Source organism: Vanellus vanellus (assembly GCF_965231255.1).
Source record: "Vanellus vanellus genome assembly, chromosome: 1".
Taxonomy (NCBI): Eukaryota; Metazoa; Chordata; class Aves; order Charadriiformes; family Charadriidae; genus Vanellus; species Vanellus vanellus.
Window position 1 is genome coordinate 55,431,238 of NC_138905.1, and position 119,009 is coordinate 55,550,246.

A 119,009-nucleotide genomic window follows, 5' to 3' on the forward strand; every position below is an offset into this window, starting at 1 on the left:
TTCCAACTCCCCCGTCCTGGGCAGGGACACCTCCCACTAGACTAGGTTGCTCAAAGCCCCATCCAGCCTGGTCTCGAACACTTCCAGGGATGGGGCATACACAACTTCCCTGGGCAACCTGTTGCAGTTTCTTACCACCCTCAAAGTAAAGAATTTCTTCCTAATATCTAATCGAAATCTACCTTCTTTCAGTTTAAAACCATTACCCCTCATCCTATCACTACATTCCCTGATAAATAGTTGCTACCCATCTTTTCTGTAGGCCCCCTTTAGGTACTGGAAGGCTGCTATAAGGTCTCCCTGGAGCCTTCTCTTCTCCTGGCTGACCAGCACCAACTGTCTCAGCCTGTCTTCATAGGAGAGGTGTTCCAGCCCTCTGATCATACTCGTGGCTCTCCTCTGGACCCTCTCCAACATGTCCATGTCCTTCTTATGTTGGGGGCCCCAGAGCTGGATGTGGTACTACAGGTGGGGACTCACCAGAGTGGTGTAGAGGGCAGAATCACTCCCTCAGGACCTGCAGATGTATCTCATTGGGTCCCATTGACTTGTGCACTTTCAGGTTCCTTAGATGGTCTTGAACCTGATGTTCTCCTACAGTGGGCTGTTCTTCATTCTCCCAGTCTCTCCCTTTGCCTTCTTTGACTTGGGCAGTGTGGCTAGAGCCCTTGCTGATGAAGACTGAGGCAAAAAAGTCATTGAGTACCTCAGCTTCTTCATATCCTGGGTGACCAGGTCTCCCGTTTCCTTTATTGGCAGAACTGTTTGATATTTTTTAAGCTATATTTATACAAGAGGAATTGATCTTGTTGAACCACATAATAAAAAGAACCTATAGGAGGAAGTAATGAGAAAGTACTCAGAATGTGGCAAAAAATACCACATGACAACTTCAGTTAGGAAGAAGCTTTAAAGGCAAGAGAGCAACTTCTAGCAAAAATAACAGGCAACTTAATAGTGACAAAACCCAACAATTCAAAAGGTTTCTTTTTTTTTTTTTCTATAGGTATGATTGCATTAGTAAGGTAGGTTTTAGATTAGTGTGTTTTACATTGCCCTTCATTTTCATCTTAAGTTATTGTGGAGAAAATTCAACCCAAGTTGGAAATACAACAGTAATAAACCCAACAATAATAAATAAATAAACCCAAACAAGCATGTTTTTACATTCCAGTCCTCTTCTGACAGCCAATTTTTTATTTTTAAAGCCTCCAGCAAGTTAATACAAGGCCGATCATCCTGAGTTTAAGAAAAAAAAGACAGAGACCTTTTAGTATACAACTGAAGACATCATGAGATATTCTTATGTCCCTATTATTTTGTAATTAACATCATCTTAAAAAAAGTTCACTGTGGCTAAGCCCAAGTATTTTACCTTTTTAAGTTGTTACTAAACCATTCTGCATCTGATTCTCCACTGGCAATTTCCTGAAGATACATATCATTTATTGAGAAATTTATTACCACTTGGATTCATTGACCTATGAGTCTTCCACTTCCTAGGAAGATCTAGAGCAGGTATTACACTGAAAAAAAATCCCAAGGTTAGAGCTGAAAAAAAGAAATTGGAAAAAAAACCCTGATTCACCCTGAGGGTAAGTCTTTTTAAACAGCATAGAAATTTTTCTTTTAAAGAAAGTATTTCCATTTCTAAACATTTGAAAAGGTCAAATATTTTAATTCATTTAAACTTAAGTCAGTAACATGACTACACAAAAATCAACCCACACACTTCAGATTATCTGCATAGTTCATTTACTGAAGACACCCCATATTCATTACATTTCAGTGATGTTCAGATAGATTTCTTCCAAGAGGTCAAAACATACTCCCAAGGAGGAAACATGAAATATTCTTTACATTTCTTCATCAGTTTCTAAAAATACGTAAATGTATTGGATAAAACTTAATGAGACACATGTTCATAAAACTTTAATTGTGTAATTTGGAGATCAAGCACCCTGCTTCTAAGAAGTATTGTGGGAGTTAAAACTCAGCACTAATTACTCAAGCTCTACTGTAATAACAATGCTACTGCAGTATTACTTTGCATTTTTATTGGGAAAAGGCATCTTACAAACCAAGCTACTTCTAGAGCAATTATCTCTGAAGTAATGGAAAGACAACTGTATTCAGGAAGTAAGTTAGTCAACAGACTTGATGAAAACCAGGTTGCTCCATGGCCACTACATGAATAGCTCTAATGATTCAAAATAACCTGCAAGAAAAATAGCTAAAACCAAAAGAGCTTTTATAACTTTAAGGTCATCCAGTATATCAGGTGCTGTTTTTACAACTAGGTTCACAACTTTCTCATATCAGAGTAAGTAGGACAATAGGAGACAAACTCTTCCTTCTAACAAACAGATTCCTGATTGATGCTTAGAATTGACTGAATTTTTAGAGCCTTTGGAAAAGGATCTTCGTTTAATAGATTCCAATTGTCAATCAGGTCACATTTTGTTAAAATTACTTTTTCTTTTAATGTCTGATAGACTCTTTAACTAGATATTAAGCACAAGAATTCACGGTGCAGATACTTGCTTGTATCTCAAATACCAATAGTTTAGTGTAGCAGAAACAAATTTAACAAGCTATAAAAACATGTTTTTGTCACTACTTCTTCTTCATTGAACTCTGCACTTACCACTGAACTGTATCAATCTTTATGGTACAATTTTCTTATTAAAACCAGAAGTGAAGTTAGTTCTAGTTTGTTATGGCGGAGGTGGAAGGTAGCAAAGAGAGGACAACCCAGAGGAAAAAATGACTGGTAGGTGTTCAGCCTAGAGATATCTGCTCTGTAAATAAATGAGTTAGTTAATACAGCAAAGTCACCACAGATTAAGTTTGATCAGAAGACAGCTGAGAAGCAGAATATTTACTTCATGATTAGTAAATTTATTTTTAAAAACTATTATTAAATCAGAGAGGAATAGAGTAGATTTAGGAATTTTCCCCAAATGTTCTTATTACCCTTAAAGGTAATAGATAGTATTATCATATTTTACAAAAGTCACATTACAGGAAGGTACTTAATCTACAGTGAAAAGTAACCTAAGTGAAAATGCTTTCATTTAGCTTTAATTCATTATAGTAAAATTTCCTCAAGTGTTTTGGTTACATTTATCATGTTTGTGCTCTTTGTACATTGTTAAGTTTACATTTTTGAAAAGTTTAGGGAATGTCTTAACATATATTCACAGATTTCTTCCTGCTGGCTGTGCTTTAAGTTTCTGTATTTGAAAAAAAAGTGCCCGTATATGAAAAAGGAATTTTAGAAATCTTCTCTCTTTTTCTTCACCGGAAAGGTATCATGCAATTCCTTTTTGAGCGACATTTTAAGCCTTCCTAGTGAAACTCTTGAAATCCCAAATGAACCATTAAATCACAGATTATGTTGTCAAATAGGGATATATTTTTTTCTTGCTAGAAATATTTCTGTTAGTGAAATTACTTTCTGGTATTTCTTTTGCCCTGCATAGGAACTGTTTATAATCAGAGAAGTCATAATCATTCCATCCTATTAGGCTATTACTATGCAAGAAAAACTATTCATCTAGTCAATTACCAGAAAAATTAACATAAATTTTATTGTCTCAAAAGTTTCGTCCATTTAGTAAGGTGACCTCTTGTAAATACACATTTACCAGCAATGATTTAAAAACAAAATGTACAAATAAAATTATTTCCCTCCCATTGCTAACCATTTCTTATGATCATATTTTGACTTCTTTAAAAGTCAGTAGTTTTCTGCATACAAAAAGTTTATTTTCATACTGGGAACTATCTCTCTTTAGTGCATCACTTTCCTTTTTTCTTTTTACCATTCCCATTTGTGACTCTACAATGTCTCCATTAGCAATTATTAAATCATATGGAGAGAGTTAGTATTTTGGAGATATTCAAGGTGTCAAGTCTTGTTTTTCTAACACAATTTGACATACAGAAAGAAGGATCATGTAATCAGCTTACTAGTGATACGTCATTTGTAGGTTGGGAGCTGTCCTATGACAGTTACCTGGAAATAAGAAAACAAAATGTTATATGCATACTTCAAGCCTTAAGTTCAGTGGAGAATTCAGAACATCAAGAAGAAATTCTCTGTTGCACATAAAATGCTCGGTTTTTTATTATTATTTCTATAAAGTGTGTTGGAATCTATTGGTTTTTTTCTCTGTTTTTATCCTTACAATGCATGAACACATTAGCAGAGGCTTCAGACAGGAAAGTGAACTACATGGACATCTACTTTTCTGTGGTGTTACAATTTTAGTATCTTGTAAATTTAACTCCAGTGTAGTATTTGCTTTACAAGTCACTTCCATAGCAAAAAAAAAAATAAAAAAATTTTACAAATAAAGTAAAGCTGCTGAAGTCTTATTTTCTCAACAATTTTTTATTTTAACTTTCTTCTTGCAAAGAGTCTGAGTGATATAAACTGATACCATCGCTTTTTCATGACCAGACTGACTTCAGCAAGAGCAGTTGACAGAAATCTGGACTTTTGCTTCCTCAGATTACTAACCTGATAATTCAAATGTGGTTATTGCTCTTCAAATTTTAGGACGTTAGCCTACTGCTTATACTGGTATCTAAAATGCTTTAATCTAAAAAGGGCACTTACTTGCTGTAATAGCTACATTAATACAACTTTGGATTTAATTAACACAACTGTGGTGTATGTGAATAAAGTAAATAAAATACAGGTTGGATTTTTTTTGCTTTTAAGGCTGAAAGGGAATATTGCCTGAGAAAGAAGTTGAAAAAAAGAACACTGGCATTAAAAAAATATTATGGGGTGTATTCTTTAATGTTTCTGCAAACCCATTTTTAAGCAATAATAATAATAAATCATCTGATATGTATTTGTATGATAGAAAATGGCTATAGTATCATGATGTACATATTAACCTAATTTATGCTAAGTAAAACAAGAATGAAAATAAATTTTCCATTTAGAAATAATCTTGATGCTGATTTTCTGTTGACCTTTATTGTCTTTGGTGATCAACAACAAGTAGTTTTGAAAACAAAATTAACTGATTTTTTTGTTTGTTTGCTTTTTAATAGTTTGCTTTGTAGCAAAGAAAGTTATTATATTCCACTTCTGTCATTGTTGTAAAGCTTTGGTGAAGAACAGGATCACATTCTGTCTTTGCAAAAAGAATTCATATACCAAGTTAAATAGAATAAACAATTCTACATAAAACTTTGAATGCATTCATTTCCTGTCACCTTTCAAATAAGCGTTTAATTTATTAATAATAAAAAAATAATAAAAAAAACCCTAACCTACAAAAAATGCCTTTCTAAACAGCATTTGAAATATTTATGAGTAATTCTTAAGAAATAGGCATCGGTCTACTGGGCCTTGCAGAAACTTTCCCATGCTATTTAAGGTGAGATTTCAATGGCAACTTTCATGTTTCTGTATTTCATTACAGAACTGGGTCTCTAAACTTCTTCCAGAAGTTCTTCTGTCCTCATGAACAATTCATATACTCTGGACAGCTGGATTCTTCAGTGTTTGAAAGAACAGTAGCATGTTTATAAGTAGACTTATAAACACTTCAGAGATTGTCAGCAATCTAGATTATCTGGGGATAATCACAATCAACTGCATCCTATCTCTTCTCGTCGTAGTCAATGGGTCCCCCCAGTTGCTGTTTAAACTGTGTCCTGTCACCAAATGGAGACAGATATTAGGCCTGACAAAGAGGATTTTCTGAGGTACTCAGATTTTCAGTACTATCTTTTCCTCAAAGATCCAGAAAGTTTTGTAATCATTTGTTTCTTGGCACATTTCTATATTTTCTATTTATTAAAAAAAAATAATAAAAATCAAAGCAATAGCAGCAAATTGGTATCTAAATACAGATTTGACAAATATATATATTTTTAGGGTAACAAAACCTTCTTCATTCTCCCTTCAGGTGCACAAAATGCACTGCAGTGGACAAAATACTATGTTGCTGAAAAAGCTTCCATAATAAATTAAGTTTGGAATAACACCAATTGTTATCCAAACAGGTGGCTGTGCTAATACCCAGTCTTCTGAAAACATGCATCTTTTAGCCACAATGCATTCACTCCTGATTGACTCTCAAAGGCTGTATATGCATGGACCCTGCAAAAGGGCTCACCAGCAGTGAACTTTCAAGTTAAACAATAGGCATAGCTAGGAACTGCTCACTTCTGGATAGTTCTAGTGTTTTCTTTCTGAAATCCCTTGTCCTCTGACTGTACACAAAAGCACAGAAGACTCAACTAAAATTCAGCTCTCCCTTTTTCCAAGACACAATGTTGCAGTATTGTACTGCAGCTCAACAGAGCTAGCTATGAAAGTTTAAGAAATTACTGTCGCAGGTATCTGCCATGCTTTCTCTTAGAAATTGCCATTCCTGTAGCAAAGATGGCAGAGCAAGATGTATGTTCACATTTCAGCAGTTCAAGTTCCCAGGCTAGTACAGCTGCTTAAACCACTGTTGCAGATGTGTTTGCACAAATTTATGGGCACATATAAACATTTCCTTTTTCCATCTCAGCTGTGCAACAGAAGCGTGTAGCAGGGAGGTCAGGCAGACTCCTGGGAATGGTAGCATCTTAAAACACTGCTCCTCAATCCACCAAGCACATCTGAGAGGATTCTTACAATGGCTGTGTCCAACGTACTGTTTCACAACATACAGGAACAAAGCGCCCGACCTGTTGGTCAGGCTGGTCTGTGTGCAGCTGACAAAAGCTTAATTCATATTTAGCTTACTCTTGAAGTAGATAAATCAGGATGCCAGTTTTCACGCCTTCAGTAGGAAGAATGTGAACTTTATTGGCCTTAACAAGGAGGGAATGGGACTCTCCATTACAGGGTTAGTAGGTGACTGGTACTTGAATCTCAGCACTAGGCGGTATATAAGCATTTCTGCCAAAAACTCTATGCGTGTCCTTCTATGCTCCTTTACCTTCTTGTGTACTGGAGAATACAGCTGCTGGTCTCTCTGCTAGACCTGACCTGTGCCTCATGGGACAGACCAGCTGTTGGCAATGGTCATTCCGACTTTTGACTACAGTACAAAGGGCTCCAAGTTCTGTCTCAGATTAAAGCAGGTCCCGTGGTTTTCTCCCCCTCCCACCTGCACCCCTGAGGCAGAGAGACTGGGTGGGAAACGGCCACTTGCAGTTTTGACCCAGGACAGACCGTGCGCGCGCGTGTGTGCGTGCGCGATATACACTTAAAGCATAGCCCACGGTACTGCTTGGTTTCTTGGCACTCTCGAAAGCCAAAACTGGTCTTAAACAGCCCCCCCCCCCCCAACCCTCTGTGTTTTGGCCAGGCACAGCCTGTCTGTGGAGAAAACTTGAAGTTACGCTGCACACAACCCAGAACCTGGACGAGAGGGGCGGTAAGGCAGCCGCAGCGGGCCATGCAGGAAGCTGATAAGGCGGGTTATTTTCTGAGGAGCCCAGCGGACCTCGGGCAGGCTTTCGACGTTGTCGGCGAGGCCACAGGGCCAAGCAGCCCACAGCTGCTGTGGCGGGAAGCTGAGAGAGGGAAGGGTGGGCGGGATGGCCGCCCCCGGCCCCGCCACAGCGCCCCCTGGCAGCGACGGCGGCAGCACGCCCCGCGGGCCCGGCGCGTTAACGCCAATAACCGTCCGCCACCCCCAGCCAAGGGGCGGGGCCACCTGCTCATTTAAATAACCCGGCGGCTCATTTGCATGCTGCCAAGGTGGCCGGCCCTGGGATTGGCCGGCTCCGAGGCAGCCCCCACTGCCGGCCCCTGTGCCCACGGAGGGGGCGGGGTCAGCCGGGAGAGGGGAGGGGACACGGGGCCTATTTGCATAACGGCCCAGCGCGTGCGACGGCAGGAGGCGGCGTTGGTGCTGGGAGCGGGTTCCGATTTTGAATCTACGGCAGCGGCGGCACAGGCGGGAGCGGCGGCGGCTGCCGCCGAGCGCAGAGACAGGAGCCACCGCGGGACGCAGGTACCGCACCTCCCTTCCGGGGCGCGCACGGCCGTGCAGCGGCAGCAGCACTGTCTGCGGAACGCTGCCGCGCGCGTTACTGGCGGCGGCGGCGGTAGTGCGCATGCTCCGGGGCTGCAGCTTTGCACACGCGCCGCTGCGCGCACCCGCCCACCCGCCCACGCTAGCTCACAAGCGCGGCGCAGCTCGGCGCGCGCTGCATGGGAGCACGTGACGCGGCTCCAGTGCAGGCGGCCGGCGCGCATGCGCGGTGGGGTTTTCGCGCAGAGGTGGCAGCAGGTGGGGAGCGGGGTGCGGGGAGGCGCCCTCCTCCGCTCCCCGACGCGTGCAGGGATCCCCGCGGCGGCCGCTGCGGGTCACCGGTAGGTCTGGCGTGGGGCAGGGCACAGCTGAGGTGTTCCGCTGTGTCCTGAAGGCAGTTGTCAGACTGCATTTCAGTGAGGTGGAGGCGCCTCCTAGACCGCAGCGGGTGGGTGTTTGGGTGGGTCGGTGGGGCGTGGGGCCGCTCGGCGCCTCGAAAGCGTTTCCTTACTCTTTGTCTGAATTGGAGGTGTCGTGACCTGGGTGCTGCGGTATGCAACCAGTGGGTGTCCTCCCACATACAGCAGGTGTGGGCGTTGAATGTCACGACGGATGGGCCGCGGAAGCGACAAGAAGAAAACCGATTTGCTTGTTATTGCGCTCAGTAGCGCACTGATGAACTTCAGATTAAAGTTTCTGAAGTGTGCTAGATTTCTAGTGTTATTAGAAATGAGGGTGGTTTTGTGTGGGGGGGAAGGCCTAGTTGTGCATTATTTTGTGATGTCATAAGTAAACAAGGCCAGAGTGGCTACTCCAGGTTGTAGTGGAGGCCCATGTCAAACGAAATGGTGACAGTTGACAGTTTTAAGAAGTATATTCATGTAAAGAAGGTGCGTTTGAACTTAAAATTTTCTTTGAACCTAGGCATTTAAAATACTGTGTTCATAGTTACGCATTTCAAATTATTATTCTGATGTAACACAGGGGCCTGTTAGAGGTCCTCAAGCAACTTTTTGTTTTAAGAGGCATATATCCTTATTAGATCTCCTGATCTTTGATAGATATCTAGTGGGAATGCCTACATCAGAATATTTTATTGCGTAATACTAATATTGGAATAAATCTACATACCGTGATGTTGGTGTGACCCTTAGATAGACTTGTTGGATGGAAAAATTGGATGCAATTGTTGATGGAAAAATATTCTTTTAAAATAAAGAGGTGAACAGTTCAACTAATCTAGGCAATAGTCAGACCTTAAAACCGCAACCTTCATGCAGTTGCAGAAAAATAGCACTTGTATATCCAGACAGCTTATTTAACATGCTGTCTAATTGGCGGAAGTAACAGTATGTTAATAAGTACGTTTGGTCAATATCTCAGATTATACAACCAAATACAATATTTTATGAATAAGTTTATTGGAATTTGCATCTGCAAGATCAGGGTATTCTACAAGTATGCTATTTGGCTCTCTCTTGCAAGTTAAACTGTAATTTGGGCCGTTATCTGTTATACCAGTTTGTTCTAGTTACAGTTATTAATATTTACTTTATGTTTAGGTTTTTTTTTAATAGAAATGTGGAGAATGTACTTAGCCTCTGCTTAAATCTGAAATTAATAAGTTAAATATAAATTCTGTACACAACAGGTATCAATGTAAGAAATAAGTATGCTTTTCTGGTTAGGTACTGTTTTGTGCAGCCCTACAGGAAGGTATGAAGGAGAGTAATTAACTTGAATATTAAGAATTCTTTGGAGGGGAGCAAACCAAACTCAAACACTACTTTGATATGTGATCTGGGGTAGCTAATTTCTCAGTTATCAAATATGTGAAATGGGGCTAATGGTAGTTGTCAGGTCCATCATAAATTGAATTCACTTGTGATTGCATGAGGACTTGTGCAATTCATGAATCATGGCAACTAAACCCACTGTTTACTCCTCAACTTTGGCATTTATCTAGTTTTTTTATATGCTCCAGAAGTATCAAGTCAAGTTCTTAAGTACATGTAATCCATAAAGGAATTGTATTAATAATTTTGGATAGCAATATATTTTTTGATAAATGTGAAATAATTAAAATACAGAAAAACTTGTTTTGTCACTGCTTATAAGTAACTGCCTGTTGTGTGTTCTCTTTCAAAGAATCTCAAGATATTTGCGTTCTCATCATTATGTTCCTAGTTTAGTAGACTTTTTACATTGCTTGGAGTAAAAGGCTTTTTATCAGCTCCACCTTGCTACCAACTCTAGCAGTGCTGAACTGATGCTTCCTGTGATAATGTGGAACAGTGTTGTATTTTGCTGTATGAATTAACTTAATGAGACTATCTTGATTGTTGTGTAGGCTCGAAATTGATCACACTTAACAGAATTGATTCATAGGATACAATAATTATATGCATCAATTGAAACAGTCATTTTGATGTTCTTATTGAAGGACCTCTTAATTCTCATTTCCTATCCATTATGAAGTCTATTTTCAATAAGATGCTAATCTGAATAGATATGCATGCATGCTGTACTCTGCTGTGTTTGCTGGCACCTCCTGCTTTTGCTTGTATTGTTATGCCCATTAAGCATATTTAGAAGCTCAACATTAACTGTAGTATGTTAGTTTTCCTGTAAAGGCTCCTTTAGTAATGCTTCCACAATTTGGGGTGTAAAACAGAAAACATAGTCTAATATAGACATATGCTTTCCCATCAGCATGGAAGGTGATCTGGCTAGCCAAGAGACTCAACAACCTATCAATAAAAATAGTTCTATTTTAAATACTGATTTTACAGAATCTCTTGGAAACAGAAACAGGTTACATGTTAAACAATTTTTTTAATCCTATTTTAGTAACTGATTCCAAATTAGTAACTAAATCCTCATTTTCATTGTGTTTGATTGTGATATTTGGGAGAAGGCATTTTTTTCTGTTACAAACAGACAATATTTCCACAGTGAAAAGTAGCTCGCTAAACCAGATATCCTATTTTCCTTCCAAAACAAGAAAAAAGTCTAGTATTTTCCCATCTAGATTTTTTTTTAATATTATAGTCATTTATTCAGCTTATTTGCGCCTACTGTCAGGAGTTGTATTTATGCCAAAAATCTCAGGGTTATTCATGAAACACAGATAGTAAGGCCAAAAGGTACTTTACCGGTATGTTGCTCTCAAATAGTTCGCAAGTTGAATGCATTTTTTCTATTTGCTCTCCACCTAGTGTTTTTCAATATTGTGTGCTAGTTATATGTTATGAGTTTATTTTGGAAATTACTGCAGTGACACAGATGTACATCACAGTTTTCATAAGGGATATTAGATGAGGAAAATAAGTTGCAAGTTACATAAGGTAATGATACAAGAATGTGGGGGTTTTGTTTGTTTCTTCTTTTTTTGTCCCCAATATATTTTTATATAATATTTATCTTGAATGCAGTGAAATCTAAGATTGTTAATGTTTTCAAGTTAAATCTGTGGCTGGACTCTACTTCTTTTTAGTATGTGACATTGCTTTGAGAGATTTACATACACACATAAAGCAATTGGGAAGTCATAAACTGGCCAATGCAAATGATGCTTTTATGATGTATATTTGTAGCTCTGGTATTTCAGTTATACTCATTGCACTATATGCTGTACTGCATGAAAAAGTGCTCTCCTGTTTCCATCATACTGTAAGAAACAATGTTAATCAAGCAGCAGTGATTTATCTAAATACAGGATGGAGAGTAAGATAAGGTGGATGTGTGGGGGTTTTTCTTTCTTTCTTTCTTTAAAAAAAAACAAAGACCCCAACCAAAACAACAAAACAAGCAAATAAAACTTGATACTTTTCCTGACAGCTCATTAAGAAGCAGAGAGAAAGTTATGTTGTTCTCTAAAGTGATCTCTCTAACCAGCTGTTCTTGATAAGTTGGACAGTTACAGAATGTCTTAATCTCTGAATAAAGGTTAGATGTGAATTGGGTAATACTTCATATTTAAAATTCCTGTAGCTCAGTCTTGTTGTGGATATTAAAGCCTGGTGGCTGATCCCAAAGAACATAACCATATGGTCTTCTAGCTTTGACATTTTCAGTCAGGAGGATCTGGAGCATAGATTTTGTCAGCCTTTTGAGTTCTGGTTATCTTTTTAAAAGCAAAATTTTGCATGATTTCAAAAGCAAAATTTTGCATTATGTGGGATCTTAATTTTCATTTGCCTGAAGAGATTCTGTGTATCGTTTGTAGTGTGTTCAGATGTCTTACCTTTTTGGTTTGTCTGAGGTTTTTTGTTACCTTTTTTTCCTCCCTATTTCTGTAGCAATGGGATTAGAAAATCCTTGAGTTCTTACGTTCATATGCAACTTTAGTTGCATATTCTGGTTTTAGTTAATGTTCTAGTTCTTATCTCTGTTCTGTCTTGACTATTTGTGTGCATATATATATGCAAAAAAACATTGCAAAGTTAGGAGCAGAATTTCAGCTACACTTGAATTTTATGTGGCTTTGTGTTTTATGTTTTCATTTGAGGTTATGTTAGACAGTATTAAACAAAAAACAGAATGCTGTTAGTGAAAAAGAAATGCCTGCATGAAACTTAAAAAACATGCACGAATAAGGTTATTAAATGGCACTTAGGAATTCCACTACTAAGACAAATGTGTTTAACAAATATAAATCATCTTTTTTTTTGCTGAAGCAGAAATTCACAAAACAGGTATGTGACAAAAATGTTTAACTGTGTCACAGCCCTACAAGTTTTAACAGAAATCTGCTCAGTTCTAGTATAGTAGTACAATTTTATGTGGTCATTGTTTTTCAGTTGTCCTATCAGTAGTAATTCTTGAAAGACTTGGTGGTTTTCAGTAAATTTGACAGAGTAGTAAGTATCAAAGATAATTAATTCCTGCAAATTTTGTGAAAACAAGCAGCTGGGGTGAGGAGAGGCTATTATTGTCCCCAGTGGGGGAACTTGGCATTTACATACTGTTTTGGGGGGATAACATGCTGTCAGTCAGGACGTAGGTATTGTCTGTCAAAGCAGTATGGAGGCTGTCACACCAACATGCAGTTTAGGACTAGATGCGCTTGCCCAGTATAGTAAGACACCAATGATAACCTGAGGTTACTCTGATAAAAAGTTGGAAGACAATTTTTATAAACCTGCAGGAAATGTGGTTTCATTGGTTTCATTTCTTACTCGTTATCTTGTGTAGTACCACTGGCCTATACTTTGTAAAATCGCCAGTGGATTTAACAGCAAGTCTGCTCCCCCTTCCCACCCAACCCTTTTTTTTTTTTTTTTTTTTTTTTTTTTTTCAGTGATGATTCCTTGGTGGTGTAGCTGAAGGCGTAATAGTAACTATGTGGCATTAAATAAATGCCTGATCCTCAGCTGTATGTCAGCTTCCATCATACCACTGTAGAGGAATTCATAACACTACATATATGTATGTATATTGTATAAATGCCTTTTATGTTCCTTTGGGATTTATGAGTAACTTCGAAGGAAAAAAACAAGCTGTGCCCTTTAAGATGTTTTATTTTGAGCTGTGCATGTTGTGCATATTATTATAAATGGCTAAAAACTGTATTCATGAGTTACCAACTCTTATTTTGTCCAGGAACAAACATCAAATCAATCTTAGTAAATTAGATGGCTGTTTGCAAAGTATTTTTGTAAAATAATTTATTTTCTAAGATATTTAGGTAAACTAATAGAGCTTGTTTGTTGTATGTAACTTGGATATTTTTAATACAGGAAAAATGTTTTACTCTCCTAGATCCAATTTCTGAAAATGCTCATAAGTAAATTCACATACTCAAAGCACGGGGTTTATGAATGATATGACTCTGAATATGTCAACTAGCCGTTAAAATAATCTCTATATTTGCTCTGTTATTTGTGCTGTCCTAAACATTGTCCTCTATTTCAGAATAGGGTAAGGAAACGTTATGGTAAAAAAAAATCCAAAACCCTGACACGAAAGAAAGTTCTTTCTACCTTTGCCTCCAACTTATTGCTGTTTCCAGAAGATCGTTTAAAAAAGATGTTGCATTCTAAGTCTTTCAAAATGTGTTTAGTTGGAGACTAGCACATAAAAATACGTGCTTGCTGACTTCAGTCAATACATTGAAAACTTCCTTCATGGGGTCCTACCATCAAGTGGCTTGGAATTATGGGAAGACCTCTACTGTTGTGCAGACTTTGGCTTTCTGGACTCTAGTGTTTTCTGTCTCATGATCATCGTGGACACTTTCTTTTCCTCAATAGTTTAAGCAGTTTTCATCTATGAAGTTCTTGCAATCCTAAGTGAGAGTTGAGATGTTTCTTCAAGCCAGCCTACAGGCCTCTGTAAATATAGGAATAAAGAAGGGTTTCAGTAGATGGTCTATAGAGACTTCAATTCGCATGCATACAAACAGTAGTAGTCTCATGAATTTCGTCAGTGTAAGAACTGTTTTGTCCATTTAATGTTAACAAACATATAAAACCAACAAAAAAATTAAAAAAAGGCTAAATGAGAAAAGTGGATGAGATGTGGTTTGTGCACAAGGAAATGTACATAATATTTAGCAGACTGGTTTCTAAGCATATAATTTGAGCAAAAGAAAATATTTATGCTTTGGCTGCTTTTTTTTTTACTGGCCTTATAATGTGAAATGGTATAAAATCCCGTCTGAAAGTCCAGAATTTTCTGCCTCTCCTTGATTGTTCAGGGTAGGAGCCCTAGTATAAAGTCTGACACTGTGTAATGGTATTTAAGAGGTATGTGTGGGGCGATATTACTTATACAGGGCAACAATTAGAGAAATGACAGGGTACCATTCTCCTGAGTTTCTTGTTTGATGTTCATGAGAAGGTTGGAAAATGGAAGCTCTGTTTTAAAATTTAACTTATGACTGAATAGTTGAACTTGCTGAGATGATACTGCAGTGTGTTGGCTTGGCATGTCATCAAAAGAGGGCACAGTTAAGGTTGTTTGGAGTTTTTATTATGTATTTAAGGGAAACCTAAACATAACAGGTTAAACTTAAATTCCATTCTGAGTCTTTTTTAAATGCCCGATTATTCTTATTTTATTTTTGATTTTTAGAGAACCTGTATAGATGCCACACTAAGTAACAATAAGAAATTGTGGTCCCATACTAATATAGGAATTCCACATTAGTGTAGGTTCACTTTAATATTTCCTGGACCAAAGCATTCTCAGATGAGTTATTTCACCTCTAATTTTGTGTTAAATTAAATGTCAGATTTTATTTTTAAATTGGTTTGGTTATTATTTTTTAACATGTTAACACACCTGTCTATGGTAACCAAAGTATATTGTAGTTAACACTTGAGTAAATGCATATGGTTTCTTACCGTTCAGCTAGATTTTTTGCAACTAGGTGTCTGTATTAACATATTGGTACCTCTTCCTGTACATGAAGCTTTCTGACAAGGTAAGATGATTGACTGCAGCAACTGGAGTGTGACATGGGTTCTGTTTTCTCTGGCTCAGTGAAAGTGTTCCCTGAAGTTTTTTTGCTAAGTAGTTATGCCTGTTCAAACCTATTTAAGTCACTGAGTTTCCATATATCGAGCTCCAAGGCGGAATGTTAGAGAATGCAGTGTCATACAAGTGCAGCTCTCGGGTTCCAGATTAGAACTTCCCTAGGTTTTTGTTGAACTTCTAGGACTGGAGGTCAGAATTCACCTTTTGATGTAGGAATTTTGTAGGTGCGCTAAACATAGAATTCTATTCTATTTTAAACATTGATTCTGTGGATATCAAAGTGTATGTATATTTGTTATATAACTGAAATACTAAGTTTGAATTTTCAAGTGTTACAAGTTACTTTAAATTCCAGTAAGCTGAAGGTGTTCTATGTATGAAGTTGAGAGTAAGCAATGTGGGGTTGCTTACGTATCTTTTGAATTGGTTGTAAACTTGATTTTTTGTTTTAGTAATATGTCTTGGTGAATAAAAACTTCAGTGTAGCTGGTAATTTTAAATTAATAGTAATGAAGTTGTTCTCCAGTCTCCACAAATTTGTTTTTGAGAGACTTGTCTTTCAGGCATTTGAACTTCAAGCATATTTTAATTTAGTCCTCTGAATCTGTACGGTATTATAAAAAATTATAATGATCAGTGTAGCTGTTTACATGTATGTAGCATGTACTTTTCTTGTGTTGCAAATAATGCTTTTCCTTTTGTCCTTGTATTAGCCAGACAGTCTATTTCAGCATTTTTAAAGTTTGAAATACTAACTGAGGTGCTGATGAGTGTATCAGACAACTACTGCTGGCGTGATTAATCAGACCTGAAATAACCAGCTACAGCTGGAAACAGACATGCACAGTTACGCAAGTTTAGACATTTTCATAAAAGAAATAGATGGAGGGCACGTTTTCCCAGTTTTGGGGGTGTGTGTCTTACCATGTAGGGCAAAATTTGGATCACAAAGACTAATTTTTGGTAGAAGGTTAGGAATAGTTCAACATTTTTTTCCTTCAGGCTCACCCCATGTGCTCTTGCAGTTATTTTGTGTTAAAATAGTCGTATTTTGATTTGGTAGAAGAGCTGTACATGATGAAGTGAGGCAGATACAGAGGAGCTCCCTCTAGAACTGATGCGCTGTTGCCTGGACAAGAGGGCACGATTGGCATTAATGAACAGATATTAGAGAGGATCCTGTATTATATTTAGTTCTGCTTGTGTTAAAATTGTGTATTTGTTTGATAGCCCCTCTGTGTCCCCCCCCATTAGGGTCCCAAACCCGTTACTTAGGAACAAACTACTTGGTATTGTTACAAGAAGATTCCAGCAAAATTGCTGAAGGGATTCTAGACATGGCTCTTTTTTGAAAAACTTAAATACCATACTGCATCATTTATGAAGAATTAGATGCTTGATTTCTGCAGACACTGAAGTTCTGGAGTGTTCTTGGGTTTTTTGCTAGCTTCCTTATTTATAAAGTGAACTTCCTTTTTTTCCCCCCCAAGTAAAACTGTTTTATTGGCCATCTAATATTACACAATATTTCAAAATAAGTGGTGTTGTAAAAAGGTATAGATCAGGTTTTTAAGTGGTTTTCTTTTTTTTAAAGACTGAAATGAGGCTGCTCTTGAAAAGTATTCCCTAATGCTTGTGATCTGGCTCTGTATCTGTGGCTGTTAATATGCGACATGGATTCTGAACTGCCTGGAGTTGGGAGGGATTTGAAGTATGCGATACAAATCCTGGAACGCAGACCTAGCGGGGCTGCCTCTCACTGTTTTTTTTTTGTTTATTTTAGTTTCCTCTTTACCAGTGGTGCTTTGAGTAGCTGCAGTGTTGCAGCTGTGCATTAACCATTTCCTGCCTGTCAAATAAACCATTCCTCTGGCCCCCCTCTGCCTGCGCAGTTTGTTGCAGAGTGGCAAAGAGGGAGGTGCTTTGCTCTACAAATGTTTTATCCACTGCTGAGTTGTCACCGAGTGGCTGGTCTTGAGTGCACGTTGCAGCCATCTTAATCACGTTCTCAGTGCAGCTGAGACTGTGCATTTTCAAAATGGCTGACGAAGTGCTCTTCATTGCAGCAGTTTAGCTTGACTGTATGCAAATGAGCAGAGCTGTTGGCATCACATGCTCCAGACCTTAGAGGTAAGCACCGGCTCTGCTTTGCTGAGAAACAATTTCAAACTTTGTTTAGGCAAAATTAACTAGTTCTAAGCTGTATAAAATACCTTAAAGTATTGTCCATTTTTGTCAACAGGAGGGTGGTTTTTTGGTGGGTTGTTTTTTTTGGTGTGTTTTGTGGTTTGGTTTTGTTTTATTTTCCCTCCTCTCTCTCACTGAATTAATTTGTAGACCTCTATACTTTCTCAGTTACAGGGTAGATTGGGTGGGACAGGAGAGGTCAAAGGTCATACCCATATGTCTTGCTAATCAAATTACTTCATTTTGGCTTACTTTCTTACCAGGCCAGAAGAGCTCTCGCTTTATGCTGTCCTTTCTCAAAAGCTTGTCTCATGGTTTCACTAGAACGTAAAATAAACTCTTTATAAAAACTTCAAAAATTTTTGTAACCAAGTGGTTAGATTTACATTTGGTTATCATATTTTCAACATGTAATTTTTTCCAATGGTAGATAAGAGCTACAAAACCTGCATAAATTGGAATAGCAATAATTATGTAAATGTTAACTATTTTGCAGGTAGCAGTAATTTGCTACTCAAGAATAACACTACTATAAACTCTGCAGAGCTACTACAAATGATAGAATGAAAGTTTCAAGGTAAACGATTCTTTTATTTCTTTTGTACAACTTAATTGAAATCTGACTTTCAAAGTGTTAGTGGTTTCACATGGCCTGGTCTCTTCCTGTGCATGTTACTGGTTGGTGGCCTAGCTGTCTGTTGTGCCCAACACTCACGAAAAGATAGTTGATAGGTGTCAGTGTCCAGGGGCATAAAGAAAAGCAGTGTGCAGCTTTTTTCCATTGGGGAGGGGGAGAACAGAAAAGAAGGAGGAGAAAAATGACGTCTTTGCTCGCAACTCACTTATTTTCTGGTTTTGTGTCCATCTCAAACACCTAGTTAAGGTCTTTATGGGATCTTAAGCTGGATGAGAGTTAATTTGAGAGTAATTAAATAGGAAGTTACTTAAAGTTCTCCAGAAACATATCAGGAGCAGCAGAAGAGCTGGATAACTCATCAGGATGTAGCTTATAGTGTTTTCCTGTCTGAAATTGAACTTAGTGCTAAGGATGTGAAAGTCAGTACTAAATGTCAGTACTAAGTTAGTCCTTTCTCAATATTTTTGCAAGAAAAATGGTGTTCTTAGCATACTCTGTAAGAAAGCACTTGGTGGTTAAATTAGTTTTTAAATATCTGTTCTCATGAATGATCTTCTGTAGTTAATGGCAATACACTGTTTATAAAGAAATAAAGTACTCTGGGCAGATAGTGCACATCAGGTTCTCGGGAGATGTGGTTTCTCCATGTTTACCATGTGCATTCAATATGAAGAAAAAAAAAATCAGTAAAATATAGGATTTCAAGCCCAGGTTGATTGCTGATTTCAGCTAAGTGTAAATTTGTAAGTAACGGGACATAGGATTTTCCTGCTATAGGATAAAAGATCAGTGACAGGAGTAATGGAAATGTGTGGTCACAAGCGATGATGAAATGCAAGTAGGTAGGTAGGTTTTACTTGTTTTATTGCTATTGGAATTTTGTTCAGCAGATTTGATTTAAGGCAGAGTTTTCTTGATTGGGTAAGATACTTAAGATTCTGAGAACGTTTGGGCACTTTAAAACGTCTGAAAACTCAAGACAACAAATCCTACTTAAATGCATTTATCTTGATAAAATGTGAAGTTTTGCCGTGCACTCACCTCATCTAATGAGTGTAGATAAATAATGTTGTGAGAATTCCTCCTCCCCATCCCCAAAATAATAATCTTTCTGGTTTTCTGCAAGATACTCTGAGTCGTCATCCTGACCCCCATCTTATAAATGATTACTGAGGTTTGTGTTTGTGTGGTTTTTAATCGGTTATTGTTGTTGATTAATTCCAGATGGTAGTAACCCATATTGTTCAAAGCAAGCAGAAACAATTTGTTCTATATAATGAGATCACCGAATTACCACTTTGTAGTCATTGAAGCGAATGAAATTTTATGCCTAAAACATACTTTACCATACACATCCTGTGGTGGTTTTGTTGTTGTGGTTTTTTTTTTTTTTTTGTCTGGGGGTTCTACGGTGGTTCTTTTTTTTTTTTTTTTTTAAAGGAGTATATGAAAATGGTATAAAGCAGTAAGCATATAAAAATTGTCAAGTGCTATTGGTTGTGTTGTTTTGGGGTTTTATGCTAACCCCCTCTTTAATGGGAACGTGAAAAGAAAAGCTTTTTTGAAAAGAAAAGCTTTTTTTTTTGACGTTCACTGTAGGGAGTGGTTCTTCACGTGTGTTACATTTGAGTAAAATATTGTGTGTTCACACCATGTCTTTCATACAGTCCTTTTTGTGCCTTTTCTGTTGTCTGTTTTTTTCTGTGAGCTAAGTAAGCTTACTCCCCTTTTTACAGAAAAGGCAAGAAGAGATTGTCAAAGTTCAGAGGAAAGCTCTTGTCTCAGTGTCTTCCTTTCCCTTCGGTTTTGGTTTACTTTGGTCTCTAACAGGCCATTTTTAAAACAGTATCATTCTTGGAAGTGCTGTACAAAATAACTGGCCCAGCGGGGAGCTGTAGTGGTTTGTTGTAGTGGGCTGGATGGGTGGTATGCTTTGGATTTTTTTGTAGGGGTGATTTTTTTTCTTGGTTGGTTTTCTTTTTTCTTCCCTGAAGTGGGTGCTGGAATGCATAAGTATGGTAGGTTTTGAAACCTTTGTTGCATGTGGAACACATCCCCGTTTCCAGAAGTCCAAGTACACTGTAATGCTTGCTGTACAGTAGTACTGGTAGCTGACAGCATCATCTCTTCTCTGTTCCTTCCCATGGTGTTAATTGTTTGTTTGTTAGTAGTTAAAAAGAAAATGAAAAACACCGATTTCCCTGCATGGGAACAGGGCACTTAAGTGGACACTAAAAAAAATAAAATATGCTTTTATTAAATATATAAATTAAATGTTCATAATTCTAATTAGAAATAGTTGTATATAATGAATTAATGTCAACTGAATTGTTTGCTATACATTTTTAATGCAAGATCCATTGTCAGACTGCTTGCTGTTCAGACACAAGTCTGCATTTTCTGCACTTCTGAGACTGCTGCATTCTAGAGCAATTACTTTTGTACTGCTGATAGGTAAACTTGAAGGATAGGCTTGCAGAAGTAAATAAATTGCTAATAGGGTAGCAGTCTCAAATACATGTGACTTTCAAAGAGAAATACCGAACAACACTTTACTCTGAAGGAGTGCATAGATTCACTTTTATTTTTCAATTCATTTTTTTTGCAAATGGTGTATTTGATTATACTTTATTTTCATTTGTGCTCCAACTATTTGGATAGCTTTTCATTATTAAATCGTACTTGCTTGGAACCATTCTAACATGGCTTGATTAGTTTTTATGTTCCTCTTAAAACTCAGAATTGTCTCACTTTGCACAGCTGTATCTTCTATTTTAGTAGATATTTTGGGAATAAACAATTTCAGGCAGGATTCGAAACAAACTGGAATGGACTGCTGAATTAACGCAGTACTGTTTAATGCATGCAAATCGCTTTCAAACAGCTGAGTTGTTTGGTTCTTTAGGTACTAGAAAGAAATGGTTACCAAGCATTAAATATTTGACCACATTATGGCTATGATTAAACTGTTAGATTTGACCTTTATTTTTAGCTGTAAAGTTCACTTTGGTTTTTTCTCAACACTGTAGTGTCGTCGAAGGAATTGTAAGGCAAATGTTAGTTTATTTTTTTTTTTCTGCATCATCTTGATTTGCTGTCAGCTTTTCAGTGTTTAGGAGACAACAAAATTCTTCATGTAAATTTAAGTGAGCAAAATGTGTGTTTTTCTAAAGCTGATATGGAGTCAAACTGAGCGTTTTCCCTTTTTAAAAGAAAGGGAGTGCAACATTAGACTCTTACTGCCTGGAAGTCACCCATTTTAGACACTTTCACACCCTTTTTGTACAGTAGAAAAGTGGATACAACCAGTGTCGCGTCGCGCCCCCCCCCCCCCCCCTTCCCTTTCCTGCCTTCCCCACTCTTTCTGTTGGTATAGGATTTTGCTTGTAAAATGCCTTGAAATAAACCACAGTGATTGAGATAAGGGTTGACAGACAGTTCTCTACTTCAGAAATTAACATTTTCTGTGCATTTCAAAGACCGACGTGAGAAGAACTTGGGAACTACCAAACTTCTGGCTGTCTTATGTGAATAATTTGTTCTGTTTAATGCTTTGGAGAAAAGACAAGCATGGGAGAGGGATTGGGGGTGTTTTGGGTGTGTTGCCTGCAGAAGGCCCAGGACCTTTCATTTTCTTTTGTTTTGTGGTGGGAATTTTTATTTTGGATTTTTCTTCATTTTTGTTTTGCCTTTTTGGTGAAAAGATAGAGCTCATCATGGTGCTTTTTTTTTTTTTATAGACAAACCATCCATATGCTTTTATATCTAAAATTGTGTCTGAATTGGGCAAATTATTCTGTGGCAGGCTTGTTTTGTACCTTTCTTATCCTGAGGTGAATCAACGACATTTTAAAATTTGAGGATGTTGTCCTTGATATGTACCAATTAAAACCGTACAGTTACGCGTAATTATTTCAAACGCAAATGGCTTTACTACTTTTGACAGTAACATCTGCTCTTTAAGGTGGCGTCTGAGGAGAGAGTAGAAAATTGTGTGCGTGTTGGAGGGAGAGTCCTGTTACTGGCGTTAAGAAGGCAAAGTCTAAGAAGCTCTCTGGTGTTTCCACTGAGCGTGTGATAAACTGCGGGGAAGGCAGGCGGACGTTTTGACTTTTTTCTGTCGTGGCAATCACTAGAGAATATGATGGAGTGCGCTGTTGTTTATGCTCCCGGGTTAGACTCGGGCATTAAACAACAACAAAAAAAAAAAACAACCAAGCCAACCGTCTGACAAACACCACCCCCCTCCCTAAAAAAAAAAAAAAAAAAAATTAAAAAAGCCCCCACCTACATATCACGCTTTGGAAGCGGCTAAAGCGGTCCCCGTGGTAGTTCCCGGGGTTGGGCTGGTCGCCTCCCGCTGACAGGCAGCCGTTGCTGCCGTTGGTTGGGGGCTCAGCGAGCCCCGTGTAACCGAGCGGGTGCGTTTCTGACTGCTAAACCAACTGCTGCTCCTCTCCTTTAAAAAAAAAACAAAAAAAAAACCAACAACAAAACACAAAACCAAAATAAAAAAAAACCCACCCACCCACCGTCGTGTTTAAAAACGAGGTTTATCATAGTTACTGGTGCGGGAGGCAGGAAGGCGCAGAGGGGGCGGCACAGCCGAGGGGGTGTGGGTGACTCTGCTGGAACGTTCTGGAAGCGGGGTGGTGCCTCCCCCAGACGGCAGATGGAGAGCTCGCCCTCGGGGCTGCCGGCAAGCTCCGGCCTGGATTTCCCTGAGCGGACTGGAGCCGAGAATAGAAAACATTCTAACTAAAGGCTCTTAATTTGCAGTATCTGTTTTACCGTGTTGAGTCATGCTATTATTCTGGTATTTGTGCGCAAGGCTGTAGAGCTGGGCGGCGGCGGGGGGGTGGGGGGGAAGGGGGCAGCTGTGTGTGGGAAACACAAGGGTTTTTTTGGTTTGCTTTTTTTAAAGCAGCATTGGTGCCCTTTATTTGTAAGCTCAGAGGCTGTTCCTCTGATGATTCATTCCGTAAATGACAACAGCATCACTGAAAGATGTATTCTGCACAGCACTTAAATGTGCTAACATACACAATTCTGTCTGAACGTAAGATAAATCAAAGGATACATGTGACATAGAAGAAGAGCGATACCAGATCCCTTGTATAGTTAATGGTTGTCATTTTAATGTGGCAGGCATTATGGAAAAAATATTATTTTTCCCTTACACACCATTTTAAGCTTATGGGTACAACAGCTGAGATTGAATCATAACAACCAATGAAGAGTAATTTGCATTACTAAATACTTCCAAGCACAAAATCGGTATCTTTTTGACATTACAGATAAGCAAATTGTGTTACGGTCAAATAACCTAGAACCAGCCATACAGCAAATTACCCTTACAGTGGAAAAAGAGAAATATAAAATAATTTGACTATATATAGCCTTGACACTGTTGGCATTCTAAAGAGGAACAATGCAGGGAACTAGAAAACTTCCTGGTGCAAAGGAGGCTCTTCTGGTCCTGAGGGGCTCTGCCTTTGCCCTGCTGGGATTGACACTGTCTCCATCACTTCCCTTTCCCACTAAGCAGTGCCAGGCTGCAACTGCAGCAGTATTGCTGGATGTGTAGTTAGCGAAACGGTACTGTGGGTTTAACTTTATTTTAGTCAGGCTTTCACAAATCCATGTTTATAGTCAGTATAGCATGTTTATTTGCATTGAGTTGTTTCATGCTCTGAGAGTTTCTTATAGCAAATGAGGGGCAAAAGGTATTGGTGAATGATTCATCCTTTACGTACTTAATAGTAAGCAAACTCTAGGCCTCCCCCCCCCCCCCCCCCCGCAAAAAAAAAAACCACCAAAAACAAAAACCAAAAACGCACAGTGACTTTTAGAATAAGCATTTGTAAAATGTAGTTCATTTATTAGTTTAACTAGGCTTTGACTGGAAGGAAAAAGGTAAGAATTAAGTAGTTAGCTATTTGAAGTCAGACCGAGGCTGAAATCTAAGCTTCTGCCTCTACCTGTCATTGTACCTTTCAGATAACTTGAAAAGATGAAGTCCTAAGTGCTGGATGGGGATATTTTTCTTCATCTGCCTAATGAAGAAAAATTAAATGTGAAGTATAAACAGCAAATTAGAGGCCAGACATGTTACCCGTCAGCATTACGTTAAAAATGGAACTGTCCTGCTTGGGAACAGATACTTATTTGTTATTGGTATGCTGCGAAATATTGGAAATACCAGTTTACAAAAAGCTGGTTGCTGAGCATTGAGCATACCCGTTTTTCCAGTGTTATTTCAGTTAGCACAGAGCGCTCAGCAGAATGGCAGTGAGCAGTGCGGCGTGTAGCATCCTGCGGGGAACAGGCTTCAAGGTGGAATTTGTTTCGCAGAGACTATTGTCAATCCCCGTTTATATAAACGGGGAGAACAGCACTTGACTTCCGACATGGATCTGGATTATTAGTAAGCAAATAGGGAGGCGACATATTCTAGAACCCGTGGTAGTCTCTTGGGGGCGGGGGGGGAGGCGTGGCTCAGCAATATCCTGCTGCAATTTAGTCCTGAAATGAGGCCCCTTTATGTAAATTTTCACTGGCGCCAGCTAGCTGGAACTGCAGTCTGGCTCCGCGCCGGCAGCAGCTAACATGTGTCATGGATTTCTCCTGCGGACGGATTGCAGGAGCACTCCGGTTTCTGGACTGAAAGCGCCGCACCGATGAATGTGAAAAGATGTACAAAGAAACCTAGGTGCAATTAGATTGCCAGGAAGTGAAAACACTGAAGAAATGTCAGCTTTCTTCTTTTCTTTTTTTTTTTTTTTTTTTTTTTTTTTTTTCCCCAGTGTGCAGTCTCGCGCTGTGCTGTAATAAATTTATGCTTGTTGGTACTACCGTGTGGTATGTGGGAGGTACTTCACTGCACATAGTTGCTGCAGTGCTAATAGTTGGCAGCACAGAAGGCAGTACAAAGAGCCCGACTGGAGGCACTCGCAGTTGCAACGGTTCCCTTGGAGGCTGTGGCACGCTCAGTGAGCTGCAGGGGCACTCCTGACACGTTCGGCCCCTTGTGTGGAGAAGTGGGAGTTCCAGCAGGCTTTTAACAAGCAGATGTAGGCTACTAGCTGAGAGGTACAACAGCATAGCTCAGGCTGGCTAAAATAAAACAGTACTCCTGCTGCTATATAAACAAAACGAGATCTCGGTATCAAGATGGCCGACCTGGAAGTCTACTTGTAGCTTCTGATACTTATGCAAATGAGCTACCTGTCAGTGGCATACGCAGAGGAGGAAGCTCATTTTGCACGTGCCACCCTTCTCCCCAGGTAAGAGGAGCGACTTGTTTTCTGTGTTAATGTTTTAGAGGCCTTGGAAGTTGCTTTTCCACTTAGGTGCCCATCCCCCACTTTGGCATAATGCCAGGAATTAAATTTAAATAGAAGAGACGTTTTCTGGGAAGCCCGGAAGTCATCTGTTCTCGCTGTAATTATTTTTGGGTTGCTGTCGTTATGTGGAACTAGCAATTAATGTATAATGCTTCATTAAGTAAAACTGAATACTGAAATTTCTAATATTTTTTTAAAGTATGTCGGTTTTGCTGCTTATGCTACTTTTTTTCTGGGGTTCAAACCTCTGTTGTTTAGCTACTGTGTTATTCTTGTTTCCACAGTGACACCAGTTGATGTACACAGAGGCTAAGCAATACTGTGAGCTTACCCCTGAAAAGGGTGCAGAATTAAGAAAATGGAATCCACCAGTGGTGGTTTTTCGGCTTCATGGTATTATGAAGAAACTTAATTATCTGGGTTGTAGTTTGAATTCTCTTCTTTTTGAGATGGCAAAGCTGTTAAAAAGTTTTGGACACTGAACTGTTGTCCATGTATTGTTTAGTATAAATGCACATTCTCGAGCACGTTTATGTAAATTTTAAAAAGCTGTATTTGTAAATAGGGAAAGAGATCAGGATATAATATTTATCTGATCTCCCGCCTCAGAAGACGATAAGCTTGCCTTAGAGCAGCAAATTTTAAGAAAATGACAGTATTGCTAATTAAATAATATACTGTATTGTGGTTATGTAGGGTATGAAATGGCTGCATGGGGCAGATGTGCTAGTTCTGCACAGATGTATTTGCGTTGTTTCTATTTTACAAGTCAAAAAAGTTGCGACAGGGCGCAAGACTGGAAAGGAGAGATGGTAAAAGAAAATGGCTGGATCTGGGAAGTCTCTGAGCTAGAGAAAAGACATAATTGGAGGTGCATGAACAGGCCAAGGAAACATGGTCGCTTAAAGGTAGACAACAGCTCAAGATGGGGATGTGGAACTGGCAGTAGATAGGCCTTGTCCAGTTGAAGGAAAAATAAGATTAGTCAAAGAAAATAAAACTGAAAAGGTAGAAGGGCAAAGTAGGCAGGTAGATTATTTGAGCTTAAAATGGCAGTGATAGTAACTAAAAGTATTGGAGCCATTCTGAAATGGACTGTGAATTAAGGCCAATAGAGAAGACGTAAATATGCTAGGAAAGAGAACTGTAACTGGTTGATATTGAAGAGGGAGGAATTTAATGATAATAGAGAAAGGTATACTTCTGCATTGATGTGGTAAAATGCTGCATGCCAACAACTTGGGCCAAGTGAGTCTTTTTTTTGTACGTATCTCGCTTTGAAACTGTTGATAACTTTTTTTTTGTGATAATTTAAATTTGTGTCCCATGTTAAATCTCGCTTGTCATTTAGAAATCTGGTTATATGCATGTCCAGACTAAAAAAAGTACAAAAAATGGGGGAGGGGCGGAGGGGGGGGTGCACGTGAGAAGGTACGTGAATAGGTATATTGTAGAATTCCCCAAATAAATTACACTAGAAATTGCAGTTAAAGGTTGTCCATAAAGGCCAAATTCTGTTAAAATCAGTCTTGCTCACATTGTAATGTGAAGGAAGCAATTCAGGCCCCGTCCCTCCTTTTCTGTAAAGTGTAAGTATGAGGATGGTAGAAGAAAAATGGCATTAAGTGTGGCATGGAAAATGTGGGGAAAACGAGTAAAAGAAACAAAAGGTTCCTCAGAGAAAACTGCAGCTAGTAAAGCAAAGGATAATAAAGGTGAGATTGTTAATTGAGAAATAATTCCAACAGTTATGTAGGTGACAATAACATAATTTGTAGTGAAAGAAAAAAGGCAGAAGATTACAGTAAATATTTGGGGTGTTTTTTAGATAGAAGCAAGATTACATTATAGGGTCTTGCAGGTGAATTAAGTACTTAAAATCTAGAAGTTATGAAGAAGATACTAAAGAGTCTATGGCAGACATTAACAAAGACTATAAGCAGGTCTTTGTCATTTGCAATCAGGAGTTCTAAAAGACCTGGCTGAGAATTATTTCTTTCCTGAGGCATCCCTGCCAAAAACATAAAATACAATGGAAATTCCAGAAAACATTGAAGACTTCATATTCAAAAAAGTCAAACAGGATGACCTAAATAATTATTTAGCCTCCTGTCAATCCTGGGGGAAAATAATGGAGGGAGAGCTGAAGGTTCAGTAAATGCAAAAGAATATTATTAGAATTAATACTGTGGTGGTTTAATGGAAGTAAAACTTTATTTAAAAAAAAAAAATCCTGATGTAATTTGTTTTAGAATAAGGTTCCTTGGTGTAAGTACCCAATATGTATAATGCAATTATGCCTTGATACAGTATTTTTCTTAAGTAAGTAACAAGCAACTCTGCCCCCTCCCCCCCCCCCCCCCCCCCCCCCCGAAACCCTGTATCAAGAAAACATTAAATTGATTAAAAAGCTTTTTAAAGCTTTTGAAAGGGAGAGGGGTAGGACGCATGCTTGAAGGAAAATTTCATTATGATTTATATTGTAAAGCAGTTACCTTTGTTAACTTGTAGAGCATAGAAAGGATGACTTTTACAGTCATCTGGATCATTTACTTGGTTCGACCCACTCAAACAGTCTGCTGTTGCACAGCAAAATCTGAAGTTGCACATTTAGAAACCATCCATTATAGAACATACCTGCTTAACAGGAAACCCTACCCTGGAATACAGTAGGGATCATACAGACAAAAAAGGTGAGGTAAAGTCCCAAACAGAAAGTTAATGTGGAGGGGCTGAAATTCTGTTGGATACAGAGGAGGAGTAAGGAAGTCATACACTTGATTAATCTGCTTTAGTTATACTGATGATGTGAATTCTGTATCAATATAGGTTACAGTCCTGTTGCCCATAGGTTTGAGATTTTTTGGGGGGTGGGGTGTTTTTTTGGTTTGTTTCTTGTTTGTTTGTTTGTTTTTTTCTTTCAATGTTGAAAAACTAGGAAGAGTCCTGGGAAAAGGCACAAAAATGACCATGGCTCAAGAACACGAAATTGTAAAACAATTTAAAAGTTAAACTGTTAGCATGGGTTGGAAGCAACCTCTGGTGGTCATCTAGTCTGACATCTTAAAAGCAGGGTAACTTCAAAATTAGACCAGGTTACTCCGGGATTTGTCAAGGTGAGGTTTGAAAATTGGCAAGGGTGGAGATTCCACAACCACTCTGGACAAGCTGTTTCAGTGTTTGACTACTGAAGAAGTTAGTGAAGAACTAACTGTTCTTTGTATCTATCTGGAATTTCTCTTGCGACAAGCTGTATCTATTCCTCTTGTCAGTGTACTGTATCTGTGAAAACAGTCTGGCTTTGTCTTCTTTATGTATGCCAATTAGGTTGTTGAAGAGAGTAATTCGTTCTCCTCACTAAGCTATCTTTTCTTCATGCTACACAAATTCAGCTCGCTAGTCTCATATCATCTGTCATGTTCTCCAGCCCTCAGCAATCTTGGTGGTCCTCCGCTGGACCTGCTTATCAATCTCTCTTTTGCATTTGCTGTCCCAAAAGTGGATGTACCATACTTCAGATGAGCTTCACAGGTGCCAAGCAGAGTGGAATAATCATTTCCTTTGATCTGCAGGCTATGCTTTTGCATATGCAGCCCAGTCTTGAGTTTTAAAAGAAAGAATTGGTATAAAGCAGTAATTCAATTGAGTATGTTCATTTAGAAAGCAAAAATGACTACTAAAATAGGCTCTCCAGTCCAGAGGAGGGGGAAGGAGAGAGTAATGGGAAGCTGGAGGCAGACCAACTAATATTTAAAAATGATGCTTTTTTTGTTGTGGTTTTTTTTTTTTTTTTTTTTTTTTACTATGCTGTGAGTGAGTAAAGGAAGCATTGATTTTTCTTTTTTGTGTTTTGTCTCTTTCCAAAAAGACATCTAATCTTGATTTAAAGACAAGCTTAAAAGAATGGCCAATCTATGCCACTTATATGGCATATAGATTTGGAACAGCTGATGTACTACTTGCTCACTATGCCAACTCTGCAGCTGGGTTACATGGGATAATGCTGGCATGAAGTCTTCCATGTAATTTAATTTTCTGGTTATTGCATAAGGTTACTTAGTATGGACTGTTACAACCTTTATCACTAGTTTGACTCCAATCTGGTTACACATTTAGCCAAACCATGCCCAGCCTTATACTGACGTGGTGAAACCCCGCGAAAGTTGTCTAGAACTTCTGCCTAAGAATAATATCTGGACTGTCTCATCTTGTGGCTGTTAGCCAGATAAGATGTTTAGAAGATGAGGTCAAGAAAGTTAGCCAGCTTTGCATTAACCAAGTTTCTGGTTTCAGCAAGTGGATGGCTAAGGACATTTAATGGTCTAATGAGACAAGAAATGGTTCTTTTTGTTGTTGTGCTTTACAATGTCTTCCTTAATTCTAGCAGTTTGGTATTTTTTGTAAGACATGCTGCAGTGATTCTGGATACTTTTGTTGCCCCCTTCCCCCTCCCTTCTGAAAGAACAGTGGACAATGGTTAACCTGTATGCAGCAAAACTTGTAACTGTTGAATGAAAACTCTTATGGTCAAGAACAGTAAATTACCTAATAATATTCAGTCATCCTAGTGGTGTGTAGCCAGTGACCTTATCTTCTTTGTATTTACAATTTTACTTCTCTTTTGTTGTGGGTCTTTCTCTTAAGTTGTGGTCAGACCTGCCCTAAAATTTCACCTTCTGTGATGTTTTCCTTTTGCACTTAAATCTGCTGTTTATTTTGTTGGGTTTTGGGTTTTGTGGTTTGTTTGTTTGGTTTTTTTTTTTTTTTAATCAAAGTGGACAACATTTAAAGCTGTGAACAGTATGACTTTTATACTGCCTTGTTCTAGAACTTAAATTACATTGTGATCAGTCACAAGCATAGCTATCAGTTGCAGTATAGGCCTGCACTCTGTACTTGTGTGTTGAGGTGGGAGGGGAAGAGGTCCCTTGTGTTCTCCATCAGCAACCTCACAGAGGGAAGGGTGAAGCCTTGTTTAGCTATTCTGAACAGATCTGAACTCTACTTAGGAACGATCAGCTAATCTGTGCTGCAAACAATGAATATATTACCTTTACTAAGAATAGTTATGCTCATGAAGTTTTCCAGCTTTGGTTGAGGTAGAGCATCAGCAACTTCCAGTTCATACAGTTGCTGTCATTATGGGGCCAGGAAGGGGGAATTATGAAGCTCTGTCACACCTGAATTTGCTATCATAACATGTGATGGAAAGAGAATTCTGAAGATGCTGTAGCCCAGGATTTTGTGCTGACTGTCCTAATGGCATCTATTATGTGTTTGACAGCAGCAGGAAGACTGAAACTAATGTCTTGTGACCTAGTTCTCAAAGTGAGAAAGCTGTAGAATTGCATCTGATTTCTTTCGTTGGCTAGGATAAATGGAGTATCATGCATGCCAGCACAAGAGCTGCATGTGTGTTCCAGGAAGCATTGCTGACAGTATAAGGCAAATTTTGTAAATAACTTGCATTCTCCAGGCTAGGAAATTATCTGTCAGCTCAATAACAGAGGAGAGGCATTGCAAAACCAAGTCCAAGACCGTTCATTTGGCACAGGAAATCAAGCTGTCATAGGAACTATCAAAGTTAAAATGTTAAAACTTAACTTCAGTGCCACTTGAAGTAGATGATGCAGGCTCTCAGTTGGTTTGGACATGCCATGATTATTTCAAACCTAGTATGGGAGGGGAGCCTCCTCTAGGGGGAAGGCTGTGCTTCCATCTTCTAAAGAGAAGTGATTGTTTCTAACAAAGAACTAGCATTCATTTAACAAGGATGTTGGAACAACAGCCTAAAGAATAATGAAAGCAGTTTAATGAATGCAAACTTGATAAAAAGACTGGCTGATACTTGAACTGGGAAAAGCTAACATTATTTATCCCTTAATAGCTACAGTGCTGTTTGCTTGTATGCAAAATCTGACCAATTTTTAATCTCTTAAGTACAGTTGTGGGTTTTTTTTTGGTTTTGTGTTTTTTGGTTTGGTTTTTTTTTTTAAATCTCAAGCCTGTTGATGGAGGCAGCATGTATCCCTGACTTATTAGTCCCTCTTTGCTTCTGACTTTCCCTAGAGGAAGATGGAAGCACTTTGGTGATCAGTACTCTAGTTACGGTAAAATGGAAAAAAAAACTTTTCTTCGCAGCAGTTGTAATTAACTATTCTGTTCAAATGCAGCATATGTAGTAGTTTGAAAATTGTTGATAGGATCTTTTTCTGCACACATTGAAGGATTGGTGTGATAACTGCTGTATGTAGCTTCTGTGTCATCTGGGAAGGCCATTATACTGTTAGCAGCAGCCTTCTCTGAGAATTGTGCACTTCGAAAACAAGATGGAAATTCTTAGGATTCATTGACTAGTTTAAAAAAACCAAACATGTTGGTACCTGTGCTCAAGCTTGTAGCTTCAATTGGTTTTGAATAATAAAGAATTGTTTGAGTTTTGAGAAGAAACCATTTGGGTGTCCAACGCCACTGTCATGATCATCAAGAAGGCTGGTCCAGACAAAGTATTTCCACAGGTACTGAAGTCAGTGAGCACTGTGAACCTGGGTCAACACTATGAACCTGAACTCAAAATACCACTATGTTAAGAAGTGGAGCCTTGTGCTCTGGAACTTAAGCATAAGCGGACTAGGTTTACCCAAAAACACACCCTACAATTTTAGAATTACATCTGGTGGTTATCTGGTGGTTGCCTGTAACCAGTGGGGTCCCCCAGGGCTCAATACTTGGTCCTATTTTGTTTAATATATTCATTAATGACCTGGATGAGGGGACAGAGTGTATCCTCAGCAAGTTTGCTGATGATACCAAACTGGGTGGGGTGGCTGACACCCCAGAGGGCCGTGCTGCCATCCAGCGTGACCTGGACAGGCTGGAGAGCTGGGCAGAGAAGAACCTAATGAGGTTCAACAAAACCAAGTGCAAGGTCCTGCACCTGGGGAGGAAGAATGCTAGGCACCAGTACAGGTTAGGGGCTGACCTGCTGGGAAGTAGCTTGGAGGAGAAGGATCTGGGGGTTGTGGTAGACAGTAAATTATCCATGGCCCAGCAATGTGCCCTTGTCGCCAAAAAGGCCAATGGAATCCTGGGCTGCATAGGGAAGAGTGTGGCCAGTAGGTCGAGGGAGGTCATTCTCCCCCTCTACTCGGCACTGGTGAGGCCACAACTGGAATACTGTGTCCAGTTTTGGGCTCCCCAGTTCAAGAGGGACAGGGAACTGCTGGAGCGAGTCCAGCGAAGGGCAACTAAGATGATTAAGGGCTTGGAGCATCTCCCTTATGAGGAAAGGCTGAGAGAGCTGGGACTCTTTAGCCTGGAGAAGAGAAGGCTGAGGGGAGACCTTATTATGGCATACAAGTATCTAAAGGGTGGGCTGAAGGAGGATGGAGCCAGGCTCTTTTCATTGGTTCCAAGTGACAGGACGAGGGGCAATGGGCACAAGTTAGAACACAGGAAGTTCCGTTCAAATACACGGAAACAGTTCTTTACGGTTCGGGTGACAGAGCACTGGAACAGGCTGCCCAGGGAGGTTGTGGAGTCCCCTTCCCTAGAGATTTTCAAGACCCGCCTGGATGCAGTCCTGAGTAATGTGCTCTAGGCAATCCTGCTTTAGCAGGAGAGTTGGACTAGATGATCTCTAGAGGTCCCTTCCAACTCTGATAATTCTGTGATTCTGTGATCTCTAACATGAAAGGCCAAATGCATAAAATGGCAGCAGCTACTTCCCAGACCTCTTTTGCGTTATGCTGTGCCATATGACTTGTCAGAGACTTACATGCAAATGTATTGTGGTCTGGATATAACGTCAAGAGATTTCACTAAACTTTTGCATCTGGGTACCAGTTGTGGGAGTGAGAAAGTTTCTGTGGACTTGGCATGAGAGACTATTACATCCTTAGGTGCTTCTATGCAGCATTCTGACTATTCCACTACCTATATCACTTTGAGGGAGAGAAAAGGATCACACCCAATATAGCCAGTCTCTTGATACCCATCTTAAGACATGTTTCAGGTGTTCTTCAGGGTTACATTAAAGGATATTTTCTAGGATGGTCAGACTAAGGACATGCATCACTCCCAAGCAAATGGCATGGAGAGGATTATGAGATACTGCTTCAGACACAAAGAAACTGCCTTTCTCCCCCACACAAGAGAGAATCTGCTTCAGCCTGTCTTGTCCTGTTCCTTAATTGTCAGTGGCACCTTCCTCAACCAGAATCGGAGAGGCAACCATGTGTTATCAAGACATACACCTATCTATTTCAAGCCTGCAAACAGATTACCTTACTTCAAGGATATATATATATGGAGTTCTTCCCCGTTACTGTGCAGTTGCACACATTTTCTGGACAGTGCTAGAGGCAAGACCTGCTCCTCTATCCCCAGACAATGCAGATTTTTATTTTTTTTTATAGCAGGCAGGTGGTTTGGGTTCATTCCTTTATTACTGGTGGCACAAGCACCATGCTGCTTTTTCAGAGGTGGATCAGCTTGCTGGTACTTCTGCCTTGTTCCCTTAGCTTAGATATTGGGAAGCTTTTGGCAATAGAGTGGACAGAGAAATAACAAGGGACGTTCCAGGATGAAATTTTTGGCGTGCTGCTGTAGTAGATCTTATCCCTCGTATTTTCTCTATTTTTCTCAAATTATTTGGTAAGACAAAGCAAGTTGAGTAACTGCTGTTTTATTTGTCTGTCTATGGAAGGTCAGTTCTTCTCTACATGGTGTTGAATTGCTATTGTGTATTTAACCAATCTATTTCCTCTGCCTTAGTTGTGATGGCTTAGTGAGATGTAAACATAGTCCCTGCCCTAATAGTGTAGCAGCTTAAGTCCAAATCTTTAGATGAAGTCTTTTTTTCTTTTTCTTTTTCTTTTTTTTTGTGTGTGTGTCTGCTAGTTTGAGGAGACGGGGAGGGAGAGTTATAGCAGGTATCTATATAGTTCATATTGTGTTTTCACTGAGTGAGATCTCTAAGGAATTACTCTAAGTTTTTTTTGTTTTTTTTTTTCTTCTTGGTCACAGTACTTAATCTTATTTGGAAGGTTTCTCTCTTTTTTTTGACCATTCATTTCAAGTATTGAGGCATGTGTGCATATATTTGATATGAGAAGAGTCTTTATCCATCCAAGAACTGTTTAGTTGAATATTGTATCGTGCCAAAGCTTGCAGAGGTGAATCAGTTAAGGATGGTCAGAGCATCTCTGTTCAGCAAAAGCTGAATCCATTTTCCGGAGTATATCTGTCATTAAATGTGTTTTCAGGGCAGCCCCTTGGAATTAGATTAAATATCAAATGTTTAAAGAAAATACTGTGATGGGTAGAACAGATGATTCTTTTCAGAATCTGCCCACATTACGTTCTGAAAGTCGTCCACTGGTGCAGTAAGGTGATTGTGGACTTCTTCAAACATAAATTTGCAGCCATTTAGAAAAGCTTTATCAGTAACTGAAATTTCTTGAGATGCAGATTTTCACCATCTCTGGCTTCATTTTTTGACTTCCCAGCAGTCTTAAAGGAAGACAGAGGTTACAGATAGAGCTGGGATAGCTTTGTTTGGGACAGCTGGTGTTTTCACTGTTATTCAGCTGCACAGATTTTTACTTGCGTGATAACTTTCTGATTTTTCTGGTTTACAGTGACACTTTTGCTAGTTTTGGTTTATCATTAAATACCTCATAATGTTGATCAGCTCAGACATCTTTGTGGCAGTGAAATTGCCCTAATGAGCCAAAAGAGTGTATTTTGTTTTGTTTTAAGTTATTTGTTGTTAAGCATGGGGAAAGGGGAGTTGCACAGCTGTGTGTACAGGGAAGAAGAAACTGAGTTCAGTGTTGAGTCTGTAGGCATACATGATGGAAAATGCATCTAGACAGCAGCTTAAGGAACTTCACATATAGATAGACACACCACCATCCGCCCCACCACCCTCATCATCTGGTGGTAAAGTATGTAAGCTGCTGATAGCTGTGGCTTGAGTAGATTGAAAATGAGCTGGAAATAATCAAAGCTGTGATTTCACCATTTTGCGTCAACATTGCTTAAAGAGCCCTTGTAACTAACTGGTTCTAGCTACTTGTTCCAAGCCTTTGCCATCCTGTTCATTACATTGGCACAGCAAGGAGCTGGATCAGAAAACTGATCTGTAAGAGGGAAGCTGGTTCAATGGCTCACTGTGCTGTGTTTTACAAACTGTTCTGCCAACACGGTAGAAGTGGCATAGAGTGAAAATGAAGAGCTGAGGAATACGGGTGTAGGATTTGTCACTGTAACAATGCACATTGGTCCTTAACTTCAGTGTCAACAATCCTGTAAATATGTGTGGTAATTGTAGAACAGAATTTTTGATGGTTTGGGTGAAGGACCATGTTTTACAAGGACAGAGGAAAATGAAGAATTCTTTGTTTCCAAGGGCATTACATAAATTTTGTGTATTAAAATTTTGCTTCTGGTTTGGAGAGGGGTCTAGTTTAATCTCTCATATTTTATTTGGAAAGTATTCATATTATGTTGGCTTTACAGAAATCTGTGTCCATGTAGAATATAAGAAAGATCCACAAATGAAGTTGTGGTGTAATGTGAGGTGGCTCTTTCTCACACTGTCATTTAGTTTTACTGAATAAACACCCTTCTATTTTAAAGTCTGACTTCTGTTGAAATGCTTCCTGCCTTAGGTCTGTCTTCCTTTTCATTTCCTCAGCTTATTCAAATACAATGCAGAACATGGAGAAAGCCACAAACAGAGAAGCAAACTAGGTCTTTGTCTTTTCTTAAATTTGAGCATGTAGACGATCCTTCTTGTGGTTTGGTGGTGTTTTTTTTTTTTTTCCCTTGGAGAAGTCCTAAGTCCTCTTAAAGAGTTCAGACTGGAGCAGGATTTTTTCCAACCTCTTTAAGGAAGATCTTCCAAGAAGTGCTGGCAGACCCTCTGTTGTAAAACTGTTTCTGCTTAAAAAAGAAGTGACTCTTCCTTGCCTGGATAAAAGTGGAAAGACAGGCAGAAGAACTTGAACTGACTGAAACGCTTACTCAGATCTTCTGAAGCTACCATGGCAGTAAGGCATTGGCCAACAGGATTCTGAGACAGAGTAAGAGGCTCTAAAGCTCATGGCTCACTCCTATTAACCTTCATCATCTTTGCATAGTTTCAAAGTGAACCAGGGCTGTGTCATGTCAGCCCAGTTGCATCTCAGTTGAGAAAGAACTCTGATGGCTAGTTTTGGATCTCATGATTTAGAGTCTGGTACTCTGGTCGTAGGCTGAACACGCTCCGACTGTGACAAAGGATCTCCACTGAACAAAGAAGTGTCTAGGAGGGCCCTTGTGAAGTCAGTATTTCAAACATGCATAAGCCTTCAAGTTAAAAAGACTGCTTGAAAGAATAAACCTAGAGTCCTGCCATGAGAGGACTCCTATCTCAAATTCTGCTCTACATGATAAAAAGAATTGAGAAGGACTAAATGTGGATCTTGCTGTGAAGCAAAAAAATACACAGCCGCAGCAAAAAGGATACACACTGGATTGTCCCTTTCTTTACTACTCTGAGATGGAGAGTGAGAAAATCCATCAAAGTCTGATTGACAAATTCAAGGAGAAAAACAGTGGAGGAAGCAGTTTTCTGTCACTGTCATGTGAGGATTTTGCTAAAACATGCTAAGCAGAATCTGTTTCTCTATTAGCATTTCGGAGAGAATATTCTAATACTGTCCATGAGAAAGCGTTAGCTGCCTCCAGTTCTGATGTAGTTCCAGAGAAGATTTTTTTTTTTCCCTGAAGATGCTTGAGAATGTTTTGAGAAATAAGGCCATCTAATTGGTCTGCCAGGCAATTCTACCTTCCCATGAGAGAATTCAGGTACTGACAGTATAACAGCAGCAGGGTTTATATATTCATAGAAAGGGAAGAACCAAGTCCTTGTTCTTGGAGAGAGCTATTGTGTCTGGATTTTGAAGCGAAGTAGTGTTCTCAGACTGGTATTTTCAGGGGAAAATATCTCTAAAACGTATCCTTCCTTGAAGACTACAGTTCACGTATGCCTCTCGATACAGAAGATCCTGAAACAAAAGAAAGGTCATAATAGTCTTAAATTGGTCATGCCATTTCTGTACGTGCAAACTTCTCGGTTCATTCTGAATGTGTCTTGCTGATGTGGTCTGGCAGCATATCCCCCAGAAGGTTCTACTGTAAATCCTGAACTAGACTTAATTATATAAGAAATAAAAGTGGAAACCCTCTTTCTCTGCAGTGTTTCCTTTGTCAGTTTGATACTGCTCTGAAATCTTCTGACTTTCATTTTTGATAGTGACATAAAACTCTAGTTTACTTCTTTTTATTAAGATTCATATTGCAAGATGACAAAGCACAATAGCTAGGTTACTTTTAGATAATTTTTTTACTCTGCATCCTTGAGACATCTGTGTAACATCAGTCAGGTTCGTCATCTCCTATTTCAAATGCTTAACTAAGCACGTGCTTTTTTTCTCTGATCAGTTTGAGGCTATGATTTGAAGAGCTGTTGCCTGAAGCACATGTGTGATTCCACTTATTTAGTATCTCATAAAAATGTAGCTACTTAGAGCTCTCATCCCGAGAGCCTACACCAAATTATTAGAATTTCATCCTCTCCTCTCTTTCTTTCTCAGCCCTTACTCAGCCCAAAGGGAAATGTCATGGCATATAGTTCATGTAACAGAACCCTTACTAAAAGACAATCAGGAAATCTTCTTGATGCTTAAATGCTACTTAATAAGGTCAGGAGAGAGTTTATGGGAATGGGACTCTGTCTGTGAACATTGACTAAACTATTTAAGATGGTGCTGCACAGCAATGGTGGTGCTTATTCTGCTAGAGTTCTGGAAAACTCATTGCCTCTTTTGAATACTATGACTGTATTCAAAGTGTGCAGAGTAAACGTATGGGGCATAGGATGCTGTCCTGTTAGGCACTGCTTGGTAGGAAGCCCCTCTAGGTTAGATGACAGTCTGTGTGGGTAGTCTCATAAGGAACAGTTACTCATAGCAATATTGCCCACAGAAATATGTTGACTCCATGGATTTTTGCAGTCTACTTTCTTTTCCTGCCACTGTGGAATCTGCTGCTTGATGTCTGTGTATTAGTGGCATTACTGAAGGTTGTTAGGTTGGTCCTTTTTTGGTAAGATAGAGGAGAATACGTATAGGGTCATGTGTGATATTCTTTGAGAGGTTTCAATCTCATTTTCCGAGTATATGTATTTCAAGAGTAGAATAAATCTAGATAATATGCTAACTGCTCTGTGGTTTGAATTTTTTATTATTGTTGTGACTCTGAAGGTCTCTACTTTCTGTTCTTGGTTACCTTAAGTGGAGAAACTAGAAATCAGAAAATGCAAGACAGTTGCTGAAACTGTGTGGGGTTTCTGTAGCACTGTGATGGCTGTTTCTTGCCATATGCAAATAATCTAAGATACACATAGACATCTAGAAAAGCATAGGAGAAAAGAGGCTTTTCCCTCTTTTTGTATTTTGCTGTCTCTGATTGTTGATGGCTTAATGTGCAGGCTTAGGGGGAAAAAAGTCTTTATGGGAGAAGATCACCAAACCAGAATTGTATAGGCGGTATCCCGTTTATAAAGAAAAAGCATTCACTGGTCTCTGAAAAATATACTTGATTGCATTTCATAAAACAGTTGTGAAAAGCTCACTTTTGCATTTGGTATCTGATGTTATGCAATCAGTGCATTATAGATCTTTGGAAAAGGAGAGGAATGAGATGGGGGTTATTAAAAGAGCATTAGGTTCCGGTGAATATTCCCAAATGGCAAACGTCAAAATTGAGACGAAACTAAGAGATGTTGCTTAGCAACTGTGGTAGTCTCTTATGGCCACAGATGAATACAGTGAGTGTTTACAGCAGTAGTGCTGTTGTAAAGTGAGTCTGTCTGAAGAAGGATGTCTAAAGAAGCTAGTTTTCCTTATGAAATTCAGTAGTGATTTCTTCCTCATTCTGGTGAACCTTCAAACTACTGTTGTTGGGGATGGGAAACAACAACCTGGCAATAAAACTGATTTTGCAAATTGATGTTTTCCTAGTGGTAAACAACATTTTCTATCAAATATTTGATTATATTTTGTATTATAGTAGCAATAAGCTCTAGTATTTCTGTTCCTTGACTTGTCTTCAGAATTTGAGGCAGAATTATACTGGATTAGTTGTACATCGGCCATAATAGCAGGACTGGGAGAAAAAATATTTCATTATATCTGAGGAGAAATTGCTTCCAGTATTTTTTTTGTGTTGCGTCAGCCCTAATATCCTCTGTGACCCTTGCAACGCTCCCTGCTGTACATTTATTCAACTGTGTTGTGCATTCTTAAAGAGTTCTGCAAACTCTACTGGCAGTAGCTTAATTTCTTATCTCCTTCACTTAAAGATTTCCTAATGCAAACATATTTTGAAATCTTAACTTCTTACTTATTCAACTTGTGAACTGTTTTGAACGTTCTTCTAAAATGAAATTTTCCAAGTCGAAGATGAGTAAATGGGATGTGAAGGTTGAAACCTGTGTATAATAGCACAGCCTAAATTTGTGGAAATTTTAACAGTGCTCATTTTAATCAACAAGTTTTGTAGGTGTGAGGATCTGAATTGAAAATGCATGCATTCTGTTGCACTTCAAGTTTATCCTGATGTTTTCACATTAATTCTTTGAATTAAAGAAACCCCCCACACACACACAGAAAAGTGCTATGTTTTTGACTGGCACTTTAAAGTCTGTCAGTTGCTCAGTGTCCCCTAGTTTGGTCTTCTGAAAATAACCTTCCCTTTCTTGCGTGGGGTCTTTGGGCCTTGCAGTGTACCTTGCCCTTAAAACAAAGACATTCATAGTAGTGTTTATTTAGCATCCTGTTTGTCTACACTGTTGTGTAGGGTATTCCTAAAAAAAAAAAAACCAACAACAAAAACAAACAAACAACAAACAAACAAACAAAAAAAAAACCCACAAAAACAAATTCTGAAGCATATCCTCTCCTTTCATTACTTCCGCTTCACCCTTAAATATTAAAACCGTTGTATTCATCTGTTTGCATCTTGAAGAATTTTGTAAGATGCTGTTAAACTTAGTATTCCTTGCAATGTCTTCAAGTGCATTTCTCTGTATTTTTATCAGCAGCATTTACTGAATGAGTGTGTTTTCTCACCATGTCAGAACTGTAAACAGTCAAAAATGAATTCAAGAAAAAGATGCAAAATGAAACTCTAATCATACTGGTTGACCTAAGAAATGGAAGTTGGGTACTTGGAATTCTTATCTCAGGTCTGACAGAAGTCTGTGTCTTGTATCATATAAATTAGAAGATACATTTCAGAAGCAGAGTCTTACTTTGATTGTATCAATTTTTTTGCATATCTGACCAGAGATGCTAAACAAGCTGAATTTGTTTTCCTGGGAGGACGGTGGCTAAAGAGAAGTTCACTTCAGCTTATTTCAGTCTGATCTTTTACTGTTTGCATGTATTTTTCAGCTTTCATATACAAGAATTATATTTAAAACCCTTTGCAAATAAACTAGATCCTGAAGTTCACAACCTAATTACTATCTTTTAGACTTTTCTTATTGTAAACCAGCTGATCACACTTTCTCCAAGCATATATAAGTACAAAATACACAAACATATATAAAATTTATTTTATATAACCTATTCAGAGGAGTACTTTTGTGGATTTTTTAATGGCTTAGGTAATTGGGAGAAGATTGTTTAGCTTGAAAGGTACCTCCTCAACTCTGCAATTACTGCTGTCTTGCTGAAGATGTAACACTCTCAGAAGGCTGGTGGACTAGTCATCTGTCCACCTTTAAAGGTCCTATTTTAGAGATATTTTTTTTTTAATATTTGGCAGCTAATGCTGATCTAGTCATAAAATCAGTCTTATGGCTAAGTTCATAGAATAGCCCAGGTTGGAAGGGACCTTGAAAGATCATCTGGTTCAGCCTTTCTTGGGAGGGGGAGCCTAGATGAGATTATCTAGCACCCTGTCCAATTGCATCTTGAAAATCTCCAGCAATGGGGATTTTACTGCATCTCTGGGGATGTTCTTCCACTGAATCATTGCTCTCACCTTAAAAAAAAAAAAAAAAAAAAAAAAAAATTACTTCTTGCATTGAGACAAAAGTTACTCCTCTTCATGATTCTTTACCCACCAACTGATTTCAGCCAAACTGTAAAGGTATAGAAACATTGAAGTTGGTTCTTACAAGCTTTGAGAGACTTGCTAGTTGAATAGAAGTAGGAGGAATCTCAAGTTAGTGTTCCTACTGAGGTAGAGGCAGGGCTCTTGTACAATAGCTTCTGTTCAGTAGCAGTCAGGTCATCAACTGGCACACGTATAACTTTGGACAAGCCGGAGGAGATGCTTTCTTTTCTCTCCTGGAAGAGTTCCAAAGCTTGTATTGACAAGAACAAGTTAAGCAGAACTGGAATAATCTCCTATTTACATAGTTTTGTTTGTTATTTTTTTAATGTGAAAATATGTAGAAAAGACTTCCTGATTTTGTGTGTATGTATGGTTTTTTTCTGCCTGCTTATTGTTTTTTCTTACTCATGACCATTTTTTTTTTAAGGTAGGCTGCAATGCTATCAACAGAAATAAAGCTTTTTCACTTTGTTCAAGATTAATATTTGATATCTGGGTTGAAGATAGGTGTGACTGCAGGTAACTGGCAAAAGGAGAATCATCTAATCCAAACTAGTTTGCTGGTAGGTGTGTTTGGAATGCTGTGCTCCAGACGTCTCGTTTGAAGTGTGTCCCCAATGGTCATATCGGTCATTGGATACTAGTTCTCCTGATACAGGAAAGCTGCATCGGATTTGAATTACTGTATTTATAGGTGACTTTTGGCAACTTAGTATAGCTACATTATAGTTTGCTTAGGTTAGCTTTTTTGTTTTGTTGATTTTCAAATTATGTTGGAAGTTATAAACTCTAGAAGTTATTTTAATCCTTAGATACTAAAGGCTGATAAGCTACACAAGAAGGTACATTTATTATTCGTATTTACTGTGAAGTTATACTCTACTATGTAATAAAAACCCACAAATGATTACTTGTAAGCTGTCTTTAATACTTACTGAAGAGGTTTAGATAAGCAAAAACTCCCAGTTGTTTGGTATATGCCAAGCAGAACTATGGTTTGGAGGGGTTATTCTGTTCATTTTTTTCCTAATATGATTTCTGGAGTTTTTTAAATTTTATTTTCAGGAAAGAATAACACCAGGGAAATCAGTTTTCTGTCTTTGTTGCAAAAATGATTGGAGGGGGAAAGGAGGGAAACGCTTTAATGCTGTCAACCTCTGTTAAAGATTAGAAATTTTCGTTTGAGTTTTGGAATAATCTGTGACCCCTTAAGGGATTACTTCTCCCTGTTGGTCCTTGTCACAAACGACTGTTCTCTTTGATTATCAAATGCAGGCACGTGAATTTTGCAAATCGTGTTTTATGTAAGATGTAATTATTTTTAGGCTAAGCCATTTCAAGCTTCAATAGTTATATTCCCTTAAGGATACTCTGGCACACTAAACATGGATTTTTCTCAGCAGTCTGACCTCTTTAGTTGATGCAATACTCAACTTTGTGATGATGACACTTTGTGTTTGTTTGGGATAACTGAATATTAAGTAGAGCCATCCAAACCAGCTGTGGGTTATAAATATACTCTTCCTTAATTCATTTTCCTGTTACGTTTAAAATAGATACCAAGTCACTAAACTAATGGATAATCCAAATAGATGAGTGAGTAGAGAATTTCCACAGAAAGTGATGCAACTCAAATGTGTGTAACTTTGGCTTCATGTGACCAGGAAAACTTGAGAATATTATGGAATAAAATTTGTCATCCAATTTAAAGCACCAAAGTAATGTTTAGTAACAACATACTTCATTACCGTAGGGTCAGTTGGCAAAACCTTAGTGTGTGTATATACTTATATGAGCCACCACAAATATTTTTTTCTTTTTTTAAATTGAGAATAAAATGTTTATTGCAGGATGTTCACTGAAATGTTTTTAAAGAGATGGGATAGTATGGGTTTCCATGTTTTCTATACTAATACTTAACAGTATTAAATTCATAATACTGAGTATAATCAACATCTGTTATCTGTAATTTGGTACATAAGTCTGGAAATACTTAAATAAAATTTCACATTAGGAGCTTGGTGGTGTCCATAGAGCAGAGTCAAATTTTGTTTCCCTTTCTTCTTAATACTCTGTCCAAAAGTAGTGTGTGTTTCAGGGTCCCTCTACCACTGTATCATCTAGTACAGACCAAAACCAGGAATTAAATTAGATCTTTAATCTGCTTCTTTACAGTACGTTATTTTTGAAGCCTTCAAGAAATAACTATATATTATTATATATGTAATTAATATTATTGCACCTATTGCTTTTACGTCAGAGGAGTAAAAATAATTTAAAAATAATTAAGACTACCTACACTTGAAGACATCAAATGTATTTAATTGTGGAAACATCCTCCTTGCCCTGTCCCTAAAAAGTGTGAATAACCAGATGAAGCTGACTTTATGGGACACCTGTAGTGCTCCATCAACCTCTGGAAGGTCTGCTTGTCCATTACAGCAAGTCCTTGACTCCTACATCTACACTCGGGAAGACCAAGGCTGTTCTGTTGCACATTCTGGTGCAGCAGCACTGGTGTTGCTATGATTGTTTTCTCAGCCAGTTCAAGGGGCTGAGTTTACCAAAGCACTGATCCTTCTAAATAGGTATCTGGAAGTTAAGCACTGATCTAGCTCAGTGCTGTAGTTGTACAGATAATGTAACTTGGTACCGAAAGTCTGGTTGGTACACAACAAACTAGTCTTGAAGCTGTTTTCTGTTCCCCCTTCTGCCCCTGTCTTGGGCTGGATTAAGTGTTAAAAGCAGCCACATGGTTAAGAGCGTCAGACAACTGATGGTTGTTTTTTTGTGGTTTTTGTTTTTTACTTGCTGGGTTGTTTTGTGTTTTCTGGGTTAAGCTGAAAAGGTTAGCTTCAGCGTGGCTGAGAGGTCCCTGATCAGAATTCACATGCAACCTCACCAGTGCTTGCATCATATTCTTGCTTCATTTCATCCTTCATATGCAAACAGGACTGCATACTGTGTAATGTAATCTCAAAACACTTTATGTGGAGTGGATGCAATTTTGTTATTAATGTGCATTCAAAAACGTTGATTGGAAGAATACAATTTTAATTTTTTTAAAAAAAACAAGTACTAATGATTTTCCCATCAACTTTCAGGACATTCCTCTGGTCCGACTTTGCTATTGTTCAAATATATTTGTTTCTCAGAGTATATAACTGAGTTGACATGAGCATATTGGCACTAGGTGTAAGTCGGCACCTCGGAATCAACAGGGCATATCATGCTTTGCTGCTTGTTTAAGGTGCTGCTGATGCAACTAAATAAAACTGTGCCACTTACAACTAGTGTGACATTATTTCAAATTTATACCTATTTGCGTTGAATTTTAAAAGTGTGGCACAAAGATACTAATGAGAGAAGTCTTTTATACAGTAACAATGAAATCTAAGATATTGCATTTGGTCTTAAAACAGCTCTGGCAAACGAGTATAGCAAGACCGTAAGTCTACCGACTATGCAGAAAGTATAGTGAGAAAAGGGGGTATATCAAAGGTTTTAGAAAGGAAGAATACAGCAGGAGTCAATACCTTTTCAAGTTACTTTTTGTCATCAAAACCCCTTTCAAAACTAGTTCTGTTGTTCTTAACATTTATTTCCATGATTGGAAGTATGTAAAGAAACCATGTTGTGTTTTCTACTTTCTGCTTCCTGTTCCTTGGTCACTTTAGCAAAGAATTAATTTAAGTCTGGCAATCTAGGTCTGCAGAGCTTGTTGAAAAATGCTTAAGTTGAAGAATCATCTATGCTATGGTTGCTTATGTGTTTGATTATGAAACATTTAAAGTGCAGTTCGGGTAATACCTTGGGTAATTTTTCTTACAAGTCTTTACAAGTTTGAGATATGTGACAAATCTTTGCCTAGCCGCAAATACAGAAAAATAATTGTCTGCCCATTGAACCAAGAGAATTTAATCTGCCACTGTACACTTTTACTAGAGTAAATAAATCTTATTCTATTGTATGCTCGGTATAATAAGAAATTGACTGCCATATAAATGTATTAGAGAGTGACTGCTTATCATTGTAAAAATGTGAATTACCTGCATTATCTAGGGTTCTTAGCATATTAATACAGTGGGTTACCAGCACTGAAAACACACTTTTTGATTTTTCTCTTGTATCTAGTAATGAATAGAGCGTTAGGTTGATAAGGTTGTTTTTCAGTTCCCATCCTTCCCCAGCCTTAGTTTCTTTTGGAAAGCATTTAGCCTCTAATTAACGAGTAACCGTTTTGTGGGCAGATGGGCACAGTTGCTACTAAAGTTTATTTAGCTAACATCTGTGGAGTAAGCTAACTTTCTTTGAAGAAGGATGTGTATGACAAATAGTTTTAACAGTAGGTACGGATAATAAAGTTCTGGTAAATTGTAGCTTTTGCAGGAAACTTTGTGGTGTTTGGTGTGTTGCTGTATGGTTTTTTTTCTTCTGATGTTATTTTGAATATTTCTCATATGCTGGGGTTTTTGTCTTTCTTCACTTTAACCTTCGTATTGGGATTTCTGGTTAATTTTTGTGATTCTGTTTTCTAGAGTCATTCAAAACCTATCCGCTGTTGTTAGTGGTCACTCTGACCACCTGCATTGGCCACCTTTCTTCCTTTTCTCCTTATTTAATTGTGACAGCCTTATGTATACCTTATGTGTCAGATAGTGCTTTACAGGCTGCCAAACACCTGGATTAGGCAGCTGTACACATCCCATATGCATTGGGTGCTATTCTCATCCATCTCATTATGTTGGCTTTCACCTGCCTTTAACCAGTTCCATGAAACAGAAACACGGGGGGCACATGTACAGGAAGGTGTCCAGGCGAGTTTTGTGGGGGATAGAAAAGTGTGGAAACCTCTTCCTTCTGCTGCAGTCGGAAGAGTTTATGCAATCAGTTTGGTAGTACTGAAAATCAAACTTGTGTGGATGATATGTGCGTCGTAGGTTGAAAACGGTAATACGCTGTACATGTGGATCATTCCTGAAAATATTCATAATAGAACACGTATTTACATAATCATTTTTGAATTGTGTGGTTTACTTACCCCATTTTGTATTTAATTTTTATTCTCAAGACGCCTTACCTGTTTACGGAGTTTCTTGTCTTGGTTCAGCCTGCTCACCTTTCCAAATCCCATGCTGGCTTTAGTTTGAGTGCACAAATTGTACAGGTGTGTGCCTGGCGAGTTGTGACTTACCAAGGGGTGACTCAGGAGCCAAAAAGGAAGTCTTTAACTTCAGGTGTCAGAGTCCACATTTAATAACAATTCAATGACACGTGTTGCGGATGACTCAATTTTCACGTCACCAAAGTGACATGGGATATTAAACAAGAGTAAGAAAGATGGTTTCTGTTCCTGCTTGCTTAGAAATGGAAGGTGAGAAAGAAGTTTATGGTTTGATTTGAACAGAGAACGACTTCAGAAGTTACCTTTGTTCTATTTTAAAAAGACCCACCAAACCACACAGAACCCTGGGGGAGCCAAGTGTGCCACACCGCCACATAACGCCTCTACTTTTCGCACAAAACTTGGAAGACCGGGTCTCCCTTCGTTCCTCGTGTTTGCAGCTCGTGTTTGGGCTGCTCCTCTCCACCTCCTGCACAGCGGCCGCGTCGCGGCTGCACGTTTCGGGCGGAGGAGGGCCCGCACGGCACGTTCTCAACCGTGCGCCACGTCACCATCGGGGAGGCGCTCTGTCGCGCCCCGGCTGGGTGACGCACCAGGGCGCCCGTTCTATTTTTAGCCGGTTGCCGGGCAGATTTGCACAGGCCTCCTGGGGTGGCTCCACCTCGCTGTTGCGGAGCGGTTTATGCAAAGTAGCTCTCCCGCAGCCAATCCCGAGCGGGTATGCAAATTTGCCGCAGTCCCCGGCCATCCGGCAGGGGAAGGTTGGCTGTGCCGGGCCGGGAGCTGGGGAGGGGGCGAGGTGGGTGCGGGGGCCCCCGCCAGGCCCCTCTCCGACGCCCACAGGCAGAAAAATTCATCGTTTCACGGGGGTTATAGACAAATAGCCCCCAAAATCTAAAGATTAGGAAAAGTCCCTACCGGGCTTCAATTAGATGAAATTTTATGAAACAGCTGTTTCCTTCACGTACTGCAGACTTGCCTCCTCCGGTCTGAGGTGGGATTCAGCAGTGACCTCTGTGTGTGGAAGGACTGGTCCGAGCAAGGAACAAGGTTATCTTCCCTAGAGGAAATAATGATAACACTTCATAAAACAAGAGGTTCCCACAGTCAACTAATCAACTGCTATTTTAGTTCCATTTTAAATTGTTGCTTTTTTTGTTACTGAGAAGATGCAATCTTTGCAAAAAAAATATCTAAAAAGCGATGCATAGATGGCAAACAGTAGCATTTTGATGCAGGATCACCGTTATTGTTCTAAGTTTTCTTTTCACTTTCGTTTCTTCTGGCATTTGAGAAGCTACCGCAGGGGACCACTGTTGGCATCAGTCGCCTCACCTCTGAAGTCTGATGTCACCATGTTGCAACTATTTGAACCAAAATATGTAATATGTGAACTAGTTTAGAAAATACTTTACATACAGAATGTTAAAGGTAAATATAACATTTTTTTCATTAGAATAGTGTTGTTCTGCATTTTATCTAACAAGACTTGTAAAAAGATCTGCCTTGAAAGGATGCAGTTCTGTAGAAATTAGTGATACCTTCTTACAGCTGTAGCCTGTTGAATTTTCACTTGAAATTTCACCTATAAAAGGAAAAAATACTGTGTTTTATAACACACAGAAAAGCCTGAGCATGACTAGAATATCTTGCGGGTTTTTTTTTTTTTTAAGGATTTTTTTTTCGCAGAGTTTCTCATATATTTTGGTCTGCATGCACATGAACAATTAATTTGCGTTGCTCAGGTTTTAAGTTTGAAATACCAGAAGTCGGATAAGTTTTTTTTAGTTGTGGATGTGTTCTGGCAGTTAGTGTGCACTTCTATGGAATTATTAGCTCCTCCTCATATTTAAGGATAACGGTAGCTGTTTATCCTGTGCCAAAGATGGAACTGCAGTTTAATATTTAAACTGTATATAATAAAAATATTCCACAAATGTATCTTAATGCACAAATTCAACTTTACATAAAACTTTAGTAAATCCATTTTTTTTACAGAAAAACATCTGTAAGAAAGATTAATTTTGCTGTTACAGGCATTTCAAACAGCAGTAATTGTTCAGTGTTCGGAGATCTCATAGCTGAATTGAAAGTTATGTTTTGAGTTGTTGATGAAAGTTGAAATCTCTTAACACTGGTGGGAAGTAATAAAACACAGTATCTACACTGTTACTCTGAGTTACACTCAAGCAGTTTTACTGGTTTAGTGACCTAAATGGCTGTTAAAATTCAGTTTACAGAAAAAGACAAAACTTCTTGGAGAACGAGCTTAAGCTTCATGCGCTAAAGAGCAGGTGTTTCTAAGGCAGTTGAGTTGCTTGTGTAAGGCTAACTGGAGTATGTACTTTAATTAAAGGTCACCTAAGAAAGATTCTTGCTTGTTTGTCATCCTTCCATCTTCAAAAGTAGGTATTTTATGTGTAGTGGTCAAACCATTGGCATAAACCAATTAACCATTTAAGGACAATTCTGCAAAACCGCTAGCAGATGAAAGGTCTTAGTTGTATAAATGGACCTGACAGTCCTTTTTTCCCATGAGGAATCTATTTTTCCTGTGAGGCATCGCAGCCTCATGGGAAAAGAACTCTAAAATTACTAATTCAGTATGAGAAACTGGTTCATGAGCCAAAGTCAAAAACGGTATTATCCTCTGCAGGTAGAGAAGACACAGGACAACTGCTTAATTCACTGTGATGCCAAAGTGACGAGAGTGTAGTTCAAGTTTGTACATTAATTGTTGATCGAGTACACAAGACTATACAACCCACTTGAAACCGTACTGTGGATTTCCTCTGGTTTACCAAACCTGTAACTATACATGTGGGTGGTTTTCTTAGGCATAGATACATGCGTGGACTTAAATGTTTTACCAAACTGGTTCTTCAAAAGGCAGTTCCCAAGGGTGGGGGAGAATGACCTCTCCTGTCAAGTTAGAAGTCACTGCACTTGTGAAAAAACACTTAATTTTTATGCTTCTCTTGGGACACTAGAAAAGCACGGGCAGCGCACAATATTTGAAGAAAATGAAGGGTTACCAGCTGTGATACTCGAACCTGGTTTGGACCTCAGCAGGTTTTTGATTCAACATTTAACATAACAGAAATTCAGTAGTCTTAAAATAGCCCCAAAACACTCCTGCATCTTAAACACTGAATCTTTACTGTGGCCACGCACCCCCTGGGCACTGCACTCGCGGGGTTACGCTTCTGTGCAGCTCCAGGTCTGGAACTGAAAACCTTTAACTTTTTCTTATGTTCTTTACCAGCTCTTCGGAAAATCCTGTTAGTTTAACTCGAACCCACTCGCCCGCTCCGTGGGCCCCCGTGTTGGCGTGCGCGCCCCCAGCCCACTTCCTGCCGACGGCCTGCTGGGGCTTTGTTGCTGGGTGGAATTTAAGGAGCTGCCGTCTGATTGGCTGCTGTGCAGCTGCTCCCTCCAGCCAATCGGAGACGAGGCCGCAGTCTGTTCCCCCGCAGCGCCGAAGCCACGGGCAGCGGGCGGGCGGGCGCGTCCCGCGGGGACCAGCGGGCTCCCCCTCGGGTGCGCTGGCGGCACTACAGGGCTCTGCTGCAGGGGAAAATGCCGCCGGTTTCTTCAACCGCGAACCTCGATACTGGGTATTAAATGGGGGGGCGGGGGGGCGTATAACTTAAAGAATTATTTAAAAAAAAAAAAAAAATTGCAGTGGACCTTGTATTGCTGAATGTGCACTAGGTGAAATAGGGCAGGATGGTGACGTAACTTTTTCTCAGAAAATGGCACATCATCCACTTTGTTCAGCCAATACTAACGTAATTTTAGCCTAAAAGGCAGGAAAACTCAAATCATCTGTGGTGTGCTCAAAGAAATACTATTTGCGCTTATATATCCCCTGGTTTATTACATTTTAAAATAAAGGCATAGTTGTATGCGGATCTCAGTAGGCTGGTGGTGTGTTATCTTGCGTTCAAAGTAGACTTGTCTTAGGGGTAGAAACCCAAGTTATCAGCACGTTCTTACAGAACGTGCTGAAATAATAGGTCACAAAGGGTTATTCTTTGAAAATAATTTTTAAATTTCTGACAATTTATATCAATATTGCTATAGAGGATTTAAACTGAAAACTGTCTTTTATGAACCGCTACTTAAAAGGTAGGTTCTATTCACCACTTTCACTCTCCATCTAGAACAAAATACTTCTGTCCATTTGCTGCCTCGCCTTCCTTGATTTGGCTATGCTACGTTTTAAGTAGGCTCACGTATTCAAGCATTGATTTTCATGATCCAAGTCTGTACTTCCTCCATGTAGTTCTTGTGCTTTGGCAAATGTTTTGTGGTTGTGGTGCTTTTGGCTACCACTGCGTGCGTGCCAGGAACCCTGTGCCAGTGCTGTTCTAGACCGATGATACTATGCAAACCCCGTTGTGCAGTATTGTTTCGATTCCAGCTTCCCTCCTCCCTCCCATGTTTCCATGACCTTCTCTTTGTCTGCTGCCTGTTACCAGGCAGGATTCAGGCAGCTGCTTGCTGATTGGCTAATGTTTTGAGCAGCTCTTGGGCTGCTCATCTGAGCACATGATTATAGGCTAATCCATAGGAGCTAAGCTAATACCTTCCTTTGTTGCTTTAGAGATGCAATCTCTCTACAGAGTAATAATAATAAAGGAAATAGGGAAAAACTTTTTAATTGGCTGAGAGAGGAGTCCTTTGCGTGTTCCTAGCTGCACTGGCACATTTTGGTTTTTGCCATGTAGCACACATGCAGTCATGAGAAAGAAATCTCCAAGTATTATTGGAGGGAGGTGCCTAATGGTGTGTTTGTGTCTCTCATGCTGAAGTATATACGATTTCCAAGCCTAAAATGGAAAAGGGAATTTTCATAAATGATATCTAAACAAATATACACAGTGTTTGTGTGTGGTTGGTGTTTAAAAATTGATTATTGTATTGTAAAGCAAAAAAAAAAAAAGGCAACCCAAAAGCTGCCACCTTATTTATGGCATTTAACCCTTATACATTTAGCTCTACATGCAGGAGTCGTTTTGTGCTGTTTCATACAAATGTCTGCCTTTGAAATAAAAGATGTGTCTCCATTGGCTTGGTCCCTGGACCACTTGTTTTCCTTCTTGTGACTTGGTCACACGATGAGTGAAAACTGAAAATACCCAAGCATCAGATGAGGGAAGTGCATAGCAAATTTCGCTAAACTTTGTGTTGTGATGTATAGCGGGAGATTACCAGCATTCATTTAGAGCACTGCTAGTTTTAAATGTTTTATTTGTGCAAGTCGGAATTCCTGTAACCTGCTCTGGAGTTGCTCTCTGAAGGGCAACCTCCTTACCCCTCTGACAGACTGGAAGGCAGTATTTATTAGGTGGCTGCTGATTGGCTTGCACTGGTATGACCAAACCTGTCCGGACTGGTTACCAATTTATTTGTTTCTTCTGTTATTCGGCTCTCACATGAGATCTCTTACTTGGCTGCAGTGTGCTCCCTTGTGGGTATGGCTGGAAACACTTTAAGGCTGGTCTGCAATGATACATGATATTTAGCTGTTAAGCAGCATTTAGTGTTCATCTTTTAATCTCATCTACGCTTGTAATTTTGTCACTTAGGGTTGCTTTTAGTGGATATTCTTTAGTTGCAAAAGATTGTGGGATTGAGCTGAAAATATGCATGAGTTACTCAAATAACCATCTAACAATAGAATTTTATGAGAAGCCTTTTTTCGTGCAGGTTCACTGTAGAACTGTATTAGAGCTTTGTTTTTAAATTAGATTTTGGATATAATCCTAAAATATAAAGTAAATGTAATTTTGAAATATCAGAAATTTTAGCTTATTCATTCAGGGTTTTTTTTAGGAAAAAAGAAAGGATGCATCAATATAAAGGTATTCTGATATTTAATTTTTAAGACTGCTATTCTTGGAAAATTTAAAAAGAAAGTGTCCTTCGTTTTACTCTGTATTTACTGTATTTTATGTTGAAAATAGTAATGAAAGACTGCTTAGATGATTAAGGAAACAAGCAGAAAATATTAATTTGTTTTAAGTTATATTTTATGATTATTCAAGTGATGCAGTTATGAATTTGATTTTAAGTTATCTGTGAACATTTTATTAATCTGTTAGTGTGTCTTCTAGAAGTAGGATTGTTAATTTTGTAATATAAGAACTTTTAAATTCTGGGTAATGCTTATAAAAGAAAGCATTATAGTGCCAGAGATCAAACTACTTGTCTGTCTTAATTTTGATACAAAGGCCCTGTATCCTTGTACTACATTAACAGAATACTGTCGCTAGCTGGTAACCTATTAGGAGCTCTTGGAATTGTTCAAGGTTAGCCAAGCCTGGAATTTTCTGGGTTTTTCTCAATTGGCTCTACAAGCTACTATTTGTAACAGCTTGCATCCCGGTTGTAGGGGATTATATGCATGGAACGTGAGTATGATGATCAGTGATCTGTTACATGACAGTGATACTTTCAGAGCGAGGTGAAAAAAACGTGCTTTACATTCTAAGTTCTTGGGAAGAAGGAAGTGATGTGCTTTCAAAAACTGCACTCGCACTTCTGAAATGCTAGAGGTTTTTATATGCTGCTTCTAACTTCAGGACTAGAATTACTATGTTAAATGTATTCTTTTCTGGAGAAGCATGAAGATCCTGTATTTAGCATGTAGACATCTCTGAGAGGACATTAACAGCTCATCCGGAGTTCATTTTTATTCTCATCACATAACCATTTTCAGTCAGATCATTTTCTAAAATCAAGTAAACTGTTGTTACAGATCAGTGTCTTTAAGTGTTAGATTTTGCTCCCACTAGTGGCAATGCAGCAATAGACGATGCTGTTCAGAAAATCTAGTTCAGACGGGCAAAAATTCATGTCTTAATGGTATTATTGCGAGTATGTAGATAGAGCCGATATGAACAAATCTTCACAGAAGGTTGTCTGTTCCTGAGGTGTGAATTGAAGTGTTATTTATGCACCATCAGTTACTCAAATACACAGATTCTCGATTGTCACGTAGGAAAGAACTGAAGTAAAGTGGAAGGGAGTCTCAATGTTATGGTAATAGGAAATGCAAAACAGGGGAAAATATTTTTTTTTATAATATTGCTTTCCATTTTCCTTTGCATTTTTGTCAGATCATTTTAACTATGTGTAAAACAAGCCTTATAATTGTAAAATACAATGTGTCATGATTGTAAGGTTTAGAGGTTTGTCTTGATAGTTGAATCACAGAATAGTCAGGGTTGGAAGGGACCTCTGGAGATCATCTAGTCCAACCCCCCTGCCAGAGCAGGGTCACCTACAACAGGTTGCAATTGATGTTGTACCTTAGAATATATATTCATATGTTAGCGTAGAATATTCTAGTTGGGTAATATATAAACATTAAATAACTTCCTTCATAAACAAACTGTTCCAAGTATCTAGGAAGGATCCAGCAGAGGACTACCAAAATGATAGAAGCCTAAAGCATGTGACCTACGATGAGATGCTGAGGGAGCTTGAAAACTTTAATCTGCTGAAGAGAAGGCTAAAGGACAGTCTTAATGGTTACCTAAATAAAGCTTGTAGGCAAGGAGTGGAGCGAAACTTTTACTTATAGGCTGTGGAATCTGTTTTGTGAATTTTATTACTTGATTGTACAGAACCATCACTGATCTGAGCTAGTGTTGGCGATAGTCCTGCTTTTTTATCAAAAAAAAAAAAAAAAAAAAGAAAATGTGTACCCCACCTGAAAAGACAAAATGCACTTTATTAATGAATTTCTCAGCTCTGTGAATGAAAGTGGAGGGGGGGAAGATGCAAAATGAACTGTACTAAATATTTAAAATGCATCCTCTGTGTAATAATTTTGGTGTATGAGTGGTATCAACACTTGCTTATTTGGTGTTTGTGCAAAAAAATAAAATAATAAAGAGATAGCTGCCTGATTTATTTTCTTTTTTCCACTTGCTGTAATATATTTTAACTGCTGTTACCCACGTGAATTTTCACATGTTTTAAGAAATTTAAGCCATATCCTAGACAGGAGTCACTTTTGATGGTGTAGTAACTTCAGTAGAGCTAAATTCAACATCTTAGTTGCTGAGTTCCATTTTGTATATAACAAGTTCCTTGACTGCTTTCTGCTTCCAAACAACATCATCATATCTAATCCTTTAAAACTGGGTCCTAAAAGAGGACCACACGAGGGGAAAAGTACAGTTTAAAAATTCTTGTTTCATTTGTTTCCATCAAACAAACCAAAAAATCCATAAGATCTTGTTGTTTTTCAACAAAATTATTAACTTCATAGGTAATGCTGGATTTAACTATATTGATTTGATAAAGCAGACTTTTGAACATTACTTTTCTTATTTTTTTTTATATTAATATTCTTATTTTTCTTAGCATTTGCATGGGTGGGTGGAATGAATAAAATGATATGGAGGGCGAAACCATCAGTTTTCCTTGGAAAAAGGAAATTTTTCTAAAAGGAGCTACAAAAACTGTGGTTCTCATGACCACAAATGGTCTTAGTGAAATATTATTTCAAATTAAATGAAAGTGCTCTAAAAACCCAAGTTCAGTTAACCATTGTAAAAATATGAAGGATGAAGCAATAGACGATCCTGTTCAGAAAATATAGTTCAGACTGGCAAAAATTCATGTCTTAATGGTATTACTGAGAGTATGTAGATAGAGCCAGTACAACCTTCTGTGAAGATTTGTTCATCTGTTCCTGAGGTGTGAATTGAAGTGTTATTTAAGCACCATCAGTTACTCAAAGTTTTCTTAAAAGTTACTTGATATAAAAATCTTGTCGTTTACCCCAGTTGTTAATTCTATTTGAAACTCATGAAATTATGTAGTTTTAGAAAGATAAAATAAATGTAAACTGATGGACCAAGAATATTTCTTACTTTTTTACAAGAAGAGAGGCTGGTGGCTCTTACGTTAGCACAGTACCTGTTTCTAGCTAGAAAAACTCATGTGGCTTTGCTATAATAAAGCTACGAGACAACTGGTCTAAAACGTGTAGTCAGGATATAGTGTTATCGTGTGATGTCAGTGATCTTTACATGCACGTGTTTGTGCAGCATATGTAGAAACTTGTATTCACTTTTTCTGAGGACAAACAAAATTTAAGTGTGTTATCAGGTGTTTCTTTGTAGATACAGTTAAACCGTTTTGCTTTAAAATGTGCTAAATGCTACAGTCTTTCTTAGGAACGCTGTAATAGGATGATAGTAAATTGTTACCTTCACAGTTCTTTCTGAACTTTTTCTTTAAGGGTCAAGATGGATAGCGCAGATGAACCTCAGAAAAAAGTCTTTAAAGCACGAAAAACAATGAGAGTAAGTGATCGACAACAACTTGAAGCAGTATACAAGGTTAAAGAGGAGCTATTGAAGACAACTGAAGTTAAACTGTTAAATGGAAAGCATGAGAATGGAGATTCTGATTTAAATTCCCCTTTAAGCAATACAGACTGTACGGAGGACAAGAAGGAAGTTAATGGCCTAGTGGACTTGTGTGTTAACTCTGAAGAAGGAAGAACAGCTTTTGATGAAATTAGTGAAGCCCAAAGCCCTGAAAGTAGGGCAGGGAACATAGTCAATGACACAGAACCCAAACCTCCAATGCTGTCTCCAGAGAATGTTACTCCTGACCAAGAAAAAGGTACTGATACTGCTTTAGCTTGTGAGGCTGAAAATGGAGTGCTTGGTAGCAATAAAGATAACTTCCATGAAGAAAATAATACAAAAGATCATTTGGACCAAAGAGAGAATGACATCCCATCAGAAGGTGAAAGTAAATCAACCTGTGCTATTAGTGACTCTTCTGAAGAGAAGGGAGAAACAAATGACTTAACTATTAATTCTAGTTCATCTGTTGAGGAAAGGAGAACTGAAGAAATAACTGTGGAAGATGCTGTTGGAGAAGAAGCCATCTCTAGCAGTATGGAAGCTGACCAGGAACCAAAGGATAAACAAGATAGCACTGCAGGTCTTTCAGAAACCACTGTTCAGAAGGCGATAGATGAGCCAAGTGAGAGTATCTTGGACAATACTGACTCTATGGAAACAGATGAAATTATTCCAATTTTGGAGAAACTAGCTCCTGCTGAAGATGAACTGAGCTGTTTTTCTAAAAGTTCTCTGCTTCCAGTGGACGACACAGTCACAGATTTAGAAGAGAAAATGGACAACTGTTTGGGTTCACCATCCAAGCAGGAAAGCAATGAAAGTCTGCCAAAAGAGGCTTTCTTAGTACTGTCTGATGAAGAGGATCCCTGTGATGAGAAGGAGGAACATGCTGAAGTGATATTACCAAACAAGTCAAGTCTTCCAGGTAAGACTTTTCTAAATTGGTAGTTTGATCTCAGTCTGGGATTTTATTCATTTCTTAGAATGATGCTCTTGTGACATGTTTCTAAATCAAGAAGGCAGTCTTATCCACCAATTCTGTGTTACATAGTCTTACAGTTTTCAAAGATGGAATTTGAGGCCTGGAAAAAAATGAAAATAACTCCAAAAACCTGTCATCTTCGAGATCTGGTTTGTTTTGTTTTGGTTTGGTTTTTTTTTTCTCATAGTCTTTGCAAACTGGGGTGGGGTGGTGGGTGGAAGAAAAGGAAAGAAGAGTAATTGCCAGACACAGAACAGAAAGATTTGTGGGAAGAGAAATGTGCCCATTTACTGTTCTTGATGGGAAGAAAGGATTTCAACTTTCTTTAACATTCAGAAATCTGCTGTCCTGAGAGCAAGGACTGTAATGATATTTGTTCTGCTGACATCTTGCTGGATTTTTAATTCCACAGTCACATGGTTACCGCAGGTGAACCTACTTTTGACCTTCATGTCCCAGACCAGTTCTTCCTTGTTTATGAATAACAAACCCAACAGAGCATCTCCCCTAGTTGACTCATCAATTGCCTGTGTCAAGAAACTTCATCACACTTGAGAAACCACTTGGGATTGTGCCCAATCATATGACCCATCCAGTTAAAGTACACGCATGAGTCAGTCCTAAGGCCTGTGATTGTATGAGATGGCTCTATTGACTTTCTGTCCTTGATCAACTAGTCTGTAGTGAGTGTCTAGCACAACATTACCTGTGTTGCATTGCCACCTTCTCCTTGTCCACAAGCATTCAACTGGCTCGTCACCTGTCCCATGGCAAAGCTCTGGGCACTCCTCTGCATAAAGCACAACCACTCCTCACACTTTCAGCCCGTCTTTTCCGAAGAGACTATGTTCCTCCTCTTGTTTCTTGTGCTGCATTCATTTGTGTCCTGGTTCCGGCAGGGATAGGGTTAATTATCCCAAGGGTCTGGCACGGGACACAGGTATTCTCCATACCTTGTGACACCAGGCCCAGTCTATAGTGGGGAGCTGACCGGGGGAGGGGAGAGGGGGCAGGTGCAGGAAGTCACCGCTTGGAGCTGGCTGGGGCTTCCCGGTCAGGTTGGTGAGCTGAGTACAGTAATTGTGTTTGTACATTCCTCTACCAGTGTTATTGTTGTTTTCTTCTTTCCTTTGCTGTTCTGTTAAACTGCCTTTATCTCAACTCCTGAGTTTTGCCTTTTTCTTCCGATTCTCCCTCCCTCCCTCCCTCCCTGCTGGGGGGGGGAGGGGGTTGAACGAGCAGCCGCATGGTTCTTTGTTGCCTTTGTTGCCGGCTGAGGCTAAACCACAACAGTCCTTTTTGGTGCCCAGCATGGGACTTGAAGGGTTGAGATAATGACAGATCTGACCGGAGCTTGTTAAAATGAATTTGTTATGTGCATGTATTGTATTAGTTAAATAGTTGGTGGTCACAATGTTCCTTTGTTTATTTGCATGGCTGTGTTTGTAAATTTTTATGTCCTGTGTACTCCTAGTGATGCTGTTTATCACCTGTGGTGGAAACAGAGGGCAATGCTTTCCCCAGCTCTTTCATCTCCCTTTTCTCCTTTGGGCCAGATATAACAGCTTTTGAGAATTTTGAGTATTCATGGGATGCTCAAACCAGCATGGTCCTATTGCTGTGTCTCCTGAATGCATTTCAGGTCTTGTTTAGGGTTAAACAACTGTTTAAGACTACCACCCAGAGATCTGCCCAGAGGCTGGATAGTCATTCATGGGTGGCGTGGCATGTGGGAGAATATGGGCAGGTATCTAGAGAACTTCTCACCTCCAATGCTTTGGGACTTTGCCCTTGAATAACTACAGAACCCTGATAAAGTGATAGAATATTTGAAAGGAAGATGTTGTGGCTATTCCAGAGGCACAACTTACCACATTGTACTGAGCCGTGGCCAGTATCTACTAAACACTGCTCAATATTATGCAGCACCCCCAGGGGAAAGAGAAGGAAACCAAACCGGCAGGCACTGCAGCTGCTCCAGCCCCTGTGGCAGGCACTGTGGCTACTCGAACCCTGGTGACAGGCGCTGCAGCTGAACCAGACAACCAACCCATGCTGGTATCAGTTGCTCCTATACAGAAGAAGAAATACACCACAAAATCAATTTGCTCATTAAGGGATGATGATGACCCAGGGGCATCACAAGAACAGGAGGAAGAGGCGGAACCAGAGATAATCACTGGATCCCTATCCCTGAGTGAGCTGCGAGATATGTGAAAAGATTTCGGCTGACTTCGTGTCAAGCACATTGTCACCTGGATGCTCCGATGCTGGGATAACGGGGACAGTAGCTTAGAATTAGAGGGTAGGGAAGGCAAGCAGAAGGGATCCCTGTCTAGGGAAGGGGGCATTGACAAGGCAGTTGGGAAAAAGACATAAGCCCTCAGCCTCTGGAGGTGACTCCTGTCAGGCGTGAGGGAAAGGTACCCGTTCAGCAGAGATGATGTGTGTCACCCAAGCAAGTGGACCACAGTGGAATGAGGTGTCCGGTACCTGAGTGAATTAGCCATGCGTGAGATGATATATTATGATCCAGACAATGCACAGCTATCCACAGATCCTGAAGAAGTCCAATGCATAAGGCCTATGTGGCGGAAGTGTGTACAGAGAGCACCATCGTTCTATGCCAACTCCTTAGAAGTGGTGGAATGGAAAGGCGAAGAGGGACCAGCGGTGGATGAGGTAGCTGGCCAATTCCAGCGATATGAAGAAAGTCTCTTTTCCCTCCTCATCTCAGCTGTGGAGAAACTGTCCTGGAAGTTCCAGCAACTTGAAGAGAATATGTCCTACTCCCCACCTGTCCGGGGTAGTATCTCAGCTATTAGGGGCACATGTTTCTCTACTCAAGAGAGAGAATATAGAGGGTACGCACCAGGAGGCACCCTGTGGTTTTACCTGCGAGACCACGGAGAGGACATGAGGAAGTGGGATGGACAACCTACCTTTATCCTACAGGCATGGCTACATGAGTTGCAAGGAAGAACAATCACAAAAGGGGATCCCTCCAGGAAAAGTACCACTCCAGTTTCCAGCGGGCAGTTCCTCAGACAGAGTAGAAGGCCTGATCTTACCTCTGATCCTCTAGAAGGGACTTCCAAGTCATTTCTGTAACAAGTGAGTAACGGATACTATGATCAGGATTAGAGGGGCCCCACATCCAGCCAGGTGTGGGAAAGGGACAGCCAGGTTTATCGGACTGTGTGGATTTGACGGCCTGGCACATCAGACCCACAGGAGCTATAAGGCTTTAGTAGGCACTGGTACATGGTGTACCCTAATACCATTGAGCTATAGAAGGGCAGAACCCATTTGTATTTCTGGAGTGACAAGGGGATCCCAAGAGTTGACTGTACTGGAAGCTGGAGTGATCCTGACTGGGAATGAGTGGCAAAAGCAACCCATTGTGACTGGCCCAGAGGCTCTGTGCATCCTTGGTATAGACTACCTCAGGAGAGGGTATTTCAAGGATCCAAAAGGATACCGGTGGGCTTTTGGCATAGCTACCTTGGGAGTGGGGGAAATTAAATAGCTGTCTACCTTGCCTGGTCTCTCAGAGGACCATTCTGTTGTAGGGTTGTTGAGGGTCAAAGAACAACAGGTGCCGATCGCTACCACAATGGTGCATCGGTGGCAATATCGCACTAACCGAGACTCTCTGATTCCCATCCATAAGCTGATTCATCAACTAGAGACTCAAGGAGTTATTGAGCTATTGCATTCTTCTCAATCCATTTAGTAGCAGAATGCAGGCCACAGTTTGCTTTCACTTGCAGGGGCATCTAGTATACCTGGAATTGATTACCCCAGGGGTGGAAATACAACCCCACCATTTGCTATGGACTGATCCAGACTGCACTGGAACAGGGTGAAGTTCCGGAACATCTGCAGTACATTGATGACATCATTGTATGGGGCAACACAGCAGAAGAAGTTTTTGAGAAAGGGAATAGAATAGTTTGAATCCTTCTGAAAGCCGGTTTTGCCATAAAATAAAGTAAGGTCAAAGGACCTGCACAGGAGATCCAGTTTTGGGAATAAAATGGCAAGATGGGTACCCTCAGGTCCCAGTGGATGTGATCAACAAAATAGCAGCTGTGTCTCCACCAACGAGTAAAAAGGAAACACAAGCTTTTTTGGGTGTTGTGAGTTTTTGGAGGATTCATATCACAGATTACAGTCTGATTGTGAGCCCTCTATATTAAGTGACCCAGAAAAAGAATGATTTTAAATGGGCCCCTGAGCAACAACAAGCCTTTGAACGAATTAAGTAAGAAATAGTTCATGCAGTAACCCTGGGGCCAGTCCAGGCAGGACAAGATGTTAAAAATGTGCTCTGCGCCACAGCAGAAGAGAATGGCTCTACCTGGAGCCTCTGGCAGAAAGCACCAGGGGAGACTCGAAGTCAGCCCCTAGGGTTTTGGAGCCAGGGATAAAGAGGATATGAAACCTGCTGAAAAAGAGATATTGGCAGCATATGAAGGGGTTCGAGCTGCTTTGGAAGTGGTTGATACAGAAGCACAGCTGCTCTTAGCACCTTGACTGCTGGTGCTGGGCTGGATGTTCAAAGAAGGGGTCCCTGCCACACATCATGCAACTGATGCTACATGGAGTAGGTGGATTGCACTGATCACACAGCAAAATCCAATGGGAAACCCTGGTCACCAAGGAAACTAGGAAGTGATCATGGACTGGCCAGAGGGCAAAGATTTCGGAATATCACCAGAGGAGGAGGTGATGCACGCAGTAGAGGCCTCACTGTATAATAAACTACCAGAAAATGAGAAGAAAGATACCAAGTTCACTGATGGGTCCTGCCAGATTGTGGGGAAGCATCGAAAGTGTAAGGCTGCTGTGTGGAGTCCTTCATGACGAGTTGCAGAAGCTGCTGAAGGACAAGGTGAATCAAGCCAGTTTGCAGAGGTGAAAGCCATCCAGCTGGTTCTGGACATTGCTGAACAAGAAAAATGGCCAGTACTTTACCTCTATTCTGATTCATGGATGGTGGTAAATGCTCTGTGGGGGTGGTTACAGCAGTGAAAGCAGAGCAACTGGCCGTAGGCAGGGGGGTTGGAACTCTGTAATCTTCAAGGTCCTTTGCAACCTAAACCGTTCTATGATTCTGTGGTGGGCCCATGACACCTCAGGCCATCAAGGAAGAGATGCAATGTATAGATGGGCTTGTGATTGAGGGGTGGACTTGACCATGGGCACTATTGCATGAATGTGAAACGTATGCCACAATCGAGCAAACCAAGAGGTTAAAGCCTCTTTGGTGTGGAGGACGATTGCTAAAATACAGATATGGGGAGGCCTGGCAGATTGATTATATTACACTTCCACAAACCCACCAAGGCAAGCGCCATGTGCTCACAATGGTGGAAGCAAATGGCGGATGGCTGGAAGCATACCCTGTGCCCCATGCCACTGCCTGGAACACTATCCTGGGACTTGAAAAGCAAGTCTTATGGCAACATGACATGCCAGAGAGAATTGAGTCAGATGAGGGGATTCATTTCTGAAACAGCCTCACAGACAGCTGGGCCAAAGAGCATGGCATTGAGTGGGTATATCGCATACCCATCATGCGTGAGCCTCTGGGAAGACAGAATGATACAATGGGCTGTTGAAAACTACACTGAGAACCCTGGTCTGGTGGTCCAGACTCAGCTGGCTCTGATGCCTCTGTTAATAGAAGATTTTCCTCTTAATGTGTCCATCAGTGCTATACCTGTTCAGTAACTGCAGATTTGCAAGTAGAGAGGGAGTCTTCATTGTGTTGCTGGAAGTCAGTCTTACATCCTCCATTTTGCAAGTCTTCATTTGTTACTATTTTGAATATAGCCTTTATCTGTCCCTACTTCCTTGCACTGTGGGGCTTGGGTTTTTGTCTGTGCAGAGTCGTAGTTCATCCCCTCTTTGTCCATTCTATGCAGCTCATCTCTTCCTACAGCTTCTTCACTTTCTGACTCCTTTTAGGCAAGGATGGACTGTATTTTAGAGTAGGACCTTTCAGCCTGAAAAAAAGAGATGGAGGAGAGATGCAACAAAGGTCTGTAAATGCTAAGTGGTATGGAGAATGGATATTTGCTGTCTCTTCCTCTACAAGAACCTCATGCGTCAAATGGAGAAAAGCAAAAAAGTGAGAGGCAGGATCAAGGCATGGAAGAAGAGATGGTTCTCTGCGTGGGAGCTATGGAGCTCCTTGCTAGCAACACTGTGACTGCTAAAAGTTTCCCTACATTTGTCTTCTGTGGAAGAGGAATTTTTTTGATGGAACAGAAACCCTAAGGCTCTTGGAGGTCTTCCATCAGCAATTTTTCAGAAATCTGAGGAACTTCTCTGGGACCGTGCAACTGTGTTCTTTTCTCCTCCTTAATTCTTCCCTACTTGATCATCTACTGTTGACATGAAAGTGCTGAAGGTAGGATCCTGGGTTAGGTGAACTGTTGATTTTACCTAGTGCAGCTGTTGTTTTACCTAATCTATACACTAACAAGATTGACTAGATGAGGATGTCTACCCAAACAAATCTGAAGTCTGTCTTTCTCAGAATTGCTAGCACTTTGAGTGCATTCTAGACACCTTGATTCTAGGCTTTTCTACAGCAGTGGCATTTCATGCCCTTCAGGAATAGTTTGAAAGAGAACTTACTTGTTAGTGATCTTTGTTAAGGGAGTCTGAAGTCAACCAGCAGACCCAAGTACAACTTTTTAAGAATGAAGAGTGTAGTTAAAATTTAAAATAATACAGCTTGTCTTCTAGACAGCAGTGTTTGAAGAGAACTTCAGAGCATGTGAATGGCAGATAAACAACTGAACATGAACTTTTCTTCCTGTGTTGTTATAGAATTAGCTGTCAAAATTCTTGAATTCACAAATAGGAAAACGTTAAGCTTAAATGGCACCAATGAAACCACGCTTCTGCAATGCTTTTTCCATTTCTGTTTTTTTTTACTTCAAAAAGGGATAATGGAAGGCTTTCAAAGAGTTGCTGTAAAAAGTATTTCAGCATTTGGGAAACTTTATACTGGAAAGCTTAAAAGAACATAGGTTTTGTTCATCCAATAAAAGATGATGAGGTCTATAGTATCTGCAAATGGGAGCTGAATATATGGTGGAAAGAAGTTTCTTAAATGTAGCCGACAAAAGACACAAGTTCTGCATTGTTGTTCCACTGGATTTTGCAAACCAGATATCAGGCACACTTCTGTCCAACAGACTTTGAAGGGCCAATTAATGGATGTTTTGATTCATGAGTTGTAATTTTTAAGTCCTTTACGGATTTTTCAACTAAAAATGTAGTAATAACTAAAGAGAGAATATTGCGTTTTGTGTTTGAATCAATTAATATATTTTTTTATAAATAGGCAAGGGGAGTTGTGGCTAAATAATAGAGTAGTTTAGGTTAAGAGAGAGTTCAAGAGGTCTCTAGTCCAGTCTGCTGCTCAAAGTAGGGTCAGTTGCGAGATTAGACAAGGAAGCTCAGAACTTGATAAAGTTAGGTCTTAAAAACTTCCATTGGTGAAGACTGGATGATCTCTCTGGACAATCTGTTCCACTGACTGTCTTCACATTAGAAATGTTTTTCTTTTTGTCAGTTGGAATCTCTTGTCTCTTATCTATTGCCATGGACCTTTACAATGAGTCTGACTCCATCTTTTCAAAAGGCACCTTACAGGTATTGGAAATCTGTTTTTAAGTCCCTATTAAGATTTATTTTCTCCATGCTGAACAAGCCCAGCTCCCGTAGCCTCTTTTAGAGGTCGTGTTCTCCAGCCCCTTAGCAGTCTCTTGTTCCTTACCAAGAGATGGCATGAGTGCCAAGTGAAGGGCAATAACCGCTTGCTATGACAATGCTGGCTCTGTTTCTGTAAAAGTAGCTCAGGATGCTGTGGACATCCTTTGCTGCCAGGGCACGCTGTGTTGGCTCATGCTTTGCTTGCTGTCTATGTGAGTCCACAAAGCAGAGCTGCTCCCCGGCTGTGCAAGCCCTAGCCTGTGTTATTGCAAGGGTTCTCCTTTCCCAGGTGCAGATTTGTCCTTGTTGAGTATCCTAAAGCATTTGTCATCCCGTTTCTTGAGCTTGTCTAGGTTATGATGATTCCTTTAAAAAATATATGCATCTATGATTTTTTCCTAAACAAAAATAGTCTAATCCTGTCGTTTCATGGGAAAAATCTGTATTTCTGTTTTGTAATAACTTTTGTGTAGAGCGTGATCAAAGATTCACTACTTAGAAAGGCTATGCTTAGAATCATAGAATCATCTAGGTTGGAAGGGACCTTTAAGATCATCGAGTCCAACTGTCAACCTAACACTGCCATAACCACCACTAAACCATGTTCCTAAGCAACACGTCTACCCGTCTTAAATACCTACAGGGATGGTAAATCCACCAATTCCCTGGGCAGCCTGTTCCAATGTTTGACAACTCTTTTGGTGAAGAAATTTTTCCTAATATCTAATCTTAAGTGTCCCCTGGCGCAACTTGAGGCCATTTCCTCTTGTCCTGTCACTTATTACGTGGGAGAAGAAATCAACTCCCACCTCACTATGCTTTTGTACTTTCTTGTGATTGCTGTCTGTGCACATTAGTTCTGGCCAATCTATGAGGAGAATGTTGCAGATACAGGATTATGGAATAGTGAGAGTATGACTGTGCAGTCCAGAGTAACTTGCAAATACTATATGCTATGAATATTACTTCTTGCATAAATTAACAAAATGAAAAATCTCATCATTTCAGTTTTTGGTTTTCTGACTCCTTCCTTTTTCTGATTTATTAGGCAACTTATTTTAAATCATTCAAATGTTCTTCATAATAGAAGAAAAATTTAGTGTTGAGAGCGTCAAGCATATTTTCGTAGCCAGAACTTTGTCAAAAAAAGCTAGTAAAAATCTGCTGTCATAGCAAAATGAAAATCAGAAATTGGAGAAGTGTACAGTTCAAGATGTGGATAGCAGTGCTGAGTTGTTCTGTTACATTCTAGGTGGATGTTAATATAATCTTAAAAGTAATAGTTTTACATTATATCTAGCAAGCACAAGAGGTGGCATGTACAGCCTGTACAAAACACATAATGGAAGTTCATGGAACATTTAATAAAAGTTTTCAGGAAGTGCTAGCATTTTTCATTTTAACCTGTGTGCATTTGGGGGTGTTATTTCAGATTTGTCTATTCAAGAATTTCTTAAACTGTATGGTTTTAAATGGCTAGTTTTAAATTGTGATACTTTGTATTAGGAAGAAATTTTAAATGAAAGTTCATATTTGTTAAGAAAAAAAGAATCTAGGCCTTTTGTACCATAAAGATTATAGGTGAATTTGTAAATTGTAAATAACTAGAAGAACATATTAGTATTTTGTTACTGAAATTTTTATACTTTTTTCCTAGGTGAAAAATCAACTGAAATAATTCATTGGAAACTTTAACTACATTAAAAATACATAGTTTCATTTAGGGGTAACTTTGAGGCAGTCTGTTGATTTGAAAGCTAAGCAAACCCAGAAGTGAATCTTACTGTGTTGTATGGCAGTTCAAATTTTTGCTGTGAAGGTATCCTCTGATTTTTTTCATGTCTGCATTCTATCTGTCTCATACTTACTTCTCTCATCTTCCCCAACGTGGTTTTTTGTAAGTATTCCAAGTTCACTAGTTGAAATGGGACTCTTATGAGACTTCTGTAGGTCAGTATAAGTAACACGTGGGGTTTTTTTCTTCTGTTTGTTGAAGAGGTGGAAGAGGAGAGAAGAAAGGAGAGTGAGGAAGACAAAGAAGAGATGCAAAAAGAAGAGGAGAAACACACAGAGAGAAGTACGTAATGTTAAAACTATTATGCTTCACTGGTGGCACATGTGAGAAACAGAATCATGGAGGTTGGAAGGGACCTTTGGAGATTATCTAGGCCATATGCCCTACTCAAAACCAGGTCAACTAGAGTAGTTTGCTCAGAACCCTGTCCTGACAGGTTTTGAGTGTCTCCACAGATGGAGACTTCACAGCCTTCCAGCGTTGCACTTCCAGTGTTTGACCACCCTCACAGTAAAAAAGTTTTTAAAGTTTGAATGGAATTTCATGTATGTCAATTTGCATCCATTTCTCTCATCGTTGGTACTCACTAAGAGTCTTGTTCTGTCTTTTTCATTCTCCGCTCCTCAGGTAATTTACACACATTATAAAATCTCCTCTAACCGCTTTCTCCAGTTGAATAATGCTAGCTGTCATTTCCTCATAGGACGAATGCTCCAGTCCGTAAAACATCTCAGTGGACCTACAATGAACTCTCTCCAGTATGCTAACATCTTTCTTGTGTTTAGAAGCCCAGAACTGGACACAAGTCTCAAGGTTCAGTCTTGTAGTGCTGATCAGAGGGGAATAATTACCTCCCTTGACCTGCAGGTGATACTCCTCCTCAGGCAGCCAAGGATGTTGTTGGCCTTCTTTGCCAACAGGGCACATTGCTGGCTCATGTTCAACTTGATGTGCATGAAGACCACCAGGGCTTTTTCTGCAAAGCTGTTTTCCAGCCAGTCGTTTCCCAGCCTGTACTAGTACATGGGTTTATTCCTACCCAAGTGTAGGACTTTGCATTTCCTTTTTTTGAACTTCATTAGGTTCCTGTTTGCCTATTTCTCCAGCTTGTCAAGGTGACTCTGAATGGCAGCGTAACCATCTAGTGTAGCAATAATTTCTTCCAGTTTTGTATCATCTGCAAATTGCTGAGGATGCCCTCTATCCCATTATCTAGGTCATTAATGAAGATGTTAGTATTGGTACCAGTATCATCTACTGGTGTATGTTACTAGTGATAAGCTCCAGCTGGACTTTGTGCCACTAATCACAGTTCTTGGAGCCCAACAGTTAAGCCAGTCCATTTATCTAGGCCATATACCATGAGTTTGTCTCTGAGGATGTTTTGGATGTCAAAAGCATTACTAAAGACAAGATGAGCAACATCTGTTGCTCTCCCCTCATCCACCAAGCCAGTCATCTCATCATACAAGGTTATCTGGCTGATAAAGCATGATTTCCCCTTGATAAATCCATTCTGACTATTCCCCATCACCACCTTCTTCATATGTTTAGAGGTGATTTCTAGAATTACTTGCTCTGTCATGTTCCCAGGGATTGAGGTGAGGCTGACCATCCTGTAATTCCCTGCGTCCTTCTTGCCCTTCTTGAAGATTAGAAGAAAGCAGATGTCACTCCTGTCCTCAGGAACCTTATGCTGTTGCCACAGCCTTTCAGAAATGGAGTGGCCTTGCAGTCACCTCAGCCAGCTCCCTCAGCACTTGTGAGTGCATCTCTCTGGCTTGGATGGACTTGTGTGTGTCCAGTTTGTTTAAATGTTAACGCAGTGCTCTACTGACAGCAAGTCTGCCTTTGCTCCAGCCTGTCCCACTGGTCTCAGGGAGCTGGCATTACTGAAGGCAAGTCTTCTCATTAAAGTCTGAGGCAGAGAAGGCATTGAGTGCCTAGGCTTTTTCTGTGTGCTTTGTCACTTGCTTCCCTGCCTCATTCAGCAGGGGGGATGTATTTTCCCTAGTTTTCCTTTTGCTGCTAGTATACTGGTAGAAGCCCTTCTTGTTGCCCTTTGTGTCCCACACCAGATTCAGCTTCAAGTGAGTTTTGGATTTCCTAATCCCGTTCCCACCCGCATAGTGCCTTTACCTTTCTCATAGGTCACCTGTCCCTGGCAGATAGGGGCCTTCACCCCCTGCAGGCACGGAGTCACTTGTTACTAATATATGGTGCTACTGCATGGCCCAGGCTTAGCCAGTTCAGACGTCTCACTGGGCACAGCTCCCAGCCCCATATCTGCTGAGGGCACTGAACAAAATCTGTCATTGTCCTGTACATTTGCAGGCAGAGCGGGAGCTGCTGTTGTGGTGCTTCAGGCCTTTGTCATCATGGGAGTCTCCATTTTCCATCTGGATAAGCTCAGGTTCTGACTATACCTCCTCTGGTACAGCTGGGGGTTGCAGTTTTTATGGCTGCAGGATCTTGGAGTATATCCAGTCAATCTGTTTCTCGCCATTTCTGATGCTGTGCCATCCCTTGACCTCCTCTCATAGCTCCTTTAACTTGGCAACGCCACAGTCCCACTAGTTTGCACCTTCTGTAGCCAAGAAGCTCATCTTCTTCTGCCATAGCCTCAGTCAGAATGGGATGCCCTAGATAATCCCTGCAGCCAAAGACTTTCAAAACCACGTCTTCCCCCAAAACAGCTGTCTGGGTGGAGGCTCTGACATTACTGGGAGAGTTGTTCGGGTGGTTGCTGGAGACCACACACCACATGGCACATCACCACCATTACTGAGTGTAGGGACCATCCCCCTTCTGTGCACCCTGCTGTGAAAGTCCTGTGTTTGTTAGCTGCTCTCTGGGAGCTGCTCTGGGCCCAGAAGTAATAAAGGTCTCTCCCTAGTACCCGCTGAAAGGGTGTTAGAGATAAGCACAAAGCACCCTTTGATCAAGAACAGCTGATGCAGGTCATTAGAAGCTGATAGAGTTTCCTAAAAGTCACAGCCTCCTTCAAATATTCTTTCCACCAGTACTAAGCACTCTGAAGCTCTTCAAAGAGAATCTAACTGCAATAAAATTAGGTGTAGCATCTGCTTCAGAACAAGTTACCTGAACATTAAATGTGTTCTGTTAAATATGTAAGTAGCTCTTGCATGTTACAAACTACTTGTACAGTTGAGTGGCTAAGCTTTTTCTAGAAGGACTGACTGGGAGCAGGAAAGTGTTTTGTGGAAGATCCTAATAACTTATTGTTACTAGTCTGGGAATAGTGTTCTAACTATTCAGATTTATATTTTTTTATTTTATTTCTACAAGCTTTTCTGATGGATGGAAGAAAGCTGGAGATGTGGCTTCTTTTTTTTTTTTTCTTCATTTTCCACTGTTTACTGTCATTCTAGAAAAAAATTGAAAAACTCAGGCATTTATATTGCTTGCAAATATTCAGCATTCTGCAGATGTTTATGAAGAACCCTGTGGCCCTGTAAAACTTACCTAAAAATGAGTACCTACACTTTCAAAAACTTTTAAAAATAACTTAGATTGTCAGGCAGATTTTAAAATACTACCTTTGAATAATTTTTTAGTATAGTAGTGCATTTTAAGTGCAACTCGCAAAAAAAATCAGAAACTGTCAGAAAATCAGATCAGACTGAAACCATCAGAAATTTAACCATCCAAAAATCAAACTATAAGAAATTTGTAAAGTTAGAAATGTAACTCAGAGTGTATGTAATACGAGTAAAGAAAAAATGGCAGTGGAAAGTAACTCTTTCTTATGCTGGTTCAGTCTCCAGTGAATCTTCATTGATCCTGTCTTTCTGTATCATATTCAGGTTTGGGGTGGAGGGGGTGGTGGCTATGGTCTCTGGTGTTCTGATAGTAGTCAGATACCCACAGTATGCTCTGTAGCTTCCCTTCCTGAAATTTACCTGGGAGTGTTGTTTTATGTGTGGATCTCTAGAGGATACAGTGCCAGGAGCTGGAGGTCTCTCTGGTTCTTCTGTGCTTGATCGCTATGATGAAAATTACTTTTATAATATAGTTTGGAGCTGGTTCTTTTGTTAGATTTTTGCTTTCCTTCTTACTCAAGAAGTAAGAAGAATGTTTGAATGTTTTTTCCGTCAAGGATTGGAGGTGCAGGTTAAAACTTCATGGCGGTGGAAAAAAAGTTCATTGCTGACACAGGCAGAATGTGATGAGTTTTATTTGGCTGGAATCCTCAGAAGAGGATTCCTTTTTAGAAGAGGGGTTTGTTTTGCTTCTTAGAAGCCATGTTTAGTTATAGGATGGTGTTGATAGGAGCAGTAAGAACTGGAGGCAAGTTCTGGAGAAGGGAATGCTGGTACTAGAGCCATTTAGCATTTGGGGCAGTGGTTTGGCAAATCACAGCAGAACTCACTAACAGGACAGCGATGTACGGAGACTAAAGGGATTGTTCTGCTCTGATGTCATCAAACATCTTGTTTTTCCAAAGGCATTCTTACTGATTTAGGATGAAAAAAGCTTAAACTGGGGACAAATGAAACTTGATAATAATCACAGCATTCTGCAGATACTTGTTTTTTCAAAGGTTCCTCACAAGCAGTTGTATCTAATTTTTCCAGGTGAAGTGTCAAGGAGAAAGCGTTCCAAATCTGAGGACATGGACAGTGTTCATTCTAAACGTCGGCGGTACATAGGAGAAGATTATGAAGCAGAACTCCAAGTAAAAATTACAGCCAGAAAGGATGTTGACCAGAAGTTACAAAAGGTAGAATGGAGGTGTAGAGCAAAGATGGCAAACACACCTATCACTTGTCTTACCATCTTTGAATTAGCTGTCCTTTCCCACACACTCCCTGCCCCCCCAAATACTTTCTCTTTTTTGTGGTTGAAAATTGGACGTACTTCAAATAACAAAGGTGGCTTAATTCATATTAAGTCCCATATACCCCTGCTTTTAAGAGGAGACCAAATATAACTTGAAAACTATACTGCAAGAGTTATATTTGAAATGTATTAAATATTTAAACTCTTAAGTCTCATTTGACTATAGATGGAGGATTTTAGCAACGGAGGTATTTCAGTGTGGTAAAGCTTTATATGTGGTGCACTTTATTGTGTGCCTAGCTTTAAAGAAAGTGTGTCTCCAAACAGGAGTGCAATCAGCATAGCATTTTGCAGATTTTTATAGAGCTGTCAATTGCCTGATTGCACCATTGGCATGTAAAGAAACCTATGGCCTTGAAGAAAAAAACCTGTGCCCTTCTTCCATTAGTTAGTTAGCTAGTGCATGTTGTAACTTCATTAATGTAGGATGCAGAAAACTGAACCATGTTTGCTTGTTCATTTTGTTTCCTAAGGAAATTTTTTTCACTGCAATAGGTATAGGAGGGAGAAGAAAATTTAATAAGTGTATCAGGTAAACTTTGCAGAAATCCATTTTTAGCTTTTGTAAGAAAAGCAACACAGGACACTTCTGCTAGGAGAAAATGCATCTCAGAAATAAAGATTTGTTGAATGTCTTTAGTTTCTGTTCTTTGAATGCCAGTGTCCATCTCAAGAACAGAAAAGTAAGGGGGAAAATTAATTTGTCTAAACACAGCACTTGAAAATACCTTCTGTTGTTAATGTTCTTTTTCTATGTAATAAGGTTCTATATACTTATACTGAAATTAAATTAATTTCTTAAATTAATGGCAAAGAAGGACCATTTTTATTTGCCAAAATAGATGTAAAACTTTCCTTAGTTGTGCAACCTCATCCTTATTGATGACTATAGATTTATTTGGTTGACATTGTCATTGTTCAGTTTGTAGTGGGATACTTGTTAAGAATTGAGAATATTTTTATAGATGGTCTCCCAAATTCTGGGATAGCATTATTTATTTATTTTTTTTAAATAATTTTGCAGGTTATCCAGAGACTGTTAGAAGAAAAACTTACTGCTTTACAGTGTGCTGTTTTTGACAAGACTCTGGCAGACTTGAAAACCCGAATAGAGAAAGTAGAATGTAACAAGAGGCATAAAACTGTGCTTACTGAGTTACAGGTGAGTGTTTGTGCGTTGAACATACTAGAGTCAAATTTAAAAATAAGTTCCTCAACATCTAGTAGTAAGTCACTTGTAGTTGTCAGTAGGGAAACCATTTTGACTTCACAAATGGAAGGGGGGGGGGGGGGGGGGGGGGGGAGCAACAAATACTAATGTTGCCTTTGAGTTGTAAGATTCTAATTCCCTACTCACCAAAGAGAAAGCAACAAATTAATCATCAAAAAACTCCAAAGCAAATCTTCCCTCTGGCAAACTGCTTCATTAACTGTTAGTAAATCACTTTTCCTCTCTTCTGTTCCATTTAGAAATTTTTCAAATAAATGTTAACTATGAAAATATGTAGTGCCTCTATGAAGCCAGAAATTTGCTTAAAAACAGAAAAGTGCAGGAAGGAGAGGACAATAGCACTGGACTTTGTAGGATGTTCAAACAAGAAAACACCACATGCTACTTATTCATGTTATTTCCACAGAAACTAAATAATTATATTCCAGCAAGGGAACACATAGCTAGTGCTGAATGCTGCATGCTTTCTTGCATTCTTTATAGAAGTTATGTACACAGTGGTGACATGAGGAACATCACAAAAATCAAAGAAGATTTAGTCACAAATCAAGAAGATTAAGTGACAAGACAATTAAAAGCTTATGTCATAACAAATTCAAAAAATGAGGCCATTTTACTTTTAGCACAAAAAAGTATGGAGTTTGTCAGACCCATTTGTACTACATAAATCTTCCCCCTCACCGCCCCAGACATTTTACATTGACTTTTTGTTAAGTGCTATCTAAGACACTTTCAGTATACTTGTTTGTCAGTGTCTTTAGCCATCAAATACAGCGTCATATTAGTAACGTGATATTAGTAACATCATATAAGGTTGTGAATGTGTTGATATTAACATACTTGGAATTTAAGCTTACGTGGTTTTATTATACAAGGTGCTACAAAAGATCTATACATTGTAAAAGATAACAGAAAATGAAATCTAGGTTTAATTAAAGGCAGACTATAATTGTAGCCTGTCATGTTGCTTTGTAAAAATGTGGAAGAGGTGAGGTTTCTAAATGGACCAGCTTCTTGTAGGTAAGAAGTTCTGGAATCATGAAACTCACTGATTTTTTTTTTAAAAACTTCCATTCTTCTAGTGCTAACCTAGTGTTTTCAGGAGTTCGTAAAAAGAATTTAACTCTTCTTTCTGTGCAAGAGAAGAAAAGCAAAAGTACCTGCTTAGAACAAGTGGCACAGCTACTGCCTCAAAATAAGTCAGCCGTCAGAACTGCAACCTAGATAGGGTGAATTAGGATGTTGTAATGCTGAGGTAATTACAGAAGGAAAGGTCACCAAATGGTATATTCAGGGAAACACAAGATGGACAAGATGTAAAAATGGTGCTTAAGAAGATAATGAACCTGACACCTGAACATCAAATAGAGTAGAACAAAGCTGACAGTAAGGTGTGTCTGGGATGTAGTGTACCAGTGAGAGGGAGAAATAGGATATGGGGGAAGAGTAGATAATACGAAAGGCAAAAATGGGTGCATATTTCAATGTGATTGGTACATAAGGCATTAAAAGAGTGAAATGCTTTCAGTTTCTTTCATTGATGGCAAATGTTGCATGAACCTCTGCAAGATGGATTCTGTTGGTGCAGTTGTGAATAGGAAGGAAAATACTTCAAGTTGTCTCTTAAGATATCTTGATTGTGATGCATGTGTGTCTTTCTGCTGCTTTGAAGTAATATAGTTGTACTGTATTTCAAGGAAGAATAATTTCCCCCGAAATGAAAACAGCCTTTGACTTGGTGTCTTAATTATATATTTTTTTGTTTGTATAATTTCTTTGATGGTTCTTGGGGAGGATATTTATGGGTTTGTTTGTTTTCATCTTCTTCCCATTTAGGCTAAAATTGCTAGATTGACAAAGCGGTTTGGAGCAGCCAGGGAGGACTTGAAGAAAAGACAGGAAGTAAGAACTAGATTTGTTATATTTGTTTTTCTGAATTAGGCTAAACCTGGTGTTGAAAAATAAAGAAATTTTATATGCAGAAAGATGTGACCTGGTTGTTCAGTGGTGTCTTGTTTGGTAAAGGCAGTAATATGGAAGAATAGTCTTTTAGCATGTGTTATGTACTTCTGATTTGTACAGAAGGTTCTTTAGGCATTATTAGTGTGAAAGCACCTTAAACTGCGTGTAAGTAAATCTCATTTACTTCAATATGAAGAGTACAGACTAAATAATGAACTGGGATTCACGATTGATTTTGGGGGTTGAGGGAGGAGAGGAGAGGAATGGGCACAAACAATAGTATTCCTCAGTGTCTAGAATGAATATTTTGGATTAATTGCAGTGAAGAAGTGGCAGCTAAAAGTCCATTAACTTTTTTTTTTTTTTTTTTAAGAATGCACCGAATGCCCCTCTGTCTCCAGGGAAAGCAGCAAGTGACACTGGAAACACAAATAATGCAACATATCGGTAAGCAAACCCCATCGCTGTGACCTTGTTTAAATTTACAATAGGACACTGGAGATATCTAATCTAATGGATAATCCCTGTATTTTGTTGTTGTTTGTTTTTTATTAAAGTGCTCTTCCTTTTCCTTCACTGCTCTTCAGTTGTAAAATTTGTTTTTCTTTCACAAGTCATAAATGGGCAGTATTGAATCCATTCATAGGTCAACTGAGATGAGTGCTGTTTCAGTGGTTAAAAATAATGGATAAAAATGGAAGTTTAATTTCAAGGAAGGGAAAATTCTCATGGTGAAAGGCAAACTTTCTGCAAGCAGTTGAAAATTTACAAATAATGCTGCTTTTTTTTTTTTTTTTGTAGGGGAATATCCAAAGTTAATTTGCATGGGGGTCAGAAAATAAACGTGTTTAGGAAATCTCATTTAAGAGAATAGCTGTAATAAAGGTTTTTTCATCACTGTACTGTTCCCAATTATACCTGATGTGGCTTATTGAGAAATGCTAACTGAAACTTCATTCCATAGAAATGCTGGCACAGTGAGGCAGATGCTGGAATCAAAGAGGAATGTAGGAGAGAGCACACCAGCAACTTTTCAAGCCCCTGTGAATGCAGGTAAGAAACTGCCTATGGACTATAAGCATACTTCATAAAAGTTTTATTGCTTTCCATTAAACAAGTAACTAACTGAACAGAGCAAAACTGGGTTTTATGACTTTTTTTCTGACATCAAAAATCTTTTTTTTTTTTTTTGTTTTTTTTTGGCTCTCTACCACATTCCCAGTTTATATTTGTGTAATATGCATACAAGGGAAGAGAAAAAAATGTGTTGATTTGGCAAACTGGAATATGTGGGTAAATTAGATGCTTCAGCAGACTGCTTGCTGGGTATGGCAGCAAAACTTGCTGTCTCTCAGCTGCTGAGTAGTGGAACACATGACTCAGGCCATTTTTGTGTACTTGATTGTGGGGTGCTGATATCTTCCCCTCTACCTAATGGCTATAGAAGTTGAGTAGGGAACTAAAGGAAGTCATGAGCCCCATTTCTTAAGGGAATCAAGTTGAAAAATTGAATTCCTAGATCAGAGTTTTATAGGGAGCATAGAATCAAAACTACCATTAATGATATTCATTGTAGTCACACCATGCTTCTTTTAAAAGTAGTTTACCTAATATTGAATGCTGAATCTTTTCCACAGAATCATCTCATAGTAGGCATATACAGGCTTTCTGTAGTGTATTGTGCTCCTGATCTTTAGGTTTAATCCTGAAATTTTGTTACATAAAAGCAAGTATCTTCTCTGACACATTAATCCTGGGTTTCAGTAGAACCTTCTGGATACAAGTTCCTACCTATATAAAGCAAGTTAGTCATAACTGCCTTAGTTTTTCTTTTCTTGTGTTTTCTGAAGTACCAGTTGTTCTACCATTTCTGTATTGTGTTTAACTTGCTACATTTCATGTGTTTTCAGCAGTTAAGTCTTGGATGTATCCTAATTTTTTGCAGTTTCTATATAGTTCTTTCAAACAGAAATACAGTATTGACTGTATCTTCATATCTTCAACTAGGCTATTGAATATCAGAGTGTACAACAGAAGAAGAGTACCTATAGCCTTTCTTTGAAAAAAAATTAATCATATACCACATTTTTCATACAATCATAGCATGGTTTGGGCTGGAAGGGACCTTTAAAGATCATCTAGTCCAACCCCCCTGCTGTGGGTCAGGATCTTTCACTAGATCAAGTTACTCAAAGCCCTGTCCAGCCTGACTATGAACACTTGCAATGATAGGGCATTCACAATTTCTCCAGACAACTTGTTCCACTGAGTCACTGCCCTCATCATAAAATCATTTCCATTTGTTGTGTTGGAGTGAAACTTCCCACTTGGTTCAAATACTTAATTTTTTGTTGGGGTTTGTTTGTTTGTTTGTGTTTGTGTAGTGTCAGCTTCCAGTCTTGCTGCTCCTGCAACAATTGTCACCGGACATCCTAAGCCTCAGACTGCAGTGACCGTCACCAGCTCTTTGACAACAACAGTTCTTCCTGCAGCTAACACAGCTACAGTTGTAGGCACTAACCAAGTGCCCAGCGGCAGCACTCAGTCAGTGTCTGTCTCATTGCAGTCTTTGCCTGTAATCTTGCATGTACCTGTTGCAGTGTCATCCCAGCCTCAGCTCCTGCAAGGCCACACAGGGACTCTGGTAACTAACCAACAGTCGGGCAGCGTTGAATTTATATCTGTACAAAGCTCATCTACAGTTGGTAGCCTTACCAAAACTACAGTGTCTTTGGCATCAGCTAACCCAACTAAACCAAATAACAGCCCATCTGTGCCCAGTCCTGGTATTCAAAGGAACTCTCCAGCCAGTGCCGCATCAATAGGCACAACATTGGCAGTTCAGGCTGTTTCTGCTGCACATCCTGTTGCCCAGGCCACAAGGACTTCTTTGCCCACAGTGGGTACTTCAGGACTTTATAATGCTACCAGCAGTCGAGCTCCCCTACAGATGAAGATTCCCCTCTCTGCATTTAGTAGTACAGTTCCTATTGAACCACCCACCATTGCAGCGCCCAGAGTTGGTAAGTTATGCTTGAATGTTGACACTGGGAAAGGAAAATAGTTGTCAAGGGGAAACACAAAACTCCACTCCTAGGGGAATTTGTATATTAGTGTATTTTATTGAGACGTTCCTTCTTGGTTGCCTTTCTGTTGAAATTGTCAAGATCAAAATAATCTCTTGTTGTAGATGTGTTTCAGCCATTGTTGAAAATTGTCTCTCCTTAGAAGGAGCCAGCAGTGTGGCTCTGTAAGCTTTGTTTTATTTAGAACTTGATTTATATCATTCCTAGCATGAAATGAGAAACTCCTGTTCTACTACTAACAACTTGGTACGTTATTTTTAATACAGCCTCTCAAAATAATCTGGCTGCCTTTCTAAGCAAAGACATACTGAAAGGAAAGTACAATCATTAAGTTAATTTTCACAACACTTAAAAGTAAACAAAATGGGGGGGGGGGGGGAAACACAACTGAATACTAACCTAGTTCCAAAGTACATTTATAGGTTTTAATACGAAGTCTCTGAACACAACAAATGTTCAAATACGGTATCTAGATTAGTTATTTTGAAATACTTTCTCTCCATCTTTGGCCATGCCGTGATGATTTTCTGCACTTCTGATTTTATGTACCTTGAAATTTTTTTTCTAAGAGGTCCTCAAGATTTCTAAGTGAGTTGGAATTATAGCAAGTTTCTCATTGGCACAATATAATGCTAAAATGAACTCAGGCAGAGCTTGACATCAGAACTAGTTTTATTTCGTTTTCCCAACTTTAAGTTACCTATGTTAAAATATATCTTCCATAGAGTTGAACAGTTACATGTTTTGTATTGACTTCTAGCTCTAAAGCTGATATAATGAGTTGATAAAAAGATCAAAAGATCATAAAAGATCAGGCACGGTGACCAAAGGAAGAGCCTATGTGTCCAAAAATCTCTCATTTTCTGCACTTCACATAACCTTAGTGTATACCCTAGTAGTTTTCTCACCAGAATAAAAACACTGCTTTGGGCCAGCACAGTTGCTAAGAAGCTGTGGTTAAAATGAAAAGGAATGAGAAAGAAGAAATTTAAGATTTACAACAAATACTCAAGCAACTTCTGCTTAAGTTGCTAGTGTAGGTAGATGTTTGGCTGAGATAATAAAGATACTCAGTCTCCCTGCACAGATCATCTCAGTTATGTATTTTAACTATCTGTTTAACCATCCTTTGTTCAGTCAAATTTTTCTACAAAAATGTTGAGTAATGGTAATTTTTTTCAGTTTAATATCTTGTTAGTTTACATACAAAGGGAGGAGAGGTTGGAGTTATGCTTTGTCCCCAGATAAGTGAAGGAATTGTTAATAAAATATTTTGAATACGCTGTCAGACTTTCAAGGAAGGGAACATGTACTGCTTCTAGTCTGGAAAGTGCTATTTTGCTTTTCTGTACCTTCTGTTCCCTCAGTAATCAAGCTTGAATATTTATAATTGAAAATTAGGGCTAAAAATGTTAAATGTGCCACATGCTGAATGTTTAGTATCAAACAATTTTGAATATTGCCTCCAAATTTGTGTAATGGGTAGCAGTATTTAGTACTGATTAGATACTGCAAATGAACAATTTTTTGACCCTTCAGAAAACCAGACAAGCAGGCCACCAACTGATACTTCGGCAAACAAGCGAACTGCTGAGGGAACAACACAGGTAGGTTGTTGATTATGTTCCTGTATACAATTTTAAAGTTACAATCCACAGGAGAAAAGTTCTTTACCTTTTGCTCATAACGAAATGATTGTAGTATCTTTTTTGTGCCATCCTTTCTAGTTTCTGTCCATTTGTATTTTTCTTCTTCTTCTGATCCAGTGTATTACTTGGAGCGTGAGCTTCTGATAATCTTTTCAGAAGTTTTCTGATGGGTTTTATGTAAATAGATGAGTTAGTAATTCAGGTGCACACTAAAAACTTGTCTGATACAGCAGAGCTAACATACAAAAGAAAACCCTGCCCAGTTTTCATCTGAAGGGCTTGAACTTAAAGCTACAAATATTTTGTAAAATTGTTGCAGTGCTCTCATTTCCACACTAATCCAGAAGTTAATAAGAATTGGGGTTCTAATACTTCATCGCCATATGTCATAGAGGAAAAAAAAAGGAAAATAAACTGTCTTCAGGAACAACTACTTCATGATAAACTTGCAGTACTTCTGGATTCCTCATCTAAGATTTGTTGACATCTCTTTGTAATTTAAAGGTTGACATTAAGCTATTTAAAACTATTCATAATTAATTTTATTATTTCTGCATACAGATATTTCACAAAGCACCTCATAGTTACATTGCTGTTAACTGGAAGTTGTATTCTTAAGGAGTATAAAATTAACTTCTAGCCAAAATTCCCACATTTAGTAGCATTTCAAGGTACAGTTAAATCTGAATTGGGTTTCAAAGCAAGAAGAAAATATACTGGACAAGATTCTTATTTTCACCTGTCACAGAAATAGTCTGGCAAAGATAACCAGTATTATAAGAGCATAAACTGTGCTTCACTCTACCTTTTTATTCAGGCTTTTCATAAAGAATGGTTGTTTGGAACTTCATTTTTCAAAGATACCTGTGGATTATAGCTATTAAAACATTTGTCAGTACTTGATATGTAGAAAATTCAGTACCAGAATGGATGACAGATACACGGTTTTAACACTTAATTTTCAGTATAAGCTGTATATTTTGGCATTTTTCTTCAGTAGAGCCTGAAACCCGGAAAAGATGTTGGAAAAACGGATTGTGTGATAGTGGTATTTAACAGTGGAAGGTGAGCAAGGAGGGAAGAAGTAAGACACATGATGCTTTCCGGTTTTCAGTCTTCTGTTATAGTGTATGTTTCTAGGTTTGCTTTCAGCCAAATCAGTTAAAGCATGTGTAATGCCATGGTTAATAAAGAAGAACCTGATGCATTTTAATTGGCTAGTGAGGTATGGAATTGACATGCCATATCATTTGAAAAATCCAGTTAATGCCACCTGCTTTTTGTTATGTAAAATCCAAAATATTATGTATTACTCCGCACTTCACAGCTCTCAGAACAAAAAGTAGTTCGCTGTGTGCCGTATACCTGTGGCATATTTGATGGTACAACTTTGATCAATTGTTTCGAAAAGCAGTTGAAACAGGAAGAGACTTCATCAGAAAATAAAGAAGCGGTAGAAGCACAGACGAATTTTAACTTCCCCGAGGATGTCCTCTTTGGTTTGGAGGAAGAGGAAGAGGATGCTAAGAGCATCAAAAACACCCACAAGCAGACTGGCTGGGCAGCTAACCTATTAAAACAATGGCTGGCCAAAAATGGCAAGGATCCTAGCTTTGAATTGGTCCCAGTAAGTGAACTCAATGATATCTTGAGAGAGTTTTATTACACAGTAAGGAATCATGATGGAAATACCTACAGTGTGGCAAGCTACAAGTCAATGCGTGCTGGCTTAAACCGGCATCTCAAAATGCCACCTTATAATCGTCAGATTTGCTTAATGAAGGACAAAGAGTTTGCTAGTGCAAACATGGTATTTGTGAGCGTGCTGAAGATGCTGCGCATGCAGGGGAAGGATGAGACTCACCACCATCCTCCTATAGCCGCCGAGGACTTGCGTAAAATTAAACAATCTGGCGTGCTGGGATTGCACAGTCCACTGGCACTCGTCAACAAGGTGTGGTTTGATTTGCAGTTGCATTTTGCCAAACGAGGGAGGGAAATTTTAAGAGATCTGGCTCCAGATGCTTTTGTTGTTGAGAAGGACAAGAACGGGCGTCGATATGCTATGTTTAGGTATCCTGGCAAAGGAAAAAATGGAGAAGATCCTCATAAAATGGGTAAAATGTATGACATGCCAGGGGACCCAAACTGTCCTGTTTTTTCCTTGGAGCTTTATTTGTCTAAGTTGCCTCCAGAGCCCCCTGCCTTTTACCTGCATCCTTTAAAGCTAACGTCAGAGCAAATGCAAGAACAGCCTGTCTGGTACAAAAGAGAACCGATGGGTGTGAACTACTTAGGTACCATGATGCCCAGGATAAGTGTGGCAGCCAGGCTGTCTCAACGATATACCAATCATTCTCTCCGAACTACCACCATCCAGCTACTGTGTGAAGCAGGACTGGGGCCTAGAGAAATAATGGCAGTGACAGGCCATCGCTCCGAGTCTGCTATTAGACACTACTGGGGAGCTGCAGAAGTTCGCTACAGGGCTTGGTCAGATATAATGGAGAATAACTCCCCCAATTACCTATATAGCAAGATCCCAAATGAAGTGATAAAAGAATCGCTATCCGGTGCCTCCACCTCTTCTGTAAACCATGTTGTTCTAGAACAAAGCAAAGTTTTATTCCCTAAGAAATCTGTGGTGCCACCTGACACCAATTCTGTGACTTTAGTCCCTGAGGGACACCTGGCTCTGAATTCCAAAAGCCCTGTCTTGTTGAACCACAGTTCTTCCAAGGCGTTTCTCCCCAAGAGTATGGCCAGTGGGAACCTAACTGCCAGTCCCCTTCAAGGCTGTTGTAATGAACCTGTCTTTATAAAGCGTGTGATAAAACGAGAACCAATGACTTGATGCTTCTGTAATGGAACTGATTTCAAATGAATTGCTAAAATGAAAAAATTATCAGATTTGTTTTTTCACTTGGTCTCCTAACAAAGTTTCTTATGGTCTAGTTCAGCAAGAAGTATCCTGTTCACACTCCTGAAGTGAGCTATGGAACGGAAACAGAGCAGGGCTTGGAGTTTGTATGACTTTCTGTGGCAGCTGGGACTCTAAGTGCTGAGCAGAGCTATTTTAAAAAACGAAAGGGAGATATTGATTTCCACTTAGCTGAAGAGCTAGGCTTTCTTCACTAAGTGCATGGCTTTTATATTTTGTGAAGAGTGTATTTATTATACCATTTTGTGCCTGCTGGCACTAATGTAGCATCTTACAAATCAAATACTTGATTACTGAAGAGCATGGAGAAAGTAGAAGCTGAATGACATAGACACAGATACACTACAAATATATACATATGCATGAAAACACCTGGAATTGCTTGACCACTGTCACCCTCTCTGTTCAAATATCAGACCTACCAGAGGATTGTGCCTTTTTTTTTTTTTGTAATTCTTCTGAATTGATTATTTTTGTGAGCTACAGATTTGTATTGCAGGTCTTTCCTTTTCTGAATTAATATTTCTGGCTAAGACTTCAGTCATTCTGTTCTCCAAAGGCACTATTTGATACAAATTATATTAAAATTGGAATCTCTTCAGTTGTGCATGAAATGGGGAAAATGTTCTCAAAAGAGCTGAGAACAGGTTTGTTACTTAAAAGGCAAGTAATTAGAGTTGAAGTGTTGTCTCTGTATGTGCTTATCTCGTGAGAGGTTTTTCTGTCTTTCCTCTCACCTACCCTTTCCATTACATTTCACGTTGTCTTTGCATTGAAGTCAGTATAGTCTCTGTCAGTATAGTATGATTCACAAGAAGCACGTCCTGTTCTTCCCCACTGGACCCTAACCAAGTGTTATTTTTGGGTTTAATTTCTTTAGATTGGTTCATTATAGTAAACTGCTCCTATCATTACATTTTCCATAGGAGATTTTTTCAGGTTAGAAAGCCTCAGGATAGTGGATGTGAATTTTGTCAGAGAAATGAAATTGTAGTTAAAAGGCTGTTTAATGAAGAAAAATTACAAATTAGGAGGGCTAGTCATAATTCATTTTTAGTGAATCACACTTGAGAATCTAACTCATGGTTTGTCTCTGCTATTCTATGCCATGATTTCCACCAGAGATTCTGACAGAGAGATCTTCCTGTAAATAAAAATAGGTAAACTGGTCATCAGATCACAAATTATGGTAGGTCCACTTTGGAAGAAGGAACAGTGTAGCATTTAAAACTGTTTTCCATTATATTAACTGAATAAAATAAAAATGGCTTCATTCTTTTGAAATGTGTGTATATATGTGTGTACACACACGCACAAACACAGTTTATCACACTAACGACTTCACTGGAAGTGTTTGTTGCTCAACAGTGGACAAAACAGAGGAAAAATCCCAGCTGAAATAACAAATTGACCATGATAAACTCTTAATTCTGTGGAGAACTTCCTTGGTGGGAAAGGCTTTCAAATATTGAATGAGAATTATCACTTTGTTATAGTCTGAACAGAGGACTTGATGCCTGAACCTTGGAGTTTTTATGTTGGCTGATAGTGTTTACCTTTGTGGCCTTGGGTAGGTTATTCATACACTTCAGAGATTTGATGCAGTAAGAAAGACCAGCATAGTGTTTCATTTTCTGATGGATCATGTTAAAGATTAAAAGGTTTTGAAATTGCTATATTCATCTTACGTATTGTATTTACAGTCACTTTTATTTGCTGTTATAATGATTGAGCTAGTTGATATAATTGTTAATATAAAAATTAATTCTGCACAATCCTGCACTTCCTTAGTTGCCACATCAACTTACAACATCAATGACTAGAGGAAGGAAATCATGATCCAGGACTTTAATTTTGTCAAGCGTAGAGTAAATCAAATGGAAATGGTAGAGAAAGTAATCCTTTCTCATGGCTAGAAAGAAGAAAAATAGAAAAAACTAAGCGCAAACAGTTCTCAAAATGTAGAACTGTGCAGTAAGTTATTCTAGGATATTTTAGAGTAACATAGACTTCTAAATTTTAGGGATTCATAGAATTCATAATTCAGCCAGACTGGCAAAATTAATTTTTTGTATGAAGAGATTTAGTCTAAACTTTCACCAAGATGTGTATGTATTATTTTTTTCAAAAAAAAAAATATTCCTGACTGTCTCAGGTAGTTGTTTGTTCCGGCATACTGGCATTGAACAATCCTGCAGAAACAAAAGTATGTTGCCAGGAGATGGTTCTGATTTGTTCCCTCTTGCTGCATACTGTGGTCATACTGACCACATGCCCTGCTCTGGTCCTAATTACATCTAGGTAACTTACTGTAGCAGCATATTGCTGGTTGTTTCATTACTTAACATGAATCTAGTTGGTGATACAAAGTGAAAAAGGGACTCTTTTGGCCAATCTGGGAGTGTCTGATTCCTTTTAATTATGATTTGGCTTCTAACTTGACTTCCATTCTGTTGGCTCATAATTGGATATTTTTTGGCTTCTCATTCATTAAATTCTAATTCTGTTGGCACCAACTATACAATGTCCTCTTACTACCTTCAGTTTGAACCTGATACTTCAAAGCTACTGGCTGCAAGTACTATGAGCTTTTTATTTTTGAATGGGAGAATTTTTATTTTTTTTTTTTTAAATGAGAAGAAGCATTCCTGGTTTGGGGGTGGAAGTATTATTGCTTCACAGGAACTGGAGTCAGTGTTCACTAAGCTTTCTGCTAATATTTGGATTAATTCTAATAATACTAATTCATATTTCTAACCTTTCAGAAAAATCTTTCTCCTGTTCCCCCTCCCACCCAAAGGGTTAAATGAATCTTTTCTACATGTATTTCCTTTCTAGAAAAGCTGAAGTAGGCAAACAGAATGGGTGTTTTCCTGCTTTTGTAAAGAGAACTTTGGCTATGTGTACAGTAATGTGGGCAGCAGGGGGTCTTGTTGGTTTTTTTAAACTGTGAGATAAAATTTCAAGTCAATCCTGTTCATTACAGTACAGGTTATGCTGTGTCAACATCGTGAATTCTATCAAAGTGCATGTGAATTGGACTCTTCAGTGGCAGTATCAGCAGAGAACCTCAAACAGCAGGATAACTGAGGGTTTTTTTTTTTTCCTTTCCATTATATTTTCATTATAGGTGAAGCATGTTGGTGAACCAACAGTTAAGTACAGTTTGTCTAAACTTAAATTTAGACTTTAGCTCTAAAGTTAATACATGATCGTTAATCATAATTTAAAATTCACTTAAAAAAACTTAATATAACAAATGTACTTTGAAAGAAATGTATCATTTGTCACTCCTGAATTTTCTAATTAGAATTTTCCCTAAAATAAGAATATTTCATTTCAGTTGCAAAAAAACAGCACGTAGCCATAACCAAGTCAACCAAACTAACTTTTTACATAATAGCTGCTGTGTCATTAAGTACAGTTTCCCTTGATGGAGATGACTCTGAAAACAGTGAGGAATGACTGGAACCTTATATAATACATCCATATATTTAGTTTTGCATCTCATTTTCATAATGAAGCTTTAGTACTGGTGCTGTGAATCTAGAACTTGTGTTTTCTGTGCCTTTTCCTGGTAAGTTTGGAAATCTCTGCTGTTACTTCAAGGAGTACCCTAATTACTTTTTATTTTTATTAAGTTGGCACAGTGTCTTACAGTATGTTAATTTTTTTATTCTTTTATTGCTATTTAAGTAATTTATCCCCACTGTAAGGTACTGTGATCTATGCTGTGGGAAAGCTAGAAGGTAAATATTCTTCACTATATGCAGTTTCTCTGTGCCCCCTGAAGAGTTCCATTGTGCATAGTGTCAAATACTTCAAGGCATTGGAAGGATGCTTTGAAATGTAATGTGTTCTTGACTTTGTTTTTAGTCTGGTACATCTCTTTTTGGTTGTCCTGAACTGTACAGCTTCTTGTTAGTTGCATACTGTTTAGGTCAGTATAGTCAAAGTTTTCATTACGCAGCTTGGAACTATGATTTTGCTGTATGACTGCTGCTCCTTTTTCAGCCTCCTTCTGCTCCTTGCTCCAAAAGGAATGGCCACAGGGATGTGGGAGGGGGCATCTTACTATGTTCATGTTAGTCTCTCAACTTCCATTTTTCCCTGCATACACAGAAATTTAAGGTTTCTTATTCAGTCCTAGTCATTTTACCAACAGCTGATCCAGTGCCTCAGGTCCTAGAATTGCATTTCTGAAGACATGACAAGCACTTTTAATGTATCGAGTAAATATTGTTGTTATGAAGGCAAAGGCATTTTTAATTATATACCAAATGTTCAGAATGGTTTTTAAGTATTTTATTATGAATCCCAGTTATAGATACAGGATTTATATATATTATATATAATATATAAATATAGCTATGGTATACTGAGGGAATCTATGAAAGCAGTTTTTATTACGTTGTGACATAAAATAATAGTGAAAAAATTTGAATGGGGTTGGATGTGTTAAAAATGGCTGGCATAAAGTCAGTCTGTTCAAGAATGATTATGTTATGCTTATTAAAACACCAGGTCAGGTGGATAGTCTTTTCTTCCCTGTTCCTCACTGCAGGTGCACCTTATCCTCTTACAGAGTAAATCTTTTTTCAGTCTAAATTTCATCTGTGCGTTTCACCATTTCAGCTAATACTGGGGTTTTGGGGGTTTGTTTGTTTTTTTTTTTGTTTTTTTTTTTTTAATCCACCAGTGTCCTACCCATTTCCCATTGTTTCTGACATGCCTTGATTTGTTTGGTTGAACTACGGTTTAATTTAAGCTATTTTGCTGACTGTGGGAAATTCATCTGGTAAAATGTTAATGAAGTACATTTGTAACTCCTATCCCTTTATTTTGCAATGTGTAACAAACTTTGTGAATGTCTATTGGGAAACAATGTGAACAAAGTGGATATGTCAGCTTACGATTTATAAGCAGCTCTTAAGTCTATATTGTTGAAGGATTATTGATGAATATGTTTCTTTGCATTTCATGGTTTTGTCACTGAAAATAAACGTGCATAATTATATATGTAAACCAGGATATTTGATTTTTGTCTCTGACCCTGGGGTTATGTTTGTGCTGTTTAAAATGCAACTAGCTCTCATCTGTGAGGTGGAACCTTTACCTGAGACTAATTAAAAATCTAAATGATAAAGATGTTAATAGGAGGACAGTTTAAAAGTCATATGTGAATGGATTCACTCGAATTTTGTCCCTTACAACAGCCGCTCAATTCAGCTACCTGACATCCTGGTGGGAATTTCTCAGATAATTATTTTAATTCATTTTTTTAAGTGGTTTGTCTTTCCCTGAGACCATATCAGTGTTACCTAAACCACCCTCCGTTACCGAGAACAGCTTTCAATAAGTAAATATACTTGTGTTTTGTAGGCTCCAATTTGTCATTATGGGAAAAAAAAAATTAGAGGAATATTAAAACAATCTGATTGTCTTATAACACCAGACATGGATAATAGCTTTTAAAGGCTGCATTAAACTAATCTGAAATGTATTGTAAATAAAATCTGTTTACTGATTAATAAGATGGTCTTCCATCATCCAAGATGGCCATCCCACATAATACTGTTGGGAAACTCTCAGTGAGCTCTGGGGAAACAAGGTAGATGTTTCACCTTAAAAGAGTAAGAACCAGTAAAAAGACGTGTGTGTGCGCATGTATGTTTTTATTATATACCCTTTTAATTTTTTGATTAAGGAAAAACAAAATCACAGCAGTGGAGAAATACTTTAAGCATTGTGTCAAGTCTTCCTTTATGGCTTTTAGTTGGAATTATGATTGCTAGTGCCTAAAAACAGCATTTCTGGCAACCAATTTCTCACACAGCCTTGCTTGATTTATGATTCTTATTAACAGGGGTAGCAGAACCAATGTCTACTCTTTGCACCAGAGAAATGAGAGGGTATATAATACATAGGGGTTACTAAGACTGGTTATTCATTTTTTTTCCATGTTTGCATTGTTCTTGTTCTGTAGGACGTGTTGCACAGAACCAATTAAGAGTAAGGGGAACACAGCAATCTTGTAAATGCAATACATAAAATGTTTGTTCATAGTGTTTGATTATTACACAGGCATGCAACCACACACTATCAAAACATGTATTGCAGCCCTGTGAAATTTTTTGTGCAAACTGTTATCCCAGTAAAATGATGACATTGTTGCATTATAATTTTCATTTTTATCTTGGTAAGAGATTACAAATAGATTTGGTACCTGGTCAAATAAATTTTCATACCAGCTTTGCAAGGCTGGAATAATTACTTCAATTTTGTGGGAGTTACTGCTTTGGAAAAAATAACTGTTAAGGAGTTATAAGTCCGACATTGAAGGAGTTAGTGACTGAAATATGTTCAAAAATGTATTAAACAAAATAATTTCCAGCTGCTTAGACTTGTGTTTGAAATCTGTAGTTTTGTATATGGATGACTAAAAACGTAATATGGGTGTTATAATTATGCATACAGACACAGTATCACCACGCTCCCCAGACACACCCCGTTCCCAGAACATATTTTTAGCATCACTACCCATCATTTAAGATTGATTTTGCTATTATATAACGCCTTGGTGCGTCATGTATGATTGTGGTGGTGGGATGCTTCATGGATTGTCTGTTTTACAGCCCCCAGTATTTTTTCTGTTTTGTTACTGTAGAAACGGTTACTAATAAAACTGTCTGCGCTGTGTCAGTGTGCCACATGTAATCTTCAGAATTTTGATCTTGGATACCCTGGAATTAATTTTTATTTTGCACTGTATTTTTTTGTTGTTGCATTTTTTCCTTCATTTTTCACTTTTACATACTAAAATGTTCCTTTATGAAAAGCAGGTGGCATTACAATGAATAGCATTGTTATCTCTATGTGATGAACTGAACCGTGGCGTTATATAATATCAAAATCTTTTCTAAATCATACATATTATATCATACATATTATATGAGAACAGAGAAATGCATCTTCAGAACTTTCTTCAAATTACCAACGTTTACCTTTTGATTTTTCATGTGGTATAATACATGTGCATGTTGGTGTGTGTATGTATGCTGTTATATAAACTGATGTAAGAGGTGACATTTGCTGTTCAATTTGAGTTTGAGAGATTTCTTTCCCGGTTTTCTTCAGTAGTTTGCCATTGACGTATGTATGCTCTGATGTTCTAACTACTTCTTTCTGTGTTAAATTTCCCAATTGTGGTTATGGTGGGAGATTTTCTCAACATCATATCTACCATATGTGCTTTGGCATTTAAATTCAGACTCCTTCCTTGTATTTCTTTTTCTCATGGAATTGTAATAGCTTTTTTCTACACACACACGCGCCCCACACCCCTTTTTTCTTTTTCTTTCTTTTCAAAATTACAAATGATGAATCGACCTAATTTGCAGCAGTGCTGATCTGAAAAAGTTTGCTGGATAGCAAAGCTAAGGTGATACTCTTTCTCCTACTACAGTGTATTTTACAACAGCATGAAATGGTCTTAGCGTGTGGAAAAATATAAAACGATAGCAGCCTGTCTCGATGTCCCTGCTTTTCCAGAGGCAGGTGGGGAAACTGCTTCAGAATCACTTTAACACCAGAGACAGTCCTTCATTTTATTGTGAGGCTGATTCCTTTCTGTTTTCCTTTTATTAATTTACTGTTGACTAGTGTGTACATTAATTATTGGATACTGCAGTCAGTGGCATACTGGGATATAATGACAGTCTTCCAAAAGAAGGAAGAAAGTTCTTAATTGTAAAGCACTTCCATTGGTTTTATTGCAAATTGTAATTGTGACTTCAGATTCAGGTGACCCTGTTCACTGTGTTTATGCGTTTTCAACATGTTCCAGGATTTTTAGTACTTCTAGGAACTCTTTGTCTATTGCACTTCCTTTTTAAATTTCTATAATATCCATATGGCATTGGTTCTAGAAAGTCACTGTACAGTTAGTTCTCTTCTTCCTTAAGGAAAACTGTATGATTGTTGCTTTTTTCTAGCACTTCTCCCCATAAGTATAGTATATCTTGTTTGTCAGTACATCAATTACTCAGTACTTTGTTAAAAATACTTTTCTGGTTGGGATTGGAAGAAAGCAGATGTTATGTTGTCATAGCATATGCAGTGGAAAATGCATGAAATTCTGACTACAGGTCATTTTTACCAATCCTTTGTAGAAAATCCTGAATCGAAGTGTAATTACTGTAAGATGAATAGAGATTTCATGTAAGAAACTAAAACAAAGTGTTTCCTAGTAGTTTTCATGGTAAAAAAAAAATAATCTGAAAATTCTCCAATTTCTTTTTTTTTTTACAGAAGAATCAGTACTCTAGATCAGATTCTTTTGCTGAAAAGTGAATAGTTGCATTCATTTTATACACTTCATTATTTTATCTTCCATATGCACTATAAAGTAGTTTATGCTTAACTGATTAAGTGATGTTTAGAGGAGGCTATGACAGCCTCTGTTTCAGAGCTTACCAGGTTTCACTCAGATATTTGAAAGGGATGAGGATTTACTCTTTTGGTTTTGCCCCTCTTTTAGGGTCTGTCAGTTGCTGCTTTCACAAGTTACGTGCTTGATACTGAAATACTTCTCCTTCACACTTGACAAGTTAGATGCTTGCCTGGGGCATTTGGCATGCAGACAGAGCCCAGGGAGAGTTATATGTTGGTAAATACAGTAGGTGTGGACATGACTTTGCAAACTGAAACAGCTGGGATAGAAGACATGCAATTTGACAAGATTTTCTTTAAAGAACACACTTTTCAAATCAGATCAAGACTGTAAATGTGAAGTGCCTACTCCTTGGCTGGGTGTTTCAGGAAAAGCGCGCAACACTGAATGAGAATAGTGGAGTAGCATTACAGTACGCTCACACCATCCTTCTGTAATTGTGGTGGTGCGTGCTCAGCTGCTGCTTGGCTTCTCATTCTGTTTTCCCCTGCTGCCTTTTTCCTCCTTCTGCTGCCATTTTTCTCCTTTGTTTCTGCACTTAACATACCTTGCAGTCCTCTTCCCCCACTTCACCATAGTATTTTGCCTTTCAGCTCCAAGTTGTCTGCATCTTCTGGGCTGGATCTACATTAGACTTAAGTATAAAGTGTTCAGTTACAGGACGCATTGTTTTTATTTGAAACATCTTAATTGCAAATGGAAGTTCACCAACAAGATGAAAAACAGAGGTGACTATATTAAAATTAGGAAGTCAGGAAAAGATGAAACTTTGTATTTTTCTTGCTCTCTTCCTAAAAGGTTGGGTGTTTTTTTTTCGCATTTACCTTTAACACTGACATTTCAGAGTAGGATTTGTTAGGCTTAATTTTTAATCTAATTTTTTTGTTGCATTGTTTTGTGTTAACATTATTACACTGCTGGCTGCTATATGAAAGCAGAGAAAGATTTGAACTAAGGCAGCTCAGATACAGTTGTAGTTAACTGGATGGTTCAGTTTGTGATGTTGCTACTTCCAGGTTGTACAAAGTTACCTCATCGGCTATGGATAAAACAGGTCCAAAATGGCAGTGTGAATGACAGTATTTTGGAGGATTTCCACTTACTTGGAGATTAAAGGCATATACATTAAGATAAGTGAGCTGTTAAGAAGGATGGAAAAGGGAGTTTGGTAGTTTACGTTTCCTTTAAATCTCAACATAAACTTTTTTCCTGTTTGATAAGTAGATACTACCCAGATGCTGTTGTAAACAATCAGATTTATATGCCACTTCTGGTCTGTTTGGAGACTGATGCTCTCGTTCTGACAAATGATGAAACAGTGGTTTGGGGGTTGTAATTTTGCTTGCTTTGTTGTTTGTGTTTGGGGTTTGTTTTTTTTTGTAACTGTGATCTTTAAATGGATAGAGATCACTTCGTATTACTGTGATTATTTTGCTTCTGTTCCAGTTTATTTGATATTTTAAGGCCACCGAATCTTCTGTTACTCAGACTTGCTAGGGAATATGTGAACTAAAGCACCAGGCATGTTTTGGGTTCTCATTAAATGGTTTTGATTATTTCACTAGTGTGACTGTGCTGATGAAAAGGTGTTATGACTGTATCAAATACATCTGTGCTCTTCTGCAGAGATCAGCTGAAGCAGGTTCGGGTTCTTGGCTTCCTGTGTTTGGAGAAAGCTGAAAACTGATAGCAGACCAGAATGCCTTGACTTTGCTTTTCTGCATTACCAGTTTCTGCCCAAATGCTTGTTGAAATCTAATATTAGGAGCTGAAAGACTAGTGTGAAGGTGGTTCATACATGACTGAAAGTCCAATGTCAGGCTTCCCTTTGCAAGCCTTTGTCAGGCTTCCCTGCAAGTCTTCTTAAGCTGGTTTCTAATTCCCTCAAACATAGGTCTGTTGTAAACTGGAATTTTCAAAAGTCCTTATAGCAACAGTAATTTCCCTGAGCGACTTTGTGAATTAAATATTCATGATACTCAAAAAGGGGTGGGTTTATTTTCTTGATTGGTCGGGCATAGGATTTTTTGAAAACCATTTATTACTTGCTCTTGGCAGTGATGATTCCGAATGGTTCCATTTGTATGTCTTAACCATTCAGGTGGTAAGTGACGACACTCCTACACCATACCGCCCTAGCTAGGAAACGCAATGTGCAGCATTTTCAGTTTTGGGTTTCCTTAAAATTTTCCTGCACCGCTAAATTTCATTCAAGGGAGGTGCACGGTTGGTGAACTAGGGGAATCCAGTTGGGGAGGCTGGGGAGCCAGGACTTCAGGGTGTGCCGTGTGTGGAGTACAACATCTTTTGGAGTAGCTGGAGTGTGTGCCCTGGAACCGGGACTGGGGGATGTACCACAGAGCACCACTCAAAACACTGCCCTGCAGATGTGCAACTTGTAGTGTGGGTTGTGGAAAGAACCTAACTGCTTATGGATAGTTCGTGTTGAGGAGATTGCTACCAGGGTTGTTTAGTAGAAAGCCTTGAATAGTGTGGCTAACTACATGCACTTCTCAGGAGGAAAGACCTTCTTGTATGGGACCTTGTCAGTTGATTGGATTTATCATTTAATAGTTGCCTGTTTAACTAACTCAAGATTTTGGCCTTTGAGACGCACCAAAATAAAAAATGCATGCAATGACACCTGCTGACTTGGAAATTCAAAGAACTTTCTTAACTGGCATGGTTAAGTAGGGCTTCAAAACAGGATTTAGATTTCTTTGCAGAGGAGAAAATGAAAGGAAATTACTTCAGACTACTGTATTTTATTGAGGGAGAGAAATTAATAGCTTAGTGTTACTTTTTTTTTTTTTTTTTCCTTCTCCAGTTCCTTGTAAATCTCCCCCTCCATTTTTCAATCTGCTCTCTCCTGGCAGAGAGTGCCATAGTTGAAAATACACATTGTTGGCTCGGGAGATTATCAAGTTGGAATGAAATTCCTCTTGACTTCGTGCTAATCAAGTAATCATTGATTATTTGAATGTGCCTTTTATCTTAAGCTTCAAGTGGGTGAATCAGCTCATCATACTAAGAAAACTGACGCTGGAAAGTCTTTGAAATAAAAATCACTCAACAGAAGAATGCCATGGTTAATAAACGTGAGGGATGTTTCTCTGCAGAGCAAAGATAAAATCCCTATAGAGGTCTCTTCTATCACCTGTGCACATAAGTAGCTAGATATTGCTTACTCAAATTGTGTGTCGTGTAGGTTATTAGCAGAATTTCATCAGTGGCAGCATTAGAATTTAAGGCAAGAAGAAATGAGGTTATAATAATGCATAATGAAGAGATCAGTCATGTCAGGCACTCCAAATTCAGTGACCAATTATTTGGACACAGCTTTTGTTTACATTTAGTAATCCTATGATACCTCTTTTTCCTCTCCTCAAAGCCTTGCCTGTGTGAAAATTTTCTTTAGGACCTCCTTAAAGGCCTAGTTTTACCCAAATGAAAGGTCATAGAGCAGATAATCTCGATGCTTAGGCTTTTTGCATCTGTCCCCATCTGACTACACAGAAAAAATCTCTAATCTCCCTAGGACTTATCATGTTGGCATTTGTACAGGCCATGTGGGACTGATAACTTATGCTTTTTTCCCGTGTTAATTGTTCAGAGATTTTGATAATTATCTTGCTTTCCTAACCGTTTCTCTGTCCTAAGGAACCTGGTTTACTCTAATCCATAAATCAGTAGCAGTGCAGTCCAACAATAGATGATCATCTCTTCTACAAAATCAAAAAAAACCTAATTTTTGCAGCAAGTTTAAGGAACTAGAAATAAACATAATTCAAGGTATTTTTTTTCTACAAAGTATATTTAAAAACACAGAAATATATAGTATGTCCTTCAGTATTTTTTTCATCACCTAAAGGAAAATGTTGGTGGTGGTCCCTCCAGTCTGAACAGCCAAAGGACAGCAATTGATCCAGAAGATAAATCTTGTTTGATGGTCCTCTAGGGTTTTTTATAACATTTAGCCTTCACAATAGCTTAAAAGATCCCATTATCTTCTCTAAAGAGATGGTTACAAATGGCTTCATATTTAGAGTAACAGTGCTAGAATTTGTGGTAATGAATAAAAATACAGTAATGAAATTACTTTTAAAAGCTGGATACACTTAGTGTTTTCTGATGGCTTTTGATGACGTATTTTATAAGCGTTACAGGTTCCAGTGTAGCTTTCCCTTTTTCTTACTGTGAAGTTAATTTCTTCATAGGCACATAGGCTGAGCTGTCTCTAAATAAGTAATACATTGTCCTGGTGATTGTTCTGTTAAAAGGTTATACTACTATAGAGGAAAGCACAGATTACGACTGGATTAAAATACTGAGAGTCATAATTGAAAGATACTCTATAACACCAAATTGTTATTTATTTACCTGTAAAATAACAATATGCTACTGGTCATAAGGTTTTTTTTTTTACTCCTTACAAAGCTAAAATACTTCAATATTTGATACCACACTACAGTCATTTGGTTATTGCCAGTTTTTCAAGTCCTGGGAAACTTGTCTGAAACTTCTTCCTCCTGCTCATTTCATCAGTTCCTTTCTAATAAGTGCATCAATTCTGAGACCTCTCCTTCTCAATGTTTAATTTGTATCCCTTTTCCACCTGTGTTCCCTGGATTTGCTTTTGCAAAATGAAGGAGTTTTGTCTTTCAGAGCGGGAAGGTCACAGGAAGCGATTCAGGAGGTGTCATTGATCTCACACTGGATGAAGAGGATGATGGCTCTTCTCAAGGTAGGTGAAAAAGATTTTTGCTAGCTGCAGGGTAATTGGGCTACAAGTATTGTTTCATCCCTTGAATGACAGGTCTCTAAATGCATGCCTCTGGGCTGCATTCTGATGTTCAGCCACCAAGAAGTTTTGATTCCTCTAGACAACCTCAGTAGCTACCTCTCTAGCTAGTGCGTTCAAGTTCTACATGTACATTCTCAATATTTTGACTTGCTCTGTATTTGTATTACACAAATGTACAATCATACTGGGGTGTGGCAGCATTTCTTTTGGTGAGGGAGAAATGTAATGTTACCACCAAAAGGAGTTCATGGTACACAAGTATTAGAGAAGCATTATGCAATTCACATAGCTAACAGCCTGTTTCTTTTATCAGCAGAGGATATATGGTGGACACTGAACTGAGTACGAGCCAACAGTGTGTTCTCATTTAAATTTCAGTTGTTATTCCTCCCACATTGGCACTAGTGGGACCACACTTGAAACACGGTGTCCAGTTTTTGCTCCCCCTTCCTTGAGTTCAGAAGAGTTGTGCTAGCACTGGAGGGGGCCAAATAGATGGTGTCAGGATGGTGGGGACCTACAATACATGACCAGTGGGAAGAGATCGACATCCCGTGGCATGTTTGGCAACTTGCAAACTGAGAGACGATGCAATAGCAGCTTACAGCTACTTAGTTACAAAGATGATGGAGCACAACTCTTCTCAGCAGTGCCAGGTGATATATCAAGGGGCAGTGGCGATGAACTACAAGTTCAGGAGGTTCAGGTTGAGCTTGAGGGGAAAAGAAGTCACAGTAGGAAGGTAGTGCAGCACAGAGGGATGGCAGAAACTCCACTCGTGAATGTTCTCAAGATTCAGTAGGGCAAAACTACAACTCATTTGACTTAGTGTTGGTGACGGTCCAGCTTCCACAAGAGATTGCACTACACGGCTGCCAGCGGTCCTTTCTAGCCAGGATTTTGATGATTCTGTGAATTGCTTAGCCAAGTGTCAGAATAGCATAGGGAACCAAGCTTTTACCACAGTCACCTCTTCTGAGGGTAAGATCTCCAAAAGATAAAAAAGATGGTTGCACTTGGGCTGTGGAACTCTGTCAGGTAAGGTTAAGCTGCCCAGTCCTATTTAATGTTCTATAAAAGACTTGGATTTATGGTATGTTTTAAAGTAGCATGTCACAGTATTGTAATGTATTTCAGCTAATCTTTTTCTGTCAAAAGTAACGCTTTTCAGAGAGGTTTTTCCTCCCTGATTGCATAAAGTATGTCTTCACCTCACCATAACCATAAAAGATCAACACCATGGTTGCATGTGCAACTACAAAAATGCTTCTCTAAGTACATTCAGGCTGGGTTAGCTCTTGTGTGTCTCTTCACTAGACTCTCACTGATGGTTTGCAGCCTTACAGATTAGTTTCTCTTTAGAGTTTGTGTGAGGAGTCAGGTGTTTTCATATAAGTTGTAGAAATGTATGGACTAAAAACCTAATAAAAGCTTGAGTTGCACCATGCAGTGACAACGCATCTCTAGAATTTTGAGTGAGTTTCTTGGGAAATAATTCACGTGTTCTGATAATAACATTCAGGTTAAACAAAGGAAAAATACGCTTAGAATCATAGAATCATAGAATTGTTGAGGTTGGAAGGGACCTTTAAGATCATCAAGTCCAACCATTAACCTAACCTGACAAAACCACTTCAAAACCTTGTCCCCAAGTACCACATCTCACATATACCTTTTTTTAAACACCTCCAGGGATGGTGAATCCACCACCTCCCTGGGCAGCCTATTCCAACGTTCAATAACACTTTCAGTGAAAATTTTTTTCCTACTATCCAATCTAAACCTTGCCTGGTATTTCCTCTCGTCCTATCACTTGTCACCAGGGAGCTTCTGACAGCTTTTGCATAATCATAAGCATGCATATACCTTTGGCCAAATATTTTTTTCCTCTGAACTTTGTTTACAGCGAATGTGGAGTAAGTTTTGTTTTGTTTTAGATTTATTGGTACACAAAGTACCTCCATTGTTACAGCGTTTACTGCAGTATGTTGGAACATCAGTTCAGTATTAATTCAAATAGAAGAGCAACACCTGTATAGTGTTCCCAAGAACACTTCAGATCCTGATTCTTTTGTTTAAGGCGCAGTCACCCGCATACTAAATAAACCTAATTCTGTTACTTATAAAAGGTATTTAAATAGATGTTAATGTCTGGAGAGATATGTCTTATGTGCTTCCCTTTAAATCTTTCCTGGTACAACTGAGAAGGGGGGGGGGGGGAGGCGGGGAGTATTACCATCACACTGTGGAAACACTCACCCAATACAGCCTAGATTTGTATTTCCTCTTTACTTTGTCAGTGAAGCAACCCACAGACATTCTGTAATCAACAACGTACGCAGGTTTTCCTGATCATCTTCACTGCCCCATGCGTGATTTCCCACATTAGTAGTAGAAGTTCTTATCAATTCCTAAATGGCTGATGTTGTACTCTCTGCTATCATCTTCTTTTTTCCTAATTCTCAAGTCTTCGCATTGTTCCTGTGTGATGTTTTGGTCCACCTCTATACTGATAGCATCTTCCAGTTTAGTACACTGCCAACTAAATTTAATGCACAACTTCTGATGTGTATGTGAATTATTAATGAAAATGTTGTGTAACATTTGAGAAACCATGTTGTTAATTTCTGTTCTGAACAACTGTTGTCATCCTTTTATCAGAGTACTCTAGATACTTTTCTGTCTGTGAGTATCTTTCAATACTTGTACAGTCCCTTTTATTTAATATTTGTGCAGCGTACTGCATCACATTATTTCATAAAAATATTAAAACAACTAATAGATTTAGCTGATACCTATCACTAGTCTAAAGTGGATTTGTAACCCGGGAAAGATATGGAAGTGTACTCTCAAAACCAACCATGTTCCACTTTTTTTTGCATTTATCTTTTTGTTGGAAAAAATATTAAATACGTACAGTATCATTTTTTAATTTGTAAGCTGGCTGATAAGCAAATCTGTAGTTCTATGGATCATTTTTTGTCTTATTCTTGAACATGCGTATGGTTTGTTTGCTATTCTATAATCCCATTATACCACTTCTGAATTAGGATGCTGATTAAAACTCCCTCCTGCTATAACTGCAGTAGTGTAGGCCCGTTTTCTTGCATAGAAATTAGCCCCTCTTCTTCGCAATTTTAGTGTATTGGATTTGGAGTATTGCTTACGCCTTCAGTAGTAACGTTTTCCATTTTATGCTCACTTCCATAAATCAGATCGTCCTGTCTCCTCCAGTACCACATTTTTAATTATATGATGCTGCACTCATTTAGCATTGGAACTGTTCCTGTATTACTTTTAACCTTAATCCTGTGCTTACTATGCCCCCAGTCTTCCTGGTTTCCTTGTTGAATTTTTACTTACATAGCTAAATTAGCTTTTGCTATTTGTTTCCATTTATTCAGTGAAGTCTAGTTGGTTACCTTTCGTTATTTCCTGTTGCTGGTACAATCCTGACCTAGTTTCCAGCAACTGGAATCTCTGCGGGGCTCTTGATTTGTCAGGGACAAATGAACTTGTTCCTGTGTGAGATTAAAAACATAAGCAAAACCAAAAAAGCCTTCACATTTGTCCAGACTTTCATTTTCGCTTGAACTATATTTTCACAGCAGTATTGTGTCTGGGTTCTTAATAGTTGCGTCATGAAGACATCTTCTCTAGGTCATGGCTGAGAATGCACTCGCATCACTTAAATTATCCAGTGGCAGTTGCAATGTGCAACAATCTGTCAAAGGAAATGGGTGCATGCATCTCTGTAGGAATCTCTTCAGAGTCAAATAATTTGTTGAACACTGGGAAATGTCTCGTGCTCAAGGAAAATAAAAGGAGCTTTAACTAATCACGAGACCTGTTGATGAAAGAGCAGGAAATATCTCAACGTTTTGTTTTCAAAATGAGAATCATTTTACTGCTCGTTTTATAGACTTTAAAAAAAGAAAGAAAAGAAAATTACATTTTCATCAAAATGGCTCCAGTGAAGTAGCTCAGCTATTTGGTCTAGGGAAAGACAATACGGTCTGCAATTTATATCATATTTTATTTTTGAGGTCTTCAATGGTATTTAATTTATCATAGCAGTTTGTGAAGGGTACTGCTACTTCAAGCTATTAGTAGGTGGTGTTAAAGACAGCTCGATGAGACCATCAAAATCGTTTTGCGCTACACTGCCATTAATCCCGTTCTTAATGCTTTGAAATCTAGTTAGTACATTTAATTCATAGTTTTTAAGTGTGTTCTTCAATATATTGTTGATATGTTTTCTCAAGAGTAAAACATATATTAACATATTTTTAACGTATTTTGGCTGCGGCATATGCAATTTTATTAGGGCAAATCTTTTTTTTTGAATGAGTGTCCTTAAAAACCTACTCTTTTGTCTTGTGTTTTGTAGTTTTTGGTGGTGCCTTCTCTGCCCACTACTACTCTACCATGTTAGAAAACAACTTAAATTCTCTTGTTAAAGTTTTCTATATATAATTCCCCTTTTTAAGAAAATAGCATGTAAATTCAAAAGAGCAACAAACAGGGCTGACTAACAGACTGAACAAAGGAAAGAGTCAGCAAATAACAAATGGAAGTAAGCATCAAAGGTAGACAAGATTTATTTAGGGAGCTCTGTCACTTTTTTGAAACAAATTGAGTACAGCAGTGTTTAGGCCTTTAAGGTTTTAGACTATTTTTTTTTTAATAGAAACTTTTAAAGACTTTGGCAGAGTGTTCCATTAACTTCAGGTTTCCAAATTATGCTGAAATACGCAGACTTGGTGATGAGAGAATGAAACATTATGGGAGGATGAGGGGAAAATATTGGAATGATGAAAGCAAGGGGAATTGAATGAATTTTCTACGGTTTTCTATACAGAATGAGAAGATCAAAGAAATGTCATACTAGGAAATATTCTTTGCTAATCTGTGAACGATGGGGGGGAAAAGATTTTAAAACTCTGCGATGCTCGTATTTCTGTTTGCTATTGTCTATAACTTTATTTTGTTTTAAAGCAGATGGCAAGAAGCAGAACCAGACACCTGTTACAGGATTGAGCATAACCACCCAGACCGTGGCTCGCCCCTTGCAGCCTTTGCAGCCAAACCCTGTGCAGCAGACAGGTGTGCCAACAAGTGGACCTTCCCAGACCACCATACATGTATTACCTACAGGTACCTTCATTTGACAACATTATGTGAATGCAATGACTGGTTTTTTTTCTTAAACTAGACTCTTGTGTGCTCTACATTGTGCTGATCCTTTCAGGTGAATATTCAGAATATTTGACTCACCTTTTAATCTTCCATTCTAGTCAGTTTCCCATAACTTTTTTTTTTTTTTTTTAAATGATGAAGTGAAAGGGAAAGATAGTCCAGTTGGTTTGGAAACAATTCAGGATCAAATTAATTCCATGGAGAGGAAGAAATCCTGCTAAGGATGGTCATGGAAATTATTAAAGACTGTTGTTTGTAAAAGTGAGGAAGAATAAAACCGTAGCAGTTGTATTGTTTAAATAATGGGGAAAAATCATTAGCAGCATTGCTCCTCGCTCTGTCCACCTGCGCTTGGCAGTTAATCCTTTTGGCAGAGTGAATGGCAAGGGTGACATTGAAGTTCCATCCCTAGTTAAATGTTAGTTAGCTTGTCTGCAGCATGATTTTTTTTTTTTCTTTCTCACTTAAAGGAAGATAGATTCTCCTTTTTTCTTTATTTTACTGTCTTCTGTAGACGATTGCTGAAGGTTAGTTGGCATTAGAATTGTCTGATGACTGATCTGTTCTACAGACTTTTTGGTGGTGGGTTTTACATTTTCCACAGCTGTGCTTACATTCAGAACCTTTTTCTTTTCTTCTTTTTTTTATTGTGTGTGTGTGAATATTACATTTATCTCTTCTGTTTGGAATTTGTATATATATTGGCATTATTATTTCAGGCGAAAATTACTGTTTGTTTAGGCTGCTTCCCTTTTCTTGCATTATTAAAAGCAGACAGAATTTCATGGAGATGGTTTCTATTTTTTATTTTGCGTGGCTCAGATGAGTCAGTTTTCCAAAGGAGGTGTGTACCCTGGAGTAGGCATATCAGCTTAACATCGTGGAATTCCGTTCTAGGTTGTGGTCTGTCTGTCTTTTTCTAGCTCCGACAACAGTGAATGTAACTCATCGGCCAGTGACTCAAACTGCTGCAAAACTTCCAATACCAAGAGCCCCTGCTAACCATCAGGTGGTCTATACCACTCTTCCTGCACCACCAGCTCAGACTCCTGTCAGAGGGGCTGTCATGCCAAGCCCAGGTTTAAGACCAGTCAACCCACAGACTGGAGGTAGGGGATGTTTGCTCCATGCCCATTTTAGCACAGCACAGCTTGATATGTTCTACCTGATGGATGTGGGGTTTAGTTTTTTGGTTTGGGTTTGTTGTTTTGGGGGAGGGGGGAAGGGGTGGTTGGTTGTTAGGTTGTTGGGTTTTTTTACAACACTAATCCAAATTATAGAAGTTAGGGGGGTTTTCCAGCTTACAAACTTGAGAAAATTTCAGGCTATTGAGAAATCGTTCCTCTGCAGCTATTTGAATGAGGAAAAACTGGATTTAAGTCTTCTCAGTCACAAGCTCTGGCAGTTACGCATCTCTGGATGACATGCCCAGTACTTTACAAGGTAGCGAAAGGTAATGTGATCAGCACCACTGTTTTGCAGAAAGATAGTTAGAGAGACCATTTTGTTATTACGGAGTAAGATTAAAACATACAAGAATGAAGTAAATAGTGTTCAATTTCTGGTCTAAAAGTTACATTTGTATCAGGCATCCTAATGTAATTCCTTAACAATATCTGATGTCCTGTGCCCAGCAAATTTTATTTTCTCTAGGCCTGGACAGTTGAAATTTCTCACCAAATGTATCAGAAACTGATGCACGCTTGAGTTGCGTTGACTTGAGATATCAGCAAGTTCATCTAGACTTTGCAAACATGTAACTGGCATCTTCCCATAGCAGTAAACTAATTTTTTGAAATGAGTGGTAGATGTTAAAAATAAAGACCTTAATTATATTTTGTTACAAAGTGGTGGATCTTAACTGCCTTTGTTTAGCTCCCCACAATTTCTACACTATGGTTATTTTAATACCGTTATGTTAAACATAAATTTTGCTGTTCTGGTGCACTGAGTATGAGCCTACTTTTGTGACGTCCAAGTAGTGATTTTTTTAGACACCATCCGTATAAGCCAGACTTGGAACACACTGTGCTTGAGCCATGTAAGACTATACCTATGTAGGTTTGTGCAGAAATAATTGATTCATTGTTCTGAAATGATAGTTTTTGGAAAGGAGAACATCCATGTATGTACGTATGTAGCAATTTAATTCAAAGTGTCTTATGACTGGATTCAGCTGCATTACCATAGGCTGTGAAAAACCCGCTGTGCTACCTAAACAGAAGTTGATCAGACAGTTCTTGGATGATCTCTATGAAATGTCAGGGTGTGAGGAAATTGTTGTTCTTTCCAGAGTATTTGTTCATATTTCTTAAACTTCTTGTGCCACGTGCATTTGAGTTCAGGTTCTTCTGACCTGCAGTATCTTTTGAAGGGCATGTCTGCATCTTGCGTTGCGGTTGGCAAAAGGCCATAAAAGGCGAGGTAACCTCAGCCCACCCTTAGTTTTCTTCATCATTACCTTTAGCTACAAGTTAGACGTGTGTGATCTACCTGTTGTTTTGGAAGTTTTGAATACTTAACCGTGCATTCCCTTAGGTTAATTATTTTTAATAGTATTTTCTTCTTTTGTACCAAAATACATGTTTTTGTCAGAATCTAACACTTCTTAGAGTGGTTATTATGACTAAATACACATCACTAGTATGAGTATCTACAGAATACCTTCCAGTTTTAGACATGCAAGATAATTAATGTGCTGTTGAAGAACATATAATTGGTAATATGCTATTTTAAGGCCTTTTCTAGGAGAACCCGATGAGGTAGGGAATTCATATGTTTTTTGGGTGAGGTCATCCAACAACACATCTCTGTAATGTGCTTCTGACCTGGTGGTCCAGTGATACAATGAATACTTATCCTTCTGTTTTCTGCTTACAAATTCTCAGAAATCAAGTCAGGTTTCCACCAACATAATTCAGATTCAGCTTGACCAGACCCTAAGTAACTTAACGTAAGAGCATTCTTTGAACAGAAGGTTGGGCCAGATCATCTCCAGAGTTCCGTTCAAACCTGGACTTTTCTGTGATTCTGTTAAGAGGCAGTTGGGTTACTCTGGCTTGAAAAGTATGTCTGTGTATTATACAGCACTATTGTCTGACAAGGCACATAAGATGTAAGAAAATGACGGTTCCGCCATAGCGTTGTGCATTCCCCGTACCTCAGGACAAGGAAGCCAGATGGTTAGCCTGAGTAGAAAAAAGACCAGTTTAGTTAGAATGCAGATTATTTCAGGGCTTCGTATCTGCATACCAGGTAGAGAAGTTTCACGTATTGTTAACAAAAAAGCAATCATGTTTCTTGATCCCTTTTAGCTGTCATGAGTTTTAATCTTTTAGTCCATTCTACATTTTTCACCATCTTTGTTATACGTTTTTCAGAAATTCTGCTGCTGGTGTGTATTTGTTTATATTATCATTGAAACAGTCTTTAGTGTCAGTAGCAGATTCTTCAGGAGTATGATTTCTGCACTTTGAAAGATTAACCGTGAGAACTCATCCAAAGTGTTTTGCAAATTGTAGTTTTGTACTTCTACCTCAGACAAGTAGTATGCCTACCTAGAAATAATGTGAAATTTGTCCCTTTTATCTTATTAAGGCATTTCTGTCCATCTTTCTTCAGATTATTGTAATTTCTTCAGATACAATCGCAGTCATGCTAAAACAACATATCTGATTGGATTCTCATAGATGAGAAGTAGCCAGTTCGAGTGACTTTATCCTACAGGAGTTTGCACAGCTTCATTATCTTCTTAGACAGATGTGCCAATAGGAAAAAGATGTGAAGCAGCTCCTTAGAGTTCAGCACTTTATAATAAAAGCATTAAGATTTACCACTTTGAGCTCCCTGCCTCAGACTCACAGATTACATAGATTTCTGACACTCATCACCTATGATCGTACCTTGATGACTGTTTATATAGATCTAGAGAAGAAATTGCTGTACAGTAGCTGTGGTTTCCTGACAAATGTGTGTCACTGAGCTTCTCTTCTGGAGTATTAGAATGCCTTGATCTTATTCAAGTGCAGAACTAGGGGGTGGTGGAGATTGCCCCGAATCTTGTATTTCTAGACAGAAATAGAGACACCTTAGGCAACCCATAACAATGAGCAAAAGCTCTGAGCTTACAGAACATACATGTTCCAACAGTAAACTGCCAAAATGTTACTTAGGAGAATGAGATGAACGAAAACACGGTAGTTTGCAAGAGTTTCTGGATATTATCTACAAGACTATAAAATTACCTGGTGTATCCCTGCCAGTCAGGTCAGTTTGCTGTGGGAATGAACAAAATGGTAATGCCAGTGAATAACATCCATTGGGGTGTCTGTTCTGTGAGGGAGGACAAGCGTCTTGGACAGTGACTTACCTTTTTTGCTTTCGGTGCCATCCACAGCACAGCCTTCTGGCATTTGAATACTGAGTGGACATCATTCTGCTGCAGTAGCATTTATCTTTTCCTGTCTGAATCCCAAAGTGATGTAATTTTTCTTTTCATACTTAAGCTCCCTGTATCTTACACACTTCCCCTTCTTTCATGCTACAAATTATTAAACATCATTCTGTCCCCTCTGCAGACATAAGCACTTGCTCACTTTTACTTGTACAGCTTCAGGGGATGGGAGGTGGTTTTGTTGTTGTGCAGTACTTATCAGTCTGCTGGCAGTTTGAAATTTGATGTCATCCAACTGAACCAAGGAGTCGGTCTTCCAGTGTTCTGTTTAGCTGATTTTAAGTATTGAATACTCAAAGTATTCACTGTGCTTCTTATAGGTATGACAGTACGAATGCCTCAAACAACTGCGTATGTTATGAACAACGGACTAACTCTTGGATCTGGAGCACCTCAGCTTACAGTGCATCATCGACCACCACAAGTGCACGCAGTGAGTAGTCGTTTTGAAGTTACTTAATGCAATTTACAGGCTTGTCTCTGCATTAATGTCTTTCAGATTGCTTCTTAGTGTGAACTGCAGAATAGTGAAATGCGTTGTAGACACTTTGCAAGCCAGCTCACATGCATAGCACCACCCTGTCACCTACAGCACCTTCTGCCATGAACGGCAAAAGCTGTGCAGTCTGTTAGCTTGCCCCAGAGTTCTCCAGGTCACCAGTAGCACATATTGAAAAACGGTGCATTAATTGTCTGCAGGTGACTTCTGGAGTCAAGGGAAGAACTGCCACTAAAAAGTTTAGTCGTGGTTTGGCTACAGATTGCATGACCAGTTTCTCAGTATAGCTGTTTGCAAAACTGAATGTCCTGGTTTCGGCTGAGACAGGGTGAATTTTCTTTCTTCTAGCTGCTGTGTTCTCGATTTACTGTGAAAGTAATGTTGGCAACACATACTGTTTTAGTTGTTGCTAAGTAATGTTTATATCAGTCAAAGACTTTTTCAGCTTCCCATAGAAGCTGAGAGAGAACATAGACAGGAACATAGACAGGACAAGCTGGCCAAAGGAATATTCCATACCATAGACTTCATGCTCAGTATATAAATGGGGGTTGGCTGGGGGACAGGGTTCCACAATCGCTGCTCACAGCAGGTTGAGTGAGAGCAAATTGTGTTGTATCACTTTATTGTGTATATTCTTTTACTATTATCATCATCCTCTTCTTCTGTTACCATCTTATTAAATTTACTTTATCTCAACCTACAAGGTTTTTTTCCCCCCTCTTCTTTTCTCCCTCTTTTCCCTACCCTACTCAGGGGGTGGGGGTGAGCAAGCAAGCGGCTGCATGGTCCTAGTTGCCAACTGGTGTTAAACCACAAAACTGAGGTAGACAAACAAGATCTTCAAGGTTCCCACCTTCCAAATTTCAGAGAGGTTTTTTTTTTTTTTATCACTGTTGAGAGTGATTACTTCTCCATCACCTCAACCCCCTTTTTGTAAGTATTTGAGAATTTACTCTGATTCATTTCATGCAATCATAGAATAGTTTGGGTTGGAAGGGACACTTAAAGGTCATCTAGTCCAACCCTCCTGCAGTAAGCAGGGACATCTTCAACTAGATCATGTTGCTCAGAGCCCCATCCAAACTGACCTTGAATGTTTCCATGGATGGAGCATCTACCACCTCTGGACAACCTGTGCCAGTGTTTCACCACCCTCATCATAAAATTTCTTCCTGATATCTAGTCTAAATCTACCCTCTTTTAGTTTAAAACAGTTACCTCTTGTCCTATTGCAATAGGGCCTGCTAAAAGTTTGTCCCCATATTTCTTATAAGCCCCCTTTAAGTACTGAAAAGCCACAATAAGGTCTCCCTGGAGCCTTCTCTTCTCCAGGCTGAACAGCCCCAACTCTCTCAGCCTGTCCTCATAGGAGAGGTGCTCCAGCCCTCTGATCATCTTTGTGGCCTTCCTCTGGACCCACTCCAGCAGGTCCATATCTCTCCTGTACTGAGGGATCCAGAGCTGGACATATTTCATATGGTTTTGTTGTTGAGGCTGAACCAAATACGTTGCCTGCATACTCACTGTTGGGCAGTCGCATCGCTTGTGATGTCCTGAAATGGTAAATATATTACCAACAAGGTGGCTCACCATTCTTTCAGTGCAGGCACCATTCAAGTTCATGCATCATTCTCCAGTGATACACAATGAAATTAAATCAAGCCAGTATAACACAGAACACTTAAGATGACAAAAAGTACCCCAGATTCCAACCTGAAAGGCCCCTAACTGGAAGAATAACAAAATTTCATACTTATTGTAGCTACATTCCTAAATTCATTTTATCTAACATAAATGAGAGACCTAGGACTGTTTCTGTGGTATATTTAAAAGAAAATTTAAAAATTAAAAAATAAAAAAAAAATCAATAGAACGCCACATTTATGCCCCAAGTTCAAAATTTTCTGGAAACTGAATTTTTGTGATCAATTTAAGGTGATAAAATCCATGTGGCACCATTACTCATTCTTCCTTTTGTGACTGAAAACCTGCCTGTTGAAAAGATGATGAGTTGTCGGCTTAATCCACTGCCTGGGCTGGTTTGGGTGATGTGGGAACAGTAGCCAGAATGTAGATTAAAAGCCATTGTGAACCTGCCTGCCCAGTCTTGGTAGAGGGCACAGTGCTCAGTCCATTGCCTCTTGGGTGGGAGGCAAAGAGGATATAGGGAAATAACTGTGGCAGTGATCATTTGTACAGCTAGGGATTTCTATGCAAGTAATAAGAACTTATCGTATAATCGTATAACGGTTTAGGTTGGAAGAGACCTTGAAGCTCATCCAGTTCCAACCCCCCCTGCCATGGGCAGGGACACCTCCCACTACACCAGGTTGCCCAAGGGCCCATCCAACCTGGCCTTGAACACTTTGAGGGATGGGGCATCCACAACTTCTCTGGGCAACCTGTTCCAGTGCCTCACCACTCTCAAAGTGAACGATTTCTTCCTAATATCTAATCTAAACCTACCTTCCAGTTTGAAGCCATTCCCCCTCATCCTATCACTACGTGCCCTTGTAAAAAGTCCTTCCCCAGCTCTCCTGTAGGCCCCCTTTAGGTACTGGAAAGCCACTATAAGGTCTCCCCGGAGCCTTCTCTTCTCCAGGCTGAACAACTCCAACTGTCTCAGCCTGTCCTCATAGGAGAGGAGCTCCAGACCTCTGATTGTCTTCGTGGCCCTCCTCTGGACGCATTGCCACAGGTCCATGTCTTTCCTATGTTGGGGGCTACAGAGCTGGATGCATTAATCCAGGTGGGGTCTCGCCAGAGCAGAGTAGTGAGGCGGAATCACCTCCCTTGACCTGCTGGCCACACTTATGGCATCCTTGCTCCTACCCCTTCTCAACCTTTGTTGCTGCTCTCTTGCCTGCGCGCTCTCTGCACACAGGACTTAGAGTTGTGAGTGCAGGGTGATTGCAGGCTCATCTGCTTCCATTTACCTGGTGCATGATGAATTAAAGCCTCCTTCCACTGCTGCGGACTCTGACCTTCCCCTTATTGCTCTTACATTTCTCAGGAGCCACCACGCCCTATACATCCTGCCCCACTCCCGGAGGCACCACAGCCACCACGTCTGCCCCCTGAAGCTGCCAACACTTCTCTGCCTCAAAAGCCACAGCTGAAGCTGGCACGGGTACAGAGCCAGAATGGTATTGTGCTGTCATGGAGTGTCATGGAGGTGGACCGGAGCTGTGCCACTGTGGACAGTTACCATCTCTACGCCTACCACGAGGACCCAAGTGCCACGATGCCCTCCCAGTGGAAGAAGATCGGGGAGGTGAAGGCCCTCCCACTACCTATGGCATGCACTCTTACACAGTTTGTGTCTGGCAGCAAATACTACTTTGCGGTCCGGGCTAAGGACATCTATGGACGTTTCGGACCCTTCTGTGACCCCCAGTCCACAGATGTGATCTCTTCCCAGAGCAGTTAAACTAGAGATCTTTGGAGCCTTTAAACCTGTCCTACTACCAAGAATTACTCCAGTTTTGGAGGGTTGATACCATGCATGAAATTCACTTTTAAATCCACTCTCTGCAGGATTATTTTAGACAGTTGTGTGATACACTACTTGCATTCAGAACCAAAAGAAAAATAAAGCGTCACCTGCAGCAAGAGAGCCTGTTTTTTCTGGATAGCTCAAGTCATGGGCCCTTTGAAAATTTCATTTTCCCTTCCATGACAGCTGTTCCACCCAGATACCTACCTACCCTTTATCCAAGGGCAGCCGGGGTACCTGGGATTCTGCTTCAGAGTGGGAACAAAATCATAAATTACAGTTTGCCTGAAGCAAAACACACACATCTGTAATATCTATCGAGGCACCAACACGAGGGCAAGAACAGATTTGCCTCCTGTCCCCCACCACTCTGTGAGCAGGCTGTGACACGAGGGGTGATTCAAGGTCTCGCCTTTGTACTGGAAGATTGAGTGGCCTGGTCTTATTTTACAAACTCTAATGAGCTCTCTGAGGGGAGGGAAGGGAACTCGAGTCTGGCCGGGGAACCAAGATGTGTGTAAATTTGGAGGTGGTGGGGGAAAAAACAAATAAAAATCACCCCGCTACCTCCTGCCTCTCCTAACTAAGAACGCTCCTCTACCTTCACGACCCTCCCCCGCTCACACGGGGAGCATTCCGAGGTCAGATCTGAAACTGGATTGCAGAGACTGCATTCACACCTCTCTAGCTCGATAATTTCTCTGCCCCTCCCCTCATACATCCAGCCCTGTTTTTTAGATTTATTTTGTGCCTTAAAGAATAATTTCAGAAATAAATGTAGCCAGATACCTTGTGGTGTTCTTTTATTTGCTTGGAGTTATTTTTCCCTTTACCCTTCGAGCCTTTCAGCACTGCTTCTCATTTTCCTGGCCTGCAGTAAGGATTATTTCTGTAAAGACCAGGAAGTGTAATGCCTGCTGACGCTGGATTTGTTTTCCTCTGCAGTATCATTCAACCCTTTCCTCACTGTAATTCTTGAGTGGTTGGTTTTGTCCTGTCAAGAGTTTATTAAAAGTATACAGACAGTATTTTCCACCAGAGCCTTTCCCTGTTCTTTTGGGAAAGCCGTATGCTGCAGTTCGGCCAAAGAAGAAACCCCTGTGGTGTGGCATCATGAAAGCTTCCAGCTGGTTGCGCTCAGTTTGGGTGCTCAGTTAGTACAAAAAGAGAAGAATTTGGATTCCCAGTCCTTTTCTCTGTCTCGTCCCCTGCCTGCCTCTGCGGAAAGCGAACACATGTGAAGCGGTTTAGAAACGATTTTAGACACTGGCCTCAAACTTGGGAGCAACTGCAAAAGTTCATAGATGCTTTCATGATGCTTCTGAGCTGAGAAGAGAAAACGGTATGTCTGACCCACTGTCGTTGACGTGTTAAACCTGCTTTTTGCATAACCAAATTGTAACACAACTGGACAAGAAAGTCTATGTAAGGCTTTTATTTTTGCACTTTTCAGTCTCATTCCTGCCCAGCAGAACTAAACAGTGGATTTAGAAGGGAAAGTCGTCTTTTTTTCAATCTACTTCACCATGTAGAAAAGCTGTAGAAGATACCGTTTTTTAATTTCTATGCTCTTTTTCTCAAAACCAACATTTTAAAATGTGAAGCAAGGTTGAAAAAGGGCAGGAAAAATGAAATCCCAAAACATAGCTGTTGAACATGCTATGAGATTATGGGTTCTTTAGTTGTGTTCCCTTTGAGAACTTCTTATTGGTGAAAGAAACTGCATTGTAGCCTTCTGTCTATGCTATTTTACTGCACTCCTCCATGTCGTTGGGTTTGTCACTTCTGTCAGGTGAGTAATGAATATTTTCTGTATGGAAACTTGCATTTAAAGTACAGCAGTTTTATTGATTTGGGCGAGCAAAAATTCTGTCTAAATCCCAAGTATCATGAGAGAAGGTTCACACTGAATCTCTTGTATGAACGATGTGTAACCTTTCCTTTGAATAAGTTGTCCCTGTATTACTGGTGCCAATAATCAATAATGCCTTGACTTTTTCTATGTTTAATTAAATGTTTTGTCTGCCTATTTCAAGGAGTAATTACTTAATAATGCATTTAGTCTACTTATGGAAAAGTTGGGTCCTTATAAAGCCAGTTCTGTATTAGAGGTTAGAGCAGTTCATTCCAGTTGATGGCTGTCAAGTCCTCCTTGGGCAATTTTTTTTAATGTGTCTTTGAGGTGGTACCAAAGGGCCGTTGGCCATATCAGTACAATGAGGTTTTATAGTTTGAAAGTTAAAATAAATATTAGAATACAACCTAGAACTTATGCTGCTTATTTAATTGTGATTCCAGCCCAAACTATACATGAGCTTTTCTATAGTTTGTGCTTGTGTTTAGGTCACGATTGTTCTTAGCTTTGTCTTGCTTGGGATAGGCAGGGGGGAGAGTCCTGTGCTAGAACAGTTTTCCTTCCTCCAATGGAGGCATTGTTAGGGATGGTCTGGTATTGTGTTTGGCGGTTTTGTGGGCTGTATCTTTAGAGAAAGAAGACTCCTCTTTATTTGCTAAAGAAAGATGTAGTTCTCAACTGAACTGATTGTAAAACCTGGCTTCTGGCTTAATAGATCTGTTTCTGCTGTGTACTGCAGAGTGCAGTTAACTTTTTTTCTGACCACATTAAATAAGGTAGCTACTGACTGCTGATGGGAGCCATCGCAGCTGTGAGGTGAAGCTGAGTGCTCTTCTGTTTCATCCCAGCAGAGCTGCTAAAGGTCCCACTTCAAGATCTGAAGCAAGTAGTGGTGGCAGAGTATGCAGTAAAGCACGGCTTGGCTTTCAAATGCCTGGCTTAGTTTGGAGACCTTCAAGGTAGCTGGTTCTTAAATCACTGACACACAAAGGGAGAGCTCTGCCGTTTCTTTGAGATCATTTTTCACGGTGGAGCAGATCTCTGCAGTGATTATTCACTCCTTATGCTAACAAACAGGAGTATTGCTCAATTCCTTAACTCATGGCACTTCTCCCTATGTTGTAGCATGGCTGGTTAATTTTATTATCCTTTACTTCCCAGAAATGATAAAGCTGTTGAGAAATTCAATTTCTGCTAGCAACATACATTCATAAATAATTTATTTCATTTAAAAGACTTTATTCGAAATTATTACCAAAAGATGTGGGAACGTTCAGTACAGGTCTGTTAGCACTGTGCTTCTAGACTGGGCTCTTCGCAAAAGTGTTAGTTGCTGGAGGCTTCCAACAATCAATTGACTTTTAAATATGCTGAAAATCTCTCTGTGGCTTTTAAGTGGAAGGGTGGGGTTTAGTTTCTTCTCTGCACTTCATGCAAGTTTTTCCACCTTGTTTTCAGTACCCTGGTATGAAGTTGTTCCTAACTTAGTGTTTTGCTGTTGCTCCCGGGTATGTGACATTTCAGCAGTACCACCTGGGATCTAGTTCCCTGTGTTTTAGTAAACACAGCACCAATTCTACAGCTGTGCTTTCCATCCTCATTTACTTTCTGGTTTGGTTTGTTTTCTCTGTGTGATATGAGGGTATCTGCATGTCCCGGGTGAAAGTAATTTAAGTTTAAAGTTCAATTTCTGGTTGGAGAGGATCCCTGCTGTGGCTTGCTGATGGAAAAACACCATTCCTTTCCAGCACATTCCTCCTAGTCACAGCTTCACTGGCCTCCTTTATTTTAGCATACATCTAAAAAAGCTTTATTGATTCAAATAACGAAGCCCTGGGAAGGGGGCAGACTGTTGGAATAGCATCTGGACTGTATCTGCAGTAGCAGCTTCAGAAAAGGTGAGGGTGCAGAGGCACGTTCCCCTCAGCCTGTATTTATTTCCATGCTCTGACCAGCTTCCCGAGGAGCAGCAGTTGGTCTTGGACTTTGCTCCTTCGAAGTATTTGTGCTGCCCTTGTTCATGTTCAGTCACTGAGCCCAAGCACTGACACACTCGCCCCTCCCAAGCATTTTAGCACAAGGCTGGAACTGCCCGTGCTGTCTTCCCTGTAAAAATAAGGGGTCTTACCCTGCTTCCTTTGAAAACAACGGCAAAACCCCTCGTGCCTTCAGTGAGAGCACGACTGGGCCCAATAGTAGTATCCAAGCACTGTTTTGTACTGTAACAAAAATAGTCACTTCAGCCCTTCCTTTATGCTGTTTGTCTTAAATGTCCAATAAATTAGAATCTGTATTATATGTAGGGACAGGTCAAATCTGTTCCTGCTCCCCAAACAGCCATTCCCCAGTATTAGAGTATTGCATACACTGTAAAAATCAAGCTGTGATTCTGCCTTCTTATAAAATCTTTAGTATTTTCATTTAGTCAAAAATATCTATCCAGATTTTTTTAAACAGAAGCTTGAAATATTAAAAAAAATCTCTTTTTTTTTTTTTTTTTTAATTTGTTGGTTTGGATAGGGGTGGGCACTGTATGAAAACACTGGAGGGAGAGGAGTTCAAGTGACACTGAGCCAGCCCTGGCACCAAAATCTGTATCCCCTTCCAAACACCACCTGAGGGGAAAAAGCAAAAAAAAAATAGCTAAGAAAAAGCAAATGAATTTTCCTTTTCATCCTTTCTAAATACCTGTTAAAATGCATCTTTATTTCTCATTTGTCTGTACACAGGCTAAGCATTCTTTTTTTTCTATTTTATATATATATATATATATACACACACATATACATATATATATTTGAAGTGCTGTCTTAATTTAATGGGGTATAGCTGTAAATAAGACAACTGGGTAGTAGCCGTTTGGGGAGTCCTGTTCAGCTTTAGTAATTTATTGGCTACTGGGAGTCAAACATGCAGAATCCTTTGTTAGGAAACTCGGAATCTGATTTCTTGTTTTGTTTTGCAGCTGTACTTGTAAATAAAAAAAAAAAAAGGACTGATTTAATGTCCAACTTAAAGTGTGCAGTTGCAAGCTCTCCCCATTTTTGTATGTACTATAGATTAGTGTGTGTGTGTGCCTGTCTGTCTTAACTGTAGTGGGGTTTTTGTCTGACAAGCCTGAAATTAAATTTATACTTTGAAATAAACGACTGGGTTTTTAACATTTTGAGTCATCTGTGCTTAGTTCTAGACATCACAGGAGAACAACCCTTTCCAAAAGAGCCTGCTCTTCCACTTCAGAAGTGCTGCCACCTGGAGGAAGGGGCACCACAGGTGTTTCAGGCTGGCAGGTTTGCTGCCACCTTGCTCCAGTAATGCTGAGCAGCAATGGTTTGGCTCCAGGTCATTCCCCAAAAGTCAACTGCATGATGCTGCCCTCCCACCATTCTCACAGAAGCAAAAAATGAAAGCAATGCTCTAACTTCTGGAAAGTCACCTTCCAGGTGCTTTTGCCAAGCAAAGAGGAGTAGGTATATCCTGGACAGAGAGAATCTGCTAACTTGCACACCAAAGCTGCCCCAGAGGGGGACATGAACAGCAAACGGATTGCTGGTGCTACTGTCCTCTCCCTCCAAGGGGTTGGTTTGACCCTCTGGAAAAAGTCATTCTTTTAGCAAAAGGCTTTGGCCAAAGTACAGGAGCTGCCTTGGCTTTTTCACAGCACGCTTAAGCATTAGAGCCTTGAGCTTGCAGCAGTGGTCTCAGCCTGCCTGACTGGCCGTGCTTCTCAAGGCAGGGGGTGAGCTCTTGTCACTGCAGCAGTCACGGGTAAAGAAATCAGGGGTAATAAAAAGGGTGTTTTAATGCAGGGATCAAGAAAGTCTCTGCCCCCACCCAGTTGCTTTTTAAGGGTAGAAGCCAGGCACAGCACCATGAGCTACATTGTGCAACTTAGCACTATCAACTACCTTACTCGAAGGCAGCACGGCAAACGCTGCCTCTTGGACCCAACTCTGCTGCCAAATTGTAAAGAACTCAAACTGAGTACATGTGTACTTAAAACCTGGAGTTAACCCTGTATTAGTGCTAAGCCCATACTCTAAGGGTGTATAATTAATTTGTGATGCTAATATGGTTTCTGGCACTAAAACTTGCTTCAAGTCACTGGCCAAAAGATGATGGTGATGGTCTTGCAAAGTGACACCTGTGCACACTCACAGTTGAAAGTACAGAGAGTTTCTCAAACTGCCCATTTAGATTAAGAGTATACATACTGCACATAGTTCAGACCATTGGTTTTATCATAAAATACAGTAGTGCCCACTTTGCTGAAGCACTGTTGTAATTGCAGTTTGTGCTGGTATAGAGGGAAGTGAATAAGTGAACATCCAGAGTGCTCCTTCTTGTGTTGCTGGAAGAGGGAGTGCTTTGCTATACGCTCACTGGTATGTCTGGAAAGACAGGCTACAACTTCAGAACATGCTGTACGTGCAGCAAAGTGCACCTCTATAGACCACTGGTGCTTCTACTGCGTAACATAAGGAAACTGAGGAAAAAAAAAAAAAAAAGGAAAAAAACAAACCACACACGGGGGGGCAGGGGTGAGTTTGTTAGTGGATTTGAGAAAGAAGGGGATGGTAAAGGAAGCAGAAGCTTGCATTAGATGTGGTAATTCTGGTGGTTGTGCTAGGAGGATTCATTTCTTCTATAGGCATTCTCTAATGACTGAACATTTGAACTTTGTTTTTATTTTTGCACGGGAGGAGTTTATCACAACCACCTCTCAATCCCATTCACCCCCCAAAGTAAGTCCCTCTTTAGCCAAGCCTGAAAATCTGAAGTTTAAAAGGCAGAAGCCACAGGACTCAAAAATTTGCAAATGGGGTACGAAGAAGGGGATGGCTCCTGCTACAAACCCTCTGCTTAGAGCACACCTTCCCAGTTCGTGCTGCAAAGGGGAATAAGATGATGAAAGAGACCTCTTAACTTCATGCAGCTGCCTGAGAATTAAGTTGTCAGTTCTCTTGCCCCTGCCTGTAGGTCCATGCAGCCCTACTCAAAGCTGCCTCCTCCAGTCCCTGATGTTGCTGGGCTGGGGAGAAGAGCTGGACCCAGGTGCTGTGGCTGTGGTTGGCAGATCAGCTGGCGCTGGTCTGCTGACTAAGGAAGCACAGAGGGCAGCACAGTAAGAGGAAGGCAGTGACCTTTAACAGCACAACCATCAAAGGGAAAAGAAAAATAATCCATAGTCACATGGATTACAGTCATAAGGCCCATAAGGTCCCATTAATGTAAACATTTAGTCATAGAAAAGGGCTCTTAAAAGTAGACCTGTTTTCCTACAACGGGGTTTGAGCACAAAGCAGCTCCTGCCTCAGGGCAGGAGGTTCTAGGTGGGAAAAAAATGCAGATCTCCCCATTCCATGCTCATTCACAGACCAGCCTGGCACCTCTGCTGCATGTCTCCACTCCCTGCAGGGGGAGGCATCCAGGTGTGCCCCAGTCCTGGGGCCCAACTTTTAAACAATCCTTTTCCATTAGTATTTTTATATAAGATTGGGTGAAAAGACACTAAAGACAACCTGCAACATGTTGTGTTGCCTAGAAGTGACAGTCAAGTAGCGAACAGCCATCCTCCAGCCACTCTGTGCTTCCAGTCCCAAACAAGCAGCTGATGCTCATTACTCCACTTGCTGCCAGCCCAGATCCCTGTATTGCCCTTCATGGCCCAGCTCCATTCCTTCTTTAAGTGTGCTCCTTAATGCCCATTACAGCCTGTTTAATTCAATTCACTCTGTGGCAGTGGCTCTGCAGTTGCCAGTCTACAGTACAGGAGTTTAAAATGCATCTCTCAAGGCAGTGATCAGCTGCAAACACCTGAGGGCTACACAAAAAACAAGTGCTTCATTCCTATTTAGTGCTTATCCAAAAAGCATCAAGATTGCTGCCCTGTAAGGCTGGAGCTACAAACAGAGCGTCCCAGTGAGAGCTCACAAAGCTGAGAAAGCAGGTGGAGGGTGAGACACCTTTGATGACCGGCCAGCAGGAACAACATAGAGGCTCCAAGCAAACACCACAAGGTAAGCGACACATGTCAGGTCGAGCTTCCCTGCATTTAGAGCTGCCAGGGCCCAACACAGAGGCAAGGCTGTTTGGCTGAGCGGTGCTGTTCGTGCTCAGGGCAACATCACAAGCCCCCGGCACCCCACTGCCCTTCATTCAGCACAGCTGGAACAGGGCAGGGAGGGGTGGCTGGGATTGCAAAGCATTACCTGGAGGTAATCTATGCACGCAGAGCTCGGGGCAAGGAGGAGCCACACAGGGTCAAGGGCTGACAAAGGGGCCGATGTCCCTGCAGTCCCAGCTGTTCACTGCTAAGAGACCCTCAAGGGTAGGAGTAAAAGGAGGGGGTGCTGTGTTTAAAACTCTGCGACTAGGGATGCCTCCTCCCCACCGCCTCTGGCAGAAAGCATCTGTGCAACACTGCCACCTTTTGGCTCACAAAAGGCACCAAGAGAACATCACACTCGCCCCCTCTAGCATGGGCACAGCTGTAACTGGCACATTGTCCTGGTTTGACACTTTGGGTGCAGCTGTGTGTGTCTGGCTACCACGGCTGAGTAATTTTGCTCAGCAGATTCTACCAAATGAAGAGCTGTATTGGAGAACAAAAAGCAGCTCTGCAGCGAGTACTTCAGCAGTTAATTTTACACAGTGGTCTCCTGCCCCTGTATCCCACCCACCTCCCCTGCACATGGCACAGATGCTCTCTCCAGCCTCTCACACTTACCTCCTTCAACTCCAGCAAACAAATCACTTCAGTCCCTGCATGGATTTTTTCATCCTCAGCAAAAGCTTTGCTGTAACTTCTGGTCTCCCTCTTCCCGTGGCAGAAATCAGCCCTACTGTTGTCGGAGAAATACTAGAAGTAAAGGGTACAATTAACCACTGTAAGTAGTTAGCAAGATGTGGCCCTGGAGAAAGAACAGGAGGCTACCATATATTAGCCAAAATAAGGGAATACCAAGATATGCTCAAGGGGAACAGAACTGCTAACAAGGCCAAAGAAGAAGTCACTTGAACTACGCGTGAACTACCCTACTGAACATAGTAAAAAACCTACCCTCGGGTAGGGAAAGTCCCCTACTAACATAAGCTCCCTCTCCCCAGATCACGCCTAGTAAAAAGAGAGGATGCTGTGACTTAAGTAGAGACAAGGCACAGCAAGAACCAACAGGAATGAGGATGGCTAAGCCTAACTGGAGCAAGTACTGATAACTGTCGCTTAGCTGTTACTTGAAATGTATAAATACTTAAGTCTGAGCTTACCAGGTTGTGCTAGCTTTGTGGATAAACCACCCAGCAACCATCTCTGCACAGAAATGAAATAAACAAGTATCTTGCCTCCATGTGTATATCAGCTTCTTGCACACCAGGTTAAAAGAACCCAGATTTGGGACAACACTGAGACAGCCAACTAGGGCAGAACCTCATCTACGCTGCAGTAACTCACTCCCTTCCTCATCACACAAGCTGAACTCCCCCGAGTTCAGATCAAAATCTCACACTGCTCATTCTTCACCTTCATAATACAGGGCAGCGCTGTGCGCCGTTTAGCTTAGACCATCAAGGCCATGAGGAAAGACCTGTTTATTGTTTTACTTAATTACACATATAACAGCTAACACAGAACAGCCCAGTG

General features: G+C 39.5%; 1 protein-coding gene across 3 annotated transcripts; it reads left to right on the forward strand.

Annotated features, from left to right (window-relative positions):
- The first annotated feature begins 25,413 nt into the window (after positions 1–25,413).
- On the forward strand, positions 25,414–110,300 carry ATF7IP (activating transcription factor 7 interacting protein). 3 transcript variants are annotated; one of them, XM_082499375.1, is made up of 15 exons: positions 25,414–25,598; positions 56,225–57,285; positions 67,076–67,156; positions 71,473–71,618; positions 72,762–72,899; positions 74,805–74,870; positions 75,304–75,377; positions 75,895–75,983; positions 77,315–77,953; positions 79,556–79,623; positions 95,724–95,802; positions 100,861–101,019; positions 101,985–102,170; positions 105,835–105,947; positions 109,030–110,300. In XM_082499375.1, the coding sequence occupies exons 1-15, from the start codon at positions 25,525–25,527 to the stop codon at positions 109,444–109,446; spliced, it is 3,390 nt and encodes a 1,129-aa protein (XP_082355501.1). In that variant the 5' UTR covers positions 25,414–25,524; the 3' UTR covers positions 109,447–110,300. The 3 variants fall into 3 exon arrangements, with proteins under 3 accessions (XP_082355501.1, XP_082355500.1, XP_082355502.1); XM_082499374.1 differs by having other exon boundaries at positions 56,225–57,284; positions 67,072–67,156; XM_082499376.1 differs by having other exon boundaries at positions 56,225–57,284; positions 67,072–67,156; positions 100,864–101,019.
- Positions 110,301–119,009: the final 8,709 nt, after the last annotated feature.

Coding starts and splice junctions, on each gene's coding strand:
- ATF7IP (XM_082499374.1), top strand. CDS start 25,525: ATGCAAATGAGCTACCTGTCAGTGGCATACGCAGAGGAGGAAGCTCAT. Junction 57,285..67,071: donor CAAACAAGTCAAGTCTTCCA/GGTAAGACTTTT, acceptor CTTCTGTTTGTT/GAAGAGGTGGAAGAGGAGAG. Junction 101,020..101,984: donor CATACATGTATTACCTACAG/GTACCTTCATTT, acceptor GTCTTTTTCTAG/CTCCGACAACAGTGAATGTA.